This window comes from Lepisma saccharinum, chromosome 5 (assembly GCF_977018435.1).
Source record: "Lepisma saccharinum chromosome 5, izLepSacc3.1, whole genome shotgun sequence".
Classification (NCBI taxonomy): domain Eukaryota; kingdom Metazoa; phylum Arthropoda; class Insecta; order Zygentoma; family Lepismatidae; genus Lepisma; species Lepisma saccharinum.
In genome coordinates this window covers 45,608,631-45,730,526 of record NC_139233.1, presented here as the reverse complement: position 1 = coordinate 45,730,526, position 121,896 = coordinate 45,608,631, and the positions used below count along the sequence as shown (strand labels likewise).

General features: G+C 36.3%; 3 protein-coding genes across 4 annotated transcripts; 1 reads left to right on the top strand and 2 right to left on the bottom strand.

The window, feature by feature from the left end:
• Positions 1-2,707: 2,707 nt before the first annotated feature.
• Positions 2,708-107,478, top strand: crq (croquemort). Of its 2 annotated transcripts, none has more exons than XM_083122482.1 (9): positions 2,708-2,858; positions 83,260-83,439; positions 85,241-85,401; positions 90,204-90,345; positions 91,240-91,449; positions 93,077-93,288; positions 93,577-93,868; positions 96,624-96,697; positions 101,454-107,478. In XM_083122482.1, the coding sequence occupies exons 2-9, from the start codon at positions 83,320-83,322 to the stop codon at positions 101,701-101,703; spliced, it is 1,461 nt and encodes a 486-aa protein (XP_082978608.1). In that variant the 5' UTR covers positions 2,708-2,858; positions 83,260-83,319; the 3' UTR covers positions 101,704-107,478. The 2 variants fall into 2 exon arrangements, with proteins under 2 accessions (XP_082978608.1, XP_082978609.1); XM_083122483.1 differs by lacking the exon at positions 2,708-2,858 and adding an exon at positions 79,152-79,400.
• On the bottom strand, positions 53,354-54,763 carry LOC145988016 (uncharacterized). The gene has a single exon (XM_083122853.1). It carries the CDS (start codon positions 54,761-54,763, stop codon positions 53,354-53,356), a length of 1,410 nt encoding a protein of 469 aa, XP_082978979.1.
• On the bottom strand, positions 55,523-59,183 carry LOC145988015 (uncharacterized). Its single transcript, XM_083122851.1, has 2 exons — positions 59,034-59,183; positions 55,523-58,291 (listed from the first exon to the last, which is right to left on the bottom strand). Exons 1-2 carry the CDS (start codon positions 59,181-59,183, stop codon positions 55,523-55,525), a joined length of 2,919 nt encoding a protein of 972 aa, XP_082978977.1.
• Positions 107,479-121,896: the final 14,418 nt, after the last annotated feature.

The following is a 121,896-nucleotide window of genomic DNA, read 5'->3' as shown; positions in this document are numbered from 1 at the left end:
TTGAAATGAAAATTTTGGGTGCGGCTATTTTGCACTCGTCACGGGCTCAAGCCCCTTACCATAACTATAATAAAACACGTTTCTGAGGATTAGAATATTCTTACCTTGGTTAAAAGCTGAGGCTGTAAAAGGCACTCAGTACATTTAAAGACAAAACATAGGACAACACACACACAGTCCTACGAAGATTATACTGGCCGTAGGTACAGACGCCAGAGCCTTGTTAGTCTGCAAAATGCAGTCCAGGGTGTACTACGTGGATGCGAGGTTGACAATTGGTGTAAGAGCACCACCCCTTACACTCCTCCGCCGTGTTGGACTTCTATGTAGTAAGAGGACCCGTCTCACATCTTAACTCATATGTACGTACAGTAGAATCTCTACTTCTAGTTCTACACAGATCTAGGGAAGAACTACTTTCGGTTAGGAAGAAATTAATGTTCAGTTAGTGATATGGAGCATTAAACAGAAGTTATTTACCTAAAATTACTGTATCTTAGCCAACCTCAAAAGAACAACAAATCCTTTAATGTTACAATATTTCAGTGGTATTATTTCCTTTGCTCTGCGGTGCTGGACAAATTACTACGTTTATTGTTTTACATACACACATTTCAGTATGTAAAGGTCATGGCAAGGCCCCCCCCCTAAAGACTTGCTCATCCCCCCCACACACACACTTTACATATCCGGCAGCGGCCCCTTTCTTTGTTTTAGTTACCAGTACCTGGAACATTTAACTTTTACTTGTATCTTCGCTACAAGTAATTCATTGCTTATTTCGTAGTGTGTTTGAATGGAAACCTGGCTAGTATTCCCGGTTTCAGAGAAAGGGAAGTGAAGTGTAATCTGGTTGTCTGACTAGGGCGTGAGAATTCAGGTGAAATCACTGTCAACAGCAAAGGGAGAAAGTTGTCCCGTTCGCTCCAAGTGCCTAAGCCCTTCCTTCTCGCTACTCCTTTCTCAAACAATAATTTTGTAAATAACATCAACTCTTCACAGTCGTGAGAAAATTGCACTCGCCATGGAAAAATCACAGCCTAAAATCAACCCAATTTATATTCCATTTGAACAGAAGAGCCAGGTACCCTGTAAAACGTCGATTCAAGAAATTACGGTCTAATGCATTCAATTTTCGCTGGCATTAAACCACCGTAAGAATGGGATCTAAACCACGTTGTAATGTGACCCCACCGGATATTTGATTATAAGACGAAGACGTTACCACTGCGCCCTCGGTGTGACCCACCGTTTTTAAAGTATTAAAAATTGCTATTAAATAGTTATCTAAAAGTTAGTGACAATGGTTCTTTCTTAGCATGAAATATTAATGACATTATCCTATGTCTAGTGCTTTTATATAACTATGTTAACATTACATTTTGAGAGGGAACCTCCTCTTCTCTCGTCTTCAGGTGAACTAATTTTATCCTATTTTGTGTTTTTTTAACCTTAGTCTACTGTTTTCCTGTTGTTTCATTCCGGTTTAAAATGGCTTTTGCTGTACTGGAAATTTCAATAAATAAATATCATTTTACATACATAATATGAGTTAATTTGGTACTTTAGTATTATACGGACTACCTCATTTCAGGCCGTCTGAACGCCTTTTTCCTAACCTAACCTAACCTATCCCAGAAAACAGACGATCTGAAATGAGGTATTCCGTATAATACTAAAGTACCGTTAATTTCATCCCACAATTTATTACCCATTACTGCTCCGTCATTATCTCTGCTGAATTTTCAATTTCCGTTATATTGGTAGTTTTATTGTTCTAGAACCAATTTAACTTTTTGCAGGGCAAATATTTGAAACAAAATAACGTTTGATGTATCTTCATTCGAAGAACGAATCAACACATGTTCGCATGCAAGAATTTTTTTCAGGGAATGTCAAGACGATTTGATTTGATTTTCGTTACTTAGCGTCGCTTTTCTGCCACTTTTGGCTAATCGCGATTATTAGGATGAGTGATGATGATATGATGAAATTGATGAAGGAACACACACAAAAGACACCATTCCCAGGTTGGGATTCGAACCCGGGACACCACGCGGTGCTAACCACTCCGCCACGGAGTTCGACGAATGTCTAGACGAGGTTCCTTGTAATTACGTAAACTTTCTTGTCCCAGGATCGTCTTGTATTAAAATCATTAATTATTCTTATGTACTTGCTTCAGAGACAAGTTTACACTTGATTGGGTGTTATCACCCCCCCCCCCCCCCAGCAGCGTTAACACCAATCTTTCCCAAATGCCTGGTGTTCTAATCTAATCTGATGTTACAATCAACATAGTCCTATCACTATTCTTTCGCGGTTAATCTAAAAGCACAAATAAGTGACGTTAATCAAATCATCCAACTGGTTTCTATCACAAAAAAGAATCGAAAACTACACAAAAACTGCAACGAAATCTTCTAAACAGACACACATTATCTCCTCTGACCTCATCTTGCTACAGTGTTGCCCTCTGACGAGGGAAATTCCCGATAACGCTGCCTTTAACTCAGTCATTTCAACTGCCAATTTACAATTGTCACTGAATATCTAAGTAAGTTTGCTCGGTTTATTTCACAATGCACATTACACCACTCTCCCCCCTGCGTCGTAGCAACCAATAAAAAATCTCTCTCCTTCTGTGACGTAATGAGCTTATTTGAACTTTGAGGCTTCCAGCGACAGAAGCCGCTGTAGAGATTTACTCGGTCAGTGAGACAAGTCAGTCACTCGTGCGTTGCAGTGAGAGTGTCGGTGGTCTGTTTTGTAAAGGCAAGAACCTTGAAACAAGTTTCTGAATGTGGAATGCGCCGTAAAAGCAGTGTGTGAAGCAGTGAAGGTTTCAGCAAAAACCGGTAAGTGAATCCACCTACCGTCCAACTTTTGAGTCTTATTACGTAACATGGTCTTAGATGTTTGTGTCATAGGATAGTGTGAACACGGTAAGGAGAGCTGTTGAAATTCCTGTCTTTGTAATGTGGTGTAACATTATGCACGAAGATCTGTCACAAAAACAGACAGATATGTTTATTCGAATCAACCTGATCTAGTAGTATTAACACAGATTGATTTGGTGTATTTTACTCCACCCTTTCTGCCACTTTGTCTAATCGCGAAGATAACGAAGAGTGATCAGTGACGGCAATTGGGTTACAAAACTGGAGGAGGGGCAAGAGCAGTTTTCTGTGCCTTGGTAAATAGGGCAGAAGCGCAACCACGATTTTTTGTGGGGGGGGGGCAAGTACCAGGATGAACGTACCAATAACAATGATAGTGACATTATTATTATTAGTAGTAGTAGTAGTAGTATCAAATACGTAAATTACTTAAAAAGGGGATAGAAGTCGGTGCTAAAGTATTTTTGTTGGAACAAACGATTTGATATGTTTTTTGAAAAACGTTCAATTTCACATTAGCTAATAATGGAAAACCAGCACACAAACTGTATTTTTGAAAGGCAGAAAATGCATGATAAATGCATTCCGAATATTGGCATGTATAACTTTCATGTACACCATACATTTTACACATAGTCTACTATGTACAGATGGGGGACAAAATAATACGAACACCTGTGAATGTAGAGAAAATCTTTATTAATAGGGGGTTGGACCACCCTGTGACTGAAGTACACTTTGTATGCGACGTGGGATGGACGCATAGAGGTCATGCACAATGTTTATAAGGGAATATGGAGCCATTCTTCCTCCAGAGCAGTCTCCAATTCGGAAAGTGTGGCTGGAGGCGGACTTCGAGCACGAAGTTTGGACTCCAAATATCCCCACAAATGTTCTATAATGTTCAGGTCAGGAGACTGTGGGGGCCATTCAAGATGTCCTACTTCATCGTCATGTTCTTCAAACCATGTTTGGACAGACCCAGCAGTGTGGGTAGGAGCGTTGTCGTCTTGAAAAAGCGGTCGGTCCCCAGGAAATAAAGTCTGGACAAAAGGATGGAGATGATCCCCCAGAATGCTGCGATAGTGACTGGCATCGATCTTCCCATGCAGAAAAACAAGTGGTCCCACACCATGCCAAGATATCGCGCCCCATACCATAATGGACCCACCTCCATGCTTCACAGTCGGCAAGAGGCAGTCAGGATGAAATGCATCTCGAGGCGTTCTCCACACATAAACGCGCCCCGTGGTCTGAAATAACGTGAATGTTGATTCATCAGACCAAATGACTTGTTGCCACTGCTGCGGGGACCAACTTCTGTGAGCTCTGCACCATTGGCGTCGCTTGACAGCATTACGTGATGTCACCAACGGCTTACGAATTGCCACTCGGCCATGAATGTTTGCAGCATGGAGTTCCCTTTTGACAGTTTTGGTTGAAATGGGGTCCTGGAGATGCCTGTTCATTTCAGATGTTATCTCGGATAACGATTGCTTGTGCTTTCGGGCCACTATGCGCTTCATCACCCTCCTATCCCGAGCAGCAAGCTTTGTCTTTCGTCCACCGTTGTGCTTTGAAGACGCCATCTTACCTTGTGTTGTGTACGCTGTCATACCGGCTGATACTGTGCTCCTTGCACACCCAACAAGCTTTGAGGTTTCAGTCACCGTGGCTCCAGCTGAACGTGCTCCAACAATCATACCTCTTTGGAACTCTGTCAGGTCTGACATTGCAGTGTCTCTTGAGAGCGTATGATAGACGAATGCACCACCAATGACTGCTGTTGACAGACTAATGCTTTCCCCTTCACAGCCACTAGGTGGCAGACTTCAGTGCCAGGTGGTGCTGCTCTACTGCCGGTGTGAAATCTGGCATACTTTTTCACAGGTGTTCGTATTATTTTGTCCCCCATCTGTAATATGGAGCGACGTAAGATAAAAGAAATACGTACGCAACATGTTAACACTAAATTGTGTACTACGTATTCAACGTTTCTTTAATACTTACACACACACACATATATATGTATATTACTTAAATACATTACATAATCAATTCATCCACCTCATAATAAACCAACAGCAAAAATTATATAAAATGTCTCTCAAATGTGCGTACTCCTTTTCTTCAAAACAATTGTTCATGCATTTAAGACAAAATCAATTAAGAGAAGTTTGACTTCTCTCTCTGGAAATTTACAATGCATTACAGAAAACAATTGTATTGCCAGCAAAGCGAACAAGAACGTTTTTAATCCAATTTTTTCGAAAAGAAAAACAATATTGATTTAGAATAGAGCTCAAATTATTTAACGGGCCAGAATGGCATTCTCTCCTTTACATCCTTTTTCAAATCGATCGTTCGGCGCCCAGGGCCAACTCCCACCTCCCCTAGCTACGGCTCTGATACCAAGAAAAGCAGGTATTGCGAGCGAAGCGAGCAATAAATGTTTTACGAAATGTATCTTTATTTGCATAAAATTTGAAATCTGGTGGGGCAGTGGCTCCTCTGTGCTCCCTGTAGGTGCTCTTAGCCGTCAATGTTTGCCCCCATGCCCCAGTAGAAGTTGAATGAGATAAGCTCGCTCGCTATTTAATATACGCAATTCATTTGCACGTACTTATAACTAATTTGCACGGGTTTTAATTAATTCGCACGTACTTAGAATTCATTTGCATGTACTTAGAATACTTTACATTTATGTATTTGCATGTTTATAACTTTTTATGAATATATATTTATTTATTTTATGAAAAATATGTATATAGAAGGTAATTAGAGGTACTAAACGCTATGCATATGTTTTTATATTCATTACTGCAAAGTATGTAATGTATAAATCGATAATAATTAATGTTTATAATATTGAAAATAAGTTTTCTATGGTTTATGAACCGCTATGAACGATGGTAATGGGTGTAGGTACAGGTCCAATTACGATTGGGGACGGTCCCGGTACTCGAACCCGCGATATGTAATATTATTAATTAGTACTATGCAATAATTTCATCATGTTATGAAACACGATGGTTTCACACGCCAGACAGAATACTGTCTCCGAATCTCGACTCCGCTCTGATGCCAGACAGACAAGGGGAACTCCGCGCAGGTAGAGGAGAAAGGAATTTTGGGGGAAGCGCGTTCAAGGTCAAATGACGTCACAACGTCAGGACAAAGAACGATCCTGATTGACCAATCAGAGAACGCGTCGGTAGATTTTCAGAACCGGTTTTTTCAAGGTTAACCAGTACGCAATAACAGGGGAAAGCTATGCAATACTGTAGGGCAGGGGAGGGATTCAACCAGACAACAAAGGATGTCTAGAATGCGCAGCAAGGGTCAAATCTCTGAAGCTATGCGGTTTCCGCCGCCAATTAATATTCCGCTCAGGTTTGCCTTCAAGGCACAGGACGCTCTAGCGCAGGGTTTTTTTATCTGTACTATGAAGAAGGGAGAGCTATTAGGGACGGGGCCTACAGTTTTCACCATTTGCTTTTATCACGGGGTAACGAACCTAGGACCCTTTGATTATTGATTTAGGTAGTAAATGTATGTTACTGTGTGCTATTTAACTTAATTTTGAGTTTATTTTTTACCAAACTTTGACTTTATGTCAAATCTTTTACAAGTTTTTATGTATTTTTACCAAAATAACACTATTTATACTATTCAAGCAACATTTTTTATTAAATTTTGGACTCACAAAGACATTTTTTTCTACGTTTAACTTATTATTTTACAACTTTATGTTAATTTTTTACCAAAATAACACTATTTGTACTATTCAGGCAACATTTTTTATTAAATTTTGGACTCACAAAGACATTTTTTCAACGTTTAACTTATTATTTTACAACTTTATGTTAATTTTTACCAAAATAACACTATTTGTACTATTCAGGCAACATTTTTTATTAAATTTTGTATTTACAAAGAGATTTTTTCAACTTTTAATTTATTATTTACAAGTTTATGCCTATTTTTTTACTCAAATAACACAATTCAATCTGTTCAGGAAAGACTTTTAGTTACATTTTCGACACACAGAGTGTGTGTTCTCAACTTCTATCTGTTTATTTCACAAGTTTATACCTATTTTTAACCTAAATAACACTATTTACACTATTCAGGAAAGACTTTTAGTTACATTTTCGACACACAGAGTGTGTGATCTCAACTTCTATCTGTTTATTTCACAAGTTTAGGCTTATTTTTACCAAAATAACACTATTTATACTATTCAGGAAAGACTTTTAGTTATATTTTCGACACACAAAGTGTGTGATCTCAACTTCTATCTGTTTATTTCACAAGTTTAGGCTTATTATTACTCAAATAACACAATTCTATCTGTTCAGGAAAGACTTTGTTATATTTTCGACACACAAAGTGTGAGTTTTCAATTTTTATCTGTTTATTTCACAAGTTTAGCCTAATATTTACTCAAATGACACTATTTATATTATTCAGGCACCATTTTTATTACATTTTGGACTCTCAAAGACACACACACACACACACACACACAGAGAGAGAGAGAGAGAGAGAGAGAGAGAGAGAGAGAGAGAGAGAGAGAGAGAGAGAGAGAGAGAGAGAAAGATATTTTTTCCAAGTTTACAGGATTATTCTCTAGTTTACTCAAATAACACAATTTAGATGTGTTTTGAATTATATTTTGGATGCAAAAGTATGTTTTGACAAGTTCTACCCTTTTATTTTACAAGTTTAGGCTTATTATTACTCAAATAACACAATTTAATCCAGTCAGGAAGGATTTGTTATTATATTTTGGATGCACAAAGAGATGTTTTCAACTTTTTTACTGATTTTTTGCAGGGTATGTATTAATTTGTATTTATTTTGTTTTGTATCATATATACATTTACAAATTTTTAATTTAGAGTTTAGTATTTATTTAATTTTTTTCAAAAACACTAAAGAAAAAGTACTTTTAGCTAAAATGTAAGCCACAGAATATATTATTATTATTACTATTATTAGGGTTTACTGATTTCCACTATGCTATTTTTGGTTCTGTATTTCTATATGTATTTATTTAGGTCAGGTTACGCCTGCTACGTAGGAAAGTTTGTTTATTTTAGAGTTTGCTGAGTATTTTGTTACTTTTATACTAGGTAAAGTTTTCTAAATATATCAGGAAGGGCTCCATCCATATACTTTTGTTTTTGCTGTTTGGAGATGATGCGATCAGCATCACTCTCCATCTGCTTTTTATTTTATGTACCCAATATTATTTTGAGGCTTAGTGAATTCTAGAGCCTATTTATGCAGGATAGAGGGCTTGAAAATTTTCATTTCAGATAACCCACAACTATTTGTCAGAGTATTTTAAAGGATATTTTATATTTATTATGTGCTACTAGAATATCAAAGCTTGCTTAATTTTTATGTCTGTAACGCTGTTATTGTATTTCTAGCTAAGGTTTACTGGATAAAGTACACGAAATGTTTATCATTTCGACTATTTACTTTTATACGAGGCCAAATTTTTAGTGTAACGAAAATTATTGTGTGTCTATAAAGACTGAAATCCCTTTACCGATGGGTCCATAACTGGACGCTTACCAACATTGTTTCTTTTTTTAAAAAAATATATATAACCATTTATCAATATATTCTCAATTCACAGGACAAGACGAAGTTCACAGACGACTGACTATATAGACCATAGATCCACTTGCTAAACTTTTCTCTATGCTAGAAGAATAATTTAGCCTTATGGCGTTTTTCAAGGTATTTTTTAAGTATTACTGGTTTTTGGGTGCATCAACACTTGGGTTATTTCCATTTGGTTTATTACACTAGGCTACAATCACTATCTGAACACTGAAATCCTCTGATTGAAACTAAAAGCTTAGGCTGTAACTAGGGATTTAGTATGTATATCGACAATTTATAGGACAACACGAACCTTACAAAGGATTGTAGGTGATGTAGGCCCACACGCCAGAGCTTTGTTAACCTGCAAGAAGCATTTACAGCTAATGCTACGAGGAAATGAGGTTGATTTTTTACTGTTTCACAAGAATGCTACCTTTTATACACCCAATATTTGCTTTTTCAAGTAACTACTTGTACCAGAAGCACTTACAGGCCAACTCTAACTAGACTTCGACTTATTCTATATCAGGTGCTAAATTTATAAAGAACTATGATTGTGTATATTTCTGAGGAAGTACGCAAAAGCAGATTACCCGATTAAAGTATCTGAAAAACAGATTTTTCTATGCAAGTATATTTTTATTGACTGGATTATTTAACAGATCAAACAGGAAGACTGCAAAATTCATTAAATGTAGTTCTATAGTATAGGTGGTTTCAGAGATATAAAAAGAACAAATATAAGATTTCGCTTTTTTTTTTTTTGCTTCTGAGGCTAATCGCGACGCTAAGGGTAAATGGCGAGGAAATGTAACGGAGGAGAAACAGTCCCAAAAGTTATGGGCTGCATGTAAGTTAATACCACAGAGATATTACAGTAGGTGTAGGTTCTACCACCAGAACTTTTCTATCATAATAACACTGGTTATGCTGTACTGTTAGCTAAAGATGCTGATATTTGAGAAATTTAAAAGCTTACTCACGACTTACTGTTGCAAAAGATCCGATGACAAAATTTAAAAATTGTAATCGGTCAGACAGGGACTCGAACCCTGGACAGATAGGTTAAAATCCTTACGCTATACCAACTAAGCTATCTGGGCACAAGGTATTCTTTTCTTCAAAAGTTTGTTATGTTAAGAAATATATTGAAACAATTGAGAACACTGTTGGTCTGGTTCGACAGAGAAGGAGACAACATTTCCATTTTTTTACAGACTGGGTGTATTTTCCACTATTGAGGCCTTCACTATATGTAATTCGAAACGCTAAAGTTCAGCTAGCTTCCAAAATTGAGGTAAAGATTGTGTTTGGCGAGATTAACAAGTTACAATGATATCCAGTTACGGACAAATAAAGCTAAAACTCTCAGATTTACTCTACTAGCCAAGTTTTAGTAACATTTTCTTCACTTTAGTACAAATACCAAAGAAATAGGTATATTTTATTTATAATTTGACAAAATGTACTAGTATTTAATTCACAAAGTTAGGTAAAAAACAGTATTTTTAAAAAATATTGTTACTGCCTTCAAATTTTATGTTATTTAGCCACTAACAACTGGTTTACACTGTTTGGCATCTTTTAAATAGGAAAAGAAGGAATTATTTGTTTAGTATTTTTACGACTTTATATTTATTTAAGAAAACAATTCTACAGTTTAACTTAATTTTAACAAATTGTTACTAATTTATATATCAAAGTTATGTTATTTTGAGTGTATGAAGGCGTATAAAGTTAATATTTGTACTTATCAGTGCAACTAACAATTATATTTTACACACAAAAGATGATGTTTACAGTTAAATTACTTGAATCAGAGAATAATATTTTACAGTAATTGATTCATTCAGCACTAGTCAGTACTTTTATGCATCAGAAAGTTTTCTTAATTTTCTATTACGCATGCTATTTTGGGCTATTCTTAAAATGTATTTCTAAGGCAAACTGGTTTAATTTTCTGCTTATAATGCAAAGTTGACATAGTTTTCGCACAATGCATTGTACATTTGTTATACTCTCTACTTACAATCCAAATATTATGCTTATTTAATGTATAACTAACTAACTCTCTAGTCTTCTTAAACCCGAATGTTCATGGCTGCAGCAACACATGCCTTTCATCTGTCCCTGCCCTGAGGAAGATCTATATACTCCTTTCCTTCCCTACCAATTTCCTTTAGGTTCATCTCTACATTATCCCTCCATCTTTGTTTTGGTCTTCCTATTGGTCTTTTACCATCAGGTTTCCCATCAAGAATCCTGTATACTCTTCTTTCCTCTCCCATTCGTACCACATGATCTACACACCTAAGTTTTCTTGATTTAATCATTCTAATAATATCTGGACATGAATACAAATTATGTACTTCTAAATTATGTAACCTTCTCCACTCATTTGTCTCCTCATCTGTTTTAGGCCCAAATATTTTCCTAAGGATCTTATTTTCAAATACACTCAGTTTATGTTCCTTTTGTTGTTGTAGAATATTTTTGCATGATTGTTTTGAGATATTGAGTGTCTGCTGCTTTACTTGTAATTATTTTCCTTTTTGTGTTGTGTATTTGACTATATTTTGTCCAAGTTCGTAGTATTTAGAATAATTGTTATTGACTTGTAGATGTAGGGAGTAATAATCCTTTGCAAGATGCCCTATACTTTAGTCTGAACATTATTCTTAGTATTCTGGTAGTATTATTAATGTAGAGGTAAATTAGGCTGAAATGTAGGCATTTTTCTGATAAATTATACTTACTTAGTTGTTTCAGCAGGTAGAAGTTGCATGATGGTTTACTGCTGATGATGTTAATTTGCTCTTCTTATGTACTACGTATGATGTAGCTTACTTGAGTAATTGGAATTTTCTACTGAAAAAAGGATTGCTTGTCTATTTTATTCCTATGTTGTTGAGTTTGTCCATAAGCAAGCCATGTTTTTACTCTATCCTATGCCTTGGAAGAATCTAGATATATTGTGTTTGCAGTTTTATGTTTCTCTAAGGTTTCAGCTATGTAGTTTCTTAAACTGTGCTATGGGTGTAACTATTGATTTCTCTTTCTGGATGCCATGTTGGTTTCTGTATTCCTCTTGCTGCTTGAATTTGACTTAGGTTGTTTGCTTTTCTTCTTAGATCTTTATTTGTTTATTTGTTCAGTATTTTTTTATTTTCTTAATATTCTTTTACATAAAAAATTCAAAGTACATTGTTAAAGTCAAAGTGTGTTAAAATTCAATTTTTCAAAGTTAAAGTTTTAAAAATACAATTTTCTAAAATTAAAAGTTATAATAGTACATTTTTGTTACTAGAAGTTTTTATACTAGGGCAAATTATTTTGTTGTTAATGTAAAATTTGTTAGTTAATGTAATATTTGTTAGTTAATGTAAAATTAAAGTAATTAAAAATCAATTTTTCAAAGTTAAAGTTTTAAAAATGCAATTTTCTAAAATGAAAAGTTATAATAGTACATTTTTGTTAGTAGAAGTTTTTATACTAGGGCAAATTATTTTGTTGTTAAAATAAAATATGTTAGTTAATGCAAAATTAAAGTAATTAGAATTCAAATAAAATAAAAAAATACTGAACAAATAAACAAATAAAGATCTAAGAAGAAAAGCAAACAACCTAAGTCAAATTCAAGCAGCAAGAGGAATACAGAAACCAACATGGCATCCAGAAAGAGAAATCAATAGTTACACCCATAGCACAGTTTAAGAAACTACATAGCTGAAACCTTAGAGAAACATAAAACTGCAAACACAATATATCTAGATTCTTCCAAGGCATAGGATAGAGTAAAAACATGGCTTGCTTATGGACAAACTCAACAACATAGGAATAAAATAGACAAGCAATCCTTTTTTCAGTAGAAAATTCCAATTACTCAAGTAAGCTACATCATACGTAGTACATAAGAAGAGCAAATTAACATCATCAGCAGTAAACCATCATGCAACTTCTACCTGCTGAAACAACTAAGTAAGTATAATTTATCAGAAAAATGCCTACATTTCAGCCTAATTTACCTCTACATTAATAATACTACCAGAATACTAAGAATAATGTTCAGACTAAAGTATAGGGCATCTTGCAAAGGATTATTACTCCCTACATCTACAAGTCAATAACAATTATTCTAAATACTACGAACTTGGACAAAATATAGTCAAATACACAACACAAAAAGGAAAATAATTACAAGTAAAACAGCAGACACTCAATATCTCAAAACAATCATGCAAAAATATTCTACAACAACAAAAGGAACATAAACTGAGTGTATTTGAAAATAAGATCCTTAGGAAAATATTTGGGCCTAAAACAGATGAGGAGACAAATGAGTGGAGAAGGTTACATAATTTAGAAGTACATAATTTGTATTCATGTCCAGATATTATTAGAATGATTAAATCAAGAAAACTTAGGTGTGTAGATCATGTGGTACGAATGGGAGAGGAAAGAAGAGTATACAGGATTCTTGATGGGAAACCTGATGGTAAAAGACCAATAGGAAGACCAAAACAAAGATGGAGGGATAATGTAGAGATGAACCTAAAGGAAATTGGTAGGGAAGGAAAGGAGTATATAGATCTTCCTCAGGGCAGGGACAGATGAAAGGCATGTGTTGCTGCAGCCATGAACATTCGGGTTTAAGAAGACTAGAGAGTTAGTTAGTTATACATTAAATAAGCATAATATTTGGATTGTAAGTAGAGAGTATAACAAATGTACAATGCATTGTGCGAAAACTATGTCAACTTTGCATTATAAGCAGAAAATTAAACCAGTTTGCCTTTGAAATACATTTTAAGAATAGCCCAAAATAGCATGCGTAATAGAAAATTAAGAAAACTTTCTGATGCATAAAAGTACTGACTAGTGCTGAATGAATCAATTACTGTAAAATATTATTCTTTGATTCAAGTAATTTAACTGTAAACATCATCTTTTGTGTGTAAAATATAATTGTTAGTTGCACTGATAAGTACAAATATTAACTTTATACGCCTTCATACACTCAAAATAACATAACTTTGATATATAAATTAGTAACAATTTGTTAAAATTAAGTTAAACTGTAGAATTGTTTTCTTAAATAAATATAAAGTCGTAAAAATACTAAACAAATAATTCCTTCTTTTCCTATTTAAAAGATGCCAAACAGTGTAAACCAGTTGTTAGTGGCTAAATAACATAAAATTTGAAGGCAGTAACAATATTTTTTAAAAATACTGTTTTTTACCTAACTTTGTGAATTAAATACTAGTACATTTTGTCAAATTATAAATAAAATATACCTATTTCTTTGGTATTTGTACTAAAGTGAAGAAAATGTTACTAAAACTTGGCTAGTAGAGTAAATCTGAGAGTTTTAGCTTTATTTGTCCGTAACTGGATATCATTGTAACTTGTTAATCTCGCCAAACACAATCTTTACCTCAATTTTGGAAGCTAGCTGAACTTTAGCGTTTCGAATTACATATAGTGAAGGCCTCAATAGTGGAAAATACACCCAGTCTGTAAAAAAATGGAAATGTTGTCTCCTTCTCTGTCGAACCAGACCAACAGTGTTCTCAATTGTTTCAATATATTTCTTAACATAACAAACTTTTGAAGAAAAGAATACCTTGTGCCCAGATAGCTTAGTTGGTATAGCGTAAGGATTTTAACCTATCTGTCCAGGGTTCGAGTCCCTGTCTGACCGATTACAATTTTTAAATTTTGTCATCGGATCTTTTGCAACAGTAAGTCGTGAGTAAGCTTTTAAATTTCTCAAATATCAGCATCTTTAGCTAACAGTACAGCATAACCAGTGTTATTATGATAGAAAAGTTCTGGTGGTAGAACCTACACCTACTGTAATATCTCTGTGGTATTAACTTACATGCAGCCCATAACTTTTGGGACTGTTTCTCCTCCGTTACATTTCCTCGCCATTTACCCTTAGCGTCGCGATTAGCCTCAGAAGCAAAAAAAAAAAAGCGAAATCTTATATTTGTTCTTTTTATATCTCTGAAACCACCTATACTATAGAACTACATTTAATGAATTTTGCAGTCTTCCTGTTTGATCTGTTAAATAATCCAGTCAATAAAAATATACTTGCATAGAAAAATCTGTTTTTCAGATACTTTAATCGGGTAATCTGCTTTTGCGTACTTCCTCAGAAATATACACAATCATAGTTCTTTATAAATTTAGCACCTGATATAGAATAAGTCGAAGTCTAGTTAGAGTTGGCCTGTAAGTGCTTCTGGTACAAGTAGTTACTTGAAAAAGCAAATATTGGGTGTATAAAAGGTAGCATTCTTGTGAAACAGTAAAAAATCAACCTCATTTCCTCGTAGCATTAGCTGTAAATGCTTCTTGCAGGTTAACAAAGCTCTGGCGTGTGGGCCTACATCACCTACAATCCTTTGTAAGGTTCGTGTTGTCCTATAAATTGTCGATATACATACTAAATCCCTAGTTACAGCCTAAGCTTTTAGTTTCAATCAGAGGATTTCAGTGTTCAGATAGTGATTGTAGCCTAGTGTAATAAACCAAATGGAAATAACCCAAGTGTTGATGCACCCAAAAACCAGTAATACTTAAAAAATACCTTGAAAAACGCCATAAGGCTAAATTATTCTTCTAGCATAGAGAAAAGTTTAGCAAGTGGATCTATGGTCTATATAGTCAGTCGTCTGTGAACTTCGTCTTGTCCTGTGAATTGAGAATATATTGATAAATGGTTATATATATTTTTTTAAAAAAAGAAACAATGTTGGTAAGCGTCCAGTTATGGACCCATCGGTAAAGGGATTTCAGTCTTTATAGACACACAATAATTTTCGTTACACTAAAAATTTGGCCTCGTATAAAAGTAAATAGTCGAAATGATAAACATTTCGTGTACTTTATCCAGTAAACCTTAGCTAGAAATACAATAACAGCGTTACAGACATAAAAATTAAGCAAGCTTTGATATTCTAGTAGCACATAATAAATATAAAATATCCTTTAAAATACTCTGACAAATAGTTGTGGGTTATCTGAAATGAAAATTTTCAAGCCCTCTATCCTGCATAAATAGGCTCTAGAATTCACTAAGCCTCAAAATAATATTGGGTACATAAAATAAAAAGCAGATGGAGAGTGATGCTGATCGCATCATCTCCAAACAGCAAAAACAAAAGTATATGGATGGAGCCCTTCCTGATATATTTAGAAAACTTTACCTAGTATAAAAGTAACAAAATACTCAGCAAACTCTAAAATAAACAAACTTTCCTACGTAGCAGGCGTAACCTGACCTAAATAAATACATATAGAAATACAGAACCAAAAATAGCATAGTGGAAATCAGTAAACCCTAATAATAGTAATAATAATAATATATTCTGTGGCTTACATTTTAGCTAAAAGTACTTTTTCTTTAGTGTTTTTGAAAAAAATTAAATAAATACTAAACTCTAAATTAAAAATTTGTAAATGTATATATGATACAAAACAAAATAAATACAAATTAATACATACCCTGCAAAAAATCAGTAAAAAAGTTGAAAACATCTCTTTGTGCATCCAAAATATAATAACAAATCCTTCCTGACTGGATTAAATTGTGTTATTTGAGTAATAATAAGCCTAAACTTGTAAAATAAAAGGGTAGAACTTGTCAAAACATACTTTTGCATCCAAAATATAATTCAAAACACATCTAAATTGTGTTATTTGAGTAAACTAGAGAATAATCCTGTAAACTTGGAAAAAATATCTCTCTCTCTCTCTCTCTCTCTCTCTCTCTCTCTCTCTCTCTCTCTCTCTCTCTGTGTGTGTGTGTGTGTGTGTGTGTGTCTTTGAGAGTCCAAAATGTAATAAAAATGGTGCCTGAATAATATAAATAGTGTCATTTGAGTAAATATTAGGCTAAACTTGTGAAATAAACAGATAAAAATTGAAAACTCACACTTTGTGTGTCGAAAATATAACAAAGTCTTTCCTGAACAGATAGAATTGTGTTATTTGAGTAATAATAAGCCTAAACTTGTGAAATAAACAGATAGAAGTTGAGATCACACACTTTGTGTGTCGAAAATATAACTAAAAGTCTTTCCTGAATAGTATAAATAGTGTTATTTTGGTAAAAATAAGCCTAAACTTGTGAAATAAACAGATAGAAGTTGAGATCACACACTCTGTGTGTCGAAAATGTAACTAAAAGTCTTTCCTGAATAGTGTAAATAGTGTTATTTAGGTTAAAAATAGGTATAAACTTGTGAAATAAACAGATAGAAGTTGAGAACACACACTCTGTGTGTCGAAAATGTAACTAAAAGTCTTTCCTGAACAGATTGAATTGTGTTATTTGAGTAAAAAAATAGGCATAAACTTGTAAATAATAAATTAAAAGTTGAAAAAATCTCTTTGTAAATACAAAATTTAATAAAAAATGTTGCCTGAATAGTACAAATAGTGTTATTTTGGTAAAAATTAACATAAAGTTGTAAAATAATAAGTTAAACGTTGAAAAAATGTCTTTGTGAGTCCAAAATTTAATAAAAAATGTTGCCTGAATAGTACAAATAGTGTTATTTTGGTAAAAAATTAACATAAAGTTGTAAAATAATAAGTTAAACGTAGAAAAAAATGTCTTTGTGAGTCCAAAATTTAATAAAAAATGTTGCTTGAATAGTATAAATAGTGTTATTTTGGTAAAAATACATAAAAACTTGTAAAAGATTTGACATAAAGTCAAAGTTTGGTAAAAAATAAACTCAAAATTAAGTTAAATAGCACACAGTAACATACATTTACTACCTAAATCAATAATCAAAGGGTCCTAGGTTCGTTACCCCGTGATAAAAGCAAATGGTGAAAACTGTAGGCCCCGTCCCTAATAGCTCTCCCTTCTTCATAGTACAGATAAAAAAACCCTGCGCTAGAGCGTCCTGTGCCTTGAAGGCAAACCTGAGCGGAATATTAATTGGCGGCGGAAACCGCATAGCTTCAGAGATTTGACCCTTGCTGCGCATTCTAGACATCCTTTGTTGTCTGGTTGAATCCCTCCCCTGCCCTACAGTATTGCATAGCTTTCCCCTGTTATTGCGTACTGGTTAACCTTGAAAAAACCGGTTCTGAAAATCTACCGACGCGTTCTCTGATTGGTCAATCAGGATCGTTCTTTGTCCTGACGTTGTGACGTCATTTGACCTTGAACGCGCTTCCCCCAAAATTCCTTTCTCCTCTACCTGCGCGGAGTTCCCCTTGTCTGTCTGGCATCAGAGCGGAGTCGAGATTCGGAGACAGTATTCTGTCTGGCGTGTGAAACCATCGTGTTTCATAACATGATGAAATTATTGCATAGTACTAATTAATAATATTACATATCGCGGGTTCGAGTACCGGGACCGTCCCCAATCGTAATTGGACCTGTACCTACACCCATTACCATCGTTCATAGCGGTTCATAAACCATAGAAAACTTATTTTCAATATTATAAACATTAATTATTATCGATTTATACATTACATACTTTGCAGTAATGAATATAAAAACATATGCATAGCGTTTAGTACCTCTAATTACCTTCTATATACATATTTTTCATAAAATAAATAAATATATATTCATAAAAAGTTATAAACATGCAAATACATAAATGTAAAGTATTCTAAGTACATGCAAATGAATTCTAAGTACGTGCGAATTAATTAAAACCCGTGCAAATTAGTTATAAGTACGTGCAAATGAATGGCGAATATTAAATAGCGAGCGAGCTTATCTCATTCAACTTCTACTTGCCCCCCCCTAGAATTGATTTCCGTCCAAGGTTGGGGGGCAATGCCCCCTTGACCCCCTGTGGTTGCGCCACTGAAATAGGTTTTAACATAGTGCGAGGAGGCAACTGCCTCCTAATCACCGCCACTGGTATTGATGAAGGAACGCTTACACACACACACACCTATGCCGAGATTCGAACGCGAGACCTCTGGCGTCGTAGAACCAACCCAGGAAGTTCGATAGCGCTCGACCACAGAGCCGGCCGACACTGTGTATAGAGCACGTCATTGTAAAATCATTTAGTCTGATGAATGCGATAGGCGTGTCCAAAATGTTGTAGTTAGCCTTTGTTTTATAAAGCTACATAAATATGTAAATAGAGGTGTTTATTCGATCACATAAACATTGCATTCCACGTTTGAGGCTCGCACCCCATACGCCACTGTATGTAGATTCGAAACCCTAGCTGCGCCTATTGGGTGGCCCATAAGTAGTAGACCATACTTTGAAGCGCCGTAACTTCTAGCAGAGTCGGCATGAAAAGAAAACAGATGGCTTATTTTGTAACACAAACACTCTTTAATATCGGTTTTCCATTGTGTGATCAACTTGCATGCCATCAGCGTCAATATAGGCCTGTAATCGCAAAGACACATTTTTCACACGCTTTTGCACACAGTCCATGAGGAACAGCAGTAAATTCCTCAGTAATCACATCCTTCAGGTCCTGTAGGATGTTGATGTTGCGGGAATAAATTTTATCCTTTAAATACCCCCACAGAAAAAAGTCTGGTGGGGTGAGACCAGGAGAGCGGGCATTCAATTGACCCGCGACGTCCGATCCAACGTACGGGGAATGCCTGGTCCAACCAATTCCGTACAATTGTGGCATAATGAGGGGGAGCTCCATCCTGCTGCCACCACAACTGATCAAAGTGGTGTTGGAGTAAAGGGTAAACAGTGTCCCTAATGAGCTTCAGGTAATTCTCACCATAGACGCCATCTTCAAAGAAGAAAGGGCCAATGACACCTTGGTACGTAACACCTCCCCAGACCATGACGCCGAGTCTTTTATCATCGTACTCGACTACCACATTTGGATTCGAATCAGGCCAGTAAACACAATTATGTCTGTTTACACTACCGGACAGGTGAAATTTGGCTTCATTAGTCCACACCACACTCTGTTTCAACTGTGGGTCCTCTTCTAACTTGGTGAACCACTCTTCAGCAAACTGCAGGCGGCGATCAGAATCATATTTAGAACATTGCAATATGACACTTCTGCTACATGTTACAAGTTAAACCTGTCAGAAAATGCACTTTCGCTAGAAGTTATGGTGATTCAAAGTGTGGTCTACTACTTATGGGCCACCCGGTACTACAAAGATACCGTAAAAACTAAGTTTTCTTGATTCATTTTTTTCGAACGCATCTAGAGAAGTCTCAAAATTACAATAAATCCTCGATGAACATATTGGATTCCTAAAGAATGACCTCAATGGGTCATTGCTTGTTTCGTGCGAATTTTGCTTGTTTTTTAAGACTTGTTTCGTGCGAGTCAGCGATTATGTGGCCAACCATTAACTCTATAATTGTTAGGGTTCTGTTGCAAATGAAAGACTTCGTAATGTATAGTCTAGAGCAATGTAGTATGATCACAATGATGGTCTAGCTACCAAATCATGTTTATTTCTATGTTCCCTCTCATTTTCTGTTATTCTTTTCTTCTCAATTTCTTCCTCTTTACATAATATTTTGTCTCACTTGCTCTCTTTCCAGCTTCTCTTCCTACTTTCCCACATTTTCTATAATATTCTATCTTTATCTCTTCTGGCTATTTTTCTTCCTCTCTTTCTTCTCTATCTCCTTTTTCTTCATTACCTTTATTTTTCTGTTTCCACTTTTCTATTTCTCTCTTTCTTCCTTCCGTTCTCTATCTCACCCGCCTATTATATTTCTTCCCATTTTCTATATTTATCTCCCTTCCTTCCTCCCTCCCTCTCTCTCTCTCTCTCTCTCTCTCTCTCTCTCTCTCTCTCTCTCTCTCTCCCTCCACTTTTTCCATGTCTCATTTTCTCCTCTTTCTTTATTTCATTCTGTTTCTCACGGTTTCTCTCTCTCTTCCTCCCTTTTCTGAATTATCTTTCTTGCTCCCTCTTTTCACTTTTTCTATCTTTCTCTCTCACCTCATCTTACTCCCCATTGTTGTTCTCTATCCTTTTTCTCTCTCATTTTCGGCCTTTATTTTTCTTTCTTTCTCTTACACACGTGCGTGCAAACACATATCTACCTTATAACGTAACGTTCCTCCAGAAAATCTCATAATAACGCCTTCTTTAATACAGTGAGATGATGCAAGCAACGAACCATAAGATATATATGGGTCAGCCTTAAGTGTCTTCTCATTCCATAGCTACCGGAGCGTGTGGCTAGCATCCGTTGAACTTCATTGACATTGCGCGTCCTTAGTTACACACTGTTTACGCTGTGTGAGGTACAGGTGCATCCTTCAATGTATTCCTTAGTTGGGCCTGACTGGCTTTTTTCCGCCATATTACCTCTACTGTGGAGATTTTGTTTCTATTGGGGTTTGTCTTGAAACGACAAGGCAATGCTAAAAAATTATGATTGGGGCTTTAAGAAATGAGCAAAATTTTAGAGATTTTATTGTAAATCGTCAGAGATTCTAGTGGGAAGGATGCGCCTGAGACAGTGTCTTGATGTCTGGTCGTGCACTTGAAACTTTCAAGCGGAGATTCGGCCCCAAATTTAGTCTATTTTAGATTTCGGACGAGTATTTTATTTCAAAACATATAAAACGAAGATAAGAGTATTAGTGACAAAATCAGCCCCATTTTCCTGTTGAGTGTTAAAGTTATGAAGTCTGAAACAATGAAGTCTGCTCTACACACCTGCAGCAAAAATGCTGTGTGCGTATTCTCTACATTTCTCTTCCGAGCTAATCGCGTAACCCCTTCAAGTCGTTCATGTACCCTCTGGGGCTCTTTACCTCACAAAGCCTTTCACGAGTGGTTGGTTACCTTTGGGGAGGCAACCCCTGGGATAAAGTGAACCGGAGTGTGGTGCTGATCACTTCGTCTCGTATGTAAACGAGATCTCTCGAGACATTACGTGAAGCTCCACCTCTAGACGTGCCTTTATGGCATAGTGCAATGCCCTCAACTTAACTTTTAAAAGTTTTCGATTATGTCAATCTTTATTGACCTACTTTAAGATATCTTGGAATATGATTCGCTTCCCTGAGACTTTGGAATATATATTATGTAAATAACAAAACTTGAAAGAGAAATTCGATACATGTTTATTTCATTTGACTCATTATGAATAAATACATAAATATGAACGCTGTGATAATGTAACTATGGTTTATTTGCCTGCTTTTTCTCCTATTTCTCATAGTTTCTTTGATTTGAAAATACAATTTGGAAACGTAAAGAAGGAGTAGAATTCTGCATTCATTTCATTTCATTTATATCATTGAGTTGATAGATTGAATAAAAATTTGAAAAAAATAGTCTACCTATAGCTTTCCTTAACGTGAGAGGCAACACGAGTTTGTGTTTCAATAATGTACATTTTCAGTTTATTGCTAGAGTAAAATAGCAAATGTTACTTTGGACTGTGACATGAGGTCATTGGCAGTTTTCCAGTAACTACCTCTGACGTACATCATGTGAACGACGATATAAGAATGTTTGAGTTCAGTAAACATGCTGAATCTTGTATGGGTTCTGAAACTGAGGCAGAAAAACCATGGATATAATCATCAGTAGCGTAGAATGAACTTTTGATCATCTCAATATACTCGGAAGCTGATCTTCTTTTCTAATCAGTACAGGCTAACGAACAGAAATTGACTGCAACCACGTACAAGGTTCCTACTTTTGGTCTACACTGTCCTAGCTAGAGGTCAAAAGCTTGATTCCCAGTGTCAGCATATTTCAGTACTTCGGATCTTTCTCGGAACTACGAATTCTGTATTTGTTGTTCCTTCAAGTATCAATTGACTATAAAATACGTAATACACTGGGCCTACAGTTTAAAAAAACAGTCCGAACCTAAAGCTACCGTATTTTAAGTGTCCTAAATCAGGATTTTTTAATAAAATAGTTGCTAACTGTAATATGCTGAATCAGAGAGGTGGGGGTTGATCGATTTGGTTTATTTTATTCGCTTTCCTGCCACCTTTGGGTAATCGCGAAGATGAACATGAGTGATGACACAATGAAATTGATGAGGAACTCACAAGGAACACCCATGTCCACCCGGGATTCGAACGCGTAACCTCGCCACAGAGGTCGGTGAGGGGGTAGTAGGGGGAGTGAAATGACTCGCACTTCCTCCCTTGTTTTGCCTTCATTGCTGAAGCTACTGCCACAAACAATACCTAGGTATACAAATTCTGAACCTATGCAGCTTTGAAAAACTTTCAAATGCCACGAAAATTTTCCATTTTAATAAAAAATAGGGACTGGTAGCCTATTTCTAAAACATTCTAAGTGAAAAATATGAGTTTCAAATTATTTTCAGCATTTTCCCCCCTCACGCGTTTTACCTGACTACCCAATTAGCTATGTTTGCAACAATGAGTTAATCTGGTTACAGCATTGGCTGTACAAAATTGATGCTATTCAAGCCGAAGACAATTAGCAATGCTTTTACAAGTATTTACCTAGGATAAGCACAAGTGTCATATGGATTTATTAAGGCTAACTTAAGTATTATTGGTGATTCTTATAGTAAAAAGGAATAACATGCCTAAATGTATACCAACAACAACAAAACGGACATTTTCTAATCGTAACTGCACTCACAATATAAAGTTAGAACAGGACTCAAAAGAAGAAAAGACGATCCCGAGTAAACAGGGACATCTGGTAGCCTTATCCGAATTACTGAAATCTACTTTCAAAGGCAAAATGAAACCTGGGATCGTCGTGATAAATGTGTGTAATATGTATCCATAGGCGTAGCTAGAACTTTATATTTGGGTGTGCACAAAGAAAAAAAATGAGGTCTTGTACCTTTTTAATAGCATATTTTGCAACACAATCACTTGGCTCTTTAACTGCACTGATGTTTGTAAAGGAATATAAATTCACTAAATGACAGTGTTGAAAATTTCTGAATATATGTAGTAGAAAACATCAAATTGCATAGAAATTACACACACGCAAAATGTTCATAAATGTTACAAAAAAAAGACATGAAAATACACGTCATCTATAACAAGAGACGTCTGTCAAAAGGTACAATGTTCTTAAACTCATCAATAACATCATTTACATCAATAGACGAAGCTTTTTCCTGTTCCACAAATAGCAAGAGCAGGGCTTCCAATCTATCCTGCTTCTGAGTTGCTCTTAATTTAGTTTTAACTTGGGTAAGCTTGGAGAAAGCTCTCTCTCACACGTGCAGCTTGTGACAGGTATAGAAGAAAGGCGCTGTAGTACAGAGTAGAATGCAGTAAATATCTTCTTTCTCCAATTACATCAAAAAATCGAAAATCTATAGACACCCGTTTCATCAGCGATAATTCACACGTTTGTGCCAAGTAATGACATTTTCAACTTCTTACAAACTGCCGCTTATTTTCTCTCTTATTGAAATATCTGTCTTTAATTCTCTTTGATAAAGCAGCCCATTAGGGTGTGCCTAGGCACACCCCGTAGCTACGCCTATGTATGTATCTATAGATAGGCTACAATGTCCACCAAATCAAGTGATATTTAGTACATAAATATCAATAAGTAGAGTGCCAAATTTCAGTAAGTATGTTAATTACAGTAGACATGTAGTGATAAGATGGCATTGAAATTACAAGAAATAGGTACCAAGATGTAAAACAGCAAATAAGCAATGGAAATGAACTTGAAGTTCTCGTTCAGGTAAAGATAAAAGCTCTGTTGTGCAGTGTGATCTCATTTTAACTATGTTTGACAGTTACTGTAGGCAAAACTACAAGCCACATGCATGCCTTTCATTAGGGCAGAAAAGAGAAAATGTGGGTATCATACTGCTTAATCTTTTCATTGTTGGCTGATTTTGATAAGGGCCATTGTCACATGTTTTTGCACGTAATTGCCACTATTTCTAATAGTTTCTGATCCTCAGAGAAAAATAACCACCCATGAAAAAATAATGATTCTTTTAAATCTTATCTATTATAATAGCCTAATCATTGTCGACGCCAAAGCAAGGGGAGGGAGTGATGGATATTATATCCCCCCCCCCCTTGTGGCACAGATTTCTTAATAAAAGATATTGTCGGATACATGGAAATATGAAAGACACAAAATTAGCCATTAAAAAATAAGCTATAACCGCTCGATCTGATGTAATCAATGTTTTGTGTACAGACATTTTTTTTTATAATTATTTTGATATTTATGTTTTAAAGGAAATGCGATGCTTCATTTCATTTAACGTGATAATAAAAGGCATTAGACTTAATTTTGATTCCGTGCACCATCCGCGCCAAATGTATTTTCAACAATTTTATTACAGTAGATGTAAATTCTTAAAATCTTGAAATTCGTTGACTGGCTTCGCTCAAATGGAATGCCAGACTAGTCTTCGAGCTTTCTAGCTTCTGTAAAAATTTCAGTTCAATAGTTATACATTAAGGCCGAATCACACGGAACTGGATTTCTAGTTATTTGGCGCTGAACTGGCAACCTGCCTGGACGTGATGGCTCCTGGCTGGTTGCTTGACTCGTTTGGAGAAATAGGATATGTTCTAAATTCTACGGGCTTTCCTCGACTGGATTCTGTGGAACAGCCAATCAGAGCAAAGTTTGGCCATGTGAAGATAATATGTGTCTTGGCACAGGGAAGTTTCTTGTCTGTGGTTTCCGAGTATTGGCAGTGTTTGTTAGTTTCTCGATAAAAAAAAAGGAAAGAGATGACGTGCAGTGCATTCGTGTTCAGTTCAATAATAGTTAGGTATTTATGCAAGGCGATGAGATGTTTACGTGAGAAAGATGATTAGCCGAAAATGAAAATCCTTATAATTACAAGTGTATTAAATTAAAAGTTTGATTTTGTTAAAAAAAAATGTGAATTAATCCTGCGAATCTCATGTATGAATATGCATACCTAAGTTCATTACCATTGATTACCATATCTTATTAGAGCCAATTTCTAGTCCTTATTTTTCATTTTTCATTTTTAATAAAAGCACAAAATAGTAATTCTCCTACAACATTCTTCAAATTGCTCGTCCATCTTTACAGATTGTCTGCTCTGCGCAATGTCTTATGGGAACAAAAGTCTATCGACAAGTACGGTAACAAGTAGTATCGTGTGAGGCGAAAACTATCAAATGGGTAGCCAGTCCAACGGCAACTAGGGCATTCCTACTTTAAATCCAGTTCCGTGTGATTCAGGCTTTAGTTAAAATGCTCAAAAAAGTTTAGACATATCCCTTTGCCCCACCCGCTAAAATGGGCAAGTGGAGAGACTTGTAAGAGATTTGAGAGAATAATAATAATAACCTGTGACGATACAGCCCTGGAAGGGCCTTGTCCTATCTCCCGACTGCCAGTCTCCCTTCCACAATCCTACCTAGGCCGTGTCCGGATTGGCAAGCGCTCCGTCCAGTTCTCTCCCGTTGCTCTTGCGTTCCGTCGAAGTCACGTCCAAGTCGTCCGAATCTGCATGTCCCCTTGTAGTACGGTTGTCACTTTTCCCGCCAGGTGTCAGCCCGAACTTCACCCACCACGCTCTGGGGTGCAGGCGCACCGCACGGAAGCAGAAGGCAGACGCCAAACAAACATCACAATGATTTCCACCTATTTACTACTCATATTAAAAATGTAACACGCTATTTCATCATTTACAATTTTTCTGCATTCAGTATTATCGATAAAATGTTAAAGTATAACTGAGTTTTACATCCTCTAATCAGTAAATGTTGTCTGTACAAAGTGAAAGTTAGAATATGGCTGCCAAGCGCAGCGTCACAGCGAGTTCAAGCGTGCATCTGTCGCGCCTCTTTGCTCTCCCCTCCGACTCCACGTCTGCCGCGAATTCGGACAACGGAGGTAGCATGAGTCCCAGGATGGAACGGTGCTCTAGGTGACATCTGCTGCCGATTCGGACGCGGCCCTAGAGGTGTGGAGATCTTCAACCGATAATGGGGTGACGTGGAGTCAGCACGTCTAACCTTCAGCCGTTGTATGAGATTTCCCAGACGGGGTTACGCTATTCACTCGTGGCTCCCCAATTTCCTCACGATGTTGGGTTGCCACCGGTCCTATAGGCATTCGTAGTCTACAGCTCCTTTAGACCACACAGCCACGGAGGAGGACGATTTGAAAAAATATATTTTCATACTTCATTGACCTCGTGAAAGATTAGGTGCAAGGAGAATTCCTTAAATCATACAATTCTGAAATGTCTTCTTTGTTGCAAAGCAAAAAAACCTCACGATCTTTTCTTATTTTTTTGTCTCGCACCGCCGGTTACAAGACATGCAATCTTATAAGCTTACGTAATGTTCTTCCTCGAGATCATACCAGGGAACAATAATATCAAAAGTCACAATTTACGTCATGGAGAGTCGAAGCAGCCCTGGCCCAAAACCATGGTAACGGTTGAAGTTTTTGCTTTCGATGACGTGTGACCGGCCAAGTGAATGCATCACTTCAATGTGAAGTCACGTGAAATGACAAAACGACAGTGTTGCAGTATGCAGATATTAAACACCAGAACAAGAACAATGTCTAGATGAGGATGTGTACTACAGGCTGTGGAAAAGGAGATGCGATAGCCACTAACGCCGTCAAACGGTTGGGCGGGAACTTTACGTCACATACCATGAAGAAGTAATAGGATCTGAGCTGATTATGTCATTTGCGACTAGTCCACTCAGAATTAGTTCACTTCATCAAATGATTTACTAAATCTCATCAATTTACATTGTCGAATTCATTATTTGAGTTTCTTTTTTTTTGGTTTAGGTTCAACATCTTCTCCGAAGAGAAAATTATGCTCATTTCTTTGTTTTCCTTGACCCTGTACATCCAGGTGTGTTATATACAGTGTACGTACAACTATAGATTGAATTGTATATGATTGTATCTTCTCCAAATATGATGTATAAAGAAACAAACTGCCGGAGAAGTAAGTGAGGTCAGTGTACAATTTTATATTACTATTATAGTGGAACCACAAGCAGAGAAACCTGCGCAGACTCGCGACTCCTGTGCACCGTACTCCAGTGTGGAGGGAAGGGGGAGAGTGGAGCATGCTCTCTTGTAGCCCGAGTTGAACGAAAGAGGAGGAAGGTTCTTTTTCTTGTGGTCGCTCTTATAAGTAAGGGGAACTGTGATTTTTCATTCATCTATTTTATCACTTCTTCATCATCTCAATTGACTTAAATGGCCGGAAGAGCAAAGTAAATTTATCAAATATAAATACAAACACGTACCGTTTAATAAATAACCAAAATGGAATGAAAAGTTAAAAGTTTGTATTTTTATTGCTTTATGTGAATATGTAGGGAAAAGCGAGAGAGAATTGTACACCAATGGCAAAGAAATGGTAGGCGAATTTCCCCATCACCATTTTCCTCCAGTCTGTTTTCCCCAATCTGGTGATTACAAATTGAAATAAGCAGAGGTAAACACCCGCTTTCCATTTTTTAAAACAACACAGGATGTAGAACAAAAAAGATGAAAATAGCGATGGACAATTTGCCTACTATTATCTATCTCTTCATGAAAAAAATGCGTATAAATTTAGAACCACAGTAAAGAGCTTGTTAATGTAACATTTGTTTTATAGAAGATTATTTGTGTCACATTTTCCATTACAAAATACACTAAATTACTTCTTAACTTTCTTAAAGTATTATTGTTTTTACTAATTAATAGATATAACTAGACTATAGGTTAGTACACCCAATTCAACAACCCAACGTCCACGGAGTACATCTTGGACTGCATTTTGCAGACTAACGAGGCTCTGGTGTCTGGACCTAAAGCCCGTATAATCCTCGTAGGACTGTGTTTGTGCTGTCCTGCGTTTTGTCCTTATGTGATGCACACAAAATGTTAGAATCACTCACTCACTCTAAACTAAAGAAATATCACAACGTAAATTAACATAACACAACTTAAACAGCAAAAATACAACTTTGATTGGAAATTAAATCTAAAAAATATAACGTATCGAAGATCTGCAGTATTTATAGGTGTTATGTAAACACGCCGACCTTACCCGGGTCACTTCTGGTAGGTAGGGCAAAGATGAGAACTTTGAACTTTCGGAACCAAACATAACAACTTCTCTCTTCTCATTTATTGTTCAACAATAATATCAGTCACATCTGGCTCAAAAAAATAGTTCATTCTCTCAGGTTACCGTGCAATGCCACACTCTTTCCACCTTTTAATGTGGAGTCTTTAATTTCTGGAGCAGAAACCAAGTGCGGCTTCTTGCATTGAGGTCCAAGAGAGAGCACGTCAAGGTCAGTGGAACGCGTAGAAGCAATCCATTTCCTTGCTTTCTTCCGGTGGTACGCTTTGCATCTCTTAGCTTTATCTGCGACGTTTAAATGCCTAATACGGATAAAGGTTCTTGTCCGTGCGTACACCTTTATAACACAAGGATCAAGTTCGGGGCTCTTGTCTGCTAACGCTTTGGCCAGTGTTTTGATTATTCCCCGTCCTTTAGCTACCGTTCTACCGTGCATAGTACCAAAGATAACTTCGAATTCCTTCACTTTCTCCAGCCATTTTTCTGATGGAACGATCAAACCGCCTCGTGATATTTTCTCGATCCAACCACTGGTAGAAAAATTACGTGGTGAGATCTGTAGAACCTCGCCAGTAGGATGCCCAAGAGTTTTATCTACTGTTCGGCATCGGAAAGCTACGTAGCCTGCCAAATATCGCAAGCCTTCCTCGCAACACTCACTTTCAACGACAGGGAAAGGTACGCACTCTAGGGTTAAATTGTTCACAGTAACATCGCGAATTTCTGTTTCATCACTCTCAATCACAGAGAGGACCTGTGCCATTTCAGGAACCAGGCCTGTGAAAAGTTGGGAAGTAAAGTAGTCTGAGTTATTGTTGCACTCCGTCGTAACAGGCGAAGTATTTTCCAGGATTATACTCCCTACATTCCTGCTCATAATAAGAAGTCGAAGGCGGTTTTTGAAGTCGACAGGGAGAGGGTTGTCGTGTGTCCTTCCGATTGCCCTGACTTGTGAAAACAAATTTTCCAGACAATCCTGATTTAACCGTGATGTTAATAAATAATCTATACTACAACTTTTCATATCATTGTATAGACCCAAGAGGGAGCGAATGGATGTCATGAATCCTTTCTGGAAGGGTAGAAGTGACAAGGATTTACCTACTCTCATATGCTGACACGTGTTGTAGAATTTTTTTAGCACTTCATCCTGAGCCTGATATTCAAGTCCGAAAGCACTTCCTACAGAAGCGTCAGCTTTCTGGGGGATTCTGCTATTCATTATGTCGAATGCATCGTTGACCAGGTGAAAGAAATTTGCAGTCTCTTGTTCTTCGGGAATTGTGTAGCTAATTGCTTCTGCAGTATGTTTCGAAAATAACTGGCAAGCAAGGGATACACGCTGTCGTTCTCTTCCTGACACAGATAGGTGATACTGTGTCAATTTAGGGCACAGCTTTATTTCTCCACAATCGATAGTTAAAAGCCGTTCAATGATTTCCCTACCGATATGCTTCCCTCCAGATAGAGTTAAACCATTATCTACAAAGTGGTTTCGGAGCAGCTTCATCATGTGTGGTATATCCGAAAAAACCCACACTCGTGAGTTTGGTTCTGTGGGATTCGTAAAGCAAGGATTCATGTATGTTACTGCCAAATCGTTCCACACTTTAGAGTTTTTGCCTCCCAAGTCACAAACTACAGCTACCACTTTAAATCCAACATCGTGCATCTCTGTAATTGCACTCTTTAGCAATGATCCTGTCATCTGCACATCAAAGTTATAATATATTGGTTGTTTCCAATTACTTATCAAACCACGTGCCATAATTACTTGCACTTGACTGTAAGGGCCATATACCTTATCTTCCTCTTGATCATACGACCTTCGAGAGTCAATGTTCATCTCATCAAAGCACAAAACACTTAATATTTCATTTTTCCCTAGTTGAAATGCTTGATTCTTCATTAATGTTAATACATCGTGTAAAAACCCAGTATTACAATGGAAAGAACGCGAGACCCACCTCTTAAGAGTCGATAATGCTGGTAATGGCATGTGCATTTTGGACCTCAAATAACTATAGCATCTTTTGGAAATGCATCTCAACGTTAGGGCTCGGCTTATGTCGTCCTTTTTCCAGCAAACATTCTTCTTTCCATTAACAAGATAGTCAACCTGTGCTTCCGTAAATATACTTGTCAATGTTTTAGTTGCAGTTTCTTTGACGTTTATTTTACTTTGCTTGATTTCATTACTTTTCTTTCTTAGAGTTTGCCTCAATCGCCTTGTTTGTCTTGTAAGTTGATCAACTTGATTTTTCAACCGCCTGTTTTTTATTTCTAGGTTTCTGATTCTAGTTTCTAATGCTTTTTGTATCAACGAGCTATGTTCATTTACCTGTATTTCTTTATCTCTTGTTTGCTTTTTTTTCTCACTCATTATTCCTCCATGTATGGGCACAAAGTTGGAATTGTCAACTTTAGTAAATGAAATAATTTCATCAGGTGGTACCAAATTCATCGTTGGTACTGCATCTTGCTTAAGAATCTTTCTCCGATGTAAACCTAAAAGTTCGCTTTTCAGATCACGTACATAATCTTGTGGGCAGAAATGCGCACTGCAGATTCTAGCATTCGCATGATTCACGTTAGAGTTTCCACAAACACGAATCCAAAGCTCGGTGACGGAAGAATCCTTTGGAAAAACGTGGTATATAATGCCTTTTGTTTTGGCACTGTAATTTCTGCATCCTACTATTGCGCACGAAGGCATTTGAAATTTTCAGTCCCTCGGAAAATTTCCCGTCCCGAAAATTTCCCGACTAGTCGAGAAATTGCGAATATTTCCCGTCCCGAATGTCAGGATTTAAAAAAATTCCCGTTCCGATCAATAATATTCTGTCCCGCATAACAATAAGTACCTATCGATATTTATTTTCAATTTGTATGAAGCCACAAAATGTAAATGGGTGGAAATGCTCATTTGTGTACTCGATTTCGTGTTTTCAGTTTTTTGGTATGGTTTTCCTATCTGCATAGTGCAACACTAGCGCATAGATTTGGAATTCATTTCATGGATAAATTCACTTCTTACCGTCGTTTCGTCATTTCGAGTAAACAACGGATTGGCCCAACCTTACTTCTAATAACCTTGAGTCGAAGCACCGAGCGATCAGGTTCCAGGTATCATAATGTTTGTGGATTTCCATTATTTACGGATTCAACACTGTGTTAAAAGGATCACTTAATTCTATGACGTGTCTTTTGCCACAGGCATATAGTATTAGATTGGAAAGATACATTGAAATATGGTGGCAGTGTTTTAATCAAGGATTTAGCTTTCTGGGAAGGGCGTGGTTTTTACACTGTCTACGAGGACATTTTCAAAATCTTTTGAATTTTGTGTGGTGCAAACTGTGCACTTTTAACTTCGATCGGGGACGTTTTACACTCCTCTTTTTTAACATTTGTATGGTTTGTAGACACGATGCAAGTAGCCTGTAATGCAGTATCCATAATTTAAACTTACGGGAAAGGCTTTCATTCCACCGATGGATGTCCCATTCAATTTAAATTGAGGAAGGCCTCGGCCAATTTCTATATCTTGAATTTTTTATACGTTAAGGCATTAAGCATAGTAAAGAACCTTGAAGCAAGCGTAAATTTTTTTTAATTTCCTGATAAATATAACTTTTGTTTTAGAAATCACATCTTTCTCTTGCTTATCACACTGATATCCTAGCGAAAAGTGAATGGTAGTATATAAATTGACATATTTCGTACATTTAAAGAAAGTAGATTGCTACTGGACATAAAGTGCTACCATGTGCTCTGCAAAACGAAAATGTATTGTGGAAATGATAATGATCTTGTCATGGTTAGACTAGCTGCGATTTCTAGTCATGCGCGTGACTTCTTCTGTAACACTCTTAAGAACTGCACCTAATATAATTACAATAATCCTTTTTGATTACAAGATGAATTCAATCAGTGGCGCATGAATGGGTTGTTTCAGGGGTATGGTAATACAACTAAACCTTTTGATCCAAGTTATCCGTATTGGTGCCGTTCATTTGTGTAAAACTGGAAATATTTTGCCCCACCTAGTAAAAGAGCTAGTAGCTATCCCACTTATGCGTAGAACTAAAGATACACAGAAATACTGTTCAATATGACACCCGCTCAGTGATCGCGCGGAAAACATACTCCCGCCATGAGAGCGCAGATCACTATCGTGATCCATAGAATATTATCGTTTTTACCCTTTATTGGTAAAAGATTCTCTGATTTTATAGCGTAGCGAGAATGTCCATTTTGAAGTATTCTTGTTCGCTTAATGTGAACGCACTGGTAAAATCATGAGTTATTTCAATCAACATTACTGTAGGGGGGAAATTCTAAATCTAGTGCATTACATTTGGATGTGATGAAACCAAACAAAAATACAATTCTTAAAATCTTTCCCAGAAATTTCAAAAGTTTTTGATGGTCTGGATACAGCCACTTCATATACGTATTTATAACATATTTTAGAGACACTTATTTACATACATAGAAATATCATAGAGCAACGTTGCTCTATGGAAATACTACGTACCCAAAAACACTCCCGTCAGTGGTAGCGTGGGTCACTAATGTGCTTCACTGACGTATGAGCTCTAATAACAAGTCAACAATGAATATATTTCTAATAACGGATGAACGAACATAGTTCCTGGACTGTTCCCGAAAGTACACTAGGAGCAGTGGTATAAGTAACACCCCCGCAATCCCCGCGGTGCACGAGTTTCGGGGGCGCAGTAAAAATGATAAAGTAAGAAAGACCGATAGTTCACAAAAGTTTTCCTTTCAGCGCTAAAATATATTTTCAACCAAGCACATATTTTTATGACCCTACAACTGCAAAGGGAAAATGTTAATCACTAGAAAATTAGAAAGTGAAATACCAGATTAAAAGAAAATCTTCATTAGCTGAATAGTTCATTGATTACGTTGCAGAAGGGTAGTCGACAGGCAAGAACATATCGCTTTTCTACCGTGTTTTAGCTATTGTAGTCAATCAAGTAAACAATAGATTTCACAGTATGAAACAAATCAAAGAAAGCTTCACCTTTTTAAACCCCACCGCCCTAACGAAACAAAACGATATTCAGTTAGTGGAATCCGCTACTAATTTCTGGGAGAAATATGAAGAAGATGCACTATAGCTACAGAAATTGTTGGTTTTCGAAATGTAGTGTCAACTGAAATCAAAAGAAGAAACATGCCGAACATCGGAGAATTTGCTTCCATCAAAAAACGCAGAGGACTGGCCTAATGGGCATTTAACAATATCGTAATTTTTGTAGTAACAGTGAATTTTCATAGAAAAATTACAATATATAATTTTTTAGTTTGTTGTCTTAACCTTACGTAATGCCAGTTTTTACATTGATTCGAATTACATGTATGATGTCATATTTGTATATACCTAATATATGCGTGAATTAATATTTTAGCATTTTTTTAAGACGAGTAGGGGCGTACAACTGAAAGTTGCGGGGATGCGCAGAGCGTGTTAGTTACTCTACTGACTGAGAGTCAAGGTGAAGAGTGTTGTCAAACTGTAGTCATGTGAAAATATACGAGTGGACGACTATTGTGATCCACGCAACCCCTGCAGTGTTAATGATGCGTTGTTTACACACTAGGTGCAGTGTTGTTCTGAACGCAATGTTTTGTTAGTTAAGATATCTATTGAAACCAGTTCAGCTGCTTACGAATTCAAGAGAGCGAGTGTTACGCAGTAGCTCGAGTGCGATAGTACGCAGAGCATAGTGAAAGTGTATGACAGTTATGCCTGTAGGAGCTAGGGATTTTATAGTTGCTTTTACAGTTCTAAAAACAATATTGAAGATTCTTTGAAAATCTGCGTCGGACTCGGACATATACTACTGATGATACTGACGAAGAAGATTTAAATGCACTGCCATCCTTTTGTAAAACAAGAAATATATAGTTGAATGATTATGATCTGTTCGTGGTTGCTCTACCTTGATTTCGAAAGTCATGCGTATGACTTTTCGTGTAAAACTCTTCAAGAACCCTAAGCTTGTGGTTAGTACTCAGTTCTTGGAGTTCAAAGTTGTATTGCTTGACCTTTGAATTGCCGATGTCTTTTAGGGAGCGAGGCGGCGTACTTATCACACGCCACTTTACACTGCAACCACCGCCTTTTGCAATGTTGCCAACCGCACGAATATGTCACTAGGGAGACTGTGATTGTGACTGTAAATTATACCAGTGGATTATGAGACGACTTATTCTGTGTGAGCCAAGGTATGTAGACCATATAGGCGGATCCCGAATTATTTTCTGGGAGGGGCACCGAAAAAGTATATCACTGGAAATATGCGCAGACTTTCTACATACTAAATGCCGAGCATAGCTACTACATCGTGAGTTTTTTTGTTTTTATTCAAAAATAAAAAGTGTGGCAACTTTTGTTTAAGGCTCACTTTGAAAATGGATTAGCTGATTGAGTTACCAATCCACTGTGGCATGTGCTTCCACTGGAAATCTAAGCCGGAGCTCTTGATTACAAGGAGACAGACAGCGTTGGTGGCAGTTTTGTCAAAAGCAGTTCTACAGTACTTGAATTAGGAATGGTTAAAAAGAAAAGAATTAAAGTTGTAAAGTCACAACTAGATAAAACTGTCCCAAACATCGAAAAGAGCTGTAGCTATATGTGTGTGTGGGAGGGGAGGGGGTGTTTGAGTAACCTTGCATAATAGACATTTCTTCTTTAACTACATTAGCATAAATTTGCGTACAATCTATCTTTTTTATCCTATGAAGAGAACCCTAATTGCGTAGAATTAACGTGACTGTTTTGTAACCAAGGTGTCCTAAATTCGATTTCTGGCGGCTTACGTTTGTGTCCAACAAAGCCAGTTCCGGTTTGTTTCATTCTTTAGCTGTCTGGAAAAGGTTATTACCGAACGGGGCTTCCCCGATGGCGCAGTGGTAGCTCGTCGCCTTGTAATCCAGGGGTCCCGGGTTCGATACCCGATGTAGGCACATAGTGGTTCGGATCCCACTTTAAACTGTAGGTCCAGTCCCGATTCGCCTTACTGTGCATAAAATGGACTTAAAACACCAATTCAATCAATTATTACCGAAGGAAATCATTAAAGGATTCTGTCTTTTGCTGCTCGAATATTTTCGTTTGGTACGATATAACTATCATTAGTTTCCATAACGTTTATCCATTCCTTTTTGGAGGAGTACGTTCCTCGTGCCCCTCCCGCTAAATCCGCCAATGAATTGTAGACTAGTAGAAAATTATGTTCATTTATGCACGAAATAACTTTTCCTGTATTTTTCTGATTCCTAAATGTACAGTGCAAGACACAGGAGCTTGTTTAACTCCACTTTATGCTTGAATGGGCTAATTGGGCTGGGCTCAAGAGTTTAAAGTGGGGTTTGAATCACGATGCAATGTGACATCATTGGGCATCGAACTCAGGATTCATTGATTACAAGGCGAAAGCGGTGACACCCTTGTGAGAGACAGTGATTTCACTTCACCTTTTCCAGCCACTTTTAAATAATGACGACGATGTGAATGATGACTGCATGAAATTCATGAAACTCCATTCATTCATGCCCAGGCAGGGATTCGAACCCTGGACCTCAGGTGGCTAGATCGAAAGCCGACCACTCGGCCGCAGAGGCGGCTACGTACTTCGGTTATTTCACGTCGCTTTTCCGCCTTTATGTAAATCGCGAGGTGGGTGGATGAATGATGAATTGATGAGCAGCCGATGGAACAGACGTAAAAATCCTTGTAGTATATGATTCGAACTCAGAACCATAAATTCAGCGCTTGCAGTGGAAAATGTTATCTGCGGAGGTGTTTGGTCAAGTCTTTGGGTTCGCTGGGGAGAGGAGTAGAAAAAATACAAAGCACCCAGTCGCCACGGCGCCTGAATTGTCAAATCCAGGGCTGATTTTTTTTCTAAATAACTCTAGTTCACGTATGTAAATTTCAAATTTTTTTATTATTATTTTTTTGTTGTTAAATAACGTGTTCAGTATATGTTTTGTTTAATATTTGTATGTTTTCTGTATCACATTTGTCATTAAATCAGAATAATGAACATGCAATTACATTTTTACGCTGTTGCTAGCAGACTTTTAAAATCTGCAGCGATATGGTAGAGTCGGCCATACATAGCTATATTAGAATGTATTGAATAGTTATTGTTGAACTGCCTATTGGCAGTCCGGGGATGTAACTATAGACACACTCGCTTTTGTTCCTTTTTAAAATATTTAAACACCTTGACCATGCGGACCCGAATGTGGACTAGAAGTAGACCCCTCTCACTTACCTAATACTTTTTCCCTCCGGTCCTCACTTCCAGCAACACCCAGTGGCGGATTACCAAATAGGCCCACTAGGCACGTGCCTAGGGGCGGCAAATCTTTTCTCCAGGATATCAAGAGTAATAACAAGTGTCTTACGTACACAGTGACAATTTAGACCTATGAAACCAATGTTTCAAATCAATGGTTTGCAACACTTTCGCTTCATACGAAAGAAACCTTGATGCATCGGATTTATATGTTATCAAGAAATGTTTCGTCTGCTCTGCCTTCTTTTACAATGACAATGCAAGCCGCCCAGCCTTTGTTGGTTTGTTTTTGTAAATACATACCCCTCGATCTTCCACTAAGCTTTTGTTAATGGCCAGGCAGGAAAGAAGACTGATTGTTTGAAACTCGCATCTGTAACAATGCCAGTCTTAAAAAAAAATAAACACACTGCTGATAAGTGAGTGAGTGAGTGCAGCTTTCGTGTGGACCGCAACTAGTTTTTGTCTTACTGTATTTTCTGGCTGGTGCATTCAGTTTGTTGCTAGTGCGTTTGCGATTAGGTGTTTTTTTAAAATTTTTATGCAGCAGACAGCATGAATCGAACAAAGTTAAGTGGGGCGGCTTATCGTAAACTTGCAAACGAAAAGCGTGAAAGAGAAGCAACCTCACAGAAAAAGCTTGGTACAGTGGACACGTTTTTTAGGCGAAAGGAACAAGTGATTTCTGAAAGCAGTTCAAAAATTGAAGTGGATGCGGCTATATGGAGTGAACTCTGTGAAACGCAAAATGTCGAAAATATTGTGGGTTTAGTGGAGGAAGAAAGTTCACCTGAGGTAGTGTCCTCTCAGTTCGTAGGAGTTCCTGATTGTGAAAGTGAGAGTGCAAATTTAGTTAGTGACGATCCTGCCGAGTGGTGTCTGAATGAGTCTACAATTGACAGTCTTCTAAGACGTGGAATTATAAGAATGCTGAAAACGATTTTTCTAAATCGCAAAGACTCATAGCAGGTAAGACAAGATTTTTAAATAATAGTGTTCTTTTCGTAAACTTGCAAATGGCGAATAAATTTTGCGGAATTATTTGTTGCCTTTTATTGTGCATCATGCAGGTTGTTCAAGGGCAAGACAAACATCGCAACTCACGGCATTTCAGACTGGAAAAACATTTCAAATATTCTAGCATCACACGAAAATTCTGAAGAACACAAAAACTGCGAGTTGGCACTCTTAACAAGGCAGAAATCTGTTAGGACCTTGGAGAACCATTTTCAATCACATATTCAGACGGAACTTACGTACTGGGTCAGTGCAAATAAGTTACTACTTTTCTTTTGAGAAGGGCGCACATTAAGTTTGTGCCTAGGGGCGGCGAGGAAGCTTAATCCGCCACTGGCAACACCACTTACTCCTCAACACCACCTCCTCACGCTTCCCCAAACGCAACTCCCCGATCAGCCACGACTTCCTCCTGGCCAATGTCTTTCAGTTTTCATTACTCAGCAATGGCATTGCCCGATCAGAAGTCGCACCTGCATTCCTGCTTCAAGATCTCTCTCTCTCTCTATCTCTCTGTCCACATTATTTATGATGTTAGGAAGGTCACTCCTGTGCAAGAATTGATTACTTTAATCCAATATTGTAGTGGTATTAATTAATAAATTAATGTTTTAAGATCACATTTCTTAATGTGTCGCTTTATCTTAGTTGGATTCATGGATTTCTTAGCCCCATATTTGCAACAAAAATCTGCTGGCTCCTGATAAAAAAGGGTCTGCGCCTGAATTATTTTTAGTTTTTATACACCTGGTTGGGGAGATGCTCCTATGGTTTAACATGGTGACAATGAGACAGCTGGGAGGATGATTTGCGAAAATTTTGCTGACTGGGTGGATAGCATCCTCTGATTCCCTACTCAATTCGTCCACTGTTAAATTATATTTTGCAGTTGTAAAGGGTGAGCTGGTAAAACGAGCAAATGTCAACCTCTCTCCCACCCAGTAAACATATCCACAACTGTATTTAAAACCGTGGCAAGCAAACAGTGGCGCTAGTGTCGCTAGTTTGTCTGAAACCTCTGTAAAAGTCCAAACCTGGCCTGCCTAACCTACTCAGTATGCATCTAATAGCAGAAATAAACATGTGAATAGGTTAGACAGGTCATATTTGGTGTTGTTAGCACATATCCTCAAGTTGTTACAGCTGTCACGTGAGAGCCTGAAGTTTGCATATTTTCCGAGGTTTCAGAAATATTGGTCCTAGTATACACCCTGGAAATCGCATTCTTTCAGACCAATGAAGCTCTGGCTGGCTTGCGACCCGAGATAAAATCAGCAGAACCCTGTGTATGGGTTGCTTTTCCTTCCATCCAAGTGCACATGCTGTAACATGCAACCCACTGGAACGTTGATGCTGTGTAAGCATTAGATCTTCTTCAACAAACTTGATTACTCACCAGGCTGCCTTTGTCGCTGTCAGAGCTCAAGGTCTGTGTGACTAAGCCTCACGCCAGTCAACCACAGAACCTTGTTTACACAAACTGTCCATCTTTAGAGCATGCGTTTTCCTCGCAGTGATAAAACATAGAGGTGTGAATTTATGTTCTGTTCAGTTCCATGGCAACTTGAACATAAGTACACTAGCGGCTTTGCTCCCTTAGCCCCCTCCTCCATTACAGAAATGAGTAAAAGGCCCTACATAAATCGAGTTTCATAACTTTTCCTTCTAGTTTTCAGAACGCACGCTTTTAGCTCGTGAAAATATAATGGGAATCAGCGATCACAATAATAACGTTAATATGCAAGAACAATCAAATAAATGAAATAATAATGTGATAACATCTTGCCTACGCTGTGATGAATACTATAGAAATAAGTACCAAGATCGATTTTATTTCTTAGGTTAAAACATTGGTCTGGACCCTACTTGCTAGGAATGGAGACTCTTTTGAACCACTATAGTGGGGTCGGATTACGGAGAATTATTTTACTTCTGGTGGAGAACATGCTCTTATTCCTGAATGTCCAATGCCCCAGATCCAAAGTTTTTAAGCTCTGAAATGACGTCATCAAAATGGCGGACGTGAGGAAAAATCTATTCCTTAACTTCATTGCAGTTACATATCTTTCATGGCATCTTATCTTCAAAGGCAAAAATAGATGACCTCCGAAGAGATTCCCATCTATACTGCCAGATGTACACTGTACGCTCACCAGCAATAAAAATGGGACACTAGATCCTGAAATACTCGTTCCCTGCAAGGCGTTATGTGTTCCCTAACTCTCTGGTGGTGACAGAAATTGCCATTGAAATCCACTTACGGCCGTACAGTTAGAGTAGGCAACACACACAACACCTTGCATGGAAACTGGTGTTTCAGGATCTAGTGTCCCATTTTTATTGCCGGTGAGTGTACATAGCATCCCGAAAGCGAAACTTTTCGTGATCGAAAATCAGCCTTTTCAGACCTTCTATATTCCAAAGTTGAAGATTGAGAAATCCATGTAACAAGGCAGATATTGTTCATTGTATAGAAAATCCCGCAACAGAAAACAGTAGAAACACATGTAAGTAATAAGTACTAACATTGCGGCAGCCGCACTAGATGGTGTACTAAGAGTGCAGTTACTTCGAAGAAAGCATAAACGTTGTGGTAACGTCATCGTCTTGTAATCAAGTGGTCTGGTGTTCGATATCTGGTGGACGCAAATAGTGATTCGGATCGCACGTTCAACTGAAGGTCCGATTCCCCGATTGCGCATTTTCTTTTTGCAGTCAACTTGTGAATGCGGTTTCATTTCTTGCTCTCTGATTGGCTGTTGGAAAGTTACGGTGCTGTGATTGTGAGAATATCTTGTTTGCGCTGTACGTTAGATTAGGTTAGGTTAGGTAAGGTTAGATTATATTAGATACCAGCAAATTTGCGCTAAAAATAGGAAATAAGACATTCTCACAATCACAGCACCGTAACTTTCCAACAGCAATCGGAGAGCAAGAAATGAAACCGCATTCACAAGTTGACTGGAAAAAGAAAATTCGCGTCCCGATTAGCCTATCTGTTCAAAAAGTGAACTACAAAAAAAATTACAAGAATGGTATCCTAAAACCATTACTGTTTTGAGAATCTCTCTGTCTAGCTCAGTCACTTGACAAATTGCCGTCAGCACTTAACACTGATGCGATAAAAGGTCATTCATCAGTGATTCATGGTATTATTCCAGATCACAGATATGGGGATAGTAGGCAGGAAATGCCTGTAAGGTCAGCACAGATGGGAGCGTTGTCAGTATCTTGGAACCCTGTGAATCTCAATCCGAATGCTAAATGCTAATGTACGTAAAGAACACAGAGTGCACTTTTCTAAAGAGAGAAGTTATGCACTAACGCAATTGAAAATGCCAGAAAAAATTTACTCCCAATGCGCCACTGTATTGTACTGTGAAAATATAACATTTATCATTTTCATTAATTTATGATTCCTATACTCAGAATGCATGGCAGATACTACCGGTACAAGAGTAAACCGTTTACCAAGTATTAGAACAATAAACAATACCTATTTTTTGGAGGCACATAGTGGTTCGGATCCCACTTTAAACTGTAGGTCCAGTCCCGATTAGCCTTTCTGTGCATAAAGTGGACTTAAAACAACAATTCAATCAATCAATCAACCTATTTTTAACGATGACGACTAGTATGAGTGGTGTCTTGACGAGACAGCGAAGGGGGATATACATCAAGACAAGAACGGTACTTCCTGTTCGAGAATCTGGTAAAGTTTGTCAAAATATGTTTATCAAGAAGTGAACCCGATACCTCTTGATTACAAGGTGAAAATGTTAGTCGCCAGCTTGTCGGGTAGGTCCCTGGAGATATACAGGGTGTCGCAAAACAACTTGAACAACGCTTGGGTGCTGGTAGATATCATAAAAGTAAGTAACTTTTCCTTATGAGCATTACTTCCAAAGCGCTTAGTTTCGGCGCTATAAGCGCTTAAAATCTATCCTGGATGTATGCAACCCAACACAGCAAGTAACCGCTCTGACATAACTTCCAGGGGCGCGCGGCAGGGTTGCCACTATTTTCACTTGGTAGTTTTACCTGAGCAAAATACAGAAGAATGGCGATACTTGTGTAAAGTTTTACATGTGGGAATTAGTTTCCTTATTTTGTGTTTTGGTAGCTGATTCTTTTATCATCGACCAAGAAAGACTGTTAAGTAAAAGTAAACAGAGAACAAGTCGTAAATTGTCCATATTTATCATTATACATTGTAGTGAAAGGCTGACATTTTCCGAAGGCATCCAAATTTCAACCTATTAATTCGCCTCTTGCAGAAGACCAGCTTATGACACTTGGATCAATTCCTAGGGTAATCCTCGTGTATTTATATTTTTCTCACTTTACTTATCCTTTCTGCCTTTCCAGGCAAATCGCAACCATAACGATGAACGACGCAGTGACACCTTTGTCCAGGCAGGAACTCTAATTCGAAACCTTTGGTAGCGATATCGTGTTCCCATCTCTAAGCGTAAGAGATCACTGAGGCGGCTCGAGAATATTCCTCTGCGGGGTTTTGGTGTGTCTTTTGTTTTGTCATTGTGCAGCAAGCCCGACGCTTGACATAAGCATGAATAATTTGGTTTCAGTTCCTAATAAGTATTGATTTATTTGGTATATTTTGTTTCGCATTTCTGCTACTATTGGCTAATCGCGAAGATGAGGATGACTGATGATATAATGAAATTGATGAAGGAACATTCACAGAGGACATACATGAGCAGGCAGGGAAACGAACCCGGGGCCCCTTGGCGTCGTAACGCGCTCTGGGGATCACTCCGCCATGGAGGCTTTCTCTTAATTAGGAGTTGATCCCTTTATTAGTTTTGTTCTGAATTAATGTATGTTTAAACTACATTTTTCATTTTATTGAAAGAACCCTTAACATTATTTTGTTTTCAGTAAGGGGCTTGCTCCCGTATAATGTGACGGACTCGATTAGAAATTATGCTAGCACATTATGTTATCAGTCGTTTGTTGTCGATTTCATCAACAACTGTGTAAGCCTCTCTTGCTATTATTGATATTGCAAGACAGTTGAAACATGGAGACTTGTTAGAATGAGCATTCTTGAATTTCAGTCATCATTAATTGGAAATCCTTTGCCTTGGTAAGTTTATAAGTACTGTAAATACTTCTTACAACATTGCAAGTATCATCAATCTTCTGTATTTTGCTCAGGCAACCCTGCCGCGCGCCCCCATTTCCCCTAGAAGTTATGTCAGAGCGGTCGTTTGTTCTGTTGGGTCGCATAAATACAGGATAGATTTTAAGCGCTTATAGCGCCGAAACTAAGCGCTTTTGGGGTAATGTTTATAAGGAAACGTTACTTTCTTTATGATATCTACCAGCACCCAAGCGTTGTTGAAGTTGTTTGCGACACCCCGTATATCTAAAATTTTCACAAAAATAAAAGTTACTGTACGACTCATTAAGGAGAAGAAGAGTAAACAGGAAACGAAGAACAATGAATTGTGTCTGTGTTCTTTTTCCCAGACATTGAGTGTTTGCAAGACCAATTGGCCTTGACAATAATTCTTCCAACTTGCGTAACGGTTCTTAACCTTTCACTTTCCAAAGCCAGTCAGTGCATTATTGAATTCGGTCAATTATATCTACCGTTGCACAACACAAGCAGCAGAACACCTGAATTTGCAACATTTGGTTATGTGATTATTAGAACAGGGAATTATCTCCTTCCTGAATATTAAATCATGTTCTAATAAGCACCGTCAACTTTGTCAATAAGTATTATTTTTCTCTTCTTTCTTCCTGTGTAGTATTTTTCATTTGAAAAATATTTATAATTGGATTGTTGGCGTAAAACATTTTAAAGTGAACATTATGTTTTCTAATATTCTAATCCAGTAACGAAACCACACTGTCAAAAATTTGGGTGGGCAAGGGCCACATCTTAATAAAACATTTATATCGATATTTCACATTGTTACTACATGATCCAAGCAAGGATTTATTATCTAATAATCTGAAATTTAAATATTGGAGTAAAAATAAATTATACAAATTCATATGTTACATTGAGAACAATGTTACATTTTAATTTCGATTACATGTCAGAACATGATATAATAATTGAAAATTTTAAAAATGAAAAAATGCAGGTTTCGAATCTTATCAAGTTTCCTATCATATTTATCATTATATATTTCTTACGAAATTTGCCTATTAATACATTTTGGACAGGGTGGTTCAGCAGGTGGACAAGCCTGATTTTGGGTGGACTTATGACAATATTAGATAGGATGAATGTAGATTGAGTAGTCCAGTCGCTTGTTCCATCATTTCATACATCAAAGTACACTTAGGGAGATTTCACACCGAAGCGTCACGGAACACTTGTCGTTTGAAAGTTTTACCAATGAAACGCAGGCTTGTGTGGCCTATCATGCCGCTAAACGTTACTGTTGATTGGCTCGTTTCCAAAAAACAAGGGTCACAGCTCTGCAGCGTGATACGTTGCTATTGACTGATTCGTTCTCGAGCAACATTTGAAGAAATGGCAAAATGTAGGAATGATAGTTGTAAAAGAAGGCATAGCTTCCACTAACTGCTATATCCATGTCGCATATTCAATAAATCTAATAAACTCAATAAATCCCTCCATGAGGTATCATACGGAATGTTCACGGAATTTTCACATGTCATTCTCATGAAGTATGCAAGTGGATTGATTGATTTGGTTTATACTTCGCTTGGGACCCCTGAATTCGTAGCGCAATGTGCTAACCACTCCGCCACACGTTTGTTAGAGTATCAAAGATTCTCTAACAAATATAGTTATTTGTTATTCCAAATATTTGTGAGCTTGTAGATCGAATGTCACAATCCTGATGCTTTATTCATTTTCATTACAACAAACATTTGTAATTGCCTTTGTTGATTCAAGCGGAAACCTCCTTGATACCATAATGAATAGTATTCTCACGATTCTCTTAATATCTGTGACCTTTTCCGTGTGCCTCGTTCAACTTCCTTAAACTAATGATAATAAAAGTATGTCACGTTGCTGGTTTTACTTCCTTGTTATTGCGATTAACAATTATGTTCATGATTTGCTGCCGGAAATAAAGTGACTGTGATGCTTTAGGATAACTGAAATGCGCTGCTAGTTTACATCAAGTTACATCCTCAAGTTACGAATGCTGCATCTACGTTCCATGCTTCTATCATTAGTATTCTTTGTAAGACTCGGCAACACTGCAAACACATCTGGTCTGTTTGTGCTACTTCATGATATCTTGCAGTTGTCACATATTGCCTCAACAGTGTGGCGCTTTATATCACTTCTTGCTTCATGAAACTTTTTTGCAAGCTTTTTAGCTTTGTTAAAATTGTTCAGACATGGAGGTTTTAATAATTATTATTTATTACACACTTTCTGATACTATCAAACTTAGTGGACGAAGCACAAGCTCCCAGCCATAGGCGTAGCTAGAACTTTATATTTGGGTGTGCACAAAAAAGAAAATGAGGTATTGTACCTTTTTAATAGAATATTTTGCAACACAATCACTTGGCTCTTTAATTGCACTGATGTTTGTAAAGGAATATAAATTCACTAAATGACAGTGTTGAAAATTTCTGAATATATGTAGTAGAAAAAAATCAAAATGCATAGAAATTACACACACACAAAATGTTCATAAATGCAAACAATACATCAAAATACACGTCATCTATAACAAGGGACGTCTGTCAAAATGTACAATGTTCTTAAACTCATCAATAACTTCATTTACATCAATAGAAAAAGCTTTTTCCTGTTCCACAAATAGCAAAATCAGGGCTTCCAATCCATCCTGCTTCTGAGTTGCTCTTAATTTAGTTTTAACTTGGGTAAGCTTGGAGAAAGTTCTCTCTCACACGTGCAGCTTGTGACAGAAGAAAAGTGCTGTAGTACAGAGTAGAATGCAGTAAATATCTTTTTCTCCAATGACATGAAAAAATCGAAAATCTATAGACACTCGATTCATCAGCGATAATGCACACGTTTGTACCAAGTAATGACATTTTCAACCTCTTAACAACTGCCGCTTATTTTCTCTTATTGAAATATCTGTCTTTAATTCTCTTTGATAAAGCAGCCCATTAGGGTGTGCCTAGGCACACCCGGCACACCCCGTAGCTACGCCTATGCTCCCAGCTTGTTTGGCTTAGTGTAATGAAATGCCATTCTGTCGCGAATCCGTATATCTTAGACAAGCAAAATTAATTTTATTGGTGTATTCTGAATTGCTAGTCTGTCAGGTGTAACTCTGTCCTGTTCCCGCCAAAGGATTGCTTCCCTTGCTTCCCCGCTAGCGGAAGAACGAATCAGATAGTGTCTCAAAAATACGGAAGTAAACATAAATAACTGGTTGCTAGACTCATGTGCGTTCTATTATGTCATATGATGTGATAGGAAGAGAGAAATTATTCTTCAATATCAATATTCTTTATTGCATACTAATTAGGCTATTATAATGTTATGTTTCTATGTTTCCTATGAGAAGGATATATATTTTCATTTCTTGTGTTGTGCTACACATGCCATGAACCGGTGTGCAATCACAGCGCAGAACGGTTATTCTGTTTCCTTACTGGCTGCATTGAGGAGGGGGAATTTTAACGTTGTTGTCACATCTTGCCCAAGCGGTGGGCGTAATTAGTTGTTTGACCGCGAGTTCCTTCTTAGGGAAGCGCGGCAACAGAGGGTCACTGCCATAAAGGCGGTTCCCGTGCCGGGGACGGCGAAACTGTAGTGTTGAGTCCAACAATCCTTGTAAAAGTTTATACTGAAGTTTAGTAACTCGTCATGTTGCGAGTCAAATGAAAGTGGGCCAGTCTTTCCTAGGTTGAATGGTTTCGCCCAGTGACTTGCCAATCCGTGTGAATGATGCAATAACCTGTAAGGGAGGAGAATTTCACACCGAAACGACAGGCGACACTTGTCGTTTGGGAACGAGCCAATCAGCAGCAACGTTCCACACCGTAGAGGCATGACAGTCTGCACAAGCCTGCGTTCGACTCCTGAAATCCTTAAGCAGCAAGTATCGCCTGTTTCTTCGTTGTGAATTCAACCTTAGTTGCATTCTGCACTACGACGTAAAGCAGATTCTGCATTACTGCATGTTAAACAAAGGCCTGCAACGCAATTCACGCTCCGTAATCTTGTTGCAGAATGCAGAATGTGCAAACTCTAATTATGTTCAACTGGGAACTCCTGCAGCACCCTTCTTGCAGTCCGGACTTTTCGCCACGTGACTTTCACACGATTGGTGAACTAAAGAGAAAGCTGAGAGGTCGCTGTAGTGCTGCCTCCTAGAGGAAGAAGCAAGCTACTGTTGCTAGAAAAGAGTATTTACAAACAGAACCTGCAATGGAGATCGTAGTTTCGTTGTAATGTAAAGTGTTATGTTGTTTTGTGAGTTTCTTAATAAATTCAGTTATTCTTGTTAATATATGTGTTTTTGATCACACAACATTATGGCGCAGTCGGTATGAAAGAACCTTTCACTTCAACAAACTGTTGGAACAATCATAAACGTGTCGGTTATACCATAGAAAAGTGGTTATACGTAATTTGGCATAACACGGTAAGCATAAACCGTCCAAGTCTTATAAAAATAGTGTGATGTAAATCTATATATATCAAGATTCCTTCTAACGTGGAAGCAAGTTATAATCATGAAACGTACAAGGGCTTTGTCACGTTCATAGATACGTTGTGGTCCGATGCAGATCAAGTATAATTATATGAAAACTCACTTTTCATAGTTATTAGATTCCACGTTTTGGATTTGCAGTCATAAATTGTACACAAGAATGACATTTACCGCTTTTGACGAAGATTCAGAGGACATTGAAGATTATTTCTTACGCTTCGAACAGCTATGTATTATTCAAAAGTTCAGCGATGATCAGAGAGTTCCTGTACTAATTGCCTTTATAGGTGCAAAGGCATTTAAAGTCTTGAAGAATGTAGTCGCACCAGACCTTGTACAGAATCTGTCGTATTCTCGTCTAAAGGATAGTCTTTTATCACACTATAAACCTGTAACTAATAAGTTTGTTGAACGATATAAGTTTCGACGTTGTGTGCAAGAGGAAGGGGAAACAGTTTCTGATTATTTCATAAGACTGAAGCAACAAGCCATAAAATGTAACTACGACAATTACCTGGACCAAGCTTTGGTTGAACAGATAGTATTAGGCATAAGATCTGAAGTTACTAGAAGAAAGTTGCTTTCAGTACAGTCACTAACCTTTCAGCAATGTCAAGAACTGACATTACAAAATGAAATGTTAGAGAAAGAAACAAGATTGTTAATACGATCAGAAAATGTAAAGCCAGAGTCAACAGTTTAACGCAACTCGACCCAATTTCGAAGAAGAGTACAAGGGGATAAACATACAAAACAAAATAATTATGGTTCATCCGCTCAAACGAGTCAAGGAATGAAATATACTGCTTACAGCTGTCCTAACTGTACATACAGACATGATTCTAAAGATAACTGTCCAGCCAAGGATTCTGTTTGTTCATTCTGTAAGAGACGTGGTCACTGGCAGAAACGGTGTAGGAAGAGAGAGAAGTTTAAACAAAAACCCAATAGTAGTAATAACGTAGGACAAACTACTGAACACACAAATTTACAGATGTCAACATCTCAAAGTTCACTTGATGAGCGAACAACATGCTTACCTAGTGTCGTCTCATACAGTTGTGACTTACACGTCATCGGATCATTTACGTCCAGTTATCCCTTATCAAAGAATCCAATGTTGAAGGATTTATTTATTAACGGCAAGTTTTTTCAATGTGAGCTCAATACAGGATCTTCCGTAACTCTGTTCCAAGCAGATTCATTCAGGAATTGGTTTCCAACGACCAATATTAACCACTCCACTATAAAAATATATGGTGTAGGAAAATACCCCCTTTCTGTGGAAGGACAAGCTGAACTGGAACTTGCACACTCTGGATCGACTTTCACTTCCTGTTATTTTGTGCAAGGAACTTCTAAATTATCCACTCATAGGTCGTACCTGGTTAGGTATCGTTACTCTGGATTGGAGAACGCTACTGTTACGCTCAGAGTCGGCAAGTTCTATGGTAGTGATACCTACAGAGATTGAGCAACTTCAACACTCGCAGTCGAATTCTGATCAAGTCTTTACTTCTAGCACTGGTATAGACGTAACGAAGCCGATGTCGAACACCATACACGTGCCGTTAAGTGAAGATGCTGCACCTTCATCGGATAGCGGATTGTCTTTTAACAAGGAAAGATTAGTTGAAGAGGAAACTTGTCAATCCTCAAGTCCGAAAGTCAAGAAAGGTTCAGCTAATAGGTGGCCGGAAGCCAGATCCGTAGGACAAAGAGTCCACGTAGACATTTCTTTTTGACTAGGAGGAAGTTCCTGTTGCTTGTGGATGCTTACAGCTACTGGATAGATGTCTGGCCAGTATCGTCGTTAGATACACCGGAGACCATACGCTGGATTCTTCAGTCTTGCTCGACTCTGGAATTCCACAGATAATATTTTCCGACAATGGTCCAACTTTCAGCAGCCTCACGTTCCGTTCCTTTTGCCAGCAGTTCGGGATCGAACACATCACAATACCGCCGTACCACAGTCCTGGCAACGAGCTTGCAGAGAGGTACGTACGCACGGTAAAGGCTGGCATGTTGAAGATGTTGCATGAACATCCACATCTGACTTCTTTGCAGTTTGATGCAAAGTCAGCAGAGTACCTGCTGTTTTTGAGGAATTCCCGGTTGGGAGAGGGACGTAGTCTTCCTGCAGCCTCAGTCCTCACCTTCAGTCCAAGAACATGGTGGAACTGTATACGTGGTGATCATAATAGAGATGCCGAGAGGACAGAAGTTCTTCCTTTCTTGAAGCCTAGGAGCAACCACAGCAAACCATACAGGACATTTTCACCTACCGAAACCGTATGGATTCAATCACCGAAGCACTTGTCACCTAACTTCAAGGAGGCAGATATTGTAGATAGGTTGGGTGGAACTTACCTTTACAAAGTGCACTTTGCCGATGGAACTCAAAGAGTGGTACATGCACGTTCGATTCGTCACAGGACACACAGATAACAAAACAGTCCAGAAACTTGGGATGGTGATAGTCCACCCGGACCAGAAGGCGCGGTGGAGGATCGAAATTCGGATTCCGAAACTACCACACCTAACCAGACGTTGATGACCATCAACTTCAAGACGCTGACGCTGTTCCACGACCAAGATGCACTCCTCATGTGCCTAGAAGCAAGGTTATTAGAAGTAAAGGTTGGGCCAATCCGTTGTTTACTCGTGATGACGAAACGACGGTAAGAAGTGAAGTGAAGTGAAGTACACAAATGAGCATTTCCACCATTTTGTGGCTTTAGACAAATTGAAAATAAATATCGATAGGTACTTATTGTTATGCGGGACAGAATATTATTGATCGGAACGGGATTTTTTTTTTAAATCCCGTCATTCGGGACGGGAAATATTCGCAATTTCTCGACTAGTCGGTAAATTTTCGGGACGGGAAATTTCCGAAATTTTCCGACGCTCTGGAAATTTCAAATTCTACACGTCATTTTCACCTTAAGTGGTTGTCTTTGTATTTCTGGAATGAAAACTAACAATTTCCGATAAGTTCCAGGCACTTGCAATGTAGAAAAGAAAAGAATGAATACCGTTTTGAAATGACCATTCGGTATTTCCCGACTGCTCGGGATCCAGAAAAGTAGGGAAGTCATTTGCTGAAGTCGGGATCGGGACAGAATTTTTCTTTCCGTTCCCGGTCCCGACTTTTCTAGATACCGCACACCACTTGTTATTATTATTTATTACAAGATACATCTTCCAAGTACGTTGAACATAATGTACTGTGTATACCAGAAAAGAAAAGTTCAAATGAGCATTTATGTACGCTATATTTACACTACGCTATGCACTTGTATTTTTTTCTTTAGTGCACAACATGTTTCCGCGAATATATCAAAGTCTGCCTAACATGAAATGTAATATTGTACAACTTTGCTTTCACGCAAACTTGGCATAAAGTAATATTTCATTCTCACAGGCAGTGGCGTGCCCAAGGGTAAGTTGGTGGAGGTTATAACCCTCCCCGTTGGCCCAGTATTCCTAAAAAAAGAACGTCAAATGTAGGAAAAGATGGCAAAATGAGGGATGACTACCAAAAATAGTGTACGTAACCCCTCCCTTTCGAAAATCCTGGGAACGCCACTGCAGTCTCAGGTCAACATGCAAGGGCAGATTTTTTCCACCTTTCGATGTGTAGTCTTTAATTTCTGCAGTAGAAACCAAGTGTGGCTTCTTACCGATGTGTAAAATGATTAATACAACTTTTTGGTTAATAGTATAATAAAATTATTTATTTTATAGTTTGATGTTTTACTTAGGAATATATTAATTTTCAATTTACCGTTGCTACGTAATGACGGGAGGAGGGGGGGAGTCGAGAGGGAGCGGCATCTGCCGCTACCTCCCAGGGCGGCAAAATTACTAGCGCCGGCCCTGGTGTACACTGTATATAACACACCTTATTACTGACTTCCTTGGCCCTGGATATAAAGGGTCAAGGAAAAACAAAGAAATGAGCATAACTTTCTCTACGGAGAAGATATTGAACCTAAACCAAAAAGAACACAAATAATAAACTCGACAATGTAAATTGATGAGATTTAGTAAATCATTTAATGAAGCGACTAATCGCAAAGGACATAATCAGCTCAGATCCTATTACTTCTTCATGGTATGTGACTTAAAGTTCCCGCCTTAGTGGCTATCACATCTCCTTTTCCACAGCCTGTAGTACACATCCTCATCTAGACATTGTTCTTGTTCTGGTGTTTAATATCTGCATACTGCAACACTGTCGTTTTGTCATTTCACGTGACTTTACATTGAAGTGATGGATTCACTTGGCCGGTCACACGTCATCGCAAGCAAAAACTTCAACCGTTACCATGGTTTTGGGCCAGGGCTTAGAAGATCGACCAGGATTAAGGTTCTTCTTCTTTTTCTGACCCTATCAACTGGTAGTCGATTTTAGTCATCTTTCTGAGTTTTTTTGCAATATATATTTAGTTCACTATTCACTTATATTTCACAAGAATTAAAAAAAAAAAACATATACTGTTCGTTAAATCGTCAAATTACATCTTCTTGCATATCCATAAAAAGACCATATGGTGGGAGGAATGGGATCAGTGAGCAGGGCAGTTAGAGATGTAGGGAATGGAACTCCATGGCGACGCAAACCATTATATAATTTATCTCGCTCTCTGTCGAAATTAGGACATTGTAAAAAGAGATATGTAGCATCTTGATTATCTTCTCCACATGTGCAGGCTTGTTTTGTTGTAATATGTAATCGTGATAAATGATCATTAGTGCGAACATGACCTGTACGTAGACGTATTATAAAAGTAATGACTGATCTTGGAAAATTATATGAGTAGTACCAAGGTTTGTTTTGTGAATGTTCTGCAAACCATTTATATGTGTTGCCCGTGGATTGAAATTGTTATATACACCACTGTTTCCATTTATATTGAAGTTTATATTTAACTCTTGGAAGAAGGTCCGTGTATGGAAGTCTCGCAAGTGAGGTAGATTCCGATGATCGGGCGGCTTTGACATATATGTCCACACGTTCATTTCCCGTGTTTACTTGGTGAGCCTTTACGTAACTAAACTGAACGTTGATATTTCTTCCATTAGCATACTGGGTTTGTTGGATTATAAGTATGATAAGTAAAGGATGTTTACAAATCTGAGGATATGAGGAACTCAGCCCCATTAATACGCTTAAAGCATCTGTTATGATGAGAATTTTTGTGTAATTATTATGGATAGCGTATGCGAGAGCTTTATATATTGCGTAACTTTCTGTAGTGAAAATAGAAGTATCAGGTGGTAAACGGTATCACCTCAATATTGAGCACATTGTGTCAGCTATAAAGATCATAAGGTTACAGGATTAAGGTACCCCTGACAGATACGGTTACTGTTGGATCGAGAAATAAAAGACTCGCTGCTAATATCCTTTTGACTATATTCTCAAGAACATGTACAGAACACAGTAAAAAACATGACAATCTTCATACTTTTTCTGCGCGGGATGACAGTAATATAACACAGCATAGAACAAACAAAATACTGCACAGGCTATTGCCCGGAAAACAGAGTAAAAAATATTGCCAGGTGCCAACTCACATAATATCTAACATCCTCCCACCTGAGTTGGCATATCAAACAATAAAAGTTTCTTAGCTAATTTTATCTCTATCCCACTACGTGTGGTACAAGGTTTGGTTTCAGTGGGAGGGAGAACGTCTTTCTGATGTTTCTTTTTGGTTTGTGGTTTAGGTAATGAACTCTTCATTGCTTCACCCTCCACTCAGTCACCTCCAATGGATACAATCTCTGTACAGGACGAAGTAGTTCACCATGGCAAGTTTTCAGACGTACCAATCTTGTCGCTTGATCCTTACCTGGAAGAATCTCAGTTACACAACCCAATGGCCAATTATATCTTTTCATATTGTCAAAACCAATCAATACAATATCTCCAACCCTGACAGACCCACATGCTCTGTGTATGGCCTTTTTCGTTAACTGTCCAAGATACTCATTCCTGAAACGATGCCTGATATCTTGTCTCAACTTCTGACAGTAACGGAGACGATTGTTGAGCATTGAAGAATCCACATGGTCACAATCAGGTACACCTGTCTCCCTGATTTCGTGTAAGAACATAGCATGTGTTAGAGGAACTAATTCTGTCTCATTCTCATACATGTAGGTAAGTGGGAGTGAATTAATTATGGCTTCACAGTCACAGAGGATTGTTGTCATTTCTTCATAGTACAAAACTGATTTCCCGAGTGTTCTTTTCAACAGACCCTTCAGGACACGAACCAATCTCGCCCAAAAACCACCCCACCAGGCTGCACTGGGTGGAATGAACTTCCACTGGATTCGCTGAGCTGTGGAATATTCTTCAACTTTCTTCCAATCGAGTGTCATAAATGTATTCTCAGTTCCTCTGAAATTGGTACCATTATCACTGTAGATTACAGAGGGTCTGCCTCTCCTTGACACGAATCGTCTAAAAGCCTGGATAAAAATCCCAGTTGATAGAGAAGTAACTAACTCTAAGTGAATGGCTCTATATACTGCACATGCCTTTTTGCCATCTATAAGATAAACAGGTCCTGCAAAGTCCACACCTGTTACTTCAAATACATTAGCATCTCTAACTCGATCAGCTGGCAATGGTGCTGGAAGAGCTTGGATTGGTTTGGCTGCGTGTGTCCTGCAAGTAACACATTTCGAGAGCACTGAACGTACAGCTCTTCTACCACAAAGGGTCCAGAAGTTCTCTCTTAAAATACTTAGTAATATGTTTACACCTGCATGACATGCTTTCTTGTGCCAATACATTATCAGCAATTTAACGACTGGATGTTGTGCTGGAAGAACTATGGGAAGCCTGAAATTTTCAGTATCTTCTCTGGCAATAATTTTGGTTTTCAAACGAATAATCTTGTCCTTGCCCTCATATGTGCACAAAGAGGAAAGGGATTTGTCATTCTTTCCTCGGAATGCTTCTTGTTGTATTAGTCTTAATACTGCATTTTCTGCTTCCTGAAGTTCGCGAACACAAAGATCTCCAGATCTGTGATTCTGCGAATTTCTACTATTATACAAAAATATTTTCATCCATCCAATGAGTCTAATCACTTGGTTATAGTTAGACATATCTGTAATACCATCTAGACTCAGCATCTTGAGCTTTCATACTAAGCATCGTTGATGAAGGTAGCACATTCCTTCTTTCTCTGTCAACTTCCTCCTTGTTGATAAGAAACTCCATCGGTGGCCACTCTCACGGATCCCCTTTCAACCAATGAGGTCCCTCCCACCATAAGGATCTCAACAACTGCCTTGCATCACAACCTCTTGAAGGAAAATCTGCTGGATTCATTTCACTGGGTACATATTTCCATGCACTGGGATCAGAGAGTTTTCTAATTTCTTTAACTCTGTTCCCAACAAATACTCCCCAAACTCCTTCTCGTCGAATCCAAGTCAGCACCGTAGAAGAATCAGTCCAAAAGATAATGGAGTTATCTTTTAAATTCAAATGTTCTCGAATCCTGGTTGCTAGCCTTGCTCCTACCATTGCGGCAAGCAATTCTAGCCAAGGAATTGTACTATTCTTTGGAGCCACTCATTCCTTTGCCTCAATCAATTGTACGCTAACACCTCTCCTTGTGTCAACCCTTATGAAAACTGCTGATGCATATGCCACTTTGCTAGCATCACAGAACACGTGAATGCTCATAGAGTTAAGTTCATTGGATTCATAATCCCAGCCCATGAAACTTCTGGGTATCCTTACCTCTTTTAGCATCGGTAATTCTCATACCCAGTTTAAAAACTGTGTTCTTATTTCTTCACTAACTTGCTCATCCCATCCGAGCCCCTCTACCCAAGTCTGCTGAAGTAACAATTTTGGTAGAAGAGTCACGGGACAAGTAAAACCTATAGGATCATTATACGGTGTGCTACAGATAATATCACACGTTTCGAAACTGTCTTGAGCTCAACATCTTCAATGTCCAAATTAACTGTAAATGTATCGGCTTGAGGATTCCAACTGAGTCCTAACACTGAAGTAGGGCTAATGTCCTCATCAACCCTTTGAGGGACTGAATACTCCCACCCTCTAAGGTCAAAACCTGCTTCAGCCATAACTGCACGCGATTCTCTTATAAATTTATGGAGATTTTTGTGATTGTCTACACTGGTGGCACAATTGTCCACATAAAAGGAACCTCGTAATTTTAAAATAGTATCTTCTGTATAAGTTAAGTCTACCTTCCCGAAATGACAACTCTGCAATGCTTGATCCAAATGATGTTCAATAACAGCACCCAACAGAAATGGACTGCTCGTAACACCAAACACTACACGAGTATGTCTGAATTCTTGAACCGTTCCAGTATTAATATCGTGCCACCAGAGAAATCTCAGGTAGTCTCTATCTTTAGGGTGTACAGCAATTTGTAAAAAAGCTCGTTTAATATCTGCTATAACTCCAATTTTTCCTTTCCGAAAATGTAGTAAAATATCAGCAATAAGAGCAATCAAGTTGGGTCCAGGTTCTAAACATTGGTTCAAAGACGGGTGTCCTTTTACTTTAGCAGAAGCGTCAAACACTGGTCTAATTTTTGTCGTGTTACTGCTCTCTTTCACTACATGTCGATGGGGTAAGTAATGGCCAAAATTCTCTGTTTCATCCTCTGGAACCACCTCAATGACTCCCTCGGACAACCATTCTTGTAGCACTTCATCGTAACTCTGCAACAGATGTTCTTGTTTCAACTTCTGCGTAGTTGACCAAAGTCGTTTTTCTGCTAGTTCTTTATTGGTGGGGAGAGGCGAACAATCTTCCTTCCATGGTAACTGTACTTCATATCTTCCTTCAGCATTGAATGTCAGTGTCTGTAAAAATTGTTCTTTGACAGCCCGTGTGTGTTCTTCCGCAGACTTCTTGGCAATGGGATCCTTGATTCCTATGGTATCAAGTTCCCACAGATCAGCTACGGCTTCACCAACATATAAATTCGATACCAACAAAGCTGTATCTGATTTTCTGTTTTCACCTGGAACTTTACCCATAAGTGTCCATCCCAGCTGAGTTTCCACAGCCACTAAACCACACTTTAATTTCACAACATGGCCAGTCAGTAATTTACCACAAACATCCGCACCAATAAGAATTTCAACTGGACCTTTCATCTTACCAGTATCTGTTAAACTTATTTGACTTTTGTTCAGCTCATTTAACCAAACACCTGGTGTTACATAAGGAATCTCTCCACATATTGTATCTTGATCAAGAACATCAAATGTGCACGAATATTCTCTCTCAATGCTACATACCTTAACATTATAAACATTATGATTACAAGGACTAGACATGGTACCACCAAATAGCGAATGTATCGAACTTTGTTTGCCAATGGAGTTATAACCCATATCTGTTACAAGAGATTTGCATATATACGATTTTTGTGAACCTATGTCAATAGGAAATCTCACATTCCTGCTCTTATTGTAGTTACCTTTCAAATCTACTACCAATGTCTGCATGAATACATGCGGATTTTCAAGTTGGTTTATCAGTGTATTGTTTACCTCAGCATTTGATTCTTTGCCTTCAGAATAATGGTCAGAATCATTATCTTTGTCTGAAATATTAGGACACATCAATACAACATGCTTTTTCTTGCAAACAATACATTTCAAATTGGCCTTGCACTTCTTCGAAAAATGACCAAATTTTAAACATGCAAAACAATGCTTTTTATCTTTTAGAACCTTCTGTCTTTCAGAGAGAGACATTTTCTGGGCTTTAAAGCAATCATATGAACTGTGCTTACCACCACAGAACACACAACTTTTCTCCCTACCACCACTGACACTCAACAAATCTGTCGCACTGGGGATAATAGGCTGACGCGGTGGAGAACACCTTTTCTTCCGAACTTTCACTGCTGCACCATCCAATTCAAACCCAGCTGCTGCAAGGTTGATTCGTTCTTCTCCTTCCACTTCAGCTCGCAGGAATGACATCAAGGACTGCATTCTTCCGGTCGGTGTTGTCTCATTATTTTCCTCAGCAGCAGACAATGTTCTTCTCTGCCACACACGCATCAAATCCTCTGGGAGACTGGACTCCACCAATGGAAACAGCATTGCTGCATATTTGTCGCTGGTAACACCCATCGAATCTAATGCTCGAAGTTGGGACTCCAGTGTGTCATACAAAGTGCTCAGACAATTTTTTTCTTGACGGTTCAACACCTTTTGTAACACCAATTTTAGCAGTTCACGCACATACACTTCCACGAGCATATCATCGCGACCAAAACGTGATTTCATGGACTGCACAACTTTCGGGTAATTTTCTTTTGTTGGTGGAAAACTGTTCACAAGCTGACGCGCACGAGAACCTTCAATTGTCGCTTGTATCAAATACTGAAACTTGTCCTCTGCAGGAATTGTATCATCTTCATCGATCTTCTTGAATTGTCCCCAAAAATGTAACCACTCTTTCAAGTCCCCTCCAAACTTCTTCAGTTCGATTTTAGGTAACTTGAATCTTCGATTCTTTACTTCCGAAAACGACTCGCCTTGACAGCAGTTTCCTTCCGACAACTTCAAAAAGTTCGACACTTCAATACGTCGCTTGTTGAACAAACACTGATAATCATCCGACACTGACTGTTCTTTCCCTAACTCAGGCTGTGTCCAAAAGGTACAAAGTACATACTTGAAGTACAGTCTTGACGGAAGTGACGTCACCTAGTGCAGTTCGAAAGCGCCAAGCAAACGAGTGTACAAGACCAGAGGACGCAGCACACGAGCGGTGCACACTTGCGATCTGTGCTTGCTTTTCATTTGTTAAAAAAATGGACGTCTGAAGTCAATCAGCTGGTAGTTGTAGTTCTTCCATTGTGTGGAAATGTAAGTAAACAAGTTTTTAAAATACTATGTAATTTTATTTATTGGTTTTATTCATATATGCGTGGTTTCTTTCTTCTATAGTGAGAAGGTGTTTAAAAGTGAGAAAACAATTTCTTTTCCCGCGATCGTAAACCATGTTGCGGAATGTGTGAAAATTAATTTGAAAGAGCAAATTTCTTTCATATTTCTATAATTAATAACGTGCTGTGTTATATAAACTGCACGCTGAGTCATGTGTGTGTTGTTCACGGAAAACAAGAGTGGCACATACAGTCGATGTTTGATAATTTTAGTTTCGAAGCAACTTTTGTTGCATTCCTCACTTGTGCTGGCGCTGCAGTCAAAGTGCAGTTCGAAAGCTTTCCGCTTCCAGGCTTCAAGATCGCACTGCGAGTATGCTCTCGAAGTATGCTCGCTTCAAGTATGGTCTTGCAGCTTTCGGACACAGCTCATTTTCACTAGCACCCGATTCCAACATCAAATCAAAAACAGTTATGTCAGCCGCATGCAGATCACTTGCCTTATTTTCAAGCAACTGGATATTTGCTTGAATAACATTCCTGTCTGGAGTTTGCATCGCTAACTCATTTGCAATCTTCTCCGAAACACGTGTAAAAGCTGACCTAGCCACTGCACGGCTTTTCTTGAGACGATCAATGTCCGTTGACATTTTTCCGATATTTGCACTTGCTTCTTCTCCGGTCCAACACAGAAAGAAAAGACAGGTCCTGTCACGGTCGCCAATAAATGTTGGATCGAGAAATAAAAGACTCGCTGCTAATATCCTTTTGACTATATTCTCAAGAACATGTACAGAACACAGTAAAAAACATGACAATCTTCATACTTTTTCTGCGCGGGATGACAGTAATATAACACAGCATAGAACAAACAAAATACTGCACAGGCTATTGCCCGGAAAACAGAGTAAACAATATTGCCAGGTGCCAACTCACATAATATCTAACAGTTACCATTGTTAATTATTTTTTATGTAACTCGGGGAGGAATGGAGTGCTGCCTCCTAGAGGAAGAAGAAGCAAGCTACTGTTGCTAGAGAAGAGTCTGTACAAACAGAACCTGGAATGGAGATCGTAGTTTTCTTGTAATGTAAAGTGTTATGTTGTTTTGAGAGTTTCTTAATAAATTCAGTTATTCTTGTTAATATGTGTTTTCCATCACACAACAGTCGCTAATTTGCTTCGGGTGTAAACGTGTTGCAGACCGTCACAGAAATCCAACTCGGCTACCAAAGAAGTTTTATCAGAATGGAACGACTGGGTTCATTCAGTAGCGGAGACATTATCTCTGAGGGAGCGGTGCCTTTACGTCGCTCCCTCCAATATATGTCATAAAATGCTGTGTTTGCTGCGCACACTATTCATTCGAAATTTGGCAATACACACAACAGTATTATTAAATTTAAATTCAAGAAAATAAAGACCAAAACACGTTTCTCATAAATCAAAATAAATTGGCTTCGCAACAGACATGAATGTCTGGAACAGTGACGATGTCAGAATGGAGAGCCTTAACCTCACCCACGCCACCGTCTACATGTTTACAACTATGATTATCACCTAAATATTGAGCACATTGTGTCAGCTATAAAGATCATTTTTTAAATAAAATGTTCATGTAATTCTAATGGTGAAATTGTAGCGATATATTATTACAAATAATAATGTTTTGTCATTTACAGACTCTCAGTTACAAATCCGAAGTATTTTCAATTCATTTTGAATTTTATGATTTGTAAATCAATAATAATAAAAAAAATTAACTGCCATGCTCAACAAAATTACGAGAGAGCGTTTTCACAAGACATTAGAATCATGTTGACTACCGTAACTAGGGCCGGCCCGTAGCTAGAGGGGGGCAGGGGGCAACTGCGCGCCTGAGAGCCTACTTTGCCCCTCCCCCTGTGAAATATACAGAACACCTGATATTCTCACTAATCTTTACAATTATATCCTGTATTACTCTAGCATAACAAAGACACTTATTGATTTTGTGATTTAATGAGGTGTGTGGGATTCCGAATAATGTCGTACTAGGATTGGGGGGGGGGAGATCCATTCCTGATTCAGACTGGGAAATTATTTCGTAATTTTCAGTATCTAGAACAGTTATGACATTTTGAGAAGTCTTATATTAAAGGTGCCTAATGTGTTTGGATGTTTTTCTTGGATGTGTTGCTATGAAGTTTGAACTACTTAATTTTTTGTTTCCCAAGTCTACCATTTGGTAATAGTGATTCGTGCAATAGAGAGGGGGAATGGATATTTAATTTTTGTTACTTAGCTTCGCTTTTCTGCCACTTCTAGCTAATCGCGACAATGAGTGATGACGTGAAATTGATGAAGAGGAACTCACAAACAGTGCCGCAACCACAAGGGGCATTGTCCCCTAACCTTGAACGGAAGTCCATTCTAGGGGGGCAAACATTTAAGTAAAAAAAAACAAGACTAGCAGAATCTAAGAATAGTAGGACAAATGGATATTGAAGATGGAATTAGTTTTTCTTCCAGACTGCCAAGGGAACTTGCAAGGGGGGGGGGGACACAGAGGGTGAATTGGCCCTTTGGATTTCAAATTTTCGTAAAATTTTCTTGCTCGCTTCGCTCGCGTTTTCTACTATTATTATAGTCCGAGTTGAGAGCCATAGGTATGGGGCAATGCGATCTAAATGAAATTGAAAAATGTGTTAAAGAAAATGCCATGGTGCCCTGTGAAATTTTTTGCACCCTATTACGTTTTCAGTTTGAAAAATTTGGATCTAAAAATGTTCTTGCTCGCATCGATCCCAATATGACTGTTTTCTGTAATGCATTCTAAATTACCCAAGAGAGAAGTAAGACCAAATATGTAGCTACTTCAGACTGTTGCTGCTAAAAGGTTTTGTCTCAAATCCAAGAATAATTCTTTTGGGAAAAGGAGACAAAATTTGTATTATTTTTACTGTTGATTTGTTATGAGGCGGATGAATTCATTATGTAATGTATTTAATGTATTCTCATTAATATATATATCTATATTAAAGAAACTTTGAATGCATACATAATTTAGCGTTAACATGTTGCATACTTATGTATTTTCTTATTTTACGTCGTTCCATGTTGCATAAATAAAATATATGTTGTACATGAAAGTAATACATGTCATATGTACAAATAGAATTATGTTCATCATGCATTTTGTGTCTTTCAAAAATACAGTTGTGTGCTTGTTTTCCTGTATTAGCTAATGTGAAATTGAACGTGTTGGAAAAATATTTTCAAATCATTTGTTCCATGACAAATGCTTTAGCACAGACTTCTAACCCCTTCTTGCGTGATATTTAATAACTTCTTAGATGCTACTATTATTACTAATAATAATAATAATAATTTTTATTGTAGAAACATGTGAGAACATCACATGTATTACAATCGTCAGAAATGTACATATAAAGTATCTATAGATCTTACAAAAAAACATCCAAAAAGCATTTTAGAAACGTAACACCACTTACATAAATTTAGTTGTTAACATTATTGTTTTACAATCATAACTATTTTACCTAATACAATTAATTTCAAAGAATTCTTCTACCCTATATATACAGTTATCGGTTAATATTTTTTGTACTTTTCTTTTGAATTCTAAAAAGGGCAGTTGCCTTAAAGACAGAGGGAGAGCATTGTGAAACTTAACTGACATGTAGTAGAAGGTTTTTTGTGTCTTCTTGTAATTACATCTAAACAATCCTAAACAATCGCTATTTCTGGTTTGATAGGCATGTGAACACCCTAACTCCTCATAAGTGTGAATGTTCTCTTTTATATAGAGTAGGCATTGGAATACAAAGATAGCAGGAGCTGTCATAATACCTAGTCTAACAAAACTTAACTTACAGTGGCCACGGCTTGGAAGACCACACATTAATCTTACACATATTTTTTGCATTTTTAATAACCTTTTTATTGAAGGTTGATGACCCCAAAGTAAGGTACCATAGCTTAAGTGACTGTGTATCTGTGCATAATAAACAGTTTTTAGAACCTTCAAGCTTACACACAATCTTAACCTACGGATTAAATAAACTCCTTTGCTAACCCTGGATTCAACTCTACTGATATGATCCTCCCATTCCAAATGATGATCTATTAAGAATCCCAAAAAGGTGACAGAATTCTTTTCATGCCCTGTATTATGACTATTACTATAATATGTAAGTTCCAAGTTTTGGATCTTATCAGTGTTTATACAAAGCAAGTTAGCAGTACACCAGTCCTGTACAATATCGGAAGTAGATTTTAATGAGGACCTTAAAAGATTATTAGAATCAGAGTTCAAACAGATATTGATATCATCAGCAAATAGGTAACTACTGACCAAGGGTGTTGAAATGTTATATGGCAAATCATTTATGTAAATAACAAAAAGAATAGGACCCAGAATAGATCCTTGAGGTACTCCATGTTTAACAGGTAACAAGTTTGACTCCATTTCTTCAAAAACTACTCTCTGAGATCTCCCACTTAAATATGATTGCAAAAGTGACAGCGCTCCATCCTCAAAACCATAAAATCTTAACTTTTTTAGCAGAAGAGAGTGAGATACAGTATCGAATGCTTTGGACAAATCATATAATTTCACATTAACAACTTTCTTACTGTCTAACCCTAATATACAATTTTTCAAGAATGAGACAGCAGCCTTAACAGTCCCTAGCCCAGTTCTATAGCCAAATTGAGAGTTACTAAATAACTTATTTTGTTCAAAATAATCAACAATCTGATTATTTAGGACAATCTCAAAAACTTTTGATATGACTGGAACCAACGAAATAGGTCTGTAACTATCAGGAAAAGACTTATTACCCTTTTTAAATATGGGTATCACTTTTACAAGCTTGAAATCTTCAGGGAAAACACACCCAATAATACATGAATTTATAACGTGAGTTAAAGGTTCCTTTATAAAATTTACTCCATATTTCAATATGATAGAGCTTAAGTTATAAATATCCTCACATCTACTACTACTCATTTTAATGATTGCTCTTTCAATGTCTTTTACTTCAACAAGATGAAAATTAAAAGTAGTTGTAGGTTTTAATAATCCATTTAAATAAAAACTTGAATCATTTTTACTTGGGCAAGATGAAACTTTGTTCAGGATTTCTTCAACTTTATTAATAAAAAAATTGTTGAGTTCAGACGCGCTAAGTTGGTTATTAAAATCTTTTCTGGTCACATGTATGGAATTACTCTCTTTTTTTACAATATCCCACATTGCTTTTGACTTATTACTAGAGTTGTTTATAAAATTATCATTAACCTTAATCCTAGTTTCCCTAACTAATCTATATAATTTCTTCTTACTATTTATATACAGATTCTTCATGCCATTTGAACCAGTACTAATATAATAGTCATAAAAACGTTCACATTCTCCTTTGAGTTTGTCAATTTCTTTACTTCTTACCCTTGTAGGTTTGGGTTTAGTAAGTTTGCCTACAACATACTTTAGAGGAAATGCCCTTTCAGCTGAATTAGACATTTCAGACATTAAAAATTTTACTTTGCCATTTATATTATTTACAGAACGATACATAATTTTCCAGTTAACAAGTGATAGTTCATCGTGAAATTTTAAAATATTTTCCTCTTTCACTAGTCCCACCCTTAACTTGCAGTTTTTGGTATCAATTTTAGATGAGACTTTAGGAAAATTAACCTGAGACTTAAGTAAAACTGCCCAATGATCAGATACAACAGTTTTAACAATTGAGCTTTTAATTAACCCATCCATAACGGTAACTATGTTATCAAGGCAACTTCCACCTCCGAGTTTGGGCCTAGTAATCTCAGTTCTAGTTATAGCTAAGTTGAACGAGGAAAATAGATTATTTAACATAACACCTTCTAGATTCTTTACTAACCGAAAGTCAATATTGAAATCTCCACATAAAATAATCTTAGCATTAAATGTACACATATGTTCTAAGAGGTTGTGCATTCTATCAATAAATAATTTAAAATCTTTACACTCAACATTCGGCCTATATACTGCAACTAAGATAGTGTTTATTTCTACAAGAAAAGATGCCGTAACCTCAAATACCATTTCAATAGACATGCTGTTTACACTGTGGACAGGCCTGTGAGAAAAGGTTTTCTTGATGAAAATAGCACATCCTCCATGTTTTCTAGTGGGTCTACAATAACTACTACTCAAGTTGTAGCCCTTAAAACCGTAAAGGTCAATTTCGCTGGGACGTAGCCAGTGCTCAATTATACATAAGAAATCGGCATTCAATGTAGAGACATAGTCTTCAACAATGGTATATTTATTTGAGAAGGCTTGGATATTCCAGAGAAGAGTTACAATTTCATTAGGCTTATATTGATTATTAAAGCTACTACTAACAACTTCCACAAGCTTGACTTTTGTATTTATTGGATGATCTTCAAGGATATTAAACATAGGCCTATTATTAAAACTACTAAGACTACTAATAACTTCTACCGGCCTGACTTCTGAATTATTTTGATGATCTTTCGGAGTATTAGGCATAGGCCTACCTAATGATCTAAAAAGTATCACTATTGAAACTTAGAGGGATAGGCTCCAAAGGAGCACACTTATTTGCTAATTCCAATATCTTATCACTAACAAATTTTTTACCTAACCTATTAAGATGCAGACCATGTGCAGTATGAAACCTATTTCCTAGATTACTTATGTCTATGTAAAGAACATTTCTAAAACGGTTACAGATCTTGTACATTTCACTATTTGCTTTGTCTACTTCTCTATTGATGATGGACCACTGCGGCAGATCATGTCGTCGGGGCACGGAGAAGACACACACTTGCCTGGCACTTCGAAGTTCCTGAAGTTTACTTCTTAGGGAAAACAAAAGATCCTTAGTTTCATTTCTGGCAACATCGTTTGTTCCTGCTAACAGAACTGGAATGTCAACTGAGCTGTTTACTAATGCCTCGGCTGTAGCATCACAGAATTTTGCCCCGGGCTTTACAATACTTGTAATTTTATGATTACTATCTCTTAAGATATTGGAGTAAACACCTCTTCCCTGACTATCAGAATATATGCAAATGTTCATAGGCTTAGTTTTGTTCTTAGTCTGTACTCCGTATTTTTCACTCAGAGATTGATGTTCACTTTTTTCTTCTTCCTCTATATCAGTGGGCAAACCTGATAGAGGCTCAAATGTATTTTTTAGAACCGGAAACGTCCTATTGTTAAAAATAATTTGATTGTTCTTTCTGGCTTTATAGCGGACAGTTTCCCATTGTCTTGGACTTACTTGCTTTGGAGTGGTCAGCTTGCCTTCATTTTCTGCTTGAAAAGTAGTGTTCTTCCTTAACTCTTCATTTTCAATCTTCAGAACTCGTAAGTCATTTTCCAATATTTCAATAATCTTCATTAGAGATGCTTCATTATTTTTACTAGCGTAATCGGTCGCCATCTTGCCGGTTTGGGCGTCTGTGTAGCAACGCGGACAATTCCACTCCACATTTTCATCTGGTAAATCATTCTCGTCCACTCCGACACATCGAAAATTGTTCCATTTATCACAGTTATCACAAATTATACCATTCCTCACTGTTTTACAACACTTGGCACACCTAATATCTGAAATAATTCTACTTTTAGCGGGAGCTGAACTAGACACAACTACATCGATCGGCGCCATAAAGATTCAGTACTACCACTACCACCACTATATTACAATTATTATTATTTGCACGTTTGTCCTGGTACTGGCTCCCCTCCAGACAAAAATTCGTTGTTGCGCCCACTGTCGTACGCAGGATTTTTTTTCTGGAGGGGCTGGAACTTTATAGGTGGATGCTTTCAGTGGCGCAAACTTATAGGGATCCGTGGGAACATAGCGCACCTAAGAATTTGTCGTGTTATTATTATTATATTTGTTATTGTTATATATTTCCATATTAAAATCAATAAATAATATTTTAAAATAGCGAGTATGTTGCATATTATGATATCATAATACATGGAAGGGAGAATTTGAGATTTTTTAATCTTATAAGAACCCAATGTTTTTCAAAATTTGGCATCCCTGACTGGTTTCTAGTGGGCGGCATACACAATAAGATATATATTTACAACTTTCCACTCTCAAAAATGTCAACTGGGGATAATTTTATAGGGCTTGAATTTACCACTCTGGTTTATCCAGAGTTTATGGTGCTTTTACTTGAAAAGGCCGATTTTTCAAAATTTTGAAGGGGACTGTAGCGTACGCCAGTGGTTGAGCCTCTGCTCACAAAGAACACTCATGCCCAGGCTCGAAACTTGGACCAATGGCTTCGTAGTGTGTTGTGTAACCATCCCACCATAGAGGTCTGCTGGTGAAAGATGTAGGACAGCTTAGTTGGTCAAAAGTAGAATTGGCCCGAGATAAAGTCGTTTTTCTTCGATTATCTGTTATTTTTAATTATGATTAATGGCTTTTTTATTCATTTTGAGGGGTGACGCTATTGTTAATTAATCTAGCGCCACGTGGCGACACGTGTCGGGGGTGGAGGAGGAGATGAGTCATCGATGACTCATGCACACGTGTGAGTTTGAAATTAATGGTTTTCCATTAGTGCACAAAAGATACTATTATGTATTCCGTTTTTGACCTAAGCTAACCTTTTGTTGTATATTATATATGCGTTTCTGCCGGATATGAGTCACAGATGATTTATACAGACGTTGGAGTTTGGAATTAATGGTTTTTCCATTAAGGTACAAAAGACACTATTGTGGAGTTCGTTTTCGGACTATTCTAACACTATTGTTGTATATTATATATGCGTTTCTGCCGGATATGAGTCAGGGGTGCTTTATGCACACGTGGGAACTTGGAATTAATGGTTTTTCCATTAATGTACAAAACACATTTTCGGCCTATTCTAAGGCGTCACGTCCGGCCATTTTGGCGTCGGTGGTGAGTCATATTTGGTATAATTAAGGATCCAGATTTACCCGAATTCAACCGGTGTCGACGCGTTCGATCGGAGGTAGAAGATATTATAACACATGTTCGCTTTAAAGGCGAAGAAATTGAACGATGTATCCTATATGCAAACGAAGTATGCGAGCGGAATCCATGTTAATAATATTAACCTGTTACGGAAGAACCTGTTATGTGGTTGCATTCATCGGCACCCCCAAACCGCGCGCGTTCATGGATACGCGTGGGGAAGAAAGGGTCGCCATTGTTACGGTCCCCTTCGATTGGTCTTCTTCCGAAGTTGAATGGAAGGCAAGTGTCGCCAAATTTTTACACACGAGTATTGATTTCCTTTGAGGTTCCAATTTTATTTGGTGGAAGTAATCTACGCGGTATTTCTGCCGCCTTTCGTAACATTGCAAAGACTATTTGACCAAAACCGTAAGGAATTTGGCTGAACTAAGAACATTCAGTTCCAGTATCTACAAGTTAAAGTGGATGCCAGCCACTATTTGCCCTTATTTCGGGGTTGCGAACCACGGACCATTTGATTATTGCCTTATATTCATCAGGATTCACGTAAAATTGACCAGATGTTTTTACTGTTAGGGACAATATTTCGCATTTTTTGTGTATTTTTACTCAGAAAACGCTATTTGAACGATTCAAGCAAGAGTTCGCATGGCAATTTAGACACACAAACTGTGTTTCTTCAACTTTAGCTGAAATTTAGGTTTATTTTTTACTCTATTATCACAATTTCTTCTATTCAGGCAACATTTTTTATTAAATTTTGGACTCACAGAGACATTTTTCAACTTTTAACTTGATATTTTAAAAGTTTATTTCCATTTTTTACTCTAATATCACAATTTCTTCTATTCAGGCAACATTTTTTATTAAATTTTGGACTCACAAAGACATTTTTCAACTTTTAACTTGTTATTTTAAAAGTTTATTTCCATTTTTACTCTAATATCACAATTTCATCTATTCTGGCAGGAGTGTTTATTCCAGTTTAGACTTGCAAAGATAATTTTTTCAACTTCTTTTATTAATTTTTCTATTTATTGCCTTTTGTATCTTATATTTATTAATTCTTAACTTTGAGTTTTGTTCTTTATTTAAAAAATTTCTCTAATCACTAAGGAAGAAGTACTTTTAAGTAAAACTGTACCCACAAACTTTATTATTACTATTATTATTAGTATTATTATTATTGTTGTTGTTTTTGTTTTGATGTAGTTGTTGAATCTTGTTGTTGTTGTTAGGGTTTATTGACTTCCACTACGCTATTTTTGGTTTGCTTCGTAGGAAAGTTTGCTTATTTTAGAGTTTCCTAGGTATTTTCTTACTGTTAGGGTAGGTAAAGTTTCCTAAATATATGAGTAGGGTTCCATATATTCTTGTTCTTGCATGTTTTTCATATGATGTGATCACCACAACTCTCCAAGGGCTTTTACTGCATGTTTCCATTTTTATTGAGGCTTAGTGATTCCTAGAGCCACTTTATGCATGAGCTGAAAATTTCGATCTCAGATAGCCGTCAACCTTATGTCAGAGTATTTTCGAGTATATTTTAGTCTTATTAAGGCCCACTAGAATATCACGGCTTGCTTTTTTTTTAAGTATGTTGCGCAGTTATTGTATTTTTGCTTTTGCTTTCTAGATAAACTGTATGAAATGTTTAATATTTGTACTTTTTGCACTTATAAGAGGCCAAACTTTTACTGTAACTAAAATTATTATGTCTCTGGGCACTGAAACCCCTTTACCAAGAGTACTATAACTGCATGTTTATTAATATTGTTTCTTTCATCCCTCAAATATAACAATTTAACAATATAATGACTAATCACAGGACAAGTCGATGTTAGCAGATGACTACGTGGCTCTTAAGTCCACCTGCCAAACTTTTCTTACCATGCTATTTACCCTTATAGTCTTTTATTCGGGGTACGTTTCAAGTACTATTGAATTTTTGAGTGTTTGATTAACACCAGGGGTTATTTGTATCTGTTATGCTTTATTATTTGAGGCTTCTTTTTTTATTCTACAATCACTATATGTCCCTGAGAACTAAATTTCCGCTGACTGAAGCTTAAAGCTTACGCTCTGCAGCATGTTGAATGGTTAAGCACTGGTCAATATGAATTTTACAGAGGCTAGTAGGAGGCATAGGAACACACGCCAGAGCCTTATTAGCATGCAAGAAGCATTTTCAGGGAGTACTACGAGGAAACGAAGTTGATTTTTTTGAGTGCTTTACCAGTTACACAGCCAATATTTGCTATTTCAAGTAACTACATGTACCAAAACATTTTACAGCCCAACACTAACTAGACTTCAATTTATATTTTATTTGGTGCTAAATGTAGCAAGAACACTGATTGTACATATTTTTGAGAATCCAACTATATCAAGATTTTTTCTATGTAAGTATATTTTTATTGATTACTAACTTTAACAGACCAATCAGGAAGACAACAAAATTCACTAAACTTAGTACTATAGTGTAGGTGATTGCATGAAAAGTAGAAATTATAACATCCACAAGATTTCGTTTTTTTTGCTTTTGTGACTAATCGTGACGCTGAGGATGAATGGATGGCCAAAAATCTTAAGGACTGGATGTATTTTACCACTACAGACGCCTATGTAGAAACACTAGAGTACTGTTAGCTTTCAAAATTGAGGATATACTGTACTGTTTCTTAAATATTTTGTACTTGGCACGTTACAGTTATATCCATTTCAGGACAAATATTGCTAAAACTCTCAAATTTACTGGTACAAGTTGATATTTCTGCTATCAGAGGAATTAACAACCCTATTTTACAAACAAATGGTATTGTTTACACTTTATTTACTTCAATCTGAGACTAATATTTTACAGTAATTGAATCATTCAGCCCTAGTCAATACTTTACTGCATCAGAAAGTTTGTTATTAATCTAATAAGTATGCTATTTTGGGATATTCTAATGCAAACGTTGTTTAATTCACTGGTTATAATGCAAACTTTTGCACAAATTCGATATATTCACTACCTTCAAACCAAACAATTGTACTTATTTAGCGCATTTCATTTATATTTCTTGTAATTAACTTATGTTTCTTATAATTAACAAACTAAATTAATTACTTTGGCATGTTAAAAACCTTATTTTTTACTATTTCCTATTCTATCAGGTTCTATATTGCTGTTTTTATCAATTATGTAAGACCACACTCTGGTAAATGCCTATATATTCTCTTTTATACACACACACACACACACACACACACACACACACACACACACACACACATTTACACACTTATACGAACATACATCTGACGTTTTTCAATATTTTGCTATGAAGTTTGCATCCACGCTATTCAAACAAGGGCAGGCAATGTAGTATTTATGAGTATTAGTAATCCCAAAGTGGTGTTTTTTGTGTCCAAGTTCAGATGAGAGTCTGCTATGTGCCTTTTGCAGGGGATTGCATGTGAAGTGTATGCATATTGAGCATTATTGAGTGTGTAGGCTTCCAAGTTTTGCTGTTATTTTCCTATAATTCTGCGAGACTGTAGAGAGTTCTCCCTTTTCAACCAGTTTTCTTTCATTGATTGGATACTTTTTGGGAACTTAGCAGTTTTTTATGTTATGAAGCAGATTGTTGTAGAATATTTTGCATGGTCATTTGTGATATTGAGTGCCTGCTGTAACGGAAGTAAGTATCTTTCCTTCTTGTGTTGATGTTCTCGTGTAGGTTTCCTATTTTCGGTCAAGTTGCAGTAGGGAACTTAGCAGTTTTTTATGTTATGAAGCAGATTGTTGTAGAATATTTTGCATGGTCTTTTGTGATATTGAGTGGGTGCTGTAATGGTAGTAAGTATCTTTCCTTTTTGTGTTGATGTTCTTGTGTAGGTTTCCTATTTTCGGTCAAGTTGCAGTACTTAGAATAATCGCTATTGTCTTATTGATCTACGAAGCTCCTTTGAATAATCATTTGCATGTGACCCTATACTCCACGCTGTACTTTGTTCTGGGAGCTATCTTTTGAAGCCTTGGCATTCTGCTAGTACAGTATTATTAGCGTAGAGGTAAATTAGTTCGTGAAAATATGTATTTTTCTGATTAACTATAGTCGCTTAGTTGTTCTAGCAGGTATAAGTAGTTACTGCTGATGTTGTTAATTTTCTATTCGCAGGGGCTATGTATGATGTAGCGTATTTGTGTTGGCTGTCCCTTTTATGCCTATGTTGTTGAGTTTCTCCATAAGCATGTCCTGTATTACTCTATTCTATGCCTTGTTGCTGCTAGATATCTGAGGTATGTTGCTGGTTCATATCTGATGTAGCTTGTTTGACTATCTATTATTTTTGCTATGGCTGTGGCTATTGATGTCCCTTTCTGAATTCCATGTTGGTTTCTGTTTATCCTTGTTGCTGCTTGTTATCTGAGTTAGGTTGTTTGACTTCAGGACTATCCTTTTTTAACTTTATTGTTGATTGCTGTTTTGTGTCTTGTAATATTATTTACTATAGTAACAAAATTATTTTCCTTCCATCCCACATTTATTATTCTGAGCAACAGAACTTCTCCTTCTTTCCCATATATTTGATTATTTCTGGTGTAAAAGTACAATTTTTCAAAGTGAATGTTTTAAAAGTACAATTTTTACAAAGTTAATGTTTAAAAGTACAATTTTTTCAAAGTTAATGTTTTAAAAGTACAATTTTTTCAAAGTTAATAATTTAAAAGTACAATTTTTTCAAAGTTAATAATTTAAAAGTACAATTTTTTCAAAGTGAATGTTTTAAAAGTACAATTTTTACAAAGTTAATGTTTTAAAAATACTATTCTTTCAAAGTTAATAATTTAAGAGTACAATTCTTCTGCTATTTGAACTTTTGTACAATTTTGTTATTGTTGTTAAAATAAATATGTTAGTTGATATAAAATTAGAGTAAATTTTCATGAATTTATATATTAAATTTCAAAATAGTGTTACTTGCTAAAGATAGCGGACAAAATAAATTAAACTTTGACAAATACTGAACAAGAAATATACAAGTATGTTGATAAATATCAATTTTTAAAAATAATTTTGTTACTATAGTAAATAATATTACAAGACACAAAACAGCAATCAACAATAAAGTTAAAAAAGGATAGTCCTGAAGTCAAACAACCTAACTCAGATAACAAGCAGCAACAAGGATAAACAGAAACCAACATGGAATTCAGAAAAGGACATCAATAGCCACAGCCATAGCAAAAATAATAGATAGTCAAACAAGCTACATCAGATATGAACCAGCAACATACCTCAGATATCTAGCAGCAACAAGGCATAGAATAGAGTAATACAGGACATGCTTATGGAGAAACTCAACAACATAGGCATAAAAGGGACAGCCAACACAAATACGCTACATCATACATAGCCCCTGCGAATAGAAAATTAACAACATCAGCAGTAACTACTTATACCTGCTAGAACAACTAAGCGACTATAGTTAATCAGAAAAATACATATTTTCACGAACTAATTTACCTCTACGCTAATAATACTGTACTAGCAGAATGCCAAGGCTTCAAAAGATAGCTCCCAGAACAAAGTACAGCGTGGAGTATAGGGTCACATGCAAATGATTATTCAAAGGAGCTTCGTAGATCAATAAGACAATAGCGATTATTCTAAGTACTGCAACTTGACCGAAAATAGGAAACCTACACAAGAACATCAACACAAAAAGGAAAGATACTTACTACCATTACAGCACCCACTCAATATCACAAAAGACCATGCAAAATATTCTACAACAATCTGCTTCATAACATAAAAAACTGCTAAGTTCCCTACTGCAACTTGACCGAAAATAGGAAACCTACACGAGAACATCAACACAAGAAGGAAAGATACTTACTTCCGTTACAGCAGGCACTCAATATCACAAATGACCATGCAAAATATTCTACAACAATCTGCTTCATAACATAAAAAACTGCTAAGTTCCCAAAAAGTATCCAATCAATGAAAGAAAACTGGTTGAAAAGGGAGAACTCTCTACAGTCTCGCAGAATTATAGGAAAATAACAGCAAAACTTGGAAGCCTACACACTCAATAATGCTCAATATGCATACACTTCACATGCAATCCCCTGCAAAAGGCACATAGCAGACTCTCATCTGAACTTGGACACAAAAAACACCACTTTGGGATTACTAATACTCATAAATACTACATTGCCTGCCCTTGTTTGAATAGCGTGGATGCAAACTTCATAGCAAAATATTGAAAAACGTCAGATGTATGTTCGTATAAGTGTGTAAATGTGTGTGTGTGTGTGTGTGTGTGTGTGTGTGTGTGTGTGTGTGTGTATAAAAGAGAATATATAGGCATTTACCAGAGTGTGGTCTTACATAATTGATAAAAACAGCAATATAGAACCTGATAGAATAGGAAATAGTAAAAAATAAGGTTTTTAACATGCCAAAGTAATTAATTTAGTTTGTTAATTATAAGAAACATAAGTTAATTACAAGAAATATAAATGAAATGCGCTAAATAAGTACAATTGTTTGGTTTGAAGGTAGTGAATATATCGAATTTGTGCAAAAGTTTGCATTATAACCAGTGAATTAAACAACGTTTGCATTAGAATATCCCAAAATAGCATACTTATTAGATTAATAACAAACTTTCTGATGCAGTAAAGTATTGACTAGGGCTGAATGATTCAATTACTGTAAAATATTAGTCTCAGATTGAAGTAAATAAAGTGTAAACAATACCATTTGTTTGTAAAATAGGGTTGTTAATTCCTCTGATAGCAGAAATATCAACTTGTACCAGTAAATTTGAGAGTTTTAGCAATATTTGTCCTGAAATGGATATAACTGTAACGTGCCAAGTACAAAATATTTAAGAAACAGTACAGTATATCCTCAATTTTGAAAGCTAACAGTACTCTAGTGTTTCTACATAGGCGTCTGTAGTGGTAAAATACATCCAGTCCTTAAGATTTTTGGCCATCCATTCATCCTCAGCGTCACGATTAGTCACAAAAGCAAAAAAAACGAAATCTTGTGGATGTTATAATTTCTACTTTTCATGCAATCACCTACACTATAGTACTAAGTTTAGTGAATTTTGTTGTCTTCCTGATTGGTCTGTTAAAGTTAGTAATCAATAAAAATATACTTACATAGAAAAAATCTTGATATAGTTGGATTCTCAAAAATATGTACAATCAGTGTTCTTGCTACATTTAGCACCAAATAAAATATAAATTGAAGTCTAGTTAGTGTTGGGCTGTAAAATGTTTTGGTACATGTAGTTACTTGAAATAGCAAATATTGGCTGTGTAACTGGTAAAGCACTCAAAAAAATCAACTTCGTTTCCTCGTAGTACTCCCTGAAAATGCTTCTTGCATGCTAATAAGGCTCTGGCGTGTGTTCCTATGCCTCCTACTAGCCTCTGTAAAATTCATATTGACCAGTGCTTAACCATTCAACATGCTGCAGAGCGTAAGCTTTACGCTTCAGTCAGCGGAAATTTAGTTCTCAGGGACATATAGTGATTGTAGAATAAAAAAAGAAGCCTCAAATAATAAAGCATAACAGATACAAATAACCCCTGGTGTTAATCAAACACTCAAAAATTCAATAGTACTTGAAACGTACCCCGAATAAAAGACTATAAGGGTAAATAGCATGGTAAGAAAAGTTTGGCAGGTGGACTTAAGAGCCACGTAGTCATCTGCTAACATCGACTTGTCCTGTGATTAGTCATTATATTGTTAAATTGTTATATTTGAGGGATGAAAGAAACAATATTAATAAACATGCAGTTATAGTACTCTTGGTAAAGGGGTTTCAGTGCCCAGAGACATAATAATTTTAGTTACAGTAAAAGTTTGGCCTCTTATAAGTGCAAAAAGTACAAATATTAAACATTTCATACAGTTTATCTAGAAAGCAAAAGCAAAAATACAATAACTGCGCAACATACTTAAAAAAAAAGCAAGCCGTGATATTCTAGTGGGCCTTAATAAGACTAAAATATACTCGAAAATACTCTGACATAAGGTTGACGGCTATCTGAGATCGAAATTTTCAGCTCATGCATAAAGTGGCTCTAGGAATCACTAAGCCTCAATAAAAATGGAAACATGCAGTAAAAGCCCTTGGAGAGTTGTGGTGATCACATCATATGAAAAACATGCAAGAACAAGAATATATGGAACCCTACTCATATATTTAGGAAACTTTACCTACCCTAACAGTAAGAAAATACCTAGGAAACTCTAAAATAAGCAAACTTTCCTACGAAGCAAACCAAAAATAGCGTAGTGGAAGTCAATAAACCCTAACAACAACAACAAGATTCAACAACTACATCAAAACAAAAACAACAACAATAATAATAATACTAATAATAATAGTAATAATAAAGTTTGTGGGTACAGTTTTACTTAAAAGTACTTCTTCCTTAGTGATTAGAGAAATTTTTTAAATAAAGAACAAAACTCAAAGTTAAGAATTAATAAATATAAGATACAAAAGGCAATAAATAGAAAAATTAATAAAAGAAGTTGAAAAAATTATCTTTGCAAGTCTAAACTGGAATAAACACTCCTGCCAGAATAGATGAAATTGTGATATTAGAGTAAAAATGGAAATAAACTTTTAAAATAACAAGTTAAAAGTTGAAAAATGTCTTTGTGAGTCCAAAATTTAATAAAAAATGTTGCCTGAATAGAAGAAATTGTGATATTAGAGTAAAAAATGGAAATAAACTTTTAAAATATCAAGTTAAAAGTTGAAAAATGTCTCTGTGAGTCCAAAATTTAATAAAAAATGTTGCCTGAATAGAAGAAATTGTGATAATAGAGTAAAAAATAAACCTAAATTTCAGCTAAAGTTGAAGAAACACAGTTTGTGTGTCTAAATTGCCATGCGAACTCTTGCTTGAATCGTTCAAATAGCGTTTTCTGAGTAAAAATACACAAAAAATGCGAAATATTGTCCCTAACAGTAAAAACATCTGGTCAATTTTACGTGAATCCTGATGAATATAAGGCAATAATCAAATGGTCCGTGGTTCGCAACCCCGAAATAAGGGCAAATAGTGGCTGGCATCCACTTTAACTTGTAGATACTGGAACTGAATGTTCTTAGTTCAGCCAAATTCCTTACGGTTTTGGTCAAATAGTCTTTGCAATGTTACGAAAGGCGGCAGAAATACCGCGTAGATTACTTCCACCAAATAAAATTGGAACCTCAAAGGAAATCAATACTCGTGTGTAAAAATTTGGCGACACTTGCCTTCCATTCAACTTCGGAAGAAGACCAATCGAAGGGGACCGTAACAATGGCGACCCTTTCTTCCCCACGCGTATCCATGAACGCGCGCGGTTTGGGGGTGCCGATGAATGCAACCACATAACAGGTTCTTCCGTAACAGGTTAATATTATTAACATGGATTCCGCTCGCATACTTCGTTTGCATATAGGATACATCGTTCAATTTCTTCGCCTTTAAAGCGAACATGTGTTATAATATCTTCTACCTCCGATCGAACGCGTCGACACCGGTTGAATTCGGGTAAATCTGGATCCTTAATTATACCAAATATGACTCACCACCGACGCCAAAATGGCCGGACGTGACGCCTTAGAATAGGCCGAAAATGTGTTTTGTACATTAATGGAAAAACCATTAATTCCAAGTTCCCACGTGTGCATAAAGCACCCCTGACTCATATCCGGCAGAAACGCATATATAATATACAACAATAGTGTTAGAATAGTCCGAAAACGAACTCCACAATAGTGTCTTTTGTACCTTAATGGAAAAACCATTAATTCCAAACTCCAACGTCTGTATAAATCATCTGTGACTCATATCCGGCAGAAACGCATATATAATATACAACAAAAGGTTAGCTTAGGTCAAAAACGGAATACATAATAGTATCTTTTGTGCACTAATGGAAAACCATTAATTTCAAACTCACACGTGTGCATGAGTCATCGATGACTCATCTCCTCCTCCACCCCCGACACGTGTCGCCACGTGGCGCTAGATTAATTAACAATAGCGTCACCCCTCAAAATGAATAAAAAAGCCATTAATCATAATTAAAAATAACAGATAATCGAAGAAAAACGACTTTATCTCGGGCCAATTCTACTGTCAAATTATTATCAAACATGATGAAAATGTGACAGTGTTTCACATTTATTATTTTGGTTAATGTGCGTAAAAATCTTGCATACTGGAAACTACAGGGAAACATTATGAAGCACGATTTATAAAGGACTCCCTTAATCAGCTCTGCAGAGAGGCTCAAAGCTGTTGGTACATATTAATCGTCTATTAACATTATCGACCTGTAAATATCAAGTAGATACAGTCCCGACTAGACTTTATCTTTGTATTCTTTGGCAGCCCGGAAAGGTTATTATCGAAATACTTTTATTTGTCGATGTTTCTTGAACTTTTTTTGTTCGTTGGAGTTTCAAGATATCGTCCCTTTCCTGTTACTTATAGCTTTTGCTATATCTGTCAATGCGACACAATCTATTAAAAATTTGCCCCCTCCCCCTGGGATTGACTTTGCCCCCCTACTAAGAAACTAAGAATTCCTGGCTACGGGCCTGAATTAGGGATGTGCAGGACGGAAAACTTTTGATCGGGACGGGATGGGGAAGGAAATATTAATAATCCCGCTGTTCGGAGCTGGAAAAAAATCTCCATTTACCAACCAGGTCGAAAAATTTTCGAAATTTCCCGCTGCGTTGAAAATCTCGAATTGTACACACTATTTCTCCTTGAAGTGATTGATTTTGCACCTCTAGAATAAAAACTGCTAAATTTAAATAAATTTCAGACACTTGTAGGGCAGAAAATATATCAATAATTATAATTTTTAAATAGGATCTTTTGAAATTTCTAGGCTGTTTGGCATTACGAAAAGTCGGGAAATCGTTTCACAAAGTCGGGATCTGACCTTGATAATTCAACCGTCATTTTGAATTATTGTTGTTATTATAATTATAATAAAAATAATAATAAATTGACCAGAGCCAGAGGTACCATGAAGGACGGTAGATTCAGTGGTCTCTGACTTTGTGCATCGTGAAGCACAAAAAAAAGAAAGAACAGTTCATCAACAAAGTGATAAATGTTGATTGAAAGGAAGCAAGGCGAATCCAGTTTCTATCTAAATAGTGGACTCTATTCTGAACTTGTATAAAACACCAAAGTATTTTCAATTTAATTTGAATGTTATGATTTGTGTAATAATTATATTTATTATTATTATTATAAAAGTTTCTGTGATTCTGCTCCCCTGAGAAAAAAAATCCTGGGGGCGCCCTTGATTAATGATAGGCCTATTAAATTCTCGTGATTAACCCTCGAATTCTTGCTAGTGCACAGACTTTATTTGTGTACACTTTATAGTGTACAAACTTTGTGTTAGGCCTACTTATTTCATTATAATATGATATGGAGATGTATTTTCCGTAAATAAAAAATGTGTTTCGTTGATGTTGCGCAGGTAAGGTGAAAAACAAATGAGAACGGTTGCCCGACTGCGACTAATTACTTCGTCTGCTCTGCTTCTGCAATGTTTTGATAAGTGAAAGTGATGGCGGTGTGTCATTGGAAACGCCTATGCAAAACTGAACAGCAGTGAAGAAGCAAATTTTCGTAGTAATTATTTGCTGCCTTCCAAATTTTGTAATATAAATTTTCCTATCTTGTTCTTTGTTTGTTGTAGAACTAATGAAATAACAAAAATGCATTCATTATGCAGAAGAACTAAAAGTTGTTCTTGGAGATAACATTTTCTTATCTCTATAAACAAATTAAAATTGGAACTTCAAAAAAGGCATGGGGTGAGTATGCACTTGCAAAGTTAAAGATTTTTAAATGTTATTTTATAACAGACATTTACCGTTATTTTAATGTACATAAAAATGTATATAGGTACTGTACTCGATGGTAAGAATTAAAGACGTGCTATATTTGAAATTTTGTTTACTTACATTTCCACACATATGTGCTCATATTATCTGGCGATAGAGCACATATCACTATGGGGTTTGGAGGGGGAACTTCTATTTATTTAGTGGTATAAAAAAAAAGTAGTATTGTATTGCGAGTGTTTATTTTAGCACTCCTAGAATAAAAACTGCTAGTTTTCAATTAATTTCAAACACTTATAGGCACTCCAAGATGTGCAATCTTATGAATTAATAAAATGTAATGACTGTATCAGCACTATGGCTATTTGCCTCATCAGATTATGTGGGATAAAAACCCCTTAATAAGAATCCATTCCTGAAATTAGATCTGGATAAGTCTTCTCGAAAGTGCAAGGTTATGAATGACAATGATCTGATTGCTTATTGTGTGTAACAATTTTTAAAAGTTCAACAGGAAGACATTTAGAATACTGGAAGTGAATGCTGTGCTTTTTGAAGGGCTGAAAAATATATTGCTGCTGTCCTGAGCAATTTTGGCTTAATTGAAGATGATGGGAGTGTTCCCCGATTTGTTTGAAATTTTGTATACTTTCTATATGAGGCCTCCTGAACACGAATCTGATATTACAATTTTCCGGTCACGTCTGTAACTTGAAAATTTCACGTAATGTTAGGTTAGGTTTGGCAAACATACTTCAAATAACACTAAGCTTACCTTCAAAATCTGTAGTGTTTACAATCCAACGGTGGATACAGTGTTGCCACACTTAAAATCCACACTCAACATGTTCCTCTCCTTCCTGGTTGTAGCTGTCACTGTCGTTCTGCTCATCGCGTTCTTTTAATGGATCGTACAGTTGCACAACATTTACAATCTTCACACTCTGCTGTCCTGCCATTCTCAACCGGTTCGTCCTCTTCAAGTGACAAATACACTGTGTGGCAACACTGTAGACAGCACAACTCAGTGCCTACATTCCACAAGACATGGCTTCCTCACTTCTTTCCGGAGAAATATCGCCATTATGAAAAGCAATATATTACACCTTACACACGTAATATCCAAATTTCAAACCGTGACCGGGACATCTGAACCTTTGATACTTCATCCGGAAAACTTATTTGGTTACTACATTCTCTAGTAAATAAATCTGAGAACACTCCAGTCACCTTCAAGTCCTCCGCATTTTTTTTCATCTGTAAATACTACTAAAAAGGTATAAATAATATCAACGTAGTGTATTGACTGTAATGCTAAGAGCACCAAACCTGACCTAACCTACTCATGTAAGCAAATAGGAGGTTACACAATCAGAACTTGAGCTTGTCAACTTGCATAGATTTTAGGGTCCAACTTCCAATTATTTAATTCCGAATTCATTGTGGTACACATGCATTTTTCATGGTTTGATTTATATTGATGTCTGTTAACACATACTTTGATCACTTGATGTGTATTTTCATTAAAATTTTAGTGTCCCCCTAAACGTCTGAAATTCCTTTATTTTCTTCTTTTTCACATTGGTACTTACGTATTCTGCATTCCTAAGGATTCTTGAAATTGGCATTTTGTTTTTTGACGCAAATAATCTCAATCAAGATATCGAGTAATTCTTGTTTTTTCGTTTTTGCTTGCGTTGCAAGCAATATGGTGGAGAAATGTTGACTAGCATTGTCGATGATCAGTGGTTATGCAGTGTTGCAATGTTCGTCATCGAAAAATACCTACTTTCGTGTTACTTATTTTGTATTTTTTTCCAGGTTCGAAAACCCCACGAACCATGCACGGATAGCCCCACGAACCAAGCACGGCACGGTTAGGTTAGGCAAACATAGATAAAATTGTCATGTTCTTTGAAAACAACGGTGTGGTTGGAAACACTCTCCGGGCGTTACATCATCGAACGCACGCAACATTTGATTCACGTAGTGGAAGGACATAGAGGCAACAGCTTTCGTGCATTGGAGAGACATTAATCTTCAAAAATACATGATTTACCGGCAAAATAAATTAAGGGATGGGAAAAAACACGTCCATAAGTTTCGAGCATACTAAAATTTTACCGTATTTTCTTGAGAATGTTTTTTCACTTCCATAGTGAATATTCCTATAGGATTCTTCTTGTGCAACCAGACATTCATTTACTGTTGTGGTTACAGACTGCTGCTGCCATCTAGTTCTCAATGTATGTGGTGTAGTTAGGTTAGGAGAGTTAGGTTTAGAGCTCTGAGTATACAAATAACATACCTAAATGGTTTTGAGGTTAGGTTAGGTGGGCCAGGTTTAGGGCTCTTAGCATTACAGTAATTTCCTTAAATGCTTTTAACATCTCATTCAGTTGGTGCTGGTCTCAAGCACAAACCCCTTTGAGCCTTGTGTCGGGAGTAGTCTGTGGAATACTGACAGTCAGTTGGAAACCAGGATATTTGCATAAGGTACCTTTTACATCTTATTTTCGCTGATAAATATGACTTTTCGAAACTACAAATGGTGCTAATGACTCTCAAAAAGCTTTTGCAATCATTTCCACTATTCTTTTTTCTATGAACGAAAAATGTCTTGTTGGTGGGAAATGTGAATGCTAGTGTAAGGTTGTTTTTATGTCTTTTTTTGCCAATAAATTGCACTTTTCTAAACTCCAAACAGTTGTAATTACTTTCACCAAGGTTCAACTTTACTGTAACAATCATTTCTATAACCCTGCAATACTTTGTCTTCTCCTATCATTAAACATTCAGAACTGTTACCAATGCAAGGTTGGTTCATTTCTCAAATATCTTTGTAAACCTCCGTGATTAAGGAGTAAAACATGGGCATTCGTTCTTGACTTAGTTTGTGATCCATTCCCATTTTGTGATTACATATTAACTTAAATTGAGTGGTCGACTTAATCTTTTTCCTGAATTTTCAGAGTTCAAATCCCAGTCTTAGCGGAGTTGTTCATAATTTCCTGTAATAACATCATCATTCAAACTCATATTATCAATTATCTAAAAGTGACACAAAATATGAAAATTTCAAACAAGAGAAGTTTTTAATCCTTGTATTATTAGATTCCTATCTAGTAATTATTATTGTTAGCAGTATGAGTAAGTTTACATCACATTTGCTTCTTTTTTTAAAATTTTTGCTGTACCCTTGACCTTCTGTACCCCCTGGAGAATGTGAAATATTTTGCATGGTTAATGAAGATTTTGTTGTTCATGAATGTTTTCAGTTGATTTTAGCTTTTGGAAATGTGTTCTTGTGAACTAAAAGTACATCTGTTACCTTGGCGTGTTACTTTACCATGTAGCAGAACAGCATGAAGGCTTGGCGCAAGTGAGTATAGCATCCAAAATGACTTTCCATAACAGCAGCTATATTTTTACGTCGTTAGGTTAGGATTGTTAGGTTTGGTACTGTTAGTTATTTTCGACATGTTTTTCACTATTTTAGTGTGCATGCAAACAGTTTTTACTAACAAAAAGGGGCGCAAATACTCTGAAATTGCAGGTTTTAACTTACGTGGGCCATTCTTTGGCATCTAATATATCCGTTATTTGTGCTTTCCTAAAGCTGGTACCACTTTTACATTACGTCAAACATTGAAGTCTGTCGATTAAATGAAAATTCGACGTAATTCTCGAAGGGGTACAGTGGGTAAACTCCGTAGTGCTGTAGTAGTGCCGTAGTAGAGTGATTTCTACTTAAAATCAAGATAGAGAGTTAATATATTTGTTTTGTCATGCATAGTATGAATTATAAATGTATATATTTCTTTTGCAGATAGTTGAGGAGTATAACTCCTTGGAAAACAACAAGTGTCCTTGCACCATAGCAGCCATCATGACTATGTCAGTGAAGAGGAAGAAGATTTGCCTATTTTCTGTGGGCTCGGTACTTGTAGTTGTTGGAGGAGTAATGGGGTACATGTTCCCCACTTTGTTTCAAATATTACTGAGAAGTGTAAGTACAAATTTGTAGTGTTGTTTTTTAATATGGGGTGTTCTTGAAATATGTCAAGGACAGTTTTCAAGTGTTTTTAACCCAACCCTCTACCTAATCCTCATATTACACTTTGCAACGCAGCATTATGTTTTAATGCTTAGAAAGATTTTTGATCCTGATGACGGGGGCAGTTGTACCCTGAAACGTAGTTCTTCAACCATTGCATACTCACTTACGTAAGTAGTTTTTTAAAGTAATTTTATACTATTTTTAGTATTGTTTATGTTTAGTTTTTAACAAGACCTGGCTGAATGATACTGTGAGTGACACTGAATTTCCTTTCGCCAAGCACTTTAACAATTTTAGAAACAAATAAAACATTAAATTGCTGACCAAGGCAAACTTTTATAGTATAAAAATATACATAAAAACGTAACGTTTCCACCCTGTAACAGGTTCTTCTTCAGACGAAACTTCACAATAAATTGATGAAAGTTACAAATCATCATCTTATATATACACTCCCAGACAGGGTCCATCATAACATAACATTACGTTTTTATGTATATTTTTTAAGCTATAAAAGTTTGTCTTGGTCAGCATTTTAATGTTTTATTAACATGGAAACAAGGCTTAACAGTGTTACTTTTAGAAACGACCGTCTAAATCAACATGGGGGTGGTGTTATGTTTTGTGCAAACATGAAATGGAACTGTAAACTACGTGGTGGTCTGAGTCGATCCTGTGAAATAATTTGGCTGGAACTTCATATTCAGAAAGGTAAAAAACTTCTTCTTGGTTCCTACTATGGCCCGCACAAAAACTCTCCCCTACATATCCTTGAAGCTTGCAGGGATTCGGTGTTGGCAGCCATGAAGTGTGGAAATGCCCTGTTGTGTAGTGACTTCAATGTTTCGATTGACTGAGAAAATCCAACCACCGGAAGTGCAAATTGCTCAAATGACAAATGGTTTATAGACAGTTTCATACACGGCATTGGGTTGAAGCAACATAACAAGCACAAAACACGTGGAGAAAGTAATTTGGACTATGTGTTGGCAACACTGTGTGAAATGGAGGTAACTCCACAAAGTTACCCTCAGACCATGCCTGTCTTGATGTCCCTGTGCACCTTCCGTCCGCTAAGAAGGTCAAAAACCTCCACCCTCAGAGCGGACCACGCCACCTGTGGTGAAATGCTCCCTGGAATAAAGCTTTGCAGCGTTGATGCTGATAGCTTGCAAACCCAGCGGCCTGTGGTGTTTGGATATGAAAAAAAGCTGAACCTTCTCACCATACCAAGCTCTGTAGAATTCAAGATGTGGCTGATTGCTCAAGTCAGGCAACAACCACACAATGCAGTCATTGGTATTCTGCGAAAACCTGTTTAATTTTTTAAGCAAATTGTGATTGCATCAGATTTCTTGCATTACTGATGTACAAAATAAGTTCCTATACATATGTGAGGAAACAATTTAGAAAAAATATGTAACTATATTATTAAATTCTTGCATTACTAATGTACAAAATATGTTCATATACATATGTGAGGAAATAATTTAGAAAAAATATATAACTATATTATTAAAGACTTTTCTTTTAAAATATTTGGTTGTGCAACAATATCATCAGCCACCACTATTGAGTCAGTTTGCGATATATATTCTGAAGGTTTTAGGTTAGAGTTGTGGTCAGAAAATGGTTGTCTCACTATTTTATGTATTCAACATGTAGACAGATCTTTCCTTGTAACTAATCTGTTCATTACTTCTTATTCTGCATGTCCAATATCATTAATAGAAATTAATTTTTTTTACAGGAACTTGCATTAACAAACTCATCAAGGAGTTACGGCCTGTGGAAGGAGACTCCAATTCCATTATTTATAGAGTTCCATATGTTCAATTGGACCAATCCTGAAGAGACTTTAAATAAAGGCGAAAAGCCCAACTTTGTTGAAATGGGACCATATGTTTTCAGGTACTGGATGTAGTGTTTTTTAAGGTTAGCGCCGATCAGTCAGTCAGCAATAACATACTGATTAAATTGTCAGTAACTTTGCTTATCCCATATTTCTGTAAATAGTGAGCAACTTGCTTGTATATTTTGGCATTTTCTAATTTATCAAGTAGATACGTTAAAAAGACTGAACACTGTGTTTCTGGAGTTAGGTTTTTCTGGTTTTCACATGACGAATTGTGATGATGGGGGTGAATGGCGACCGGATGTAATTAATGAGGCAACATTGGCAAAAGAACATATGCCTAATATCGGGTTAATAATTATAGATACTCGAGTTTGGATTCCCAATTAAAGTTGACCAGTAATAATCGTGAAACAAGAAAAGTGCTTTTTTTTTCAATTTGCAAGCCATCGCTCTTTGAAATTCTATAAATTAAAAACAGGTAGTCTGATCGTGGTGAAATTTTAATATGGTGCAGGCAGAAAGGTGTTATACACAACTCTTAATTTTCAGAATTTTAAAATTGGTGAAAAAGCCATTAATTATCAATTTTGTGAAATAACTTTTTCTTAGTATTGTGTAATCTTACAAATACGACTGGTTCTTGTTTTGAAGCTCTTTGCATTTGTTCTTAAAAACCATCATTGTTGTCATTTCACATTGACAAACCGATTTTATACAGATTTTTATTCAACGGAGTAAACATGTGTGTTTGCGGCACATACTGACTTGCTGTGACAGCCCACATTTTGCATGGTTCAATGGACATCGCTGTGTGCGGTCTTGCCACATTCCACATACATCGTTACTCCTTTGAATAAAAATCTGTTTCACAATGTGAATTGACAACAATGATGGTTTTCTTAAAACTGATGCAAGGAGCTTAAAATCATGACCAAGATTGCATTTGTAAGACTACCCAATACTAAGAAAACGTTTCACAAAATTGATAATTAACGGCTTTTTGAACAATTTTAAAATTTTGAAAATTAAGAGTTGTCTAACACACTTCTGCCTGCACCGTATTAAAATTTCATCACAATTGGATCACCTGTTTTTTATTTGTAGAATTTCAAAGAGAGTGACCATTTGCAAAACTAAAAGAACACTTTTTTGTTCTCGCAATGATTAAAAATAGAAGCCATACTAAAAAGAAATATCTGAATAGCCTAGATTAATGCAGAATTGAATAAGCTAAATTTTGATGTAACTCGTTTTTATATAGGTCTACTGGTCAACTTTTAACATATTCGTTGCCGCCTTTAAAATGGCATACTGTTGTCAAGGACCAATTAAGGTTATGTAATTTTGCTTATTTATAGCATAAAATTGATTGATTTATATAAAATACATTGTAAATTTGCAATTTTCATGTAAATTTTACAATGATGCACATGCATGTCACAGGCATATACAAGGTCTGTCTAAAAAGTAGTGGCAAAAGTAGTGGATCAATAACTAAAAAAAAAAAAATATATATTTATGAACATATTTACATTTATCTTAAAGCCCTAAGAGTCCCCTTCAAAATAATCACCATCAGCTTTTATACAGTCTTTCCATCTTTTCACTATATCAGAAAAACAAGAACTGAATTCTTCACGGGTGGCAAGATAATTTGGCAGTAGTAGCCACCTTAATTTCTTCCAAATTTTCAAATCTCTTGCCTTTCAACTCCCTTTTTATCTTGCCAAACAAGAAAAAATCACAGTGGGCTAAATCGGGTGAATATAGAAAGTGTGGCATGACTGTTACCCTTTTTTGTCCCAAGAATTGGTTGACTGATATTGCAGTGTGAGACCTGGCGTTGCACAATGCGAAAACACTTCATTCTTTTGTTAAGGTCCACTGTTAGAATCTGATGAACTATGTCTTTATTTACTGCCAAAGCTTCAGCAATCATCCTTACACTAATTCTCCGGTCATTTTGCACCATTTCTTTCACCTTTTGCACTAATTCTTCTGTATGAACAGTTTTTGGGTGACCTGATCTTGGCATGTCATTTGTTTCAGTTGTGCCACTCTTAAAAGCAGAAAACCACCGGTGAACTGTTCTTGAGGGTAGGCAAGCTTGTTGGTATGCCTGTTGCAACATTTCATATGCTTCAGTTGCTGTTTTACCCAATAAAAACAAAACCGAATATTGGCTCTTTGTTTTTCACGATTTTCTCATGTAAGTTCGGCCATCCTGCTATTTGTCAATCTGGAAAAAAAATGAAAGAACAATCAAAATTTAAACAAATAGATACAAATTTGGTATCATTTTAAAGGTTAATATCTAATAAATGTGATGACAATAATATTTTTTCAATAAACTCTTTCTAATTTGCGCCACAGAGTCATTGCCACTACTTTTTAGACGGACCTTGTATAAGGTATGCCCAAATGAAAAGGAGACCTTTGCTGTAGTGGCGTTGTATCTAATCGAAGAAGGTAAGTATGTTTGCCAATAGATGGTGTGGTGTTTGTCCCAGTTTGCAGGTGTAGCGAACGGCTTTGCCTGCTGTTTCCTCAGTTGGCGAGAGTTGTATTGCGTGGACCAGTGCATTATGGATTCCTCCAGATCAGCGTAGGACAATGCTAGTGGGAAGTCCTCACACATCCTCCATACAGCCCCAAGATTTCCCCATGTGACTCCCATGTCTTCGGCCCCTTAAAACAATCACTGAAAGGTCAATGGTTCACTTGTGACAAGGAAGTGCAGAACACCGTGGAAAACTGAATCCGTAAGCAACCCAGGAGTTTCTACACTGAAGCCATCCACTACTTTCCTACGCACTGGGATCAGTGCATCAATATCAATGGCAATTATGTGTAGGTATCATGTTACACATTAACTGTAATTCACATATTATGTAATGCAAATATTCTTTAGATATAACCATAGTCTCCTTTCTCATTTGGGCATACATTATAGTATGAATTATTGTTACTCTGTGCCACATGTCGTGCAAATGCATCATGTTTTATTGACAAGATAGTTTTTATTTTCGCACAGCATCACAAACACCCATGCCCAAGCCAGGTTTCGAATCCAGGACCTCTAGCATCGTAGCATGCTTTGCTTACCACTACACCACAGAGGCCGGCAATATTTTGTTACATTGAAAGAATCAGTTGTAAAACAACGTTACATTTATAGGTTTGCTAGTGAAAGTCCAATGATAAATTTCGAAAGATCCCATACATTTACTTCGCTTGTGGTCAAGAGCAAAACAAGCTTCAGTGAAAAATCCCAACTCTCCTGGACGTTCTAAACAACAAAATGCAGTGTTTTTTTCTCTATTGTTACAGGAAATAAAAATTGTAATGTTTCAGACTAGCAATGTTACAAAGGGGAAAAAAACTATTAATTTCTTTGCTGTCAAACGATGCCTTGATGCATGAGAAAAGGAACTATAATGCCATTCGATGCTACAATGCTAAGAGAAACACGCAAATGAGAAACCAAGCTAATGTTTATTTCAAACAATCCTTCAGCAATGTGCCTTGAAAGACTTACAAGCCTGCTGTGCAGTGCTGCTGATGGGCAAGCATTCAAGGAAGTAATACGTATGATTAGAGGCACATATTTTTGGTAAATAAAAAGGCAAATTTTCGGTACAAAAACTGAGTCAATTTCGGGTTCAAAAGCGGTAAATAAAATAAAATATCGGTGTTATAGAGGTGAAAAAATGGATGAAAAGTGGTATATAAAAAGACATATTGGTTTTAAAATTGTGAAAATAATCCTAAATTTGATTTAAAAACTACACTTATTCCACAGAATTAACATTTCACTTCTAATAGCACATTTATGTAGTTAACAGAGTATTAAGTTTATTTCTGTGTAAAGGGGTCCATTTTTGCTTCTCCAATATTAACAGCAGAATTAATCAATTTTCCGGGAATTGCATAACTCTCAGGATAATTCAGACCTCTGAAGGTGTCACGTCGGTATATAAACGGTAAATTTCATGTTTAAGAGTTAATTTCGCTTTTTGCAGTTCATTTCGCATTATTTCGTGACAAAATATGGTCACAAAATGCACCTCACACCTTTCAAAAACATGAAAAATTAACACTACAATGTGTTTTTTCAAATTTCGTTTTTTCGTCAAAAACTAAATATGCATGCCCCTACGTATGATGCATATGTGCGTGAAATGCACACAGCTACAACCCCACATGACGCACATATGCGTCACCGGCAGCGAATGTTTTAATTGGAGTCCAAACTCAAATATCCATAATTTTAATCTGACAGTAGGTCAGAACTCAAACCATAAGCGTCGTTGGTAGGATTGTAAGTAAGGAGTACAGCACTCTAAATATTGTGTAAATTATGCAAAATGTGTCTACACACATGCTCATAAATCAAATAAAATATCAACATGTAGGGAACAAATGGATTTTGTAAAGTAATTCTCTCATATTACGTTATGAGTGGTTAAAGCAAAACTCTGATAGATTGATTTTGTGTGGTTCAATGTAAATCTTATACAGTGGATCCTCAATTTTAGTTTTTCGGGGGACCAAGCCAAAAGTACTTAACATGCGGGAAAATGTGGCTGTGTTGGGAGCATCCAGATTATGTTATGAGGGAAAATGTTAAAATCCGGGTTCCACTGTATGTATTAAAATTTGTAAATATTGTGAATTGCTTTGGCTTGTTACAATTTTCAAGTATTGGTATTGGTTCAAAGTGATATAATCTCAACCCTAGTCAAATCCTAGTGTAATTGAAATAACTCTACTATAAGTGTGTTCACATGGATAATCTGAAAAGAAGTTAACAATTGCAGGGGTGTATGTAACTATCTTTCTTCTCATATTTCAGAGAGCATCATGAACGAATGAAGTTGCATTGGCACCCGAATGATACGATAACATTCCAAACAAACAGGACATGGCATTTTATGCCAGAAATGTCGAAAGGTTCACTGAGCGATAAGGTCACAAACCTCAATGTTATTGCATTGGTAAGTATTGCCATGTATCACTGAGGCTAGGTTATTTTGAAAAGTAAACCTGATGTGTATGGTGACATGTTACAACCACCTTTCGGGGCTGAACTCCTACCAGAATCTGGGCCCATAAGAGGTACTTAAAGCTCGGTGTAACAGTAACTCAACTTTCAGTAATCAAAATTCGACAACGTAATTCATTCTACCAATACATTTATTCAAATCGATAAGTTACTTAATTACATAGTTTGGGTTCAACATTTACGTAAGAAGAAACATTCAGTGGGAGGGGGAGGGAGAGAGAGGGGGGGTAAGTTTCTTTCTTGAAAGTGGTAATTTGAAAATTCAAGGCTGTGCATAGTGGCAGAGAGAACCAGTACACGCTGGTAACGTCAGTTGATTTCCCCCTCCATACAATCCCATGCCACATTACTACTTGCACAGAGACTTGTTTTCGTTGGCCTGCTCCAGAGATAGGTTTGTACAAAGTGTAGGTGCAAAGTGTCCCACCTGAAATCACTCACTATGAATATCAAAGCCGGGTCTCTCGTGTGACGGTCAAATGCACTACCAACCTGAACACGTTGGTTCCTGTGTTGTGTATTCCATTTAATTTCACATAAAATTTTATATCGTATGGAATATTATATTTTGGACTATTAAAAATGATACCTACTATGTATGAATCACTAAATGCTTGTGCATAGACTGGAGTTTTTATAGCCAATTTGAATTTAAATGGAAAATAATAGTCCCTCCCTCCCTTCCACCCCTTTGAAACAAAATTCCTTAGCAGTCACTAAGTTATGTAGTACATTAAATAAGAAGCAGAATGAACAGAGGTTGAGGATTTTTAAAATCAATTTCCTTTATTGTTATTTTTTATTTATTTATTATTTTTTATTACAGACAGCTGCACACATGGTGAGAGGAAGGAGTACTGTAATCCAGTGGTTACTCAGTGCAGCATTGACTGAGCTCGAGCACAGGGTTTATTTTACAAAATGCGTGGGCGACTTACTGTTCGACGGAGTTGATGATCCACTCTTAAGTATTGCTGGCAAATTGAATGCAAGCAGCATAAATATTCCATTCACGAAATTTGCCTGGTTTTTCGGGGTAGGTCTTAATTTAGATCTTTCTGTATTGTAACCAAATGATATGTTAATTAAAACATGGGTTATGCCTTGCGTCAACATTATTTATGTTTCCAATGTGTTTGTGTTGAGAAAACTATGTAAGCATATATTTGTAATGTGTCTCAATGTTGTGGTGTTTTCTAAATGCTGTTCTGTAACTGTGATCATGATTTAGGAAGGTGGTGAAATGTTGTTGGTTAATAAAGAGTGAAAGGTACAGTCATAAAAAGTTAAACATTATGTGTCATCATCATCTGGAAGATACAAAATGAGATGCCAGAGGTATTGTCGACTTGCCTGAAAAGCTCCAGGAAAGGTGGAAGTCCTGAACATCATTGTAAATCAGTGTTGGTAATTTTGGGATAATATTTCACTGCCCATACGCGTTTCATATTACATCAATCCATGCATGTCTTTTACTTTTAATGTGGTAATTTTCGAATGATTTTCATGTCTTGAGTTATGTTTATTTTTAAGGGAACTTTCAGACCAAAGTAACAAGTGACATAAAGGTTTCACGCTCAAGTGAGACCCTTCAAGTCTTGAAAAAAGCATTCAGTATATATCCAACCAATCATACTATAGAGAAAATGGCGAAGTCACATGTGACATGTAGCTTATTATGTTAGTCCAGTTTGATATCATGTGTTTATTTCTAGAAGTTTCTTTCCTAGTGCCACTTGTCTGAAAGCAATATTTGATTATTAATTTTCTGTGAAACTTGAAGATGTACAGTGCTAGCATGGGAAGTTTTAATCCTGCACATTTTTTATTATGTGGCATATATTTTCTTATCCATTGCATTTTATTATATAGACTTTACAGTGGAACCACATTTTACATTCCTGGATTTCACAATTTTCCCCACATTGTATATTCAACCTAAATGATCACAACAAAGCAACATGTTACATATTTTTTTTTCTGGCTCCCATGGCAGAGTGGTTAGCACATAACGCTATGATGCCAGGGGTCCCGGGTTTGAATCCCAGCCTGGGCATGGATGTTTGTGAGTGTTCATTCATCACCCATCCCCATCTTCACAAATTAGCCTAAAGTAGCAGAGAAAGCGAAGTAAAATATAGCAAATCAATAAATACATAATTTTTCTGCACCTTTAGTTTTTCCACTTTAAATCTGAGTTTCATTTTATTTTTTAATGTATGTATTAAATGTTCATGTATCTACATTATATAGGATATATTTTTATTATTTTATATTTTATTATATAGTATTTACTTTTCAATAAGTATTATGAATATATTTACAATTAAACATATTAATAAATTTAACTAAATTAAGGTGTAACATACATATTCTGCCAACATTAATAAGAGTAAATAATATAAATATGAGTGAAAGTTTTGCTTACTTTTATTATTGGTTAAGGCACATATTTATTTTATAAACAATATTTCTACTCTTTCTAACAAGTCACTGTTTGAGAAAATAATATGTGCCAGAACCAATAATAAAAGTAAGTGAAAACTAATCACTTATATTATTTATTCTTAAATTAACATACTTAATAGAGATTTTGTGAATAAAACTAAATCATCTTGAAGATGAATATTTAGAAATAAAGCAACACTTATGTCTTATTTCAGAGGAACGGCTCAATAACTTACGATGGAGTTTTCAACATGTACACGGGCAAAGATGACATCAGCAAGCTTGGAATCCTCGACACATGGGATTGGGCTAAGGAAACGCCATTTTATGGTCCTCCTTGTGGCATGGTGAATGGAACTATGGGAGAATTGTGGCCTCCACACCAAGAGAAAAATAACATAACCATGTACTCTTCGGATATATGCAGGTATTTTTTCTTCAGTCAACTGCTCGTAGATGTAATTTGATGTGTTAATACCAACACAATTTAGCCTAATGCTCCATGAAGACTAGGGTTGTAAGTTCGAGTTTTGGATATATTTGTGTTGTACTGTCATCTAATTTCCAATATCGTACATCTCTACTCTGTAATTTACCAGTAGGGTTATAATTATATATCTGTGTAGTAAACCTTCTTGTTAATATAACATTGGTTAGATGTTTGTATCACTAAGTTAAGCTAAACTTGTTCTTCCGTACATTCCTTTTTTTATAGATCTGTTACGCTACATTATACGGAGGAGAAAATGCTTCATGGAGTTACAGGATACAAGTATGTTGCAAACAGAGAACTTTTTGACAATGGCACATATGATGCATCCACAGAATGTTTCTGTGACGGAGAATGTGTTCCAGTTGGGATGCTGAATGTATCATCTTGTCGATTCGGTGCACCAGCCTTTATGTCATATCCACATTTCTATTTGGCGGATAAGTACTACCATACACTTGTCAATGGAATGAAGCCGGAGAAGGATAAACATGAGTTCTACATGGTTCTTGAACCTGTAAGTAGATAAACACTTGCACTTTAATTACAAATTTAATTAGTCTTTTTATTTTTTAAACTTTGATTCATTTATAAATACTCTTGTAAAGCTGGAAATGAATTTCGATTAATGAACACTATGGTAGTTATTTAATGCAGGAATTAAGATAGATAATGGTATATGTACAGGTTGGTTCTATGTGATAGCCTAGTTTTTAAGACTATTTCTGTAATCAACAGGATGTTTATTAGCCAGCAATACCTTGCAATGTGGGAATTGTGTAAATTTTTGCACCTGGAATTATGCATGAATTTTCTTCAGACTTGAAAAATTATTTTTTTCTGACATCCTCTGTAATCTGAATCTGACCCACTGTAACAAACTGACTCACTTCGAGTAATACAAGGTGAGGCAGGAAAACATGATGATTTTTAAAATGATATAACACAGTAAATAAAAAGAGTTTGCCTTTATTCATGTGCTAGGCTTTCAGCCATATGTATGCCATTTTTATTGCAAAAAGAAAAGGTTTACACCAACTTTAACCTTTAGTTGCTGGACCCTCGTGCATGTTGTCTTTCAATTTAAGCCAGTGCCTTTTCAAGCAGGTGCTTTCAAACTTGCCGCAAAATAAAATAAAAATTTTGAAAAAATCGTAACTCTAGAACTAATTGTCATAGAGAGATGAAATTGGTATTGGTTTCTTTCTTAAAGACAGGGCTTTTAGCTGAGTTAACATTTATACATTGCGCCTCCAAATAATAAGTGTTAAAGGAAAATGAAGAAAGTTGATTTTTTTTAATTGTTGTGCTTAATAGACCGAAGTGAAAGAAAAAATGTAGTATGTATTGGTGGTACATTCCTACAAACATGCAAAGTTTTATTGATATCAGACTGATACTTCTTGAGTAAAATTAAATAACATTATATAAAGTGGCAGTTTTGCCAGTTTTGGGACAATGTCCAGAATTTCACTTCTAGCGTCTGCTCTATGGACATTGGATGGACCAACTTTGGCGGGAAGCATGACATAAAACCACTCTATGAGGAACTTTGGGGGGAGGAAAACTGAAATTACGGGGTTCAGAAATTTTGCCTAATTATAGAAAATTTCAAACTTTGGGCCTTTGCCCCCACTTCCCCCTTGGACCCTTAATTCTCGGATGATACTTAAATTGTTGATTTTTACTCATTCTTACATTCAGAATTTAAATTGTTCAAATCCGCTCATACTTCATCCAACCTGTAATTATTTTTTTTATTTTTTTTTTACATAAGATGGAAAAATAGATTCCTATATTATCTGGAATATTCAAAGATTGAAGTATAAGAAATTTTCCATGACGGGTGATAATCACACTGTGACTCCTGAGCGCACGTGTTATAACCACCTGTTGCAAATTCCAACTGCATTTTCTTTATTGCTGAATTTTACTTGTACTTGGGTCGAATTGTGTTGCACTTTTGTTGAACTATAAGCATATTTTCAATACAAAATATTATTATCAGGAATTTATCCAATCATTTTCCTGTTTTTGCATGGCTCTGAAGCCTACCCAGCCTTGTAAATGGGTCAGGTGGGTGTGATGCTGATCACATCATTCCAAGTATGGCCGAGATCAAGAATATGTGAAGCACTATACCTGCACATCACCCAATATACCTTCATGGCATGTGTTCACACGTACAGGGGTAACTTTACCTTACCTTGATGTAGTGTGTCATGTATTCACTTGATATTTCAATCAAATAAACATTGGTTTTCTGCAGGAAATTCATCAAGTAAAATCACATGATATCAAATGGTTTGCATGTTCAAAGTAAAAATTATAAAACTAAAACATGCTGTGTCAGAATTATTTAGTTTTAAGCGACACAAAACACAATAAATTATGTTGTTCAAATTTCATTTTTGCAAATCTTCATTTAGTTTACTTGTTTTTTATTATAATGCATGCCATACACACTCAAATGAAACTACAGTGTGCAGATTATAGTGCTGCATTGAGGCCTTTTTCCTCGATCGTCTAATAGTTCACACGGATGACGCTAGATGGCTTATGGAATGGACAGTTTCTTTGCTAATGCGAATAATGCTCGAACGATCAGTATACGGTTGAAGCCCATTAGTTCATGTGCAGCTGTAATTTTTCTGTAGTAATGGGCTTTCAAATATGGATCGTGAAGTGAAAGATGCAGTGAAATTGAAACTGAAGTGAAAATAAGTCACACATGTTAAAATGTAGTCTATCTAACCAATACATAGCCAAATATGAAAATGAATAGATGATTGTGGGCGGAAACTACCAGGACAGATTTTTATACAAAAAAAATTGTATGATTATTGTCCCGTTGAAATGATATTTGATATTCTATATATTTGAGTGTGGAAGATTTGATCGAGTATTCTCGAGCAAAAGTGGTTCAAGGGAGAACTCTAGTGTAGATATTTTAGCAAAAATGCAGGCTTGACAAGGACTTAAATCTGGGTTTTCTGGTACACCGTGCTTTTGCTTTACCTGCTTTGCTACTAAGTCTCCCCTGATTTTGTTTGATTTTTCACTTCCGCCCTTTCCATTGGTAGAGAAATTTGACGTATGCCAGTAGACCCAAGTTGGAGTCCTGGACAAACTTGCATTTTTTGCTAAAATTGTCTATGTAGTACATCTCCTGCATGTGCCAAATTATAATTACATTTTGTGTTATATGTAAATGATTAATAATTAGAAACTGCCAGTTAGTGTTAATATTCTAATATTGTATTTTCTCTCAGACGTCAGGTGTTCCAGTTGATGTAGCAGCTCGTGCACAATTAAATCTGCTTCTTCAACCGTATGAACATATAGGGTAAGTGCTATATTTATATTGTCTCACACTAAAAAAAAAACACTGGCATTTATGGCAGAGTGATCATGTAATGTGCTGTGAAGCTAGAGGTTCCCGGTTTGAACCCTCCTCATGCATGGGTGTCGTACTGTGTTTGTCCCATGATTCATTTCGGCATTTCATGACTCATCATCACAATTTACCCAAGATGTAGAATAGAGACATAAAATAACCTGAATGGAAATAGAAGTGTGGACTCTAACATAGAAAAAGAATGATGAGAGTTTTTAAACCAGAGCTTTTCAGAAGCACTGAAAATATTAGAAGAATTTGAAAGACAGGTAGGAGTTACAATATTAGTTCAGTTCCCATCCTGGGTTCTTCGTGGGTGTCCAGCCATCAATTTCATGTAATCGTCACTCATGCTCATCATTGCAATTAGTCAAAAGTGGCAGAAAAGCAACACTAAATAACAAAAAATCAAAAAGAACTTAAGGATACATTCATAATGGATGAAGTAAATTCAGTTTAAGTATTACATATGTGAAGTTTCGTGTTTCCGCATTGTAGAATTGGATAGTTTTTTCAGATTAATTTCCAAGGGTCACTGCCTTCATTCACTAAGGCTACAATTTTGTCCAAAATTCTGCCATTTCATTATTTCCATTTTCCTGTATTAATTTAAATTCTGTCACATACATTTTTTTAAAAAAACAATATTTTCACTATGTAGAAATTTCAGTGAAAATTGAAGGTTCTACCAGGACTCGAATGTCAGTTTCTGGCATTGCGTGCCATTGCTGTACCAACTGAGCATCCGAGCAGGCCCTGATTCAGACAATTCCACAAAGGTATAACAGCGACAATGAAAAGTCAGGCAAAATCAGTGCTATGTAGACATTTCTACATAGTACATCTCCTGTGTGTGTCGAATTGCAAAGTAATATTTCAACTATTTCAAACACTCTTCCTCAGGTGCGATAACACTCAGAAACTAATTTTTCGAGAATACAACAAGGTGAAGAAGCATGTCACTGTTTCTGATTCTAATAGCATGATCTGTAGATAAAAATGGTTTAATTGAAGAACTGTAACTAAAACAAAAAAGGTGGGGGTGGATACAGAAACCGATAAACTGCTTTTATGAAATATCATGTTTCAGAAACGAATTTTTGGTTGCACGCAGTAATACAGTGGAACCTCGGTTTTATGTTCTTCAGGGAACGAAGCTGAATAAACTTAAAATGCAGAAAAATGTAAAATCTAGGAAAATTTTATAATGTTTTGCTGTGTTCGAACCAACAAGATTGAATGTATAATGCAGGAAAACATAAAATCAGGGAATGTAAAATCTGAGTTTCACTAGTATTTTTCCAAGGACAAAGTCAGAGATTTTTATACTGATATTTTTGTCTTTAAATATATCATTTCAGCATGAAATAACATTAAACACCACTACAGTAATCTGCGAAAATAGCTTGAAGCGAAAGGAAGTGCAGAGACCACATTAACATAGGAAGGGCAATTTTGCCACCTCAAATTCATGTGCCCATAGACCTCGACCTACTGGACCACCAAATTGTTATAAATGCTGCACAAGTATACACATTTTACAGAATATTTCAACACTGTTACCTAGCTTCACGCTATTAAGCCCACCACAGGTGCTTGGCGTTCCTCGTCCCGTCCCTCTCGGCGAGAAGAAGTCATTCTTACCCGCCTGCGTCTAGGACACAGCCGTCTAACGCATAGTCACTTGCTGCAAGGGCTGGACCCTCCGTTGTGTCGTGTTTGCAATGTTAAGCATTCGACACATTCTCGTTGAATGTGTCAATCTTGCTTACCTCCGGCAGACTTTTAACCTTTCTGGCTGTTTGTCATCCCTCTTGGGTGATGACAGCAGCATTTTATCAAATGTTTTTAGTTTTTTACGAAGAGCTGGACTCTTCCACCGTCTGTAAGGAGGTTTTTAGTTTGTTTGTTCTGACTTTTTAATGTGTTGTGTTTGTCTCGTGCAGGTCTTTTACAACCTTGCACTTTTAATTTTTTCCCAAGGGGCTATTTACACCCCTTTTTAAGATTTGAGTCAGAATTTTAGATAAGGGGCTATTTCCCCGTATACATAGAAGGGTGCAAAATGGCCTTACGTGCCGACACACCCAAACAATTTTTAAATCAATCAATCAATCAACACTGTTACCTTTGAATTTCAGGAATTGCCCTTTTTTTCCTTGCATGGTTCATTACTCAGAAGAATTGAAACAATGATGCAATATGATCTTTAGTGTCTGGTTCCCTTATTGAGAATATTCAAAAGTCACTTCTCCATATAACCTTATGTATTCATACTTCAGTTATTTTACATCACTTTTGGCTAATTGTGACAACGAGGATGAGTGATGAAAAGAAGAAATTGGTGAAACACCACTCACAAAGAAAACCCATACCCAGGCTGGGATTTAAACCGGGGAACTCTGTTGGTGAATTGAAAGTCAACCACTTACGGGCACGAAAAACAGTTTCCATGTCCAGCTATTCATGAGAACATGAAACTGCTCCTCCCCCACCAACCCTTCCCTGCGGCAAGCTGGAGAAAAAGAGGTCTGTGCTCTGGATGGTTGTAGGAGGGTGAGAAAACTTAGCATTACACTTATGGCAGTATTGTTTACTTGTTCTCTTGGGAATATCAAACTTCAGATGGTGGAGAAAAACACATCAGCAGGAATAGGACATGTTGAAGATCATGTGTGTGTTAGGAAAGTAGAAACTTCCATTTGATTAGCCGTAACTTCAAGGTGAAGTTGTTTGTCCATAAGAAATGCATGGGAGTCTACAAATAATTGTTCATCATATTTTTTTACAGATCGTACCTAGCTTAATAATCAACTTTAAAAAGCACTTCTACTTGCAACATGAAGAGCAGCAATTCATACTCTCTGTCCTATATTTTGATTTTTTCAGTAGCAGTGTCCATTCCGACGATATTGAAATTAATGCATACCTGGTGTGAAACTGTCACTCTTTGCCTTAACGTACTTGGCCACTGAGCTGACCCAAATATTACTGTTGGGAATTGAGAAAAGTTTTACTGCATTAAATTTCAGTTTGCTCTCGTGCCACATACGTGAACAGCCACAGACATTGGGTTGTAGTGCTCCCATAGAAAATTAGTGGGATCATTACATATTTTTTGCCAGCGTTTCTTCACCTGTTTCAAGCCCTCTTTGTAGAAGTCCTCCGCTTTGCTCGAAAACCACTGTTCCACTTCGAAAATGACATCCTCTCTGTCGTCAAATCGCCGACCACGAAGTGATTTCTTCATCTCGGGAAAGAGGAAGATGTCGCTTGGTGCAAGATCAGGCAAATAAGGTGGATGCTGCAAAAGTTCATAGCCTAACTGGTGGGCGGCGACAACGGATGCTTGGGTCGTATGGACGGGTGCATTGTCGGCCAGGAAACGGACGCCTTTGCTGATCATGCCACGACGTTTTTGTTTCAATGCCTCACGCACTTTCTCCAGAAGGTTGCAGTAGTAATTGCTGTTGAGGGTCTCGCCCTTCGGAAGGTAATCGGTAAAGATTACCCTGTGGCTATCCCAAATAACGGACAGCATCACCTTCCCGGCAGATATCTGGACCTTCGCCTTCTTGGGAGGGGGGAAGGATGGATGTTTCCACTCCTTGCTCATTTCTTTGGTCTCCGGATCGTAGAGGTATACCCAGCACATAGTGACGAGACGAGCAAAATAATCATCTTCATTCCGCTCCAACAGAGTCAAATTCTGCTGGGAAAAGTCGTGACTAGTTTGCTTTTGAAGAGGTGTCAACAAGCGAGGTACCCAGCATGCAGACACCTTATTCATGTGCAGTTCCTCATGAATAATCCTCCACGCACTTCCGTAACTTAGTCCAGTCTCTGCCATCACTCTTTCCATTTTCGATCTTCTGTCGTCGAGGATAACGGCCTCCACTTTCTTCACCATGGCAAGATCATCCTTGATTTAGGGTCTACCCGCTCGTGGCTCGTCTGTCAGACACATGTGACCACTTTGAAGTTCCTCTTCCACCTTACAACCGTGTCATATGATGGCCTTTCATCCCCATAGACAGCTTTCATTTCGTCGTGGATTTGGCGTGCGTTGTTGCCCTTGAAATGGAGGAACTTTATGACACTTCGGGCTTCAATTTTGTTCATCATGCAGGTTGATGTCTTCTACAGCCTGTGGAAAGAAAACTACGTTAGACAAAGATTTGATATTTGCACAAGTATGCATGGCAATGACACTGATTATGCACAAGATATTTCCATAACTTCTTTATTATAATTAAAACTTTTGGATACCCCCTCGTACATTTGAACATTAACAATTTGTGAATTTTATTACAGTGGCAATAATATTATGTGAGATTCCATGTTAACATTAGAAGTGAAAAGATTTTTAAGTTTGGTATGAAGAATTGTGGTTCTCTAAAACTATAGTGTCTACGTACTATAGTACTTATTTCAGTATCAAAGTGTTCACTAATAAAGTGGTAAATGTAATGCATTTAAGAAACTAAGATTTTACATTCCCTGATTTTATGTTTTCCTGCATTATACATTCAATCTTGTGGGTTCGAACACAGCAAAACATTTACAATTACAGTATTTTAATAATGATATGGCATGGTATCTAAATCTCATTCCTAAGTAATTCTCAGTTTTATGTATTATTCTCTTTACCTCAACATATGTATAACTCAGGTTCAACTGTAGTTCCTAATCTTACCTTTCGCAGTTTATATGAAAAGGTGCCTACCGCTTTCTTCCCAATGGTATGGTTCAACCAGAAGGCTTATCTCAGTGGAAGTCTAGCTACACAAATAAAATTGTTACTCCTTGTACCGGCTGTTGGAACCGGCACTTGCTTTGTTGTGTTGGGAATTGGCCTTCTCCTGCTTGTCATCGGAGTAATGTTGTTTATACGAAAAGGCTGGGACAGAAGCGACAAGAGACATCTCATTTCTGAGCAAGATGAAGCATCTTGAAGACATCATGTCATTAGTTGTTTGTTGCTCAAATTTTTTTTTTTTTTTTTTTTTTTTTTTGTACATAAACATTGTGATAAGTAAGGCCAATATATGAATATGTGTTTAATGGTAAGTAATTTTTTTAATGAAATGTGTCTGATTCTTATTACGTGTAAAAAATATTTTTCGTATATTTTTATATTTTCTTTAAGTGATTGTTGGGCTAAGATCATGCCAAGATGATGTACTTCGTGATACATCTTGAATATTGTTTTTTCCTCTTTATACTTGAACCAAGTGCAATGGGCAGTGCATTTGGCAATAATATTAATCACTCAGAATAGTCACACATTGGGAATTTTAGGCATTGAGTAATAGAACTGTTGTGCTTTGCATTTGATCTGCAGGTAAGAATTCGAAACAAATTGGTTGTAATTGTTTGATCAATATTAACATTTGCTGCATCATGCTTATTTTCATAGATACATGTAGTAATTTTCAGTTGTTTTTTTTTTTCTGTAGCTTGAAGAAATTATCATAAAACATGACTTACATCTTGTGTGTACACGATTTTATTTTAAATGTATTGTAACATTGTTTCTGGAACATATTTGTCTTTTCAACAATTTTGGGCTGTTTTTAGCAGTCAACTGGTGAAAAACAACAGGATGTCAGATGTTAGGCCACCGGTTAAATTTGATATTTCTTTATTTCTCCCTTCTTTTATTGCCCATTTTTTTTTTATTGTTGTTACAAGTATGTGCCAGAAAAAAACAGTAAAAATATAGTAAATGTTGTGATACATTTATTATTTAAAATTGAATTATAATGTTTCTTCTGAAGAAATTAATGAAGTGTAATTTTTTTTTTAAATCCATGAAATTATGTTTTTATTTTTTACTATTTTTGGCAAACTTACTTACTCTTTCAGCCTATTTACAAAAATGAGCTATACTTTGATTAACAAAGAGTTTATTGATCTAATAACAATTGTTCAAATTACTCTGCAGTCAGAAATGTGTGTGTGTGTGTGTGTATATATATATATATATATATATATATAAATCAAATAAGGTAAAAGGAAACACTCACCGGACAGTAGGAAAATTCAAAATTTTCGCTAATTTATAGCATCATCCTTTTACCTTATTTGATTTTTACTTAGCCCTTTTGGCCCTCCTTGCTTTTATCCATATATATATATATATATATATATATATATATATATTCAGAGAAATCTTCTTTGCATTACAAGAAGCTAGCTATACCTGTATATTTCAATTTGGCAATTTATACAAATCTATAACGTTAGTTCACTTGCACCTAGACTATTCTCAAAATTTTCACCTTTCCATATTTGCTTTCTCATCTAATTCTCCTACATGGAGGACACCGAACACATTCTTCTTGTTGTTGCATTAATCTGTGGCTATTTTTTCCAAACGTTTTAAGCATTTATGAGAACTAAGTCTAAATAAGCAACAGAATTTGTATATAGCCATTGTTATTCTCTTCAACGAACTTCTGATACGAGAACCTACAAATCTGCTCAATGAAACTGAATAGACATTTAAAGCAATATCAATATCAATTACGTGAACGGCATGCACCATAATTGCATTTAAGTGTTAAAGGATGACAATATGTTAGGGAATGAACCCATAACGAGTGATAGAAGAAATTTAGAGAGGTAGAAGAAATTAAGAGAGGTCCGTTTTTTTAAGTTCATTTTATGCACAGAAAGGCAAATCAGGACTGGGCATACAGTTTAAAGTGGTATTTGTACCATCATTTGTCTCCACATGGTATCGAACCTGGAACCCCTTGATTACAGGGGCATTGGTTCTTGGGCAGCTTTCAGATGTAAGTGACATATGACACAACAAGCTGCACGAGCCACTTGTTGCTTGTGTGCTACTCAGGCTGAGCTGTTTTCTCAATAATGTACATCATGTTGCTCGGTGCATAGTGAATGCAGTTCTGCACACTACTGAAACTCCTGTGTTCTGTGTCACCTGCCACTTCAGTCTGAAAGCTGCCTTAGAAGTTTCAGTTGAACTTGTATTTTTTGACAATGGATACATTCATAAAAAAAGTATTTGAGACTAAAATAGCGATGGGAGCAAATACATGGCTAGTGAAGCAGAATATTAAATGATTGTGTGTCATCGATTATTTTTACTTATCTTTTTATTAACCATTTAAATCCTAACATAAGCTGCACATCTTCGTATAGACTGCCTTCAATCTTACAACCCTGATTTTATATAAAAGTTTTTTTGTAAATGTACGGGTTATTAATAACGGTGTAGTGGCTTTTGTGTTTGTTCGTATAAAATGTACAGAAAACTAAAAACATATGTACAATAATCTCTCCTGTAAGGGTGACTGAGTGAATGTTTGTGGATTACTTATGCTGGATTTATGCAGCTGAACATGAATTTTTATACATATTTAGTACAAACTATTTCTATAATTTTTGTGATTCTTTTTATTATGGGAACTTTTAATGTATAGACTGTAGCTGTAGCCATAATATTCGTCGACAATTTTGCACATACTTGCCTCAGTTTGTAATGTATGTAATGGATAAACGTTGAAGAATTACTAAATCTAACGTTAGTAAATTTTCAAGAGGTGTGTGTTCAACTTAGTGTAAAAAAGGCATAATATAGACTTGTTCAGTTAATTTAATTTTATAATGGACAAGGATGAATATATCATATATGTTTGTGAAATGAGAAGAGCCTGTATAGGGCACATATTAAACAATATATATTATCATGTGATTACCTCCGTATAAATATTCTAATTTCTAGAAGTTATTGATGGCTAAATAATTTAGTATATTGCATATGCAGGAAGAAAAAAGAAATGACAAGTGTTAATAATATGTGTTTGTATTAATATTTAGTAAAAATAGTTAATTCCCTGTGTACATATTGTGCTCTTCTTTGATATTCTTTATCTAATTTCTAAACTTTTAAGAAGTTTTAGTGTTGCAGAATATCATTAGGTTAGGACTCATGGATCTAATTTCTATATTGTACTTGTTCTTCTCAATATGTATATGATTATAATTACCCTGCTTGGTAATCAAGAGGCCAAGGGAGGTGATAATGATAACATTGCAAGTCAATGGCGTAGTCACGAAGGCTCACTGCCCAGGTCCCCCCCCCCCTCTCCTAAAGTTTTGCCAAATTCAACTTATCTCATTGTGCTTTATGTATGTTGGAGTTCTGAATTTTAAAAAAAATGGCGTTAAATTTTGTTGAGATCTTATTTTCATGTTATATGCATGGAAATATAGCTTAAATCACCTGGATATATATTATCATATGCCTTATATGTAAGGACCTTCTTTCTCATAATTACGTTAACATCGAAAAACATTAATCATTGTCTGAAATTGCTTGCAATTGATATATATGGTATGCACATAGTAGGTCACAAAATAATGCAAATTTAGTATATGATGTGACTTTTTAGATTTCTTGCAAAATTCACTACATTTCTCATATATTTTGACTGAAAATCATAAATTTTCTGTTCAGAGTTGAAGCATTCAATAAAATTTTCACGAAAGTAATATTGTATGAATGCCATAATGACAATTGATATACACATACATTACAAGTTATTTCATTTCTCTATATCCCCCCTCCCTCAATAATTTTTCAATACATCTGAAAATATCCCTGGCTGAGCTCATGATTGCAGTTCTAATTAAAATTATCTCATTAATGGGTTCAGAACTATTAAAGCCAATGCATTAGATAAATTAGTTTATCAGTAAAAGACCAATATTTTTAAAATTAATTTCTAAGTACATCATTTGCCCATTATAATAATTAGATCTCAAATATTTATAAGAAGACTATAATATATCAGTATGGTTCAGTATGAAATATATCATGATATTTCAAAGAGAAACAGAATTTAAACAAAGTTTTGTGTTTAATACAAAAATTACAGCTGCTGTTATATTTTGGGATAATGCAATAGTAACATTTCTGAAATTTTAATACTTTTAAGAAACACTATTGCAAGTACAACGATAATCTCAAATATATTTCATAACATCTAAACCTATATTAAATTTGGAATGATCAATATTTCACTTCATTCATGATGGTTGCGGTAAACGCAGTTTAAAATTACTTACGTGAAATTTAGAAAATTTCACGTAAGTAATTTCACTTCATATTATTTTAAATCTATAAATTGACACTGTTAATATAAAGCAATCAGTTTAGCTTTTAACTTAAGTAATGTATAAATATGTAATTTATGGCACTTGTATTCCATTACTTAAATTGAACCAAGGGTAGATTATAAGAGGGAACAATATGGAGTGTCCCAAAATGATTACCCTGATGAAAATTGCTTATAATACAGCATGTTTCAAAATGATTTGAACGATTTCAACTCCTTATAATTTTTTATTAATTGTACATCAAGTTCCAAGGAGGGTGGTGGCAGTGGCCACTGAAATTAATCGAAAAAGAAAAAAACAGCTTCGCGGATAAAAGTGATTGCTAGTTTCTCCGTATTTGTGCAATTTACTTAAAATTTTACACATAAGTACTATAACTGTCCAAGTTATAGTGATTTAAATTGTAAAACAGTAACTCACTCAAAATCAGTGCAATCACTAAAGAGTAAGAACATTATGAAATCAGGGTAATCATTCTGGGACACCCTGTATATCAGAGCAGAGCGCACAAACTGCATAATGTTTAAAAAAACATGGTCAATTATTTGTATGACTTGTTAACATATTCTTAAAGTATAGCAATAAATTAATTAGATAATGTAGATTTTGATAGAACAGTGTGCTACAAATATATACATATGTGAGCCATATTACATTAGCTGGAATATTAGTTGTCAAAAGTTTATAACTGTTTGTGCAGTTAGATAATAATGAAAAACTTGTATTGGTGTATATATTAGAAATTAATTTGATGTTGGATATCTTGTGATAGTTGAAAATCATCAGGTTGGACATTTTTCTTCAGAATCAATTAAAATTATATTAATTGCCATAATTGTAAATTAGAAAATAATCATATTAATAAACAACAGAAGCACTATTAATAGAGTAAACACAATCCTTTTCCCTCCACTTAACATAGAGATGAATATACATAATAGCAAGAGAACATAGACAATTAATTATACAAATACCTACTATCTAATGCCCAGCATTACCTGGGGCATGCATACTTCTTGGACATTTAGCAGAATCAAGCATATCTGAATTTTGTCTTCCTGTAATAGTAATCGTAATCCTTGTTTTAACTTTCAGATCTGTGATAATAGATTTAAGAGAGCAGACTGAATGCTTGTAATTGTCAGATATAAGTTAGGGCATGATTTCTACCAAGTTATGAAGTAGTAACATAAAAATTCACATATTTATTGGATCATAACTAGATAAGTAAATATACATATAAGACAAATAACTTGTAGCTGAATAGCAGTAAATCCTTTATGCTAATTTGGTATTATATGCCAATTATTATTGATTATATTATGCAAGGACAGTTTGCTTTAAAAAGATATACACTTGTATGCTATGTAGAAGTGTAAATCAGTAGACTATATTATAAGTGTTAAGTAATAAAAAACAATGACATAATAATTGATTGAATGCATTGAAGTATACATGATGCATAGTGTGTTGTAAAGTCAATAATATATATTTTTCTGTTGAATCCATGTTTATATTTGTTGTTGTGAATCAAAAAATGAAAAGACGTTAAGAAATTAAAATGATGATTTGTTAAATTTTGTGTATTATTTTATATTTTTATATTAGGGGTCATTGAGAAAGTTGTACTCATTTGTAAATAGATAAAAAAACAAATGAAATTGTACATAACTTCTTGTACAGGATGAGTCTGAAAATTTGTAACAGGTTAGTAGTTTTTAAATAGATAGTAAATTGCACAGACCATCAACACCACCTCACACAAAACTCAAGTTGCAAGTCGAGAGTTGGTATTTCAAAGGTGTGGGATGACTTACTTTGGGAGGTACCTTGAAAATTTCAAATGTTACAAGGAATTGAGAAATGCCTAGTATAATAGATCACGTAACTTCAAACAACTTCTGTAGAAAACATTTTTTTGATTTCGTCAATAATTTTTTAATTGTGACTAAAACCTGTTTTATGGTTTTAATGAATATCTGACTTTGTAACAGGCAAATATTTTCAAATGGAATGTAAAAGCATACAGACTTTCTACGTCATCACATGTTGTAAATTCATAGGTTGAGTTAAGTTGTAGTATTTTGAAAGTTCACGTTGCATCCAGAGGGGCCTGGAGGTTTTCTTGAAACCGAAAAAGCATCAAATGATACCTTGACGGATAGGTTTTGTAAGGAAACCCCCAAAATATGCCCTTTTCCACCCGTATATTTCGGAGGTATGCCCTGGTGCCTAAAAATTAACCCAGGATGTCAGTTCTGCAAATTTTTACGAATTCCTCATTTTTCTTTGATTACAATAATTCACTGTGACATTGCAATGAATTCCCAGTGTGAAGAATCAAATTTGTTAGGTTTTCCTGAACAGTATTACCTAATAAGATAAATAAGAATAATGTAAATATTAGTAAGAGTAGGAGGTAAATGTGTGTTAGTGATTAATATTCAATAATAATATTATTCAAATGGAGACCCCAATTCTATTTTTCATTCTTTATCTTTGTTGTAATTTTGTAGCAGATATAGAAAGTATTCTTTATTTGTAAAAGCATAGACTGGTGTTCATTGTGACTAGAAAATAGAAAAGAATAGATACGAGATTTTATTTTGAAGATGCAGAATAATAGTTAGATATGATTTAATCATGTACAGAAATGACATCCATTCAAACATGTTGGCGAAGAACAAAATATTTTCTATAAAATTTGTATGAAATTGAACAAAAGACGTGACAATTAGTTGTCATTTGACATTATTTCATGTCAGCTCTGTGGCCAAGCACATTTTAGTAGGCTAAAAAAAAAATATTTATTGCTTTTTTATTTTTATGCTTACTGACGTTCGATCTCAGCACTGGGTTTGAGTCCTGGCCTGGACATGGGTGTTCCTTCGTCACTTTCATCTAATCATGTCAATGAGGATGAGTAATCCTGCCTGCACCTTCCTTCTCTGTATGAAGGCACATGAATTTTCAAAATACCACCACTTGACTTGTCTTTTGAATTTACGCATGTGACATAGAAAGTCTATTAGCTGAAACCATGAGACAAATCTTGGTGGCCTATTCAGAAATAATTGAGTGAATTCAAAAATATTTCTTGCAAAGTTTTTGAACTTAATAGATCTATTGAATGAGATGTCACATGACCACTTCACCAGTTAAACACCTCCAGAATACTAAATTTTTACTTGCCTCGTCCATTTTTGTGAAGTGGTGTTGCCAGAGTTGATACCTTCCTGGAGATGAGAGGCCTGCTTAAATTACCACTACGTATTTAAATATCAGTTAGTTGATTGAACTATCCAGCCTAACTATTGCCTATTTTTGGAGGAGCAGGACAAGGTTTTTTAAAGTCCTGATATTTTAAGCAATTTAATATTTAAATCCACCAATCTGCCAACAGTGCTTTAGTGTCCCCATTGTTGCTTCAAATGCGTAGACAAATATTATAGTTAATCATTTCGTATTGAGAACTACAGAGCGATCCATTGAAATGTAGGCCACCACGTCAGGTATTGGCAAGCAAGGTGCTCACAGCCGTAGACTGTGTGTGAACTAGTTTAAAGAGTGATTTATTTAATACATTGAACTTTTATCCCAGGACTCTTGTTTCAAATAGTCATTGAACTTCGCGTGCCAATTGGATTAACACACATGAATCATAAATAAATACACGCTGTGCATAGAAAAAAATTGCTGAGCTATAACTCACTTTGTGGTTGAATACACTAGAAAAAACACAATACGTAACAAGCACCCTATCACTTTCTCGCCAGACCAATAAACAGGCCAGACACTACAAAACAAGGACCCTTGTCACTTCAATATCCCGTCTACTTTCAAGACCTCCGTTAAATCCAGTTTCTAACCCCCCCCCCCCCCCCGCCCCCTCACCATCTTAAGTTAGTGGGTGTGTTGATGTATAAAAAATGTGTGTGCATCAAAGGTGACTAGTTTGGACACATCCTTTTATAAATCTAGTAAGTGAATCCCTTCTTAAAATGTGTAGTGTCTCGACAAACAGTCACAAGTGCCTCGCTTGCTGATAGCACAAACTCTGGAGTGGCAGTCTACACTTTAATAGATCGCTCTGTAAAAGGTGTGTAATGGGTCATGACAAAGTGACTAAAATGTATTTATGTGTTCCTTGAAAAGTTCAGGTTTATGTCAGACTTCTTCAGGGAGGTGGTGGTTGCTGTATTCTAGATATCACTTGAAGGTGATCACAATTTACTTTTTCATTAATTCACAATTTATTGTTAGTTTCAGACTCGGTTACAACCAGGATAAACATGGACATTGCCAGAAATTTTTGGGGGGTGTCAGTCAGGTCCTGGCTATAAAATTGAATATTGAAAATGATAATAAACAACAAAATATTACTTTAATGAGAGTTCATTATTTTTATTATTATTATTATTTCTGAGATATTCTTGTGCTCTATACACCAGATAGAGTAATATCCAACACAATTATTTTTCTTAATTTTTGGACAATTTCATACCATTAATGTACTGAAATGCATAGTTATACAATTTTGTTGTTAATGTTTACACACTTTGTTCAAGAAAAAATCTGAAAATTATGGGGACGTGTCACAAGAAATCCACGCTGCGACACCTTTTGCATAAAAATCTCATTTTTGGAATTTTGAAAACTTGGGGAACCATATAATCTTTGAACTGTGTGAAAAACATGTAGTTCTGATTTTTTACCATTTCACATAGTACAGATTTTGCTGGAATACTAACTGAATTGTTTTATGTTTAGCAACTATCAAAATAATTTTTGTTTTCACTCTTTTTCTTACATAATTTATAATGGAGGATGCGAATTTGCAGGGGGAGAGGGTATGAAGCGATTTGACCCTATTTTATGATGCCCATGGAGATAAGTTGTCACCTTGATTCCTGTAAAACCCCAGCCCACTTTCATCAGAAAATTTTCCCCTGTGAGCGCTTCCCTGGAAAAGAATGAATGGGTAATCTCATGAAACCCCACAAATGCAGATGAGTTAATCCTTGAAACAGAATATAACTGCATTTGTTGTAACATGCCACATTGTTACATCAGACCTTTAGCATTTCAAGACCTAGGAACATGGGTCTTCTTTATGATTGGGTTCCTTGAAACCTCGCATTGAGGGCAAATGGATTAGGAGCATTAGCTCAGAAACATGTTCTTCTGCATATTGTTTTTTTTATTTTTTTTTTATAAAGATTACCACTATGAAGGTCATGGGCAGAGATTTAATGAATTGGAGTGGCACTCGACTACTGTTATTTTTCAACGAAGAAGCACTTTTTGCTTGAGTATTGTATCCAACCAATCTGTGTGGTTCAAGATGGGGGACAATATACATATTTTTGCTGTTATATACAGTTTTCTTTAAAGCTCTGTCTGGAATACAGTCAGTCACTGATTGTAGGGCATTTATTGGGACACAATTTTTTAAAATATAAAATGTAGTTTAGAAAGAGTGGAGGCCAATTTTCATCATTGTAACCATGATAACTCAGGTAACTTTCAACATTTTCAGCATAGATTGGAGGATTGCATTCTTATTATATTTGAGCAACATCAGTCAATAGATTTCAAGATGGGACAAAGAAGGAAAGGGAAAAAAAAGATTTTTTTTTTACCTTGTAAAAGCTTTGGAACATTCAATCGTTAGCTAATTTAGTGCAAAGGATTACCAGTGAAGTGTTGGTGAATAACAATCTTATTTTATTCTTTGTAGAACACTACTCATTATGAAGTTAGTTTATCTCCCCCCCCCCCTCGTCCCCACACATGCACATCTGGTCACGACTTGCTCCCTCAGATGTTTTGCACTGTTCCTGTGATGATGTCACTATCCCTCATGTCGTAGTCTCAATAAAGGGAGTGGAGTGCCTGGGAGACTAAGGGTCCCGGTTTTATTTTTAGGGCATCAGTTTTTACAGAGTCCGCACACGCTGCTCACATTGAGGATCCATCTTGTACAGGTGAGACTTAAGGAGTCGGAGGGTCCACTTAGGACCGACCATAGCTGCTAACCAGTGGCATATACTGGGTTAACAACCTGGGCTATCGCACCATATCATAGTGTTCGAATGGACAAAAATTTGCTGGTGGGGGTGTTTTTGTTTTCTTAACTTATTTGGGGTGGCTGGTTGAAGTGATGTGACTGTAATTAAAAATATATACCTCATAAATAAAACATAGAAATGCACACTTGTCAGTAAGGAAAGGATTTCAAGAATTTCATTCTTATTTGCGTAAATAAGAGGCCCATATTGTGAAATATTATGTAGGCCTATATACAAGAATGAAAATAAAATTTCAACCTACCTATTTTCGCAATTTTAAGTTCTGGTACTCCTTGTTGGCACAGTGGTAACATCGTTGCCTTGAAACTAAGGGGTCCCAGGTTCGATACATGGTGGTTTATATACCACTTTAACTGTAGGTCCAATCTCCATTAGCTTATCTGTTCATAAAGTGGACATACAAGAAAAATCCACAACGATTTGGAGCTTATCGTCATTCATAAGCTGAATAAACAGCTTGTTAATTATGTCCCTCATTTCAGTTCACTACACAACACAGCACATATACGTAATTCACAAAAATACAATCCACTCACTACTGTATTCACACGCTGCCTCTAAATAAATTCCATGCACAAAGACCACTCGACGCGATCTAGACTAGAACTGGTCCTTGTCATTTTGGAAATTTTTAGATGCACTCATAAACCATTCCCGCCCAGCACCCAATTTTCTACTCCCCACTGTATCTCTAGTTCTTTGAAGGTCAACGACCTCTTTTTCAACTCCTCTGCAAGTGTTCAATGATGTTCTTGTCCCTGCCATATGCCACACTTTCCCCTTGCCTTCGATAATTTGGCTTCTAAATTCCCCGTTCCTGGGAAAAATTGGTTTGCAACATTGACCTTGACTGTTGAGGAAGTTTGGCGAGTTTTTACCCCGCCATATGCAACCCTGTTCCCTCTCCTGTAACAGTTTGGCTCCACAATTCCTGATCCTGGGGAAAATTACATGCTGGGAAAAATTGGTTTGCAACATTGATCGAGTGTTTCTTAAGGTAGCCCTGTCACGCTTGTCCGTCACCCCCCGTGCAGTTGCCTGCCGGCGCTGGGCCAGCCAGAAAGTGGGCAATGTTTCCAACTCCTAACAAATCAGGTTCATCTTCTTATTGAAATGAACAATTTTATGCACATTTTCCGATAGATATTTTTTTTCTGTATTTTAGTCACCGAGTCTGGGCTTCGCAGATAGCCCCGAATATACACCTCTGCTACTAATGGATGTCTGTCTCTAGGTGTCAACTTACTGCTGTAGGTTGAGACAGACTAGGATGTCTGATATTAAACCCAGGGCAGTCCAAAGGTAATCTAATAACTCATGGCCTTAGCTGAGAATTGGCTGGAACTCTTTGTTTTATTCCTGCTGTTCAGAGGACTGATCTGTAACTGCATTTCAATGAAATCTGTAAAGGTGGAGAAATGTAAAGTTTAAACTTTGGAAAAGTTTGGTGCAGTTGATACATGGTGGATATATTTTTAATTGCATAATACATGTAAGATCTGGAAGTTAGGGATGTCGATTGATGCAGAACTTACTATGAGAATTTCTATGAGTTCATCGAAAATGCACTGCACTGCAATTTAATCTTATACAAGGGCGTATCCAGGGGGCCCCACAAAAATATCTTTCATCTTTTTGAAAATACTATGGTAGATTCAGCATACTTCCTGATGAGACACTTGATGTAGCAGGTATAGAACAATTCTCTCTTGTGTGAACGGTTTATGGATTCTGAAAATAACATCCACCAAAAATTTTAAGTTTCACACTGCTGAAATCTGACTTCAGTTGTTCTTGAAGAAGGTCACAAACTTGATCTTGATACGATCTTGACAAACTTGATCTAGCCACAATTGAAAATGGGATTTTCTTAATTGCAATCTTTATCTGTGAAAAGGTTTTCAGTTTTGCTCTACAGTTGTCCAGGTATTTAGAGACCTCATCACCAATTAGGCTCTGCTCTTCCTTATGCAAGAGATGTCACAGAACCGTTTCATAAACTTCTGGAGATTTAAGATGAAGAGTTCAGTCAAATCTTTCAAACTGCTTCCGATAAGTGTCAAAAGATGTTCAAATCTGAATGTGCAATTCCAAGAATAACGAAACACCAAACAAATCGAGGTGGTAATCCTCATACTATTGTAGAGGAATATATTCGCAAGAATATATTCATTCTTTCTGCCGATGACTTATTAAATAATCTGACAAATAATTTCTCAACACGAAATTTGTCATAATTTGAAGTTTTCCTGCCCAAAAAATGCTTCTCTACAGCATATGGTTAAATTAGAAAGCCTTTCAGTGTATTATGCAAATTGAGATTTAGGTACAACATGAAGGGCTGAATATCTCGCTTCGTGTCAGAAGTGGAGCCGATGGCGTAGTTGTAATGTTGTCATCTCGTAATCAATGGGCCATGGGTTTGATACTTTGTAGAGGCACAAGTGCCACTATAAACTGTAGGTCTAATCCCGATTAGCCTATCTGTGCATAAAGCGTACTTAACGCAAACACTAAAGAAAAAAAAAGATCAAATATGTCTTGGGGTGGGGTCCACTTCTGGCTGGGCTCTCCCCAAATTTTATTTCTGGATACGCCCCTGATCTTATATGCAAGAACTCCACTTTTTGTTGTTTATTATTTGTAGCAAAGTTGCATATACACATTCAATAATTATTTTGCATTTTTTGCCCTACACACATTAAAAGCGTACTGTTATTATATGCAAACATTGTATAATCAAAATATTGATTATGGAAAAGACTGATAGTTTTATATAAAGACGTGCGTAATTCCACAACTATGTAAACAGTAAGAAACAATTGCACATTACTGTCTTCAAATCTATTATTTTTTAATAGTAATTTGAAAAGGGTTAGTTATAATCAGTGTAATATTTGAAAAAAAAAAAACATTAGGAATAAGGATATTAAATTAGGCACCTGGAATGTTCTGAGTCTTTACCGGCCTGGGGCATTTCAGTGTACAGTTAATGAGATAGTTAAGTATAAATTAGATGTAGTAGCTGTCCAGGAAGTTAGGTGGCCAGGAGAAGGGAATTGTAAAACTAAAAAATATACTTTTTTCTATGGTGGTGCTGAAAATCATAATTTTGCATCAGGCTTTTTCATAAATAATAGAATTATCTCTGCTCTTAAAACAGTAGAATTTATTAATGATAGGATACCATATACAGTTTTACAGGGTAGGTGGTGTAAAATTATTTTAATAAACATACATGCACCAACGGAGATGATAATACTAAAGATGATTTTTATACAGAGTTAGAACAGGTCTTTGATATATTTTCTCAGTATGATATGAAAATTCTGTTAGGTGACTGTAATGCACAGATTGGTAAAGAAGAGACATTTAAACGCACCATTGGTAAAGAAAGTCTTCATGAATTAAGTAATGATAAAGGTATAAGATTGATTACTTTTGCAACCTCAAAAAATTTAATTGTGAAAAGTACCACTTTTAAACAAAGATATCCATAAATATACCTGGTCTTCTCCAGATGGTAAAACTCATAATCAGATAAATCATATTCTCATTGATAAGAGAAGGCATACTAGTATAATTGACGTTTGTACACATAGAGGTGCTGACTGTGCCAGTGACCATTATTTAGTAATTGCTAAATTAAGAGAAAGACTCGCAGTGATAAATCATAAGCAACAAAATCTAAAAGTTATAAAATTTAATACAGGAAAATTTGCTGATGAACGAATTAAGAAAGATTACCAAATTAAACTGTCAAATAGATTTGATATTTTGCAGGATTTAAATGATGATGAAAATATAAATGAAACAGATGTAAATAAGAATTGGGAGCACATGCGTAATGCAATAGAATCAGCAGCTAAAGAAAGTATAGGATACCATAAACCAAGAAAAAGTAAGCCATGGTTTGATAATGAATGTCATAATCTAATAGAAATAAGAAATCAGGCTAGACTTAGGTGGTTAAATAACTCTGATGATGCAAATCTAAGCAATAAGTTTAGAAGTAAAAAAAAGAGATTACTTGAAAAGCAAAATTAACGAAATTAAAACAAACAGCAAAAACAACAATATCAGAGATTTATATAAAGGTGTAAATGAATTTAGAAAGGGGTGGCAACCTAAAGTAAACTTGATAAAAGATAAAGACTGTGATTTTCTAGCTGACCCAAGCGATATTCTAAATAGATGGAAGAACTACTTTAATGACCTTTTAATGTTCATGTAGGAGATAAATCAGAAGTAAATGAAGTCCACACAGCAGAACCTTTAATTCCAGAACCTAACTTGACTGAAGTTAAAGATGCTATTAAAAGGCTAAAGAATAACAAAGCACCTGACATTGATTTAATACCAGCTGAGTTAATTAGATATGGTGGAAATTCATTAATATGTCAAATTCATAAATTAATTTGTTTAATATGGAATAAAGAAGAAATCCCTCAACAGTGAAAAGAATCCGTAATTGTTCCTGTGTTTAAAAAAGGTGATAAAATGAACTGCAATAATTACCGTGGAATTTCTCTACTCTCAACAACATATAAAATATTATCTAACATTCTTTTAACAAGACTAACCCCACATGCTAATGAAATTATAGGTGATTATCAATGTGGATTTAAACGTAACAGATCAACTACAGATCAAATTTTTCACATCAGACAGACACTTGAAAAAAAGTGGGAATATAATCAAAATGCAGTGATCAGAACGCTACATTTTAAAAGTATCTTCGCTACAACTACAGCTACTCTTCCAAAATGTAGCTTCGCTACAGCTACAGCTACATTTACCAAAAAGTAGCTCGCTACACTACTCCTGTTCGCTACTTCGCTACTTTTTGCGCTACTTCTGCATAAAAAAAACTTAAAAACAACGATATGGGTATTAAAAAAATCCCCTACTACTGGTAAATAGATTCTGTTATTCATTATAATGATTCCAGTCATTTGATAATTTTGATAGCAATGTTACTTCAGTTACTTATTTTTTACTACAGTTTTTGAGAATACCATACCTATGCAAGTGGCATATCAATTCAAATTTGATATATGAATATTGCAATTCGGGTGTTACCCAAATTACATAATTATTACAATTATACACAAATAAAATTTGGTAGAATTAAGTATTTATGTTCACATCAACATATTTTTCTTGAGAATAAATATTTCATTATCATTCTTCCTCATTCTCACAATTAGCCGAAAGTGGCAGAAAGCAACTATAGATAAGAGAATAATTAAATAAACCATTTATCCTCATTGTCATGTTTGAGAGAAGTGGAAGAATAGATGAGGAGGTAAACAAAGGAGGACAAATGAATGGTGTTGGACTATATCAAAGCGTTCGAAGATTAATATGGAATAGGGATGTACCTATGAAATGCAAGAAGGTAATATGTAACACATACTATGTGCCAATAATTACGTATGGAGCAGAGACTTGGACAATGACATAGAGAGACAAAGAAAAGATGCAGGCAGTGGAGATTGAAGACTAGAAGGGATAGAAGAGAAATGAGGAGATTTGACAGACAGTGGGTGTAGTGAAGCTTCAGGAGAGAATAGATCAGGCACAGATGAGATGGTTCGGACACATGAAGAGGATGGATGCAGAAAGATTACCAGTAAGAGCTTACAATGCACAAGGAGTGGGAATAAGGCCAAGGGGGAGACTAAGATGTCGGTGGAAAGAGCAGATAGTGGAGAGTGTGTTAGGAGACAAGATTGGAACACCTTGGAAAGAGAGGAGTTGTGAAAGACCAGGAAAAAAATGGAGAGGCTTGACTTCTATGCCGACCCAGCCAGATGCAGGAAACAGCGAAGGATGATGATGATGATGATGTCATGATTAGCAAAAGTTACAGAAAAGTGACGCAAAAGTAGGAGAAATACATAAATTTGAAAACTATGTATATTAACTAAAGAAAATTGTCGTTTCTGCAGGAAAGTCAATAACTTGTACATACTTTGCAAAATGATAAAATTATTGAGGAAACTGTCGTGTAAACCTGAGTGTTCTAAACGTATTGTAATTTTAAAATTTGTGAACAAATACTATCTCGAAAATAACTGTAATTCCAGAAACTCTATCATTCTTGTAACAATAATTTCTTGCTGGTGAGATCTTATATACTGACGTTGATCAATGCTGTTAACGTACTGAGCCATTTATTGCTGGCACTATTCCCTTGTCAGTGCAGTGGAAATTCCATCGCTCGTTTTTGCACTGCAAGTTGTGTCTTACAAAGCAATTAATGACATTTTGGTGTCTCTTACACCATGAATATCCACAGGATTTGTTCCGGGGGTGACGCAAACGAGGCACTTTTTTCCAGTGGTGCAGCAAACGAGGCATGTTTCTCCCCAAAATAGCGATGCAGCTAAAAAAACGTAGCTGTTAGCAGGAATATATTCATATATGTCACTTAGTTATCTGGATATCTGAATTCTTCAGATACTAATTAAATAAATTACGCAGATATCTATAATTTACAATCTAGATAATCTGTATCTGCATGCAATAGACTGTCTTTATGAACCTCCTGCAACATTAAGGGTTATTGTCGATTTTTCTGACACTGTTGCCACATTCAAAATTCACTTCAAAATGCCAAGAAAAAATGTAGCTGTAGCGAAATTTTCGCTACAACTACAGGAATTTTGTAGCTTCGCTACCGCTACAACTACAATTTTCAAAATGTAGCGTCGCTACAGCTACAGCTACAAATTTTGTAGCTAGCTACAGTAGCAACGCTACAAGTAGCTCCCTACTTCTGACCACTGTCAAAATGTCAATCAGCTATTCATTGATTTAAAAAAAGCATATGATTCGGTCAAAAGAGATAAATTATATAATATATTAGTAGAGTTTGTAATACCTAAGAATCTTGTTAGTATGATAAAAGTATTCACCAGTGAAACAGAAAGTAAAATTCGTGTGGGTATTAATGTGTCTGACAAATTTACAATTCATGATGGGTTAAAACAAGGAGATGCATTATCTCCATTGCTCTTTAATTTTGCCTTAGAATATGCTGTTAGGAAGGTAAAAGAAACTAACGAAGGACTAAAATTAAACGGTGTGACTCAGTTGTTAGCATATGCAGATGATGTAGACTTATTAGGGGATGATATAAATACAATTAAGAATAATGCTAAAATATTTTTCAAAATATTTTAGCATTATTCCCGGGAACTTTTCTAACGGTGGAAGCGGCCCCGGCGCCCACCCAGCGTCGAATAACATGGGTACCTGGGGGAAACCCTGGGGGGTAAAGGCGGTCAGGGGCGTGATGCTGATCACATCACCCCCACTCACGACCGGATCAAGAAAGTGTGGGGCGTTACCCCCACACCCCCTATACGCCTTCATGGCGTGGTGCTATGCACAGGGGAACACTTTACTTTACTTTTATTTTTCAAAATTGCTAAAGAGATATGTTTGGAAGTTAACAAAGAGAAAAGTAAATATATGCTTACAGGCCGAAACCAAGTGTTAGGTAATAATCAAAATCTAATTATTGATAACAAATCGTTTGAACCAGTTTCCAAATTCAAATACTTAGGAGTAATATTAACAAATGAAAATGATATTAAAGAGGAAATAAAAAGTAGGCTTAATTCAGGAAATGCATGCTACTTCTCTCTTCATAATCTTTTGTCTTCTCATTTAATATCTAAGAAACTAAAAGTTAAAATATACAAAACAGTAATTTTGCCTGTAGTATTATATGGGTGTGAAACTTGATCCCTTACATTGAAAGAGGAACATGAATTGAGAGTATTTGAAAATAAGATCTTTAGGAAAATATTTGGACCTAAAAGGGATGAGGAGACAGGTGAGTGGAGAAGGTTACATAATTTAGAACTACATAATTTGTATTCATGTCCAGATATTATTAGAATAATTAAATCAAGAAGACTTAGGTGGGCAGGCCATGTGGCACGAATGGGAGAGGAAAGAGGAGTTTACAGGATTCTTGTTGGGAAACCTGATGGTAAGAGACCTGTAGGAAGGCCAAGACGAAGATGGAGGGACAACGTTGAGATGGACCTAGAGGGAATCGATAGGGATGGAAAAGAGTATATAGAACTTGCTCAAGATAGGGACAGATGGAAGGCCTGTGTTGCTGCAGCCATGAACCTTCGGGTTTAAGAAGGCTAGAGAGTTAGTTAGTAATATTTGAAAAAAATATTGTGGATAGGTGGATTCCAGTAACCACTACTGAAGCATCAAGATTACACATTATTTACCTCCTGGAGGCAAAATAGAGGGTACCCCCTCTTCCCTTCAAATACCACCCTAGTTATAATACAGAGAGACAACTTGAGACTAGATTATACACCACATAGAATTTAGGAGCAGATCACTATTGCCATATGCACTGTGAACTTGCTTTCCTATGTATTAATTTATTAATTTTGTTATTACTATTGAGATGAAAGTTGGAGATGCTGATCTGTGCAGCGGCGGCTCTAAGGGGAGAGCCGCCTGCCATGGCTCTACCCTCAGAAAAAGAAATAGCACTTGCTTTTGCCAAAATATAGTTAAATTAATATATTTACGAACGAGGAGATTCGAATCTTGTTAGGGTTCCAGCTTACGGCCGCCTGAATTTCTTCGCCGCATCCCAGCTGTTCTCTCACTTGCTCTGGGCCAGCATAGTCTGGCCTGAGCGCAGAGCCATGCGCGGAGGCATGTAAAAGTCTCCGCAGTTAACGAGCGAGGAGGTGGGGTGGTAGCACAGTGGTAGCCATAAGACAACCAGCCGTGCCAGCTCGCGTCGTAGCACGACGCGAGAGCTTTCGCATTGTGTTGACATAGTTACAAACTTCACTGAGAAGTGACTAATCCTGACCGATTTGTAATACTCGTTGGAGAAGTAATTCGCGAGAAAGATACTTTCCTGCATATTTGGCAAGAACGAACGTAATATCTTCCCCAAACCATTTAGATAGATGCTTCTAAAGAGCCATCCAGACTTTTTTGTTATCGATTTCTTCCTTAAGAAAAGATATATCCCTTGCTCTCACGCACACAGACACTCATGTGTTGCAACTGACGTTGACAACATTGAAGACATTTACTGTACAAAAGAATTGCCTAAATATCAAAGGGAATTCGCATCACCAGGGGATATTTTACTTTAATATTTGTACAAAATCACACGGAAAATCTATCAGTATAAGGATTTCACTTGGAGATACAATTCAATTTCTTGCATTGAATTCTAAAAATTGTAGATCTACAGTTCATTTAGCAGATAATCATATTTCAGTTGTTAGTAACACCGATTGTTGTACCGTCTGCCGTGCTGGAGTTGCAAATTATGAACAAAGCATGGCGAGAATACCGTGATCGACTCTGTGTCTCTAATTGTTCACTGTTTTTCATTTTAGTGAAGTGAAAGTGTCCGATGGTGTGTGAAAGGAAGGGTAGTTAGTAAAGATGAGTCAGATTAGAGCATTATTACATACACAGTTTTCCAAGGTACTATACGATATTAAATTAAAAGTTGTTACTAGTCTGGTCCCCCACACTTTACCTCCGCACTCGAGGTTCGGTGCACTTCGTACTCGGCTCTGATTTGTCTAGGGGTATCTTTCTTTGTACGACAATGCACGTGGGTTGCTACAAGTCAACATAATTATATAATTAACTACAAGAGACAACGGATAACCTTTGCGAAACCTTTATGATCAGGGGGATAAATTACCTTGTCCAGTATGTGTGAAATTAAAAACGGAATTTTTTGGTATTTTCTATAAGTTTAATTAACGTAAAATTTGATGTATATACAAGTCGTATCCGAACGTTCATTTCTCTAATTATCGGGCCAAAACTCTAATTTTGATGTTGGAATCTCTATTGTTTGTACCTGGATGCTTTACA

Excerpts from the sequence above, each read along its gene's own strand:
- LOC145988016 (XM_083122853.1), bottom strand. The coding sequence starts at position 54,763 with ATGCTGAGTCTAGATGGTATTACAGATATGTCTAACTATAACCAAGTG.
- LOC145988015 (XM_083122851.1), bottom strand. The coding sequence starts at position 59,183 with ATGTCAACGGACATTGATCGTCTCAAGAAAAGCCGTGCAGTGGCTAGG. Across the intron at positions 58,292-59,033 it reads TCCAGTTGCTTGAAAATAAG|CCTGAGTTAGGGAAAGAACA; the intron begins GCAAGTGATCTG and ends TTTTGGACACAG.
- crq (XM_083122482.1), top strand. The coding sequence starts at position 83,320 with ATGACTATGTCAGTGAAGAGGAAGAAGATTTGCCTATTTTCTGTGGGC. Across the intron at positions 90,346-91,239 it reads ACCTCAATGTTATTGCATTG|ACAGCTGCACACATGGTGAG; the intron begins GTAAGTATTGCC and ends TTTTTATTACAG. Across the intron at positions 93,289-93,576 it reads TACTCTTCGGATATATGCAG|ATCTGTTACGCTACATTATA; the intron begins GTATTTTTTCTT and ends CTTTTTTTATAG.